This window comes from Peromyscus californicus, unplaced genomic scaffold (genome assembly GCF_007827085.1).
Source record: "Peromyscus californicus insignis strain IS unplaced genomic scaffold, ASM782708v3 Scaffold_8__1_contigs__length_139910024, whole genome shotgun sequence".
Classification (NCBI taxonomy): Eukaryota; Metazoa; Chordata; class Mammalia; order Rodentia; family Cricetidae; genus Peromyscus; species Peromyscus californicus.
Window position 1 is genome coordinate 128,809,750 of NW_026294606.1, and position 144,179 is coordinate 128,953,928.

Consider the following 144,179-nt stretch of genomic DNA (forward strand, 5'->3'; position numbering starts at 1 on the left):
CACCAACAAACACCAAAGAAGGACAACACAACATGACCACAAAAACAAACAAACAAACAAACAAACCAGGAATTAACAATCACTGGTCATTAATATCCATCAATATCAATGGTCTCAACTCACCTATAAAAAGACACAGACTAACAGAATGGATAAGAAAACAGGATCCATCCATCTGCTGCATACAAGAAACACACCTTAACTTCAAAGACAGACACTACCTCAGAGTAAAGGGCTGGGAAAAGACTTTCCAAGCAAATGGACCTAAGAAACAAGCTGGTATAGCTATCCTAATATCTAATAAAATAGACTTCAAACTAAAATCAATCAAAAGAATTCAGGAAGGACATTACATATTTATCACAGGGCAAATCTGCCAAGATGAAGTCTCAATTCTGAACATTTATGCCCCAAATACAAGGCACCCACATTCATAAAAGAAACATTACTAAAGCGTAAAATGCACATCAAACCCCACACATTAGTAGTGGGAGATTTCAACACACCACTCTCATCAAAAGACAAATCTACCAGACTGAAATTTAACAAAGAAATAAAGGACCTAACAGATGTTATGATGCAAATGGACTTAATAGATATCTACAGAACATTTCATCCTAACACAAAAGATGAACCTTCTTCTCAGCACCCCAGAGAACCTTCTCAAAAACTGACCACATGCTTGGTCACAAAACAAATCTCAACAGATACAAAAAAACATTGGAATAACTTCCTGTATCTTATAGGACCACCATGCCTTAAAGTTAGACTTCAACAACAAAAATTATAGAAAGCCTACAATCTCATGGAAACTGAATAATGCCCACCTGAAACATCAATGGGTCAAGGAAGAAATAAAGAAAGAAATTAAAGATTTCCTAGAATTCAATGAAAATGAAAGTACAACATACCCAAACTTATGGGACACTATGAAAGCAGTGCTAAGAGGAAAATACATGACTCTAAATGCACACATAAAGAAGATGGAGAAATCTCGTACGAATGGATTAACAGCACACCTGAATGCTCTAGAACAAAAAGAAACAAACTCACCCAGGAGGAATAGACACCAGGAAATAATAAAATTGAGGGCTGAAATCAATAAAATAGAAACCAAGAGAACAATACAAAAAAAAATCAATGAAACAAAGAGTTGGTTCTTTGAAAAAATCAACAAGATAGACAAACCCCTATCCAAATTAAACAAAAGGCAAAGAGAGAGAGAGAGCATCCAAATTAACAAAATCAGAAAAGAAAAGGGAGACATAACAACAGACAACAAGGAAATCCAGAGAATCATCAGGTCATACTTCAAAAACCTGTGCTCTACAAAAATGGAAAATCTAAAAGAAATGGACAATTTTCTGGACAGATACTACATCCCAAAATTAAACCATTTAAATAGAACAATAACCCCTAAAGAAATAGAAACAGTCATCAAAAGTCTCCCAACCAAAAAAAGCCGAGGACCAGATGGTTTCAGTGAAGAATTCTTCCAGACTTTGAAAGAAGAACTAATAACAATACTCTTCAAATTGTTCCACACAGCCAGGTGGTGGTGGTGCACGCCTGCAATCCTAGTACTCAGGAGGCAGAGGCAGGCAGATCTCTGTGGGTTCGAGGCCAGCCTGGTCTACAGAGCGAGTCCAGGACAGGCTCTAAAGCTACAGAGAAACCCTGTCTCGAAAAACCAAAAAAAAATTGTTGGACACAATAGAAACAGAAGGAACACTACCAAACTCTTTTTATGAGGCTACAATTACCCTGATACCCAAACTACACAAAGATGCAACAAAGAAAGAGAATTACAGACCCATCTCCCTCATGAACATTGATGCAAAAATACTCAACAAAATATTGGCAAACAGAATACATCAAAAAAAAATTATCCATCATGACCAAGTAGGTTTCATCCCAGGGATGCAAGGATGGTTCAACATACGAAAATCTATCAATATAATACATCATATAAACAAATTGAAAGAAAAAACCCACATGATCATCTCATTAGATGCTGAAAAAGCCTTTGACAAAATCCAACACCCCTTCATGATAAAGGTCTTAGAGAGATCAGGAATACAAGGAACATTCCTAAACATAATAAAGGCAATTTACAGCAAGCCGACAGCCAACATCAAATTAAACGGAGAGAAACTCAAATCCATACCACTAAAATCAGGAACAAGACAAGGCTGTCCACTCTCCCCATATTTATTCAATATAGTACTAGAAGTTCTAGCTAGAGCAATAAGACAACAAAAGGATATCAAAGGGATACACATTGGAAAGGAAGAAGTCAAACTTTCACTATTTGTAGATGATATGATAGTATATATTAGTGACCCCAAAAATTCTACCAGGGAACTCCTACAGCTGATAAACTCCTTCAGTAAAGTGGCAGGATACAAGATCAACTCAAAAAAATCAGTAGCCCTCCTATACACAAATGATAAAAGGGCTGATTAAGAAGTCAGAGAAACATCACCCTTTACAATAGCCACAAAAAATATAAAATATTTTGGGATAACACTAACTAAACAAGTGAAGGACCTTTTTGATAAGAACTTTAAATCTCTAAAGAAAGAAATTAAAGAAGATATCAGAAAATGGAAGGGTCTCCCATGCTCATGGATAGGTAGGATTAACATAGTAAAAATGACAATCTTATCAAAAGCAATCTACAGATTCAATGCAATCCCCATCAAAATCCCAACACAATTCTTCACAAACTTGGAAAGAAAAATACTCAACTTCAAATGGAAAAACAAAAGACCCAGGATAGCTAAAAGAATCCTGTACGATAAAGCAACCTCTGGAGGAATCACCATCCCTGACTCAAGCTCTACTATAGAGCTATAGTAATAAAAACAGCTTGGTACTGGCATAAAAACTGACATACAGACCAATGGAATCCAATTGAAGACCCTGACATTAATCCACGCACATATGAACACCTGATTTTTGACAGAGAAGCCAAAACTATACAATGGAAAAAAGAAAGTATCTTCAACAAATGGTGCTGGCATAACTGAATGTCAATATGTAAAAGATTACAAATAGACCCATAACTGTCACCATGCACAAAACTCAAGTACCATTTGCTTTTGGGATACCATCTTCCAAGGACTCCAATTTGCAGTAAGGCTCGTTAAGGAAGGGAATGGCTCAGTTGCCTTTAGCCTACTGACTATGGGTGGGTTAGGACTTCTGTTGGTCTTTTCTGTGTTGAACACACAGATTGCAAGCCCAGTGCCACTTTGAGATCTTTGGCAGCAGTTAACTCTGCAGCTCACCCACGATTGAGCCTGTATGATAATGAGTATTCAGAGATGGGTAATACCTGGGGGTCGCTCACCAACCTAAGACAGAGCGCCTATGTAGCCTGGGCAGTCATCTCCATGATGGGTAAGGTGACCTACTGACATCCCATGCAACCTAAGTCAGAAGCTCATTTATTAGTAAAAGGGGGGACCTGTAGGACCCTGGCCCCCGTTTTGGGTAACTGTTTCTTTGCTTGCTGACCTTGATCTTGATATCCTCCCTATGCTAATTCCCTGCTGGGTTCCACTCTCCTGAATGCTTAAGGGAAGTTCCTTGTCTGCATAATGGGCGTTAACACCTTAGATGCAAGATTGTAAAACATAGGTATCGAGCTTCTGCCCTCCGGGGTTCTCCCATTGTGCTGTAAGCCTGTATTTAAGACCTCCTCCCTCCTTCAATAAATGGCATTGGGCATTAAAAAAAAGAAAGAAAGAAAGAAAGCTGATCAAGCCATAGGAACAAGACAAAAAAAATCAAACAAACAAACAAACAAATGTAGCATGAAAATTAGAGAGTCTTATTAATAAAATCAAACCTGAGGTCAGTTATTGGGGTCAATGCTGGTAGATCAGAGAAACAGAACAAGCCACAACTATCTCACCTCACCAGTTCCTCAGCTGGTCCTGTTTCCTCAGACTGGAAGCCTGAGTCCTCATCCAGAATGAATCTCAGCTGAACTGTGTTGCTCCAAAGCCTGAAAGTTTAACCAGCCAAATGCTTCTAGTTCCTGGTCCTCGCGCCTTATATATCTTTCTGCCTTCTACCACCACTCCCTGGGATTACAGGCGTGAGTCACCATGCCTGGCTCTTTCCAATGTGGCCTTGAACTCACAGAGATCCCAGATGGATTTCTGCCTCTGGAATGCTAGGATTAAAGGCGTGTGCTACCACTGCCTAACTTCTGTGTTTAATATTGTGGCTGCTCTGTCTCTGACCCCAGATAAATTTATTAGCATGCACAATATTTGGGGGAATACAATACCACAAACAAACAAACAAAAAACCCTGATGGATCCTCCCAGCATTCTCTTCCTGGACTCCAGGAAGCCATGCTAACAGAACAGGTGGTTCCACACTGAAAGTAGCCAAGCCCTGACATTTCCTTCACATAATATAAAGGAAAGAATTTTTATTTTATTTTTTATGTGCGTGGGTGCATTGTCTGCAGGAATGTATGTGCCTCCTGCCCATGGAGGACAGAAGAGGGCATCAGATTCCCTGAAACTGGAGTTAGGAATGGATGTGAGCTGCCATGTGGTTACTGGGAGCAAACCCAGGTCCTCTGGAAAAGCAGTCAGTGTTAACTACCATCTCCCCAGCCCTGGAGGAAAGAACTTAAAGACCAGGAAGAGAGGGGCACGGGAGTGGATTTTTCATGTGTTGCTAACCTAGGCGTCAAGTTCTGACTTTATTTCTCCAAATGGGGCCCGAGAAAAGCATTGGTAAAAGAAGTGCTGTGGCCTTCACACTGCGTTAGAGGCCATTTCCTGTGATTGTGGCTGCTACTGGAGAGCAATGTAATGAGTATAGACTCTCTAATCAATGAAGGCGGGAGGACAGAGACACAGAAAAAACCAACGAGCGACACTTCATGGCCCAGAGTATCTCGAGGGAAAGTGGTTACAGTAGTGTAGGACAGCAGGTCTGGTACAAAATGACCCAACTTCAGGATGGAAACTAATCACAGGATGCCACTGGCTGGCAAGGGCTGTGAAGGGCATGAGATAGGATTCTGTGTGTGTTGTGCCCAGATCGCAACCCCCAGAGAGACCACCAAGGACGAGCATGCCGGAATGCAAAAGCAAGGTTTAATTCTGGATATCCAAATGCAATACAAGCCTAGGCAGGGACTTTGTCCAACAGATCCAACGCAGTGGAGGCTGGAGGAAGTGCCCAGTTTTTAAAGGGAAAAACCACACAGTTACATCATTTAGGGGTGCTAGTACGGGTCCAATTCTGATTGGCTTGTGTCTAGGAATTCCAGAAATCACAATTCAATTTTCCTTCTAAGGAGGTAGTTGCCCGCCACCATTTCTCATTGGCTGCCCCCAGATGGGGGCATCTGGTGATTACACAGTCACTCTGGAAACTAGGATTGGGACATTCTATGGTCAAGTAGTTGCCTAGGGGGCCAGGGAGAGGATATTCCATAGTCCGGCAGCCATTACCTCCTGACTACCTTGTGACTCTGTACTTTTACACTTCCTGGTTTCTGGAATCTGAACTGACTGGTTTCAGTAACTTCTGGCCTGTTCCAGTAACTTCTGGCCTGTAGCTAAAAAGGAGCAGTCTTAGGCCTTTAGTTTTGGGGTGAAAGCATTTTGGTCTTATTTTGGTTCCACATGTGCAAGGTGCTGTACTTTGAGTGATGAATGTCTCCCAAAGGCCCCTATGTTGAAAGGCTTGGTCTCTAGGATGGTGCTACTGGGCAGTGGTGGTGCTCTCAAATGGGCCCCTTCCTGTTATCGTTTGCTTCTTGGCCATGGGATCAGCTGTTTTCTGTGCCCTGTGCATCCTGCTGTGGTTTAACAGCAGTGCCAGAGGCCTCAGAATCTACGGGTCTACTCCATCAGCCTTGTCATTTGTGAGCTAAGATATGCCCTTTCTCCTTATTAGTTAGTTATCTGGGGATTTGTTATAGTGACAGGAGAGTGACCGACACTTAACCTAGCAAGTTAGCCTCCTACAATCCATAGGTGTTAGCAGAGGACATGAAACACAGGCCGCGTTTACTCATAAGACAGCAGTCAGAATGAACAGGAGCAGGCTTGCATTAGTGCCCCTTGTCTTTCAAGTCCCAAAGGCCGTGTAAAGAGGCCACTTGTATGCTTCAGGTACAGTGGGCATAGCTGAGAAACTCCAAGCTTAGAAAGTCCAGTCTTCTCTGGTGAACCACGAGCTAACCTGACCAAGCATGTCCTGGAGGGAGACATTATCTTCTCTTACAGCTTAGGAAAATCTGTGCTCCCTGCCCGAGGCTGTCTATAAACACCCCTGAAAAAATACTCTAGAATAAAAGCTGATAGAACCCAGGTAACATTGTCCTGGGAATTGCCTCCCAATAAGAATTAAACTAGCCTAACTGGACGTATAACCCAAGTAGTAAAACTAGGACTAAAACTAACTGTAAATCATTTTCAACAGTAATTATACCCACATCCCAGTGTTACACCAATATCTGTCCCTAACCCTAACCATATGAACTTTAAATTTAATGTTCACATGGCTCCATTTTTAAGTTTGTATCTAACCCTATTTCTAAAACCAGCTCTAAGTTTACTCTAAGTCTAAAACTCACCATAACTAAAATCCTAGCACTAATACTAAAGAAACAAGTTAAAAAAAAAAGAATTAAACTCAAAAGCCAGACTTACTTGCTTCTTCTCTCCCTGCCCCTCCATCTCTGTCACACACACACACACACACACACACACACACACACACACACACACACAGAGAGAGAGAGAGAGAGAGAGAGAGAGAGAGAGAGAGAGAGAGAGAGAGAGAGTACAGTGGGTGGATAGAAAACCAACTCAAGTCAATCTGGCAAAGTTGCTTGCTTGCTCTCCACTCCCCAAGACAGCACATAAACAAAGAGTCATTTTAATAAAAGTGAGGCCCTATAACGTTAAAGAAGAGTCGAGAGATAGTATCAAAGGTCTGTGCCCCTCAGGCTTGTCAAGGAAACTATTAATAGAGTAAAGAGAAATAGTCACACTTCTTGTTACTGTCCAACAACTGTTTTTGAATGGACACTAATTGCCCCACAATCTGAAACATGATTTCTGACTATTTCATTCAGGATTCCAGCTAAGAACACATGATAAATTAAATCAACTGAATAGAGGAGAGTTCCGTGGAGGGAGTATTTACAAAAGGCGTCAGCAAGGAACACAGAAGCCGTTTGAGACAGTTGTGCAACGTGTCACTAGAATGTGGAGTTAGACAGGTTGTGTGCAAGGCCATCTGAAGACAGGCTCTGTGCAAGGCCATCTGAAGTCAAGCTGTGTGCAAGGCCATCTGAAGACAGGCCGTGTGCAAGGCCATCTGAAGGCAGACTGTGTGCAAGGCCAACTGGAGACAGGCTGTGTGCAAGGCCACCTGAAGACAGGCCATGTGCAAGGCCATCTGAAGGCAGACTGTGTGCAAGGCCATCTGAAGACAGGCCGTGTGCAAGGCCATCTGAAGACAGGCTTGTGCAAGGCCATCTGAAGACAGGCTGTGTGCAAGGCCATCTGAAGACAGGCCGTGTGCAAGGCCATCTGAAGGCAGACTGTGTGCAAGGCCATCTGAAGACAAGCTGTGTGCAAGACCATCTGAAGACAGGCCGTGTGCAAGGCCATCTGAAGGCAGGCTGTGTGCAAGGCCATCTGAAGACAGGCTGTGTGCAAGGCCATCTGAAGACAAGCTCTGTGCAAGGCCATCTGAAGACAGGCCGTGTGCAAGGCCATCTGAAGGCAGGCTTGTGCAAGGCCATCTGAAGGCAGACTGTGTGCAAGGCCATCTGAAGGCAGACTGTGTGCAAGGCCATCTGAAGACAGGCCGTGTGCAAGGCCATCTGAAGACAGGCCGTGTGCAAGGCCATCTGAAGGCAGACTGTGTGTAAGGCCATCTGAAGGCAGACAGTGTGCAAGGCCATCTGAAGGCAGACTGTGTGTAAGGCCATCTGAAGACAGACTGTGTGCAAGGCCATCTGAAGACAGACTGTGTGCAAGACCATCTGAAGACAGGTTGTGTGCAAGGCCATCTGAAGGCAGGCTGTGTGCAAGGCCATCTGAAGACAGGTTGTGTGCAAGGCCAACTGGAGACAGGCTTGTGCAAGGACATCTGAACAGAGAGTGTTGACCTGTGCCCAGACACACCCACCAGTGGAGTGGTCTTTTCCACCCATTCTTGCTCTCTGCTGGTGAGATCTAGTAGAATCCAGAGGACAAGGGAACCTGCTGATGGGCCTGGAGCATGGGAGAGAAGAGGAGGGGTGGGCTTGGCATGTCTGTTTCATTGATTCTTTGTATTGTTCTCTTGGTTTCTATTTTATTGATTTCAGCCCTCAATTTTATTATTTCCTGGTGTCTATTCCTCCTGGGTGAGTTTGTTTCTTTTTGTTCTAGAGCTTTCAGTTGTGCTGTTAAGTCACTAGTGTGAGATTTCTCCAACTTCTTTATGTGGACATTTAGTGCTATGAATTTCCCTCTTAGCACTGCTTTCATAATATCCCATAAGTTTGGGTATGTTGTACTTTCATTTTCATTGAATTCTAGGAAGTCTTTAATTTCTTTCTTTATTTCCTCCTTGACCCATTGATGTTTCAGTTGAGATTGTAGGGTTTCTATAGTTTTTGTTGTTATTGAAATCTAACTTTAAGGCATGGTGGTCCTATAAGATACAGGAGGTTATTTCAATGTTTTTTGTATTTGTTGAGATTTGTTTTGTGACCAAGCATGTGGTCAATTTTTGAGAAGGTTCTCTGGGGTGCTGAGAAGAAGGTTCATCTTTTGTGTTAGGATGAAATGTTCTGTAGATATCTATTAAGTCCATTTGCATCATAACATCTGTTAGGTCCTTTATTTCTTTGTTAAATTTCAGTCTGGTAGATCTGTCTTTTGATGAGAGTGGTGTGTTGAAATCTCTCACTACTAGGGTGTGGGGTTTGATGTGCATTTTAAGCTTTAGTAATGTTTCTTTTATAAATATGGGTGCCTTTGTATTTGGGGCAAAGTGTTCAGAATTGAGACTTCATCTTGGTGGATTTTCCCTGTGACAAATATGTAATGTCCTTCCTGATCTCTTTCAATTTATTTTAGTTTGAAGTCTGTTTTATTAGATATTAGGATAGCTACACCAGCTTGCTTCTTAAGTCCATTTGATTGGAAAGCCTTTTCCCATCCCTTTACTCTGAGGTAGTGTCTGTCTTTGAAGTTTAGGTGTGTTTCTTGCATGCAGCAGAAGGATGGATCCTATTTTCGTATCCATTCTGTCAGCCTGTGTCTTTGAGTTGGTATTCTTCTCCTTCTTCTATCCCTATTATTCTTAAGTTTGATCTTTTCATCCAAATTTTCTGGATGTTTTGTGTTACAACTTTTTTGGTTTTAATGTTTTCTTTGACTGACACATCTATTTTCTCATTGTGTCTTTAACTTCAGAGATTCTTTGTTCCATCTCTTGCATTCTATTGGTTATGCTTGCATCTATAGTTAGTTCCTGTTCATTCAGTCAGGATTTTTATTTCCAGCATTCCCTCAGTTTGTGTCTTTTTTTTTTTTTTTGGTTTTTTGAGACAGGGTTTCCCTGTTTCCCTATGGAGCTTTGTGCCTTTCCTGGAACTCACTTGGTAGCCCAGGCTGGCCTCAACTCACGGAGATCCGCCTGGCTCTGCCTCCCGAGTGCTGGGATTAAAGGTGTGTGCCACCACAGCCCGGCTAGTTTGTATCTTCATTGTTTCGATTTCAATTTTCAAATCTTGAACTGTTTCCTCCATCTGTTTAATTGCTTTTTCTTGTCTTTCTTTGATTTCTTCTAATTTTTTGTTTGTTTTTCCTTCCATTTCTTTAAGGGAATTTTTCATTTCTTCTTTAAAGGCCTCTATCATGTTCTTAACGTCATTTTTAGGATTGATTTCTTCTGCTGCTTCTTCATTGGTATGTTCAGGTCTTGCAGGTTCTGATGGTGTCTGTCAAATAGGTCTTTATGTTGTTGTCTGTATTTTTGCACTGGAATCTACTCATCTCTCCTTTGCTCAGTGCAGGAGGTGTCTGTGTCTGAGGGTGCCTCTCTTGTTCCAATTGATAGTCTTGGTCCACTGGGAGTTCTTGGTCGAATCAGTGCTGATGGGCTCTGTTTCTCTGGGAGCAGCTTAGTCCAATTGGTGCTAGTGGGTTCTGACTCAGAGAGCAGAGCCTCCTGAGTGCACTGTTATACTCAGCTCTATTGTGGTTTCTTATGACAACTAGGCCTTACACTTTGTCAGTTGTATTTTTGCAAAAGACCTCCTAAAGTGTCTGTAAACTATATTACATAAAGAAGCACAAATGATCTGTACTAAACCTAATTTACTTACATCTTGTTTTAGTGAGATCTGGTAGCTCATGGTTATCTGAGGTATTTTAGAAGAGGCAGGAAGACTATCATTCTCCTTTTTACAGTAGTCTATGGTGGTATTGTGTTCCCCGAAATATTGTGCACCCTAATAAACTTATCTGGGGTCAGAGACAGAACAGCCACAATTTTAAACATAGAGGATAGGCAGTGGTAGCACACGCCTTTAATCCTAGCATTCCAGAGGCAGAAATCCATGTGTTCAAGGATATAGCCAAGCATGGTGACTCATGCCTTTAATCCCAGACATCGAGCCTTTAATCCCAGGGAGTGATGGTAGAAAGCAGAAAGGTATATAAGGCGTGAGGACCAGAAACTAGAAGCTTTTTAGCTGGTTAAGCTTTCAGGCTTTGGAGCAGCAGTTCAGCTGAGACTCATTCTGGATGAGGACTCAGAGTCTTCCAGTCTGAGGAAACAGGATCAGCTGAGGAACTGGCGAGGTGAGGTAGCTGTGACTTGTTCTGTCTCTCTGATCTTCCAGCATTCACCACAATAACTGGCACCAGGTTTGATTTTATTAATAAGACCTGTTAAGATTCATGCTACAAGATTGTAAAACATCTGTAGCGAACTTCTGCCTTCCAGGGTTCTCCCATTGTGCTGTAAGCTTGTATTTAAGACCTCCTCCCTCCTTCAATAAACAGCATTTGGTACTGAAAAAAAAATTCAAAAAAAAAAAAAAAGAGTAAGAGCTAGACAATGGTAGGCCTGAGCTAATGGCCGAGCAGTTTAAGTAAAAAAAAAAAAAAAGATTCATGCTGCAGTAGTCACCGTCCATAGGTTAATCTTAGAGGTGATGAGAAAAATAACCACACCCAGCTTCTTTAATTATTTCCTTGTTCTTTCTACACTTCTTGCCTAGTGTCTTCTCCATCTCTCTCCTTTAAAAGATTTTTTCATTTTTTTAGATTTATTTATTTGTGTATTTTATGTATATGAGTGCTTTATTTGCATGTATGCCTGCATGACAGCAGAGGCCATCAGATCCTGCAATAAATAGTTGTCAGCCACCATGTGGTTGCTAGGAATCAAACTCAGGTTCTCAGGAAGCGCAGCCAGTGCTCTTAACCACTGAGCCATCTCTAGCCCAGAAGTTTTTTTTTTTTATTATTTTTAATTATATGTATTATGAATTATGTTCTTGGAGGCGGAGCCAGATCCCCCAGAACCAGAGTTACAGGAGTCTGTAAAACCATCTGACGTGGATGCTGGAAACTGAACTTGTCTGTTGGAAGAGCAGTACATTCTCTAAACCACTGAACCATAGCTCCAGCCCCACCCTCCAACTCTTACCAACACTGACTTGATGAAGATGTAACTGGCACACTTTGCTGGGCATATTAGGAATTCTACAGTAGAGAACAGGCACTGGACCATTCATTTCCCGCAGAAATTTTAGATCTCTATGGTCTGTCCTTTCCCTCCTGTTACTGTCAAGGAATCATGTCCCTTCTCAGTTTCATTCATGTACTGTTGTTGGCTGTTTTTACTCTTTTTTTCTCTTTGGGGGGTGCCCACCACCTAGCTCCCAAATAAATACATGGGGGGATTATTCTTTCTTATGAATGCCAGGCCTTAGCTTGGCTTATTTCTAGGCAGCTTTTCTTAAATTAATCCATGTACCCTTTGTCTCTGGACTTTACCTTTCTGTTTCTATATATCTTTTCTTTCCTTCTGATTCCATGTCTGGCTGTGTGGCTGTGTGACCGGCCCCTTCTTTTTCTCGTTCCTTGATCTTTTCACTTCCCAGATTTCTCCTCCTATTTATTCTCTCTGCCTGGCAGCCCCACCTATCCTTTCTCCTGCCTAGCTATTGGCCATTCAACACTTTAATAGACCAATCAGGTGTTTTAGACAGTCAAAGTAACACAGTTTCATGGAATTAGACAATGCAGCATAAAAGAATGCAACACATCTTTGCATAATTAAACAAATATTCCACAACATAAACATATGTAGCACATCTTCAACTAATATTCTAGAACAATGTAGTCTAGTTGTTTTAGGTACTTGGGTCAGGCCAAGGCACCGAGCAGATTAAAAAAAAAAAAAGACCAAAAGAGAACTTACCCTGTGGAAGGGGAAATCATGCCCATAGTAGAAGATAACTTACAAAATGAAATAATTCAGGTGAAGCAGAAACTCATGTGGTGATCCGAATGATCTTTTCTGTATTAGTTACTTTTCTTGTTGCTATGGAGATACCTGACAAGTATCTTATGGGAAGAAGGTTTTATTTCTGCTCACAGTTTTAGGGAACACAACCCTCCATAGCCAGGAAGGCCTGGTGGCAAGAACCAGAGGCAGCTGATCTCTTGTCAAGAAGGGAGAGGTGGGCTAGCCTATTAAACCCTAAGGGTGGACTTCAGTGACCCATCTTCCCGGAGAGCGCCACCAGCCAGGGACTAAGTGTCAAACAAACACCAGTCTTTGTCTCAGTTTCTTTTCCTGTTGCTGTGATTGTTAATCCCACGGATTGAGAATAAGCCTACTACCACAGTTTAAAGCCAAATTTGAAGCAAGCTTTAATTAAATACTGGTCAAGTGGCCAGGTTCATACCCCCTGTCCCAGGAAATGACCCAGAATCACAGTTTGTAATGGTTTAAGAAGGAGAATCCATAATTCTTTGCACTTCCCATCAAGTCCACTCAGGGGCAAGCACACATCCTGACATACCTCCAGCCTGTGAGCCTCCCGCCTACATGTGATCAAGCATATCCAGTGCAGATGGGTCAGATAAACTTGTTTAGGGGAGTGAAAACATGTGGCTTGTTATCGCCCATAAATAATAGCCTCCAGCCTTTCAGGAACTATCTGTCCTTGGCTAGGGACTTGCATATCAGAGGCATTTTTGTTTCATGGATCTCTTAGGCATGGTAATTGTTACTGCACATGCACAGTTCAGGAGTTAAGCAAAGGGTCTTGTGTCTTACATCATCAGTGTACGCTGGTGACTACGTGCTTGCGGAGTGGTCACGCAGTGATCACGGAGTCAGCGCATGCGTGGTGTAGCTCTGTAGGCCCACTGTAGGCCCACTTGTGCCTTAAAGAGCCGTGACTCAGACCCCACCCTCTCTCTTTCTGTTCTGTCTCTTCCCCCCACCATCTTTCCCTCTCTCTGCACGTACTCCTTTCCCAGGCTTCTTCCTAATAAAGCTCTACTACTAAATAGTCGTGGCCATTGCTCGTGACTTCCATTGGTAACCAGTGCCACCACCACCGCCGTTTATCATTCTTTCAGTAATTAAAATGTAACTTTGGCTGTCAGATGATAAAAGGCTCCGACAAAAGGAATTTAAGAGAGAAAGAGAATGCAGGGAAGCCAGGGCACCAGCAGCACGCAGTAGCTGGTCATATCATTGTCACATTCAGGAAGCAGGGAGTGGTGAATGCACACTGTGGCTCAGATTCCTGTCTCTACTTACACAGTCCAGATTCTCAGCCAGTCAATGGTGTTACCCACAGTGGGTAAGTCTCCCTACCTCAATTAAAGCAGTCAAGGTAATCACCCACAGATATGACCAGAGGCGAGTCTGCCAGGTGATTCTAGATTCTGTTAGGTTGAAAATTAACACTAACCAGTGTATCTCCAATGCAAGTCTCTGGAAAGAAGGAATGAGATATCTCTCTCTCTCTCTACTAAGCCACAGCCTATCACCTCTGACTTTTATACCATGCAAATGACATCATACATATTTGGTTAGATGTTTACAGTTATTACAGGTATAATAACTTTTTTAAAAGTTTAGATGATTTCTAAATGTTTCTAGATAATGAATTACATTAACTATGTATGTCTAAGTAAAATGCTTTTATAGATTATTTCATTGTATAGTTAGAGCAACCTTATGACTTAAGCCAGGAAGAGAGCTTTATTGGGTCTTTCTGAATGTCTTAAGGAGGGTTACTAGATGAATAAGAAGGAGAAAAGCATGGACTGGAACAAGACCATTCCCCCAAGTCTATCGGTCTTTATGTTTTACTCAGTCCTATTAGGTGTAGAGGCCTTCCTCTGTGTTTCCATCTTCTTAGAGAAATATTCTATAGTTAAGTCCTACATTCTTAGGGTGCACATAGGTAGGTGCTTAAAAGAGTGGGGCTACCAAGTGAGTTACAGGAAAGGCGCAAAGCTACACAGAGAAACCCTGTCTCGAAAAACCAAAAAAAAAAAAAAAAAAAAAAAAAAGAGTGGGGCAGAGAATGTTACAAGAGAAAGCAGAAAGTCACACAAAGGTTGACTTTAGGAGAACCGGAGAATTTTAGTTTGTTGTCCAAAATGCTCTATCCTCCATTTCCTGTCAGCCACTTGACACACTACCAATCTCTTGAAAATGAGGACAAAAACAGCGTATGCTATCAATTCCTATATATCGTTTAAAGCTTTTGGGTTAATATCTTAGAGGCCACATGTGACCCAAGTCTTCTATATGAATAAAACAGGTCATCAGGAAACTCGGATTCGGCTACATCCATCCCACGAACTTGGGCGACCTTGAAGCAGTTCTCAGAGACTGCCTTTTTCTTCTTTATGGAGTGTAATCCAAAGTGTCGTCTCACGGGGTTTTGTGAGAATACTAAACGCTAAGAGGGCACACCGTGACCAACTTTAAGGTGCTTTTATTTCGTTTTGCAATATTGAGACTGGCGCCCTGAGCTCCGAGCATCGCACACGCCCTAGGCAAGCAGGGTCTGGCGCAGCAGCCGCCGCCGCAGCAGCAGCGGCAGCAGCGGCACACTCTAGGAGGTGGGAGAGAGGACGAACCCTTCAGTTTCAGCCCGCCCCATCAACCTGACCGCAAGGCCAAGACTCTCACAGCTTACGGTCTCCAGGGCGCTGGGGTGGGGTGGGGGTGGGGCTTCCCCCAGAGAGCGCGCCGGCGTGGCGTCATCACTGCGCGCCGCCTCGCGTTGCGTGCGCAGCTCCGCCCGAGCCTGAGAAGGCGGAGCTCCCTCCTGTGTAGGGCTGAGCGCGCTTTCCTCCTGCGCCTCCTGTGACTGCCTTGGGTCCCAGGGAAGTGAGACGTCGAGAGTCTCTTTTCCCGGAGGAGGGCGTCTTCCTCGAGGGCTTCCGAGCGGAGACTCAGCCATGCCGAACTCGAGGCCCAGACCCCGCCGCGGCGCCGGGGGTGGCGCAGGGGCGGCCGGCCGGGACCGGCTGGTGGCGCGGTCCTTGCAGAGCGCTGAGCACTGTCTGGGCGCCCAGGACTTCGGCACTGCCTATGCCCATTACCTGCTGGTGCTCAGCCTGGCGCCGGAGCTCAAAGACGACGTGAAGGTGAGGCCTTCCTTCCCGGAGTGCCTGTCAAACCCTGCGATCTTAACAGTGACAACAGGGTGGTGTGTGTGTGTGTGTGTGTCAGAGACAGAGAAACTTCAAGCATCTGACTACTATGGGAGTCGATTCCCTCCTGGGCTCTCCTGCAGCCAGGTTTTAGTAACAAGTCAAAAGTCGTCTCACATCTGTTTCAGAATTTCTGCCTCACTTAAGGCTCCAAAGGCTCTTTAAATGCTAATAAGACTGGATAGTCCTTTCTCTCTTCCAGTATCTAATCTAATTAGCCCTGCCTTGGAGGCTTTGTATTATCCTGTGTAGAAGGAATACTGTTCGTCCTGGAGTTGGATAAATTGTGCAATCCTAAAGGACTCTTTATTTGAAGATCCATCTTATGTGCAACAGTTACCCTGTTGAACTACTGTACATTTTCATGTATTAGAATGTCAGTGTCAAAAAGCAATGTAATTGCACATTCAGTTTAAGCTGTGGACGATCTTGCTTTGTTTAGCCCAGAATTTCTCAACCTGACACTGTTGACATTTTGCACAAGACAGTCCTGTGTCTTCCTTCATGTTTAGCAGCATGGTCTGTCCTCTGCCCACTAGATGTCAGTAGCATTAGGCTTTTGTAATTCACAGACATTTCAGGACCTGTTGGTTTACCTCAGAATATGATAGCATTCTGGGTAGTTTGCTCCTGTGTACACATTTTTTTCTTTGTGCAGTTCTAGCTGCTGCTTCTGTGAATGAAGAAGATAAATAGTGGATGTTGAAAGTACACATAAAATTTGGCTGTGAGTGTAGATCATTGGAGGAGTGCTTGTGTTGGTAAAATTCTTATCCAGGGGAAGACATAAGCCATATCTGCCCTTCTCCCTAAGATCCCAACAACAAACCGAGGTCTCTGGGGAACCAGTGAGTTCATTGGACTTACTTACAGAGCATAGATGAGGGGTTACTTATTGGATGTGGGTGCTCCCCTCACAAAAGGCTACACTGGAAAGCCTTTACCCAGCAGGGATGATAGCCTTCTCATAGCTCATTGCTGGACTCCCCGCCACCTTCCACTGTCTTCCTTGGTTTATACACTCTATACCAGAGGTTCTCAACCTGTGGGTTGTGGTCCCTTTGGGGTTCGAATGACCCCTTCATAGGGGTCACAGATCAGATATCTGCATATCAGATAATTTACGTTATGATTCATAGCAATAGCAAAAGTAGTTATGAAGTAGCAACAAAAATAATTGTATGGTTGGGGTCACCACAGCATGAGGCCCTGTATTAAAGGGTTGCAGCACTAGGAAAGTTGAGAACTATAGCTCTAGACTCTACTTGAAGCCATGCAGTTAGAGCAGTGTCGCATACAACAGGTGGTATGAACCGCAGGATACTCAGTGAGGGTCTCATGACCCAGCCCGCCTTTCTAGGAGAGATGTAAACAGTCAACAAGTCCGTCTGGTATGATCTTTGCAAGCGGACACAGCTAAACTCCCCTCGAAGATGGCAGTTGTTTGGCTTGGAGGATAGGCCTGTACAACAGCTTGCCATGAATGGCCTTGAGTGTGATGCTCTGGGTTGCACTCCCAGCACAGAAAAAAATAAATGTAAAATTTGACTGTATGGCTGGAGACATAGCTCAGTTGGTGGATTTGTGCTCAGCACGTGTGAGGTCTAAACCTAGTGCAGCAGCACACATCTGTAATCCCAGCACTTGGGAGGTAGAGGCAGGAGAATCAGAAGTTCCAGGTTAGCTTCAACTACATGAATGAGTTTGAGGTTGTGTGTGACCTATCCTCATTTTCTATTAAAAACAAACTGGTGATGGCCAACACTCAGTAGGACTCAGTAACTGGCTTGTTTTATATGAAACGAAGTTTGTATTTCTCCAGCAATGGCGTAAGAGTGAAAGTAAATTACAAAAATAGAGAAAGGTAAAAGCCGAGAGGCAAAAGGCAGACAAGTTAATTTAAAGTTAAGAAAAGCTGGAAAGAAGCAAGCCAAGCTAAAGCCAGGCATTCATAATTAAGAATAAACCTCCATATGTGATTTATTTGGGAGCTGGGTGGCAGGCCCCCAAATGGACAAAGAGTAAGAAAACAAATAACATTAAACCACTTATGTTTTAAAAATTTTAAATTTAATATATATATGAATATTTGCCTGTATATATGTATATGTGCCACATGTGTGCAGTAAAAGGGACCAATATCGGCTCAGGACACCCCAAGACCAAGTTCTCAGTGCGAAGGAGATTTATTTGCCCCAGAGGGACAAAGGGTGGGGAACAAGAGACAAAGACAGGAGACAGAGGACAGGGAGAGGGGAGGGGACCAGGGAGAGGGAGGGAATTTATCCCAAGGGGAACATAGGACTGCCTCTGGACAGAGAGGAGACAGACGTGGCCCAGAGGCAAAAGGTGGTTTATAAAGGTAAAGGGGAGACCCTGTGTTAGGATGAGGTGTTTAGTTTTAATTGGACATGTTCATTAGGTGAGCCAAAGGGGGCTTTTGATGCTGAACTTCAATACTTTGATTGCTGGACCTTGATAGTCAGCCTCAGGAGGAGGAAGTGGCCAAATAAGGGAACAGACCTTGGTGACTAGTTTCAGGAATGTGATCTAACAGTTTTTAGCAAGGCAGAGGGAACAGGGAGAAGGGCAAGGCTTGCCAGAGCCATGCCTGCTATGCTCAGGCTGGCTAGAGTCTCTTCATGCAGGTGTCTGAGGAGACCAGAAGAGCACATTGGATTCCTTGGAACTGGAGTTATAGCCAGTTGTGAGCTACTATCTGGGTGCTGGGGAACTGATCCTGGGTCTTCTGCAAGAGTAGCAAGTACTCTTCTTTTTTTTTTTTCTTTTCCTTTTTGAGACAAGGTTTCTCTGTGTAGCTTTGGCTGTCCTTGAACTTGCTTTGTAGACCGGGCTGGCCTTGAACTGAGAGATCTGCCTGCCTCTGCCTCCCCAGTGAGTGCTGGGATTAAAGGTGTGCACCACCACCACCCAGCACAGCAAGTGCTCTTAACTACTGAACCATTTCTGGAGCTCCTTAGCTGTTTTATTTATTTACTTATTTTTGTTGTTACCAGGGACTAAACCCAGCCTTAAGCATCCTAGGAAAGAGTACTCAACCACTGAGCAATCTGTTAACCTAGAGAACTCTTGGTCCATTCATATTTCTAGATATCTAGAATATCTATCATATATATATAATAGAATCTCCTTCATTATCCTTGTCTTCCTAGTAAAGTTGTAGTTCAGTTTTGGATTAACTCTTAGGTGTAAAGTTTATTATCTTGAGAAGTGGAATGTCTGGGCCTGCCTTCTTTGCATAGTGCAATATCATGGAAAACAGATGCAGGAAGAGGAGACTGAGCTCGGTTGCAGTGAGAGGCAATTGCTGCACTCCACCAACTGACCAAGGGTCAGGCTAGGCTGTCGCAGTAGAGATTGTCCGGAAGTGGCAGATTAAAGATAGTGGAGTTAGGATGTTTTGTGATAAAACTTGGGGGACACAACGTATGTCTACTTGCCCCAGATAGGGATCCCATGACAGACCAAAATATGGATACCATTAAAGTCCAACTTAGTGAACCATTGAGTTTATTGGGGTTACTTACAGGGACAGAAATAACTTAAAGACAGCTGTGTCATCCAAGCCCATCCCACCGTGGATGACAACTCACAAAGCTGGAAACTAGAACACTCTGCACAACCTGTTGGCAGCCCACCAGACTCGAGAGCATCCTTTCCAAGTGACTCTGCTCTAAACCTGCTGGTTTCTGCTTGTTCCAGGCAGTTGGTGTGATCTCAAGAGTCTCCTTATAAGGAGACTTATAAGGCTTGTCTGAGTGACGCTCAGCACTATTATTGTTTATAATCATAACAATATTATGTAATTTTGTCATATTGGGGCGTAGTAAACCTGGTCCGTTTCAGGGACTTCCTGAAGCTATCTTGAGTTGTTTATCTTCTGTTTTTTTTTTTTTTTTGGGGTTTTTCGAGACAGGGTTTCTCTGTAGTTTTGCGCCTTTCCTGGAACTCACTTTGTAGACCAGGCTGGCCTCGAACTCACAGAGATCCGCCTGCCTCTGCCTCCCGAGTGCTGGGATTAAAGGCGTGCACCACCACCGCCCGGCTATCTTCTGTTTTTAAAGGAGCTTTTCTGCAGGATGGAATGTTTTCGCTCAGAGGAAACTTATACAACAGGGTAGCAGTAAATAGTGACTTTGTGGTTTGAGACTGAATGATATCTTTATAGCCTGTGAAGGGAATGTGGTGGGGCAGTTGAGAACATTTTGAACTTTTTAAAGATTGTTAAATTTCTGCCTACAGGATTCTGTGAGGATAGCAGCAAAATTCACGTTCATCATTGAGTATTAGTTCTAGTTCTTTGCTCATTGATTGATGAGATGACTGGAGATCCAGTGCCTGACTGGTAGAGACAGCCAGAGTCTGAGGGCCAGAAAACAAGGTCTTGAGTAGACATATACATGTTGCATCATTAACACATATGCGACAGTGCACTGTACACTAGGGCTGAGTAAGAGGGCCAGGGACACTCCTGATGCACAGCTACTGCAAATCACAGACAGGAGAGAGGCAGCTAAGAGCAGATGTTTACAGAAAGATCATACTGCCTACATACTTGCTTACAGTTCAGAAGTGCAGTCCACGGTCATCATGGTGGGGAGCCTGGCAGCATGCATGGCACTGGAGCAGTAACTTAGAGCTACATCCTGATCTGCAAGAAGGGAGGGAAGGAAGGGGTGTGGAAGAGACAGACAGACAGACAGACACTGGTCTGGACTTGGGCTTTTGAAACCTGAAAGCCCACCCGCAGTGACATGCTTCTCCAACAAGGCCACACCTCCTAATCCTCAAACAAGTGCCATTTGTTGGGGACTGAGCATTCAAATATATGAGCCTATGGGGCCGTTCTTAATTCAAACAGTCTTTCTAAAAATTAGCAATTTCAGGTCATCATTCATTTCTGCTATAGTTCCATTTGCTGGACTCTTCAGCTGGAATTGTGTGTTCTTCATTCTTGTTTACTAATTTGTACTTTTTTTCTTGTTTGTAAAGGAAACTTTTCAGTATACACTGTTCAAGTGGGCTGAAGAGCTTGATGCACTCAGTCGAATACAAGACTTACTTGGTTGCTATGAGCAGGCCTTGGAACTATTTCCTGATGATGAAGTGATTTGCAATAGTATGGGAGAGCATCTCTTCAGGTTTGTAGTGACTTAACTATTACGTGTTGAAGATTATTCTTTATCAGTCCAAAGCAAGTATAAATTATGCATTAACTTACTTTGGTTTGAGATGGAGTCTTACCACCAGCTCAGTCTGGACTGGAATTTGTGGGCTTACGTGATGTCTCAGCCAGATACTACATGTACACACCACTATGCCTGTAGATAGGATAATTTAAATAGGGAAAGTTTATTGTACATAATTAACCATAACAGGATCGGAGGAGTGAGTGATTAGTTAGTAATAAGGAGAACTCAAAAGAATATAGGAATAGTAAAGATGGTATGTAATCTGGCAATTTAAAATTAGGTTTATTTTGTGTGTGCACATGTGGGTATGTGTGCATTTGTACATGTGTGTGGGTAATGTCCCATGATTTGCATGTGGATGTCAGAGGACAACTTTTGGGAGTTGGTTCTCTCCTTCCACCATGTAGGCCTTGGGGACTGAACTAAGGTGTTCAGGCTTAGTGGCAGGAACCCTTACCTGCTGAGCCATCTTGCAGGGCCATGGCAGTTTTACAGTATATTATTCAAGAGTCATACCCCTGGGACTGAGGAACTGTCGAAGGGAGAGGTTTCTTTACTGGACTCAGATCCAGTCCTTGTTTGAAAAGGCACAGCTGTGGTTCACAGGATGCCTTGCCAGAAAACTGGTGTATCTGTTCTTTAGAACTTGCTAGAATTTTTCCTTTTGGGGTGCCAGAGAAAGCCTAATGGGGAAGTATAAATTTGGAGCGTACTGTTAATGAAACTCTGCTGGGTGGAGTCCTAGGTAAGCTGCCATCACTGCTGCTGGCGCCATGCCCTGGGATGCTGTTGCCTCCCATGCACACAGGGAGCCCTGAGCACAGGGGACCAGAACACTTCCCTTCTGCGGTGTCTCCTGCACCTTGTACTGACTGGTGGCTGTTAAAGGCCAGATACGCTTTCACATTGCAGGCGAAGTGGGTGCATTTGGTAGTAAGTCAGGAACTGGTTGTCTTTAGTTAGTTTGATTGGAAAGCAACACTAGCAGAAGGAAAGGGAATACAGGGCAAGTCGGAAAGAATCCAAGAGCAGTCTTCTTCGGTTCCTTTCTGAAGTCACAGTGTACATTCCCACCTCCGCAGTGAGTCACGTGCTTGCAGGCTGGGAGCTCTAGTACATAGGATTGTTTTTTTATTTTAATTTTTTATTTTATTATTTTTTTTATGGGAGATAACAAGCCGAATGCCGTTATTGAAGGAAGAGGAGGTCTTAAATACAGGCTTACAGCACAATGGGAGAACCCCGGAGGGCAGAAGTTCGCTACAGATGTTTTATAATCTTGCATCTAAGCTGTTAACGCCCATAATGCGGGATACACAGACAAAGAACTTCCCTTAAGCATTTAGGAGGGTGGAACCCAGCAGGGAATTAGCATAGGGAGGATGTCAAGGTCAAGGTCAGCAAGCAAGGCAAAAGTTACCCAAAACGGGGGCCAGGGTCCTACAGGTCCCCCTTTTACTAAAAAATGAGCTTCTGACTTAGGTTGCGTGGGATGTCAGCAGGTCACCTTACCCATCATGGAGATGCCTGCCCAGGCTACACAGGCGCTCTGTCTTAGGTTGGTGAGCGCCCCCTAGGTATTACCGGTCTCTGAATACTCATTATCATACAGGCTCAATTGTGTGTGAGCTGCAGAGTTAACTGCTGCCAAAGATCTCAAAGTGGCGCTGGGCTTGCAATCTGGTACACAGGGTTTTTATTGGAGGTTGCATACTTAGTCTCCACCTCCCTGTGGTGCATACCCAGACTCTAGACTCCCAGACTAAAAGCCATATGCAGCATAAGTCACATTGCTTATATAAACATTGAGGCACATTGGATCCCTCATTATCAGTTAAAACAATGAAAACTCTCATCAGTCTAAGTACCCACGTGACAGTCAAAGGTCAGCCTTGGAAGTAGTTTCTCAAAGGGCACCCATCAGGCCTGCCATGTGAACTCTGTGCAAACCAGCACACCATACACATTCCTGAGAAATTACAGGACTACAATGAAAAGTTAGCATTGCGTGTGAATTTGGAAGTTGTAAAGTAATGGGGGAAAGAGCATGGTTCTGCCAAATTGGCAAGTTGCAATTTCAGATTTAAGAATTTAATAAATGAATCTCATTTTATATTCCTTCTAGATGTTCTCATGCATTTCTGTACCATTGTCTTCTCTCAGGTCATTGATGTTAGTAATGAGCTGAAAAGTGCCTTAGTGCCCACAGAATTTCTCTTATATACCTAGAGTCTGTTAGCCGGTGATAATTATTTTAGTTAGATTTTCTATTGCTGTGAAGAGACCCCATGACAAAGTCAGCTCTTATAAGAAAGCATTTAGTTGGGGCTGGCTTACAACAGGTTCAGTCCCCTGTCATCATGGTGGGACATGGCAGTGTACAGGCAGACATGGCGGTGCTGGAGCTGAGAGTCCTACATCTTGATCGGCAGGCAAGAGGAAGTGAACTGAGACACTGGGCATGGCTTAAGCATATATGAGACCTTAAGTCCACCCCACAGTGACACTCTTCCTCCAACAAGGCCACACCTACTCTAACAAAGCCACACCTCCTAACAGTGCCACTCCCTGTGAACTTACGGGGGCCAGTTACATTCAGACCAGCACAATAATCAACCTAGTAGTTTTGTCTCCTACTCCCAAGGGCTGTGCAGGGCCAGGGCTCTGGAGAAGGGAGTGTGTACAATCTCTGCGGTTCTGATAAAGTAAATGAATTCAGCAGTAGTCTTCCTTGTTACACATCTTGGTTCAGCATGGTGAGGCTTGTTCACATTAATACCATGTGTTTTCTTCTGTGATGTGTTGTTCTGTGCAGTCTCAGAATATAAACAAGATACCTCTCCCTTCGGGGTAACAAAGAAGTAACGTATACTGACCTTAAGTATTTTAATTTTAAAACATGAGTGCCTACAATCTAACCAGCATCTCCCTTTTGTTACTTGTCCCATTTGTCTTAGCCATGCCTAGAATGATAGTCACGATGAAGCTTCTCTAGAATGGATGGTGACTAACGGTGCTTGGGAAGAACCGAGTGAGAATTCTACTTGTTCTGCTCTGTTGAATGTGTGCTCCGTCAATTCCTGATTCGTGCCAGCTGTGTAGAGAATTTGATAGTAGTAGAAATCCATGTCTGCTCAAGTGAGAGCTCATAGGGTGAACAAAGTAGAGACCAGTTTGGATGCTGCTGAAGTCCGATGGGATGTGAGAAGTGTCTAGTCATGGGCAGTGCAGTCAGCCTATGATTAACTGTTTTAAACAGTGATGAGGAGGTTTTCACCACAGTTTGAGAAGCAGCATTCAGATGACTTAATAGTATTTCCCCTTTGTCTTTTATTTTTCATCTGCTCATACTCAATTCAGAACAAGTTAATGCCTTTGATGCCCCATTTCCACACACAGGCCCTCTGAGATGCCTAGGTAGAGATTCATAAAAGAAGTCAGGAGAGTGCCATACTCACAGAAGGAGAAAGTTTTGCCTGGGGGTAGACTGCTCTAGGATCTGGGGTAGTGAGTGAACAGAGGCATTGTAATTGGCCACGTAGAGGTGAATGTATTCTTTCATATCTTCCCCTAGAATGGGCTTTCAAGATGAGGCAGCTGGGTATTTTCATAAAGCAGTGAAGCTCAACCCTGATTTCAGTGATGCAAAGGAGAACTTTTACCGTGTTGCAAACTGGTTGGTGGAGCGCTGGCACTTCATCATGCTTAATGACGCCAAGAGGAACAGGGTTTATAATGCAGCCATCCAGAAGGCCGTGTGCTTGGGCTCCAAAAGTGTTCTGGATATTGGCACAGGAACTGGAATACTGAGGTTTGTTGTAATTATTCTTTCTTTATTATATTTACATGACAGAACAGTTTTGTTAGAGAGCAAAACTGTAACATTGGTATATAAAAATGGCAATTGTTTTTTCATAATTGTTAGAGTTATTCATGTAACTATTCTTTTTTATTTTTTGAGACAGGGTTTCTCTGTGTAACAGTCCTGGCTGTCCTGGAACTAACTTTGTAGACCAGGCTGGCCTCCAACTCACAGAGATATCCCTGTCTCTGCCTCCTGAGTGCTGGGATTAAAGGCACATGCCACCACTGCCCAGCTTGATGCAACTATTAGTATTGTACTTTTTATTATGATTTTACTTATCAAAAGTTCAAGAAAACTAAGAAAAACTTGGGGTTATTGAAATTCTGAATAACGAATTTTAGAGTATTTTTTTATATTAACATTTTGGTGGAATCTAGAAAGCCTTTGAGCAAACTTCTTGCCAGTTGTGTCTTAATTGTGTGGATGCTGAGCTGGGTGTGGTAGTACATGCCTTTAATCCCAGAACTTGGGACGTAGAGGCAGGAGGATTTCTGTGACTTTGAGGCCAGCTTGGTCTACACAGTGAGTTGCAAGACAGCCAATGCAATGTAGAGAGACCCTGTCTCAAAAAAGCAAAAAGCAAAACAAAACAAAATGTGTGGATGTCATTTTTTATTGAATGGTTTGTTTTTAAACAAGTATGCTAGTTCATTCTTTTTATTTATTATTATGATGATGCTTATTACTATTTTTCTTTTTTTGAGACAGGGTTTCTCTTTGTATTCCTGGCTGTCCTTGAACTCCCTCTGTAGACCAGGCTGGCCTTGAACTCACACAGATCTGCCAGCATCTGCCTCCTGAGTGCTGAAATTAAAGACGTGCACCGCCATGCCCAGCTTCATTTATTATTATTATTTTTTAATCTTGATTTTTTTTTTTTTAGACCTCTTTGAGATAGTGTCTCACTATGTATCTTTGGCTGTCCTAGAACTTGCTATGTAGCTGACCTTGAACTCACAGAGATTCACCTGCCTCTGCCTCCTGGGTGCTGGGATTAAAGATATGCTCCACAGGGGGCTGGAGATGGCTCAGAGGTTAAGAGCACTGGCTGCTCTTCCAACGGTCCTGCGTTCAATTCCCAACAACCACATGGTGGCTCACAACCATCTATAATGAGATTTGGTGCCCTCTTCTGGCATAGAGGCAAATATGCAGGCAGAACACTGTATACATGATAAATAAATAAGTCTTTTAAAGAAAGATGTGCTCCATCACCGCCTGGCCTAATTAGATTATTATTAATCTGTATGTACGTGTGGTGTATTTTGTGTGTACATGTGCATGTGCAAGCCTGTGCACCACAGTGTGCATGTGCAAGCCAGAAGTGAACTCTTAGGAGTCAGTTTTCTCCTTCCACTGTGGTCTCAGGGATTGAACTTGAGTTGTCAGACTTGAGTGGCAGATGCTTTACCCGTTGAGCCGTCTTGCTGGCCCTAATCTTTAATGCAGAAGAGATGATGGTTGTATTGAGGAAGGGAAGGAAGACCTCGTGTTTGGAGTCCTAACTGTAGACGTTGGAAGTATTCACGGTGGGTTTTCTTCTCTTGCAGCATGTTTGCTAGACAAGCTGGTGCGCACTCCGTGTACGCCTGTGAATTGTCCAGGACCATGTATGAGCTCGCCTGTGACGTCGTGGCGGCAAACAAGATGGAGACTGGGATTCAGCTCCTCCACATGAAGTCACTTGATATAGAGATTCCAAAACACATTCCTGAAAGGTGTGTTTATAACTCACCAAAACATTAAGATGCATTTCCAGCTTCTTATGTTAAAAAAAGTATTAACATCCTCGTTTTGTGGTACGGTTATCAGCCAGTTTAATAAGATACAGGATTTTATAATAACATACTTTTTAAAAAGTATCTAAAGAACTCAAGAAAAATTGATACTGAGGAAGTTAGCAAAAACCCTTCTTTAACACATCACATAAACTCATGCTTTTTTGTCCATAAAGGTGGATAGACTTCCTGTAGGTCAGCAGTGTTAAGTAACTGTTTAAAGTGTAAACAGTTCACACTGAGCAGACATCCCATTTTCATCACTATCCTTGATTAAAATGAGAGTTGAGAAGTGCCAGTTGACAGAGTGTTTCCTGTGGCCTTCAGATACTGGATGTGCAGTCTGAGAAGCCTTATGTTTTCATCTGCATCTCACTGTGGGCAGGAGAGCAATGGAAGATTAGAACTAGAAGGGATTTGAACGTCATCTGTCCCATCATTTTAAAGCTTCCCTTTTTAAAAAAATTTTTCAAGACAGGGTTTCTCTGTGAAACAGTCCTGGCTGTCCTAGAACTCACTCATTAGACCAGGCTGGCCTTGAACTCACAGTCACAGAGATCCACCGCCCGGCTGAACTTTCCCTTTCATAACGTAACACTTGTGATGTAACTGCCCGTGCTGTCTGTCTTTTGGCTTACTTAAATGTAGTCTACATGTGAAGAAGTTTTTGGTACTCTATTGTTATTTGAACTCTGATTTTTAAGACGACTTCTAGTTTTAGTAATGTGTGCATGGTACTTACACTTGTCAGTGGTCTTTGTTAGAGAAGAAGTGTATCAGATTGTCAATGCAGGTGTATACTCATTTTAGACAAAACAGAAACGTTGTCCTAAGTTGTCTTAGGAGCCCAAGGTCACAGAATTTAAACAACAGGCGCATAATTTTTCAGGTAGGTTTCCTCCTGGCTGTAGTTGGCCACCTGTTCTTTGTGTCCTCGTGTGACCTTTCCTGTGTGTGACTTAATGCAAGTGTTGGTTCTTTCAGTAGGACACCAGTCCTGCTGGACTAGGACCTCATGTTGGTGACTTCATTTAACCTTAATTGCCTCCTAAGGGCTCTGTCTCCAGGTATACGATTAGGGCTTCCACATAAGATTTGGACTGGCATGAAGCTGAGGTTACTGTAATCCGTATTTTCCTCACAGAGTGCTTTTGAGGCAGGTGAAATAGATATTTCAATTCAGACTCTTACTTGTTCACTTTGACAATAAGCAGATTTCTGGACTAAGTTGTAGGACTAGACGATTTGAGGTGCTTTTCATATTCTAAGTGTATGCGGTTATAAATATTGAATGTTTTCTGTCTGTAGGTATAGTTGGGTCTAGGTACTGTGGAGGATACCCAAGTCATCCCTACCTCTCAGAAGCCTCCACATCTGGAGAGGAGCATAAGGGCCATTTATGACATTTTTGTACATCTTTAGATACAGAAGTGAACGGTGCCGGCAGTGAAAGCTAGAGAAGTTCAGAGAAGGGGAGACCTTCTTTCTGAGAAAGAATGAATGACTGAGGAAAGGAGCGGACCTCTGGGGTAGGTTTGTGAAGACTGGAGAAGGGGTAGGAGAGGCGCAGTCAGATACGTGTAATGTGGACGGTCAAGATGGAATTTTGGGAGGGAAGGTGCTTGTCAGCATTAAATGTTATTTGCATATCAAATCATGACTGGCAAGGTGGCTCACTGGGTAAAGACATTTGTTGCCAAGCCTCATGACCTGAGTTCAGTCCCTCAAATCCACAAGGTAGAAGGAGAGAACCATCTCAGACATCCACACGTGCATTATGGTACACCTGTACCCACAGAAATAGTGTGTACATGTATTCACACACAAGGTAGAAGGAGAGAACCATCTCAGACATCCACACGTGCATTACGGTACACCCGTACCCACAGAAATAGTGTGTACACATATTCACACACAAGGTAGAAGGAGAGAACCATCTCAGACATTCACACGTACATTACGGTACACCCGTACCCACAGAAATAGTGTGTACACATATTCACACACAAGGTAGAAGGAGAGAACCATCTCAGACATCCACATGTGCATTATGGTACACCCGTACCCACAGAAAGAGTGTGTACATGTATTCACACACAAAACAAACATGTTTTTTTTTTTTTAAAAAAAGACAGCTCAAAAAGAAAATTCCTGCTGGGGTGGTGCATGCCTTTAATCCCAGTACTTGGGAGGCAGAGGCAGGAGGATCTCTGAGTTTGAGGCCATGTTGGTCTACAGTGTGAGTTCCAGGACAGCCAGGGATACGCAGAGAAACCCTGTCTCCAGAAAACAAAAACAAAACAAAAATTCATTTTGAGAAGGGTCATTGATGGTAGAGAATCTGGATGTATTCCCTCCCTGATTTGCTTTTGCTTTTTTAGTGCAGGGTTTCAAGTAGCCCAGGCTAGCTTCAAACCCACGACATAGTCAAAGATTACCTTTAACTTCTGCCTGATCCTTTTGTCTCCACATCCCAAGTTCTGGCTGGGAGAAAAACATTTGTCTGGAGTGTTAGAAGCTCAGTGTTTGATGTTAAGGAAGGGACTAGTAAAGATGTGGGTACCAGTTACTCTTAAGGACTTAGGCAGTGAATGAGAGTCTGAGAAGGCAACCCCTTTATACCTAGAGCAAGGAAAGGGAGCTGATGTAGAGGAGAGGAGCCCAAGGGACACCAGGATTCGGGGGAAGATACTAAAATAAAATGTATCAGAAAAGTTTACATAGGGATTTTCTATAACATGTTTGCCTTTTTCTCTTGTCTTGACAGCTTTATATAAATAGCATGTCATTTTACTTACATGTATCTTTAAAACATCATTCTATAGAGTGTCCCTAGTTGTAACAGAAACTGTGGATGCAGGTGTGTTTGGAGAAGGAATTGTGGAGAGTTTAATTCATGCATGGGAGCATTTACTTCTGCAACCAAAGGTAAGCTATGTGAAAACACTCAATTTTCAAAAATCTGATTAAGAATTTATTATTTCAAGAGGCCCAAGAATGTTCGCAAGACTGGAAATATATCAGAGTATGTCTGTGTACCTGAAAAGAAACCAGAGAAAGCATTCAACAGCAGTGTAACACAGTTCGCACCGCATGCACCAGTGAGGTACAGCGGTGTAACACAGTGCGCACCGCGTGTACCAGTGAGGTTTACGGATAAGAGTTCAATGAGAAGGGAGTCGTATGAATGAAGTTATTTGTGGAGGGAATGACTAAAATTCTTGAGTGTAGTTGTTGGAGAGGGAAGTACTTTGAATCTTACAGTGTTAATGCTTGGAATTTTGGCAAATCTCTAGAAAAGAGGGTAGTAATACTAGCTCGGTAATATTTTAAGGTACTCAGTGAGTTAAGGCTACTAGACAGAACACTGAACTCCTCTGCTATAGCCCATGTGCCGTATGTATAGTACAGTTCATTCACTGTATACATTGGCTGTATCAGGGGACTTGAATAAAATCCACTGTTTATAGAAGATGATATGTATTTAACATGGAACAGCAGTTTATTTTTCAAATAGATAATGACCTTGATGTTTTTCTTTTTTCTTGAACTTGGTGCCTCACACATGGCCAGTGTTCTCTACTGCTGAGCTCTATGTCATCTGCTTTTTTTTCTCCTGTTTTTTGAATATGTATTTACTTTTCTGTTTGAATGTTTTGCCAGTGTGTGCCTGTGGAGTGTGTGTGTGCCTATTGAGTGTGTGTGCCTGTGGAGTGTGTGTGCCTTTTGAGTGTGTGTGTGTGTGTGTGTGTGCTGTGGGATGGTCTGTATGTCAAATGTGTTGCTGATTGGTCAATAAATAAATCACTGATTGGTCAGTGGCCAGGCAGGAAGTATAGGCGGGACAAGGAGGAGAATAGAGCTGGGAAGTGGAAGGCTGAGTGAGAGAGACACTGCCAGCTGCCATGATGAGAAACAGCATGTAAAGATGCCGGTAAGCCACGAGCCATGTGGCAAGGTATAGATTAATGGATATGGATTAATTTAAGCTAAGAACAGTTAGCAAGAAGCCTGCCACAGCCATACAGTTTGTAACCAATATAAGTCTCTGTGTTTACTTGGTCGGGTCTGAGTGGCTGTGGGACTGGCAGGTGAGAGAGTTTGTCCTGACTGTGGGCCAGGCAGGAAAACATTAGCAACATGTGTGCCTGTGGAGTGTGTGCACCTATTGAGTGTGTGTGTGTGCCTGTCGAGTGTGTGTGCACCTATTGAGTGTGTGTGTACCTGTGGGAATTGTGTGTGCCTGTTGAGTGTGTGTGTGTGCCTGATGAGTGTGTGTGTGCCTGTGGGATGTGTGTGTGTGCCTGTTGAGTGTGTGTGTGTGCCTGTGGGATGTGTGCACACCTGTTGAGTGTGTGTGTGCCTATGGGATGTGTGTGTGCCTGTTGAGTGTGTGTGTACCTGTGCAATGTGTGTGTGCCTGTTGAGTGTGTGTGTGCCTGTTGAGTGTGTGTGCCTGTGGGATGTGTGTGTGTGCCTGTTACATGTGTGCAGTGCTTGTGGAGGTCAGAAGGCATTGCATCCTGTGGGCCTGGAGCTAGAGATGGTTGTGAGCTGCTTGTGGTGCTGGGAATTGAACCTCGGTCCTCTGCAAAAGCATCCAGTGCTCTTAACCTCTGAGTCATCTCTCCAGTCCCTCCATTTTTGTTTTTGTTTTGTTTTCAAGACAGAATTTTTCTATGGAGCCTGGCAGTCCTGGAGCTCTACCTATAGACCAGGCTGGCCTTGATTGCAGAGATCTGCCTGCCTCTGCCTCCCTAGTGCTCGGATTAAAGACATGTGCCACGATCACTGGGCTCTTTTTTTTTTTTCATTAAATTGTATCCTGAACTGATACAGTTTTACACCTCTCTACCTCTTTGTACTTGTATTCTAAACATTAAATAACATATGTATTTATATATACACACACAAAACAGTGAAAATACTTTTTAAAGGAAAAATTCCTTAGCCTGCACACACACACACGCACGCACGCACGCACGGACACACACACACACACACACGCACACAGTCGCTCTCTCTCTCTCTCTCTCTCTCTCTCTCTCTCTCTCTCTCTCTCTCTCTCTCTCTCTCTCTTCTTTCTCTTATTTGTACATGGAATGATGTGACTTTTGTTATATTTTCAGACCAAAGGAGAAAATCGAAATTGTGGACAGTATGGGAAAGTTATCCCAGCAAGTGCTGTTATATTTGGGATGGCAGTAGAGTGTGCAGAGATCCGAAGACACCACAGGTGAGTGGCTAGAGGGACACTCTAAGCCGGGCAGTGGTGGTGCATGCCTTTAGTTCAGCACTGAGGGAGTGCGGGTGCTGGCAGAGGCAGGTGGATCTTTGATTTCGAGCCCAGGAACTTACAGAGCAAGTTCAGGACAGCCGGGGCTACACAGAGAAACCCTGACTCAGAAAGCCTCCCTCCAACCCCCCCCCCCCCAAAAAAAACCCCAAAACTACTACTTCAAGACTTAGTGCGTGTTTATGTTTAGTCTTACTTATTTTAAGAAGAACTCCAGGATTAAACCCAGCTCGCTCGCCCTTCCTTCCTTCCTTCCTTCCTTCCTTCCTTCCTTCCTTCCTTCCTTCCTTCCTTCCTTCCTTCCTTCCTTCCTTCTTTTCTTTTTTTTTGGTTTTTTTGAGACAGGGTTTCTCTGTGTAGCTTTGCGCCTTTTCCTGGAACTCGCTTTGGAGACTACGCTGGCCTCGAACTCACAGAGATCCGCCTGCCTCTGCCTCCCAAGTGCTGGGATTAAAGGCGTGCGTCACCACTGCCCGGCCCAGTTTTTTCTAAATGGAAATTGTTTTCATACAGCTCACTGTCGTTTAACTGTGTGAGAAGTTTGTATAGAAAAATACTAAGTTCAGATTGATTTCAATTGAAGGATTCAAGTAAGGATTTCCAGTGTGAAGATAAATTTTAGTATTGGTTTTCTTAGTAAGTTCATTAATGCAGTGATTGGGCAGAATGGAATTTTAAATCATTCAAAGATGTCTCCTTCTTGTGTAAAGGTAACATAAAGATATTTTAGGTAGTGTTGATGAATAAAGGAAAGAAATAAAAATCACCCTGAACTGATTAGCAGTCTATAGCTACTGCTCATCTTTGTTGTGAATTGTTCATTAATCTTTGTTCATGTTACAGGGCAATAGTAAAAATGGTTAGAGGTTGGTAGGCACAAGGATACCAGACAGACAGACAGACAGACCCCAGCTACCAAGTTGTTTGAAGGGGGATGTACTGGTTGACTGTCAACTCTATGTCTATAAATGCCTCGGTGTGTCAATTTAATTCATTAAAGAATACCAATAGATACAGTCATGTGAGACAGTGTCCTCAGTCACCCTGGCTGTTGACTGCTCCTATTGTGGGGGTGTGGCATGTAGTGTGGTTTTGATTTCATTGCTTTGGTGATCACTGATGCTCTTATGTTGTTTGGTTGTCCTCTTGGGTGAAGTTTCGGTGTTTGTTCATTTTTGTTTGTCTTCTGTTAACCTGCTGGAATTCAGGTGTACATTTGAATATGAATCGTTGGTTGACTATGTGTTGTAAATATTTTCCTTTTTAAAGTTTTTCAGTCTTTATTTATGCATGTGTGTTTGTGTGACTGTCTGCCATGTGTATGTGGTGTCTGTAGGACATAAGAGTGTGTTACATCCCCTGGGTCTGGGGTTACAGGTGGTGTGTGCTGGGAGTCAGACTGGGAGTCAGGACCTCTGCAGGAACAGCAGCCGTCTCTCCGTCCTGCAAAGCTGTTCATTTTAATACAGGCTTCGTCATTTGTTCCTCACGTGATTGTGTGTGTTTATAACTGAAGAGATCTGCGGCTTTGCGGGCTTACTTCACGTTTATATTTTCTCAACTGTTAGATAATGATTGTGATAATTAAAAAAAACAGCCCATCTTTTACCTCTCCTTTTCTTACACTCTTACCAGGGTGGGCACTACGGACATTGCTGGTGTCCATTTGCCAGCAAATGTGAAATTTCAGAGCCCAGCCTACTCTGCTGTAGATAGTGGAGAAGCAGTTGAACCATATACAACTGAGAAGATGAGTCGGATCCCTGGAGGGTATTTGCCTCTGACAGAGTGCTTTGAAATTATGAAAGTGGATTTCAACAGTCTTCAGGTAAAACAAATCAAGAAGTTAATTCTTTGTCTCTTCTCCACCCCCCATCCCAGACATGGTTTCTCTGTTTAGCAGTCCTGGCTGACCTGGAACTCACTTTGTAGATTAGGCTGGCCTGGAAATCATAGACATCCGCCGGCCTCTGTGGTGTGCTACCATGCCCGGCCCTTAATTCTTACTTTCAAGAATTTTAAGAATTTCCTAAATTGTTTCATGTAATGTATGAAGTCTTACCTTTTTTTTCCCTTTGAAGTGTTACTTTTTGTTTTGTTTTGTTTTATTTTATTTTTTTAAATTTTTTTCAAAACATGCTTTCTCTGTGCAGACCTGTCCTGGAACTCCTGCTGTAGACCAGGCTGGCCTCGAACTCAGAGATCCACCTGCCTCTGCCTCCGCCTCCTGAGTGGGTGCTGGGTTAAGGGTGTACGCCATCACCAGTACTGCCCAGCTGTGTCTTACTGTTTGAATGTACATGAAGTTCTACTTAAGAAGAAATGATTAGCAGCAAGTTAAAATTCCCGTTTGAAAAATTCTTTTTAAATGCATGGGAAAAGCTCTCTAGAGTTTGTTGAGAGTCTGCTGTGCTGTGTGCTTTACATGAACATTCACTGTGACCGTAGAAGTAAGATAATGTGTGCTCTTTAGATGAAACTGCTTGCAGTAATAAATTCTGCCATGTTATTATGTATGTAAGTGCAGAGGCAAAAGTTCCAGCCTAGATCATTATTTTTCTCTTTGTCATGGTATTTTCTCAAATAAATGGTTTTCCTTAAAATGAGCAATAATCTAAACCCAATAATCTAAATTTCAGATTAAAGTTGTTAGGGCAGTGTTTCTCAACCTGTGGGTCACGACCCTTTGGAGAGGTGTTGAACGACCCTCTCACAGGGGTCACCTAAGACCATCGGAAAACACAGATATTTACATTACGATTCATACCAGTAGCAAAATTACAGTTAAGATGTAGCAACGAAAACAATTTTATGGATGGGAGTCCACCACAACGTAAGGAACTGTATTAAAGGGTTGCCGCATTAGTAAGGTTGAGAACCATTGTGTTAGGGTAATGGCATATCCCATTTCACCAAGAGCTGAAGGACTCCTGAGACAGAGACATTTACGTCTTTTGTTTTGGGGATGCTAGGGATTGGACCTAGAACCTGGCGTATGCTAGACAAGCCTCTGTACTGCCGAGCTACACTTCCTGCTCGGGGTTTGCCTTTTAAAGCCAGAACAGGCCTGAGGAAGGCCGCCAGGTAGACCGACCTAGTTTGTGTGTGCGTGTGTTGGGGATGATAGGAAGATGTGTGTAAAGTGTCCGAAGAGAACTGTAAAATACATCCCTTCCTACGGTCTTGAAGAAAGAATGGCGTTCATGACATGTGTTCTAGGTTGCGCCTTTGTGAGGTGGGGTGGCAGAAGACTGAAGGAAGGGTGCTTCAGCATGAATTTTGAAAATGGAGTCGAAGCTTCCCCTTTAATTCCCCTTTTCTCGAGGGTGGTGTGCAGCTGTTTTAAGTTTGGTTTTGCGACGTTGAGAGTCCTGTGTTCTAAGGTTTTTTCTAACCAGACACAGTGGTTCAGGGAGTAGTGGGAGTGTGGCTGTTATGTACCCCACAGCTGTTCTTTTACTTACTTTAATAGTTTTTATTTGTTTTTTTCCTTACACACACAAACCTGTGAAGGTTTTAGCTTTAAAAACAGTGTCTGTGTCTTTAACACTTTGAAGGAGGACAGAACAGAAATGCAAAGGCCCCAGTGTCACCTTCTGAAATGGTGTCTCTTCCTGTATCGCTTGTTTGAAGTGTGTGTTCCGGGCTTGCTCTTCTCTCCGTATGTGTGCGTGTGCTCGTGAATACTTTTCCCGAATAAAATGACCCCGTTCTTTGCTGCATGTTTTTGTCTTCCGGCACTACATCACTGGTGTGTTTTCGTCAGTAGTGTGTGTGTGTGTCTGCTGTATGTTTAGCAAATGTGTGATAGTCTGTGATTCCCTAACTGGGCAGGGCGAGACTGGTGGTGATATATTGTGAACCCTAATAAAATTGACTGAGGATCAGAGGACAGAACAAGCCACTAGATTAAACATAGAGAGCCAGGCAATGGTGGCACACACCTTTAATTCTAGCACTCGTGTAGGACGAATTGCTAAACTGTCTTATTAATAAAAGCTCTGAAGCCAGATATTGGGGTAAAAACCTGGGAGATCAGAGGAATAGGAAAAGCCACAGACAATCTCACCTCACTGACACCTCAGTCTCCAAAGAGACCTACTTCCTGTATACCCACGCCTATATGCCTTTCTGCTCTGCCATCTCATTTCCTCTCTCCGCCCAGCTATATCACTTCCTCTTCCTGCCCAGCTCTGTCACTTCCTGTCTGTCTGTACAGACCTCTAAACCTTTATGGTAAGTGCTGGGATTAAAGGTATGTACCACCAAGCCTGGCTCTGTTCCCAGTGTGACCTTGAACTCACAGAGATCCAGATGGATCTCTGCCTCCTGAGTGATAGGATTAAAGGTGTGTGCTACCATTGACTGACCTCTATGTTTACTGTAGTGGCTGGCTTTTTCCTCTGATCCTCAGATAAACTTTATTAGGGTGCACAATATATTGGGGACACAATACATCAAAACACACTCAGGAGGCAGAGATCCATCTGAATCTCTGTGAGTTCAAAGCCACCCTGAACTACATGACATTGACTCAGTCTAGGAGAGAAACAGAACCAGGCAGTGGTGGCACACACCTTTAATCCCAGGACTGGGAAGCACACACAGCCTTTAATGGGTGGGCGGAGAAAGGTATATAAGGCATGAGGAGACAGGAACTAAAGGCTTTTTGGCTGGAGTTCTTTCAGCTGAGGACGCAGAGGCAAACAGTCAGAGGATTTATGGAATTATCGAGGTAAGGTTGGCTGTGGCTTGCTCTGCTTCTCTGATCTTTCAGCTTTCACCCCAATATCTGGCTCAGGGTTTTTTGTTTTAAGAACATTTAAGATTCAAACAAGAAAGACTGTGAACTTTGAGAATCGGTTTCAGGTATGACATTGAGGGAAATACATATTCGATTTATAAAACCTTCTTATTCTTTTTTATCATTTGAATTTTTTGGCTCCTTACTAATTTCCTAAACTCTGTTCTCTTACCCATTTTACATTACTGTTCAGGAATTAAAGGGTCTTGCAGCTAAAGAGCCGCATCCTCTCAGCATTCCTGCTGTTAAAGAAGGCCTGCTGGATGCTGTTATGGTTTGGTTTGTTCTCCAGCTGGATGATGAGCACAGTCTGTCCACAAGTCCTGGTGAGGAGACCTGTTGGGAACAGGCTGTTTATCCAGTACAGGCCCTTGCAGGTAAGTATTATCTCATTAAAAAAATTGGGGGGCTGGAGAGATGGCTCAGTGGTTAAGAGCACTGGCTGTTCTTTCAGAGGACCTGAGTTCAATTCCTGGCACCCACATGGCAGCTCAGAACTGTCTATACCCATAGTCCCATGGGATCAGAAAGCCTCTTCTGATGTGCAGACATACATGCAGACAAAATATCCATATATATTTTTAAAAAATGCATAAATAAATCTTAAAAAAAATTTTAAACCAAACCCCTCCCCACCAAAAACCAATTAAACAAAATTTGTTGCTTTAATCTAAGTAACTGAGTCACTGACCAAAGAGAAATAAAGAATCCTTTGCAGATGAAATTTTCAGCAAAAGAATATTACTTAAATATTTCAGAATTATAAATGTCTTTGCTCAAAAGTAAATATAAGTAACTAATACATAGTTAAGAAGAGAGACTAAAGCCAGCTGTGGTGGTACATGCCATTAATCACAGGACTGGAAGGCCTCAGAGGCAAGCAGACCTCTGGGAATTCACGGCCTGTCTGGTCTATATAGCAATGTCTAGGCCAACCTTGGCTACACACTGAGACCCAGTCTCAAAAAATAATAAGAGAGAGTCAATCATTACCCGGGAAGTGGGAGAGGGCCTGAGAGTTCCTGGAGGTGGGGTTGAGAGTGCATATGATCAAGAAGTGTTGTTTATGTGTATGAAATTGTCCAAGAGTAAATAAAAGATATTCTGTTAAAAAACAAAAATAATGTGTACAGAGTCACACACCTTTAATCACAGCACTCTGGAGCCAGTTCAGAGCCAGCCAGGTTTACATAGTGAGGCCCTGTCTCTAAAGAAATAAATTAAAATTTAAAAATTCCTCTGTTGCATGCTCCTTAGCTGTAACTCTCATTAATCATCTCATAGTTTTAAGTATTAGTTGTCAGTAGATGAAAGAAACTTTACTTTAAAAAACAAACAAACAAACCAGAAACGAATCACGTCACGAATTTGCCTGTCGACCTTGCTTAGAAACCATGATAATTAACGTTTGAATTTTATTATAAGTGTTTCTCAAGTGAGTGCTGCTGCTGCTTCTCCTCCTCCTCCTCCTTCTTCCTCTTCTTCTTTTTCCTCTTCCTCTTCTTCTCCTCCTCCTCCTCCTCCTTCACCTCCTTCTCCTTCTCCTCCTTCTTCTTCCTCTTCTTCTTCCTCCTCTTCTTCCTCTTCCTCTTCTTCTTCCTCCTCCTCCCCCTTCCCCTCCTCCTTTCTTCTTCTTCTTCCTCCCAAAAGGGGTTAGGAAAGTATTAAGTGAGGGAGTACTTAACTCCTGGTAACATTTGTAGAGCTATTAAGTAAGGGAGTACTTAACTCATAGAGAACCCGATGACATTTATAGAGCCCAAGTCCTAAGAATGTATGTTGTAGGCTGGAGAGAGGCTCAGTGGATAAAGGTGCTTGCTGCCAGTCCTGATGACCTGAGTTTGATTTCTGGAACCCACACAGTGGGAGAGAGAGCTGACTCACCCAGGTTGTCCTCTGATCATGCCAGGGCATGTGCATATGCCCTCCAGTAAACACATAGAGACATTAAAATCTACACAGTCCTGCAAGTACAAAATCTTGCACTTTTAAGAGAATTTGGAGATCTGCAAACTTCCCTGGGGAAAGTTTATATTAAAGGTATTTTCTATTTAGGAAAAGAAAACGGTTTATAGCAGTTTGATGGGTTTCCATGTTTTTTGCAGTTAGATACATAGAAAACTACCCATTTAAAGCAGTAAGGAAGTACATGTCTGTGTAGTCTCTATCAGGGATCTGATTCACCAGGCCAGTGAACTGTGAAATCTGTAGTCTGAAGATTTGGATACAGATCTTGGTTCTCCTGTTGAATGACTTTGCTGGCAAAGCTCTTTTATTGGGTCATATCTGAAACTAGGACAATGCTGTCTACCCTAGAGTGGTGGAGGAATGATAAGACATGGAAGTGAAAAAGCTTGGCTCTCAACAAGTTACATTTTAAAATCTGTATTCATTTATTTTCATTTTCTTATGGTAATTTAAATATCCCTTCAAGGATCCTCAGGGAAAGGCTATTTAAATGCTTAAACATAAAAATAACGACTTTGGTTTTTCATTTCTAATTGTTTGTAGTCTGTCTGTGATGTTTGAGGTGTTTTGGGGGAGTGCACTTGCATGCATGTGTCAGAGCACAACTGTTTGCTTCTACTCACTTGATTTCAGGCATTGAACTCAGGTAGTTAGGTTATGAAGCAAAATTTATGGGCTCAAGCAATCTTTCTGCCTCAGCTCCCCACTATCTGGTGCTATGGGTGTGTGCCACCACACCTGGGTGCAGACTGTGTTTTCTTTTCTTTTTTTTTTTTTTTTTTTGGTTTTTCGAGACAGGGTTTCTCTGTGTAGGTTGGCGCCTTTCCTAGAACTCACTCTATAGCCCAGGCTGGCCTCGAACTCACAGAGATCCGCCTGGCTCTGCCTCCCAAGTGCTGGGATTAAAGGCGTGCGCCACCACCGCCCGGCCGAGACTGTGTTTTCATCTGGCTCTAGGGCTGAAGAGACGAGTGGCAGTTACACATGGTGGCTTAGCAGTGGACCACGTGGAAACTCAGAAAGGAGCCCAGTACAGTCCTTACTGCAGGACTTAGCCTTCCCTTAAACTGGGACCTTCCTAAACATGCAAATTTCCAAATGCTTGACGACTAGCAGATACCATTGTGCCGAATGCTTTCGTTCTTTTGGAAATTACCTTTAGAGAAAAGAATGTCTCTTTAAGAATGTCTATTTAATGAGGCTAGATATTGATCCCCGAATTTCATCTATCTTTGCTTATAGACAAATCCTCTTTCTATCTCCATGTTTTCCTCAGTTTGGCAGTACATCTACTGATCATAGTAAAAACAAAGAAAAACTAAGAAGCTGGGCTTTGTAGTACATGTCTGTCATCCCAACACGTAGGAGGTAGAGGGAGGAAATTCAGGAGATCCAGGTCAACTTTAGCCACAGGGCAAGTTTGAGGTACGGTTCAGTTGCAGCAAGGGACCCTAGCACTTTGGAGATGCCAGTATCATGGGATGACTGCCAAGAACAGCAGCAGCCATGGAGTGGACCTGGTCAGAGCTTAAGTTGACAAGGGGACAGTTGTGTTTTATGTCAACGTCACATAAGCTAAAGTCATCTGAGAGGAGGGACCCTCAAATAAGAAAATGACGCCTCCATAAGATGGAGCTATAGGTGACCCTGTAGGGCATTTTTATAATTAGTAATTGATGGGGGAGGGCCCAGTCCATTGTGGGTGGGGCTACCCCGGGCTGGTGGTTCTAGGTTCCATAGAAAGGAAGTTGAGCAAGCCATGGAGAGTAAGCGGTTAAGCAGCACCCCTCCATGGCCTCTGCATCAGTTCCTGTCTCCAGGTTCCTGCCCTGACTTCCTTCAATTATGGACTATAATGTGGAAGTGCAAGCCAAATAAATGCTTTCCTCCCAAACTTGCTGTTGATCATGGTGTTTATTACATACAGCAATAGAACCCCTGACTAAGACAATCAGTTATGTATATTTTTCTTTCTTACTAATGCAGACTACTGGATAAAGCCTGGGGACCATGTGACAATGGAAGCATCTTGTCAGGACTGTTACCTGAGAATCCAGAGCATCAATATTCTGAATTTGGAACATGAAATGGAAGTTATAAAAAATTTTACCAAGAGTGAAGACTTGCTCTCTCTAGGGAATGAGGCTCTGCTCTGCAGTGCTCTAGCTAACCTTCAGACCAGTAGAGCAGATGCTCTGGAGCAGACCTGTGTGTTAGAACCTACAGAGATTGCTTTGCTCAATAACATTCCATATCATGAAGGCTTTAAGATGGCGATGAGGAAGGTGTTGTCTTCACTGGCCCCAGAGAAGCTGTGGCAGCCTGTGGATCCTCCTGGTCAGGATACTGAGATGAACTCTGGAAGTGGACAGAGCTCAATTGCGCCGAGCACCTCTGACCCTTTCTATGTGTTGGATGTGTCTGAAGGCTTCTCTCTTTTGCCTATAATTGCTGGAACACTTGGTGAGGTTAAGCCCTATAGTTCTGTGGAGAAAGACCAGCATTGTGTCACTTTGGACCTCATATCTGAAGCCAATCACTTCCCTAAGGAAACACTTGAGTTTTGGCTGAGACATATAGAGGATGAAGCTGCTGTGTTGCAAAGGCCCAAATCAGACAAATTGTGGAGCATAATTATATTAGATGTCATTGAGCCATCTGGGCTCATTCAGCAGGAAATAATGGAAAAAGCTGCAATATCCAGGTAAAACAAAAACCATAAAATTGAATGGGGGATTTTGGGTTCAAAAGTCACTTTTTTTTTGTTTTGTTTTGTTTTTAGTTTTGTGGGTGATAGGGGTGAGATGATTGTCTTTCTGTCTAACTGTTCCTGACATAGGAGTTTGTTCTGCTGAGGGCTTCTGACAGGTCTGGGGTAGAGACTAGTTGCCAGGTTAGATTTTCCTCTTCTGAAATGGAGTTAATGACCAGTGACTAAGACCTCGGGGAGCTCTGTGTGTCCCTCTCCCATAAGGAGCTATTTCTTCCTCTCACCCATCTTTTGCTCTGGTACTCCTGATGACAGCTATGCAGGCACTTACCCTACACTGTACCAAGCAGTTCCCCAGCAGACACTAACTGGGTGTTGTTTAGTTCTGTTCAGTTCTGGTCCTGCTCTCTGGAGGTAGGCAGAACCTACAGGACAGCCACAACTTCAGAAGTCAGGTGCATCTTGTAGGTTGTCATCTGTATTTCTAAACCACCAGGTACAAATTGAAGGTCCCCTCAGTTTATAAAACCCTCTTCAGATTTGGATGAATTTGCTGTAGCAGCTCCTAGGACTTAGGAAAATGTTGGCTTAGATTAACTTATTCTAGAGGGTGCAGATGAGGAACCGGGAGAGCTGCAGAGGGTGCGGCCCATGGAAGGTGCAGAGTGTCCATGGTCTTCCTGGACATGCTGAGCTGCACAGAGGCTGTCAGCGCTGTTCCTGTGGGTTTTGAGGGCTCCATGTGTATATGGGCATCACTGGGTATTAGTGATGATTCAGCCTGGCTTTGAGGCCAGGCAGGGAAGTGAGAGAGTCAAGGCCGACCCTGTAGCCACTCCTCCTCCTCCTTCCTAAGAACAAACCCGAGACTCCAGGAGTCCCTAGCCCCTGGCGTGGCCTTGGTATACAGAAGATACTTTCCTGTTCCCTTGACTGTGAGAAGACTCCGTGTTTAGGAGCTTTGTACCAAAAAACCAAGAGAGCAGCAGCACCAAAGCCAAGAGGAGATCAAATACAGAGTTAGTGTCAGTCACCTTTGCCCGCGCGTGTCTCCTGTCGGCCGTTTCTGAGTGGGTCTGTCTGTCTTTCAATTTTTGTTTGTTTGTTTATTTTTCCGAGACAGGGTTTCTCTGTGTAGCTTTGGTGCCTGTCCTGGATCTCACTCTGTAGATTAGGCTGGCCTTGAACTCACAGAGATCCACCTGGCTCTGCCTCCCGAGTACTGGGTTTAAAGGCGTGTGCCACTGCCGCCCAGTGTCTTTCAAATTTTTTTAGATGTGTTTATTTTAAGTGTGTTTTGCCTGCATGTATGTATGTGTACCACATGTGTGCCTGGTGCCTGGAGAGATCAGAAGATGACATTGGATCCCCTGGAACCGAAGTTAACAGATGGTTGTGAACCACCACATGGGTGCTGGGAATTGAGTTCGGGTCCTCTGCAAGAGCAGCAAATGCTCCTAACAGCTGAACCATCTCTCCAGCTTCCCATTTCTGAGTTTTATCCTTTGTAGTGAGCCAGTACATAGAGGTAATAGGTTTTTTTGTTTGTTTGTTTGTTTTTAGTTCTGTGAGTCACATTAGCAAATTATGAGATGCTTCCCTCAAAGAGGGAATTGTGAATACCACATGTATATCACTGGGTGTGGGATTTAGGATTGGCATCTGAAATGGGCAGCCAGGTGGAACTGAACCCTTTCACTTGTATGATATGGGTAGATAGTGTTAGAATGGACTGGAATCCTAAGATACTCAGCTGACGTTGGAGAATTAATTAATTGGCTGTGTTTTGGAGAAGCCCTCCTTCCAGTTTGGTGTGAGAAGTTTTAATAAATAAGGGAAAGGACTTGTTAAGGTAAAAGTCAAGTTTATGGGCTGGAGGTATGGTTCAGTGGTGGCCAGCTTGCTCTGTTATCCCGGCACTTCAGAGAGAAACTTAATACGATGTCAAGCGCCTGCTAAATGAGTCATTTAAGAACAGTTAAATAACAAGGTAGTGTGCACTGTTATATCATTCTTAGAACTTTCCTTGAGCATCAAGTTTTGGAAAGTTAAAGCAAATGGGCAGAAAATTAACAAGTAAATAAGCCTCTCGTTAGCAGCTCACAAGCTGATAGGAAGGGTTTTGTTGAGGGCTGTGTCACTTTGTAAGAGATAGTTATGTCACTAATTGAGATGGACTGCTGACTTTCCCTCAAACCCAAACAAGTGGTCAGGAACGGCATAGGAGAGCATAGGATCAACAAGTCACAGGCACCTAGATGTAAGGGCAATCAGACGGGTAAGGGTAAGTCATGACCTTGAACTAGGCTGCCCCTCTACTCACTGTGTAAGCACATGGTCGTATGAGCCTAGAGTAAGTCCTGTGTACATGCTTCAACCTAGGAATGGATGCTACCCTGCTCTTCTGTATCTGTCTATAAGTGTTGAGTGTCTTCCTCATTTGCTCTTCACTTTGTTGAGGTAGGGTGTCTTACTAAACCCACAACTTGCTTATTTGGCTAGTCTAGGTTTTGAACTTACACCGAGGATCCCATCTCTACCCCGTCAGTGAGTGCTAGGATTACGGGCAGGCTGCCGTTTTACCTGGGTGCTATGGATCTAAGCTCTGGTCCTCACATTTGAACTGCAGGTTCCTTATCCACTGAATTGTCCCCTGAGCCCCTAAATCTTAATGATCTATTTAGGTAACTTACATAGCAAACATTGAAACATTTATGCACATTATTTTTTAGATATGTACAAACTGGCCAGATGGCTAGTCTGTATTTTTTAAGTAGATCCTTACATCTTTAACTTGGGTGTAAAATTTACTGTGAAAGATACTTGAGGTGATCAGTGCCCACCTCTGTGTAGTCCCTGCTCTGGAAGTTCAAGTAGAAGACATCCCAGAATACTCAGTAAAGACAAGGTTCGATATTTGAAAATGTGACAGATGAGGAATAGTCTCACTGGTCTTAAGACCCTACATTGTCTTATGTTTCTGCTTCCTCTTTATGGCTCAGGTATGAGAAACAAGACTCCACCATAGTTTAAGTGCCCCTAACTCATGTCAGAACGATTTTGCCTTCATAGCTTCCAAATCCTTGGTACAGGAGCACCTGGTACCCCACACGCGGGAAATGCCAGTTTCCCACCAGTCACTTATTTTTTGCTCATAATTCTCTATCCAGGTCCAGCGTACTTAACAAGATACTTTTAAATAACCATAGGCAGTATTGTTTGTTAATACCGTTTTTGTGGGGTTCAAGGGAGAATGGAGTGTGGCAGCGTTAAGTGCAGTTGCATGAGAAAGGGTTTTGTTAACTTTTGTCTCTTTCCTTTCTACGATATTTCTTTCAGTTTACGTATATATTTGCGTTTGGAGAGCTTAATCCTTTACAGTGAATCATTTCAGAGAAGTTACGGAATAGTTCAGAGAACTTAACATTTACTCTGTGCCCTCATGTACTAAGCCATGTGTAGTGTGATATGTGAGACCTTCAGTGTGGCAGCTCTTCACACATAATGATAGCTTGTGGAGCAAGCTTAAGTCCACACATGAAGTTTATTCATGTTTCATATACATCTTATACACAGTCATAAAGCAGTCTGAAGTATTTTTAATGCACTTGTGTTCTGATGGTAGCCTGTTCATTTATTTGTTTGTTTATTGGTCTTTCAAGACAGGGTTTCTCTGTGTAGCCCTGGCTGTCCTGGAACTCACTCTGTAGACCAGGCTGGCCTTGAACTCGGAGATCCACCTGCCTCTGTCTCCTCAGGGCTAGGAATAAAGGCGTGCACCACCACTGCCTGGCTAAAAGTGCTGGATTTTGTATCATTTTGATTTCCACATAGGGATGGTTCCCTATTAATGATTGTGGTCTGTAACTAAGGACTTACCTTAGTCGGTCCAAATTTGACTTCTTGAGCAATTATTTCTAGTGGTTTAAATTTTGAACTACTAGTCAATAATGACAAAGTCCACTAGACTATATATCGTCTACCCTTCACTAATTCATAATTCTTATTATCTATAAAATGTAGGGAATAAAAAGGCTTTCCAATGATTTGCCTTTCTTCAGGTGTTTGTTGCAGTCTGGAGGCAAGATCTTCCCCCAGTATGTGTTAATGTTCGGGATGCTCGTGGAGTCACAGACACTGGTAGAAGAGAGTGCTGTTCAAGGAACAGAGCATACTCTCGGGTTAAACATAGCACCTTTTATTAACCAGTTTCAGGTAAGTGTCTAGAGAACTGTTCAGCCAAGCTGTTAAAGGTATGCACCACCACTGGGCTGTCTTGGCAGTTTTATGTTTTAGTCTGTTTACCCATTTCTCCTCTCTTACAATGATTGTCTCCTCTCTTACATTGGTCGACTACTAGATAACTGTGAATCAATGAAGCAAAATCAGAGGTTGTTCAAAGAATATAGTACATTAAAAACTATTCAGTAGGGCTGGAGAGATGGCTCAGAGGTTAAGAGCACTGACTGCTCTTCCAGAGGTCCTGAGTTCAAGTCCCAGCAACCACATGGTGGCTCACAACCATCTGTAATGAGATCTGGTGCCCTCGTCTGGTGTGCAGGTATGCATGCAGGCAGAACACTGCATACATATAAATAAAAGTTTAAGGTCAATTTGGGTTACAGGAGACCCTGTCTTCAAAATAAAAAGCAAAATTGTTTTTTAAAAAAACTATTCAACAAATGTTTATTTAGCATGTACTACATGCACTGTTTTATTATTTTTGTTTTTTGTTTTTTTTTTTTTAGATAGGGTCTAATGTAGCCCAGAGGGCCTCAATGCCAAGGATAACCTGTTTTTGTCTTCCAAGGGCTAGAATTATAGACACACGTCACCATTCCCAGATTACATGCATGTCTCAGTTACTAGTTCTACAACTTTAAAGTTCCTGACAACAGCACCTAGAGTACGGGTTTGCTTTGGCTCACAGTTTGAGAGAAAGTCTGTCGTGGCAGAAAATTTCCACCTCCATTAGCCTTCTATTAAAAATAAGGTGGAAGAGCAAGTGAAGAAGACACCCAGTATCTACCTCAAATCTCCACCTTTATCCTGTGTGACGTGTGTGCACGTGTGCAAGAGTGTACACATACAGAACTCACGGGCAGCTATGGAGGCCAACCCAGGCAGGCCAGTGCAGGCATGCTAGAAAGAAGCAGGAGCCCCGTGGGTGCTGCAAGTCAAGTACACAGGTGGCCTCAAATCCTCCCTGATGGTACACTCCCTCCAGGGAGAATGAGTCATGCTTCTATCAGTGACAGGCCTTATAGTCCTAATATGTCCAATAGACCACATTAGATTGGGTCAGGAATGTTTCCTTCATAAGAGGCTTGAACTAGAAAACTCAAGAATCTGCTGTCACCATGTACATTGCTGCCAATTCTATGCAAAACAGGTATCTCAATATAAATCAGAGGTGTATGATGGGAGCAGGACCTCTCCATGGACAAGAGATTAAGAGTATGGCCAGCATGATCAACCTTGAGGGGTCCCCGTATCCTCCAGGTGGAGCCATGACCAACGATTCAGCAGGTCTACAGCCAACCCAGAGATGATGGGCCTGGTGACATCAAGTTAACTCTAGCCACTCACATAGATAGCCAGGCAGGGAGATCCCAAGAAAGAATCCACATCCGTGCAAAATACTATTCTACTACAGCCAATGAGAAGACAACGTAAACTGTGTGAGCTCTTCAGGAAATTAATAGTCTTCAAGAGAAGGCAGTGTGCACCACGCGTTTGCCTGCTATGGATAGGAAACCTTTCAACTTCTTCTGTTGTCTCTGACTGTGAAGGAGGGTGGTAGACTGACTCAGGTCATCAAGAACAAAACATGGTGGGAACTTACAATGGGCATACCAGTCAGTGTTGTCAGCCCCTTAGAAAAGCAGTATACCCATAGTCTCTGCCTTGGAGTGCAAGATTAAAGGGCAGAAGACCTTTCACCAGACATTTTTGGAGCTGCTGAGTCCTAGAAGTGCCAGCCTGAGACCCATCCTTGCTTTCCTTCAGGAACACGGCCTATATGGGGACCACAGATTCATTCAACCAGCTGTTCCAATGCAGAAAGAGAGAGCACAAGACCTCCAACTCCAGCATTCACACCATACAGTCAGATACCTTGCTTGCCCTCAGGATCTAGGATGCTATTTCTGATTCCAGAAATGGCATTAAATGACTCCAAACCCTAGATAACTGTCCACTAAGAAAATCCCCAATGTGGTGTGGGTCATATCCCATGGGGCAAATAAGGATCCTTAGGTGGCATCAGAGAGGATTGAACAGTGGCATGATGAAACAACTTGCTTTGTAAAGATGGTTTTGGTGACTGTTAGGAATAGAACAAAGCCAGCTGAAGACACAGTCACAGTGGTGACGCCATGAGAGGTGGTGGCTTCCACTGCAGCCGGAGCCATGTGTGCTCCTGCATGTATTTTAAAAGTTGGAGTTTTAGAGATTGGGTGTGGGGTGTGAGAGAGGAACAGGAATGAGAGTGACTATTTATTGATGTGGGAAACATCAGAGTGATCAGCTGTATTTGTGTGTAGGAGGGGTGGATAAGGAATCAATGAAACTCTAGGCCTAGTTTGTAAATTTAACAGTATCATATAGATGGTATTTAAAACTACAAGACTAGATGGAACATGAGGGGTGTGCGCAAAAAAGGGTTGAGACCTGAATTTAGAGAGCTTGAAAGATGATTGATGGTGACAAGGAAAGCCAGGAGGTTAGGCTGAGAAACACAAGTGGGGAGGGACAGTGTGAGTAGAGCGAGAGGATTTCAGTCCCAGGCAATGAGAAGTGGGAGTGTAGGGTTCTCAGTCACTGGCACAAACAGGAGTAAAGGCAGACAGAAGACTGGAAGTGGTGTGGGCCCCTGAGCTTTTATGAAAGGTTGGATGATTGAGGGCCAGTCGCCACCTTTCACAGACAGGAGAGTAGCTTCTAAGCAGCACTGTCTTTTTCATTTCAAACAAGGAAGGGGCTTGAAAGTGTGAAAGACAGAGATGGATTGCAACTGAGATTGCTGTGTGTGGGGACTCTGAGAGCTTCAGAATCCTGGACCTGACCACAGGTTGGCATGGGGATACCCTGAGTAACTTGAACTTGCAGCCGAGGTTTTGGGAACCATTGCCTTGTAGGGAAGACTTTGTTTTTCAGGATGAATCTGTTCAGATGAGTTTGTGCCCATCCCTTGCTGTTTGTTTGTTTGTTTGAGGCAGCATCTCACTGTGTAGCCTTGGCTGGTCTGAATTCACTGTGTAGGCCAGGCTGGCCTCTCATAAGATGCCCTTGCCTCTTGTCTTCCAAGTGCTGGGATTAAGGGCGTGTGCCACCCACCATGCCTGGCTAAATATTCCAAGTGCTGAGATTAAGGGCGTGTACCACCCACCATGTTTGGCTAAATTTGGCGCCTCTGATCAAACACATTAATATTTACCATTAGATTATTTGCTTATTAGCTCACATATTCTAGGTACAAATGTTTCTGGAATTGTTTGGCCACTTAAAAGTTTAGTGTGTTTTCATTGAGGAGAAAGGCCTGTAGGTAACAAACCGTAGCAAAGTGTTGAGCCTGCCTAAACCTTGGCTTGTTCATTCATCCTGAAAAACTGATCGTGAGGATTCATGCCTTAGGTTGATGCGTAAAATAAACGAGACAATGAAAAGCGTCCTGTCACAAAGAGCTAATTGCAGATAGAGCAGACCCGACTACAGATGATAAAAGTCAGCGTGTACTCTCTCTTCAGGTGCCTATCCGTGTATTTCTGGATTTATCTTCATTGCCATGTATCCCTTTAAGCCAGCCAGTGGAACTCTTAAGATTAGATCTAATGACTCCGTATTTGAACACTTCCAATAGAGAAGTAAAGGTAAGGACAACCACAAATGATCAAACTTGTCACATTCAGAACAATTTACCTTAAGTGAGGGACATCATATTTACATGGTCTATCATTTCCTTTGAAGATTTCAATCTTCTTTTCTAGACAACATGCAAAAATAGACTGAATAAATATTAGTGTCTAAGACTTAGTTATTAAGTTTGAATGGGTGGTTCAATATATTTTTAGTTTTTGTATTCAAATTGATTAAAAAGAGAAAGAAGAATTACTTGCCTTGATGAAATGTTCAAAATTCAATTTCCATAGGTTCGCATTTGTAGATCTGGACAAGTGACCGCTGTCCCATTTTGGTTTCATTTGTGCCTTGATGATGAAGTCAGGCTGGACACCTCAGGCGAAGCCTCCCACTGGAAACAAGCTGCCGTGGTCCTGGAAAATCCCATCCGGGTGCAAGTGGGGGAGGAGCTTGTGCTCAGTGTTGAGCATCACAAAAGCAATGTCAGCATCACAGTGAAGCAGTGAGTGAGACTCTAATCATAAAATGAGTGTGTAAAATCCTTGTCATGGTCAAGAATGGTTAAGGGTGGCTTAAGTAACCATGGCTAATAAAGCACATGGTGACAGCTTTAAAGTGTAGCCTTGTTCTTGCTCTCTAGAAAAGGGTATGTCTTCTGTTTCTTTATATTAGGAAGCCGTTTTGTTGGACTTTGTAGGGATTTAAAAGGTGTCTGCCTCATTGTCGTGTCAGTTAAGCAGATTTTTAAGGTTTTGAGATCTTGGCTTATAATAACTGGGCAACATCTAAAAGTAGGCTTCTACTGAAGGATGGGATGGTTGTGAACCAGAGCATTCTTCTGAAAGAGTGAAGGGCTTAGGAGGAAATGTCCTCAGGAGGCGTTTTTTTCTTCTCTACTTAGGCAAAAAGAAAACTAAACACTCATAGCAAAAAAAAAAAAAAAAAAAAAAAAAAAAAAAGCTTAAAAATGCTAAAGCAGGGGCTGGAGGGGCGGCTCAGCAGTTAAGAGCACTGGCTGCTCTTTCAGAGGAATAGGGTTCAGTTCCCAGCACCCACGTGGCAGCTCACACCTGTCTGTAACTTCAGTTCCAGGGGATCTGACATCCTCATGCAGACATATGTGTAGTCAAAATACCAGTGATCATTAAAAGAAATGCTAAAGCAGAATTTTTCTAAATTTTGATTTGAATGTCTTGTTGCAAAACTTTGTAATATGGGATTTTTTCTCCCCCTCCCCCCACCTTTTGTCGTGTGTCCCCCCCCCCCCCCCCCCCCCCGAGACAGGGTTTCTCTGTAGCATTGGAGCCTGTCCTGGAACTCACTCTGTAGACCAGGCTGGCCTCGAACTCAAAGATTCACCTTCCTCTGCCTCCTGAGTGCTGGGATTAAAGGCGTGCATTATAACCATAAGTTTCTCTGGTCCCGCCCAGCCCAAGTGATAGGTAAACGGCGCTGGTTACCGGTGGAAAAGTCACGAGCCACGGCCATGACTGCCAGAGTTCCAGAGAGCTTTATTAGGAGGGAAAGGGGGTTAGAGAAAGGGGAGTCAGGCCCGGGGGAGGAAGAGATGGGGGGAGCAGAACAGAGAGCAGGGCACAGAGAGCATGTAGGGTCTACATCTGGCTTCTTAAGGTGGCTACATGGTCGCCAGCGCCCCCTGATGACATAAGACGCAAGACCCCGAGCTGCGCATGTACAGGATCTTACATTCTAGACTTTTTGCTTATTATAAAAAGCGAGTGAATAGGAATAGAGGCATCGTTTCTTTCAGAAAAAACTCTTTCCAGCTGACTTGGTGGGTGTTGGTTGGCTCTTAGTGGGGGTAGGGAAGGGGGCCTTTTGATGCAGACAGGCGTCCTGGGATGATGGGCTGTCCTGCTGCCCTGGAGCAGTCCATCCCTCTTGGCTTGGTACTCTGGCCACTTTTGTGTCTGACAGGATGCTGGTGAGACAGAAAAAGGCCTGAAGTAGATCTGACCTGTCCAGATGGATTTAAGATGGTTTTTGGAGCTTGGGAAAAATTTTGAACATGTTATGAAGCAGCCATGAGAAAATTAGTGACCATTGTACTCTGCTTATATTGGTTAGTGTTAATGAGGGAGACAGAGAGATTGGAACATGTTAAGCTTTATCAGAGACAGATCATTTAAGGCTCCTGTTTCCTTTACTAGTTTAGCATCCAGGAGACAGGTGACCAATTGTTGAGAGCATTTAGCAGTAATAGATGGTTATATTAAAGTCTGTTTTTATAGAGCCCAGACACTTTTGGGTCTGGGGGTGCAAATACCTTTTAGCTGTTATAGTTTCTTACTTGATGATCTCTGGACTCCAGTTCTGTGGTGGTCCTGTACCATTAGCTGAGCTGTTAATTAGAAGAGGGAACTGAGAAGAGAAAAGCTTGTGGAATGAGAACTCATTTTTTGGAATTAGGGACAAGGCAGAGATCAGGGCCCTGTCTGTGTCCCTGTGCGTGAGGAGGAGAAGCACTGCTGACAGGTCTGGAGTGAGGCACATGGAGGGAGCATGAAGTGAAAGCTCCTACCTTAGCTGGACAATCTTTCTCATTAAGTAGCCCTGAAAGTGCAATTAAATCTGGTGAGGTGGGTAAGGCTGTCCTCCCTACCCTGACAATAGGGAAATAAGGAGAGATGGGACCCCAAAACTCCCAGGACTGGGTTAGTGACTCAGCTGCATTCTGGGTTCCCTGTGAATGAGCCTGTGGCCAAGCCTAGGTCTGCTGGAGCTCTTTGTCCCTCTGCCTCTTAGTGCCTGGTCCAGTCAGCTGACCGGTTGTCTTTCTAGGTGGCCCTCTGAACAAGGCTCAATTGATGGCCTGGCAGGGCACGCACTAGCCCACATGGCCTTTTTCCCCCCTGCACTTAAAACAGGGACCCAGCGGCTTTCAGGAGCCAGTGTGTGCCAGCACTTGGCAATTCTGTTCTCGGGCTTTGTCATCTCTCCCCTGGTACACCTTAAATGCCACAGATGAAACTTCCGCCTGTGGGGTCAGGAGCCTTGCTCTCCAGATGCTTAAGTTTTAGTCTTATGTCAGGGAGGTCTGGGGGACAACATACCGATTTTCCTCCGTGTCTTGAATTTTTTTTTTTTTTTTTTTTGATGTCTGCTGGCTTGAGGACAGCTTTAGGAAGACCCGCCAGGAGGCAGGATGTGAACTGATCGTAAACTTATTTGCATGTATCCTAGCCCAATTTTAGACCTGTCTGTGCCTCTCACGGCAGCTTGAGAACGAGTGGGAGGAGTTAGGGTGAGTTAAAGCCCACCCAATACCGGAGAGCAGAAAGCAGAAGTCAGATAGGCAGAAGTGGTTGCACATGACAGAGAAAGAATCAGAAATGGGGAGGGAGAGGGACTCCAGAGCTGTGGTAGAAAGCTTGGGGATAAGGTAACTTTTCATTTGCCTATTCGCTGGCAGAAGTTAGATAATTCCCATGAAGCTGTTGTGCAGGCAAATTTCCTGGTATCCACCCCTATGTCCCATGGCTGCAGCCAAGAGAGAGGAAAAAGAAAAAATAACGAACCAGGATCAGACTCCAATCCCAGGTGTCCCTGAGGTAGGAGAAGGATCTATGAATCAGCCCAAGTTACTCCCACCTTCATCAAGAGAGGAGTAAGGACTGGGAGCATATGCAGCACATGGATCCCCCAGGGGTCTGACAGCATTGACCTCGTCAAGAGAGAGAATGAGTTGGGGCCAGCATAGGCCGAGGACCCCCTGGAGGTCTGGCACAAGGAATATAGCTCAGACTGCAGTCGCTGAAACAGCAGGGGAACTCGCCAATCGCATGTGTAGTAGAGGGAGGAGACGCGGTGGCGGTCATGGCAGTGAGGACAGTCCTGACGTGGTACTCTGCGGTGGCAGTAGTGGCGGGCAGTCACAGTTCCTCAGTATAGGCTTCTGAATGCTAGCCCCAGACGCAGAGTGCACAGAATTTCCTATCCGAGTAACGGCAGCAAATGATAGGTAAACGGCGCTGGTGGAAGAAAAGTCATGAGCCACGGCCATGACTGCCAGAGTTACCGAGATCTTTATTAGGAGGGAAAGGGGGGGGAGAGAGAAGGGAAGCAGGCCTGGGGGGAGGAAGAGATGGCAGGAGCAGAGCAGAGAGAGCACTTGGGGTCTGCAACCGGCTTTTTAAGGTGGGTACGTAGTCATCAGTACTCCCTGATGACATAAGATGCAAGACCCTGAGCTGTGCATGTACAGGATCCTAACACCAGGTCTCACAGCCACTTATAAAATAATCATTCAGAGGCTTAATATTAATTGCAAATTATATGGCCTGTGGCTCAGGCTTCTTGCTAGCTAGCTCTTATAACTTAACTCAACCCATGACTATTATCTATGTATCATCACCATGTGTTCTGTGGCTTTATCTGTGCCCCATTACATGTTGCTCCTTGGACGACGGTTTGGCGTCTCTCCCCCGCACACACTCTCTTTTCTCCTCTCACTGTCTCTCGTGGATTTTCCCACCTGGCTCCATCCTGCCCTGCCATGGGCCAATGCAGCTTTATTTGTTAGCCAATGGGAGCAGCACACATTCACAGCATACAGAAAGAGATCCTATGGTAGTGCACCACCACTGCCCAGCTATGGGATCCCATTTTTAATTGTTGGCATTACTTCCTGAGTGATCCGAAAGTCTCTTCAGAAAGTCCTTGCCCATGTCTGCATCTTGAAGTGCTTTCCCTACTTTTCATCTTGCTCCTCTTTGTCCCCATCTCCTCTCTCTCTCTCTCTCTCTCTCTCTCTCTCTCTCTCTCTCTCTCTCTCTCTCTGTTTTTCTCTCTCTCTCCCCTCTCTCCTCTCTCTTCTCTCTCTTCTCTCTTCTCCCTCCCTCCCTCCCTCCCTCTCTCTCTCTCTCTCTCTCTCTCTCTCTCTCTCTCTCTCTCTCTCTCTCTTCTCTCTCTCTCTCTCTCTCTCTCTCTCTCTCTCTCTCTCTCTCTCTCTCTCTCTCTCTCTCTCTTCCCCCCCAGGGTTCAGAACAGATGCTACAAGCGGCTGAGGATTCTAATCTGAAGGATATAAATGAATCTGTGCACACTGAGTTCTTTAGTCCATTCACTTTATTCTTCTAAGTCAATTCTATCTACACAGTTTCTTTTCTGTTCTCATCCTTAGCTCCTCTCGGTCCCTCCTGCTCTCAGTCCCTTCTGCTGTTCTCTCATCCCTATCTAGTTCTTTCCGTCTCCGTCCTCATCTTTGTTCTTCTCCGTCTATTCCCCCAGTGCTCTCAGAGAACCAGTATATATACACATGCAGTAATTCTTTGGCAAAGCAACAGTAGTCTTGAAGATTTCAGGGTCGCAGAGAGAGGTGATAAGGATCCACACATAAAGCAATTAATTGTCAGCTTCCAATTACAACCCCAAAGAGGAGTGACTGAAGGGGAGTTCTCTGGTAGGGTCAACTGAAGGCTAAGATCAGTTAGGGAATCTAGGAATAGCACCTGGCTGAGGAGGAGTTAAAACTTAATTTGCACAAGAAAGAAGCTTGGTACCTATGCCAGCCTGGCCTTGATGGCAATCTCCTTGGGTCAGTGGGAAGTAACTGCCTTAACTCAGTAACTAGCAAATGGCTAAAACATCATCCCAGGAATGTGAGCAGTAAATCTCTTAAGTTAGGGTCTTGTATAAATAACCCAGGGTGAAGGTAAGGAGTTGAGGATTTAATTGCCAGTGGTTATTTTCTCTTATCTGTAAGTGAGATGAGCTAATGTTTATCTATGTGCAGTTTTGTCTTTGGAAAAAGGTATCTTTGCTGAAATACTTTTGTCTGGAGAATGGCCGTGGCCAGATATATGTTAGTAAAAATAAACACAGCTAGGGACAACTGTCCAATTACCCCAAATGTATAGGGAACGTTGTGCCCAAGATTGAGATGCAGTCATGAGATTACATGTACACATTACATGGAGATGCACGGTAAATGGGGAGAATCATAGATGTTATTACACAAGAGGTTTACAACAAGAGACAGCCAGTTCATTCCAAAGGCAGTAACTCCATAATGCCCGTGTGATGGTTTCCTCTAACAGAACCCTCGGTTCTGATAGGTTGACCTTCTGAACTCTAGTTGTCACTGCTGTTTACTCCATGGACTTTCGCTACCAGCCGCTCTCAATAGGATTAATTTGTGACTTTATTTGACTTAAAAATTTTATTTACATGTGGTTTGTGCATGTGAGCATGTATGTGCTTGTGTGCACACATAACATATATACACAAATGCTGAGCCTGATACTGGTGTCTCTCTCACTCTTCATTTATTGAGGTGTGTTCTCTTGCTGAAGCCAGAGAGCACCAATAACGAATAGTCTTATCTAGCCAGTTTGCCTTGGGGATCCTGGCTCTTCTCCAGAGTTTGGGGATTACAGAAAATCACAACTGTCTGGCTTGTTTGTGAGTGCTGCGGTTCAGTACTCTATCCTGCTACTTGTGTGGCAAGTACTTGATCCACGGAGCCAACTTTCCACCCTCTATTCTTTGACTTTACATCTAGTAGGTTTTGTTTAATGGAATGGGTGCACAGAAGTTTAGAATTGATAGATTGTTGCTGTCGATAAAATGACTTTTCTTATACCTTTTGGCTGTCTGGCTCTTGTTTATAGTTCCATTTGTTTGGAGCACCATTTCCACCCTCTCAGCTCATGGTACCATCTGTTTATACTGGTGGCACATTTCTTGGAAACAACAAATAAATGGATCCTTCCTTTGACCCCAAAGGGCTGGTCTGTGTCTTTGATTGTGGAATTGGGAACATGACTGTTCAGGGTTGTTATTGCGAGGATACACATTGATCCTGTCACTCTGTAGTGTTTGGTATTCTCATCTTATTTATTTGACTACATTCACAGTATCTGTATTGTCCATAGCCTCTTGGGTGTATTTATTTTCTTCAATCCAAAAAATTCTTTCTGGTGTCTTCTGTTAACCTGGCTTAGCAGTCTTGGGAAGCCAGGTCTGTTCATGTTGTGTTGTGCACATACACCCCTCCCCCCTACAGCAATAGCATTTTGACTTCTGTCTTCGGGTTCCTATTGCTGTGAAGAGACGCCATATCACGAGAAATCTTATAAAGAAAAACATTTAATTGGGGTTTGCTTACAGTTCAGAGGTTTAGTTCATTATTGTACTGGCTAGTTTTGTGTGTCAACTTGACACAAGTTAGAGTCATCAGAAAGGAAGGAGCCTCAGTTAAGGAAATGCCTCCATGAGATCCAGCTATAAGGAATATTCTCATTTAGTGATCATTGGGGGAGGATCCAGCCCATGGTGGGTCATGTCATCCCTGGGCTGGTGGTCCTGGGTTCTATAAAAAGGTGGACTGAGCAAGCTGTGGAAAGTAAGCCAGTAAGCAGCTCCCCTCTGTGGCCCCTGCATCAGATCCTGCCCTGATTGAGTTCCTGTCGTGACTTCCTGCAGTGATGGACAGCAATGCTGAAGTGTAAGCCTAATAAACCTTTCCTCCCCAACTTGCCTTTAGGTCATGGTGCTTGGTTGCAGTGATAGAAACCCTAACTAAGACAATCATGGCAGGCATGGTGCTGGAGAAGGAGTTGAAAGTTCTGCATTCTGACCCACAGCAGCAGGAAGAGTGAGTGAACCACTGGGTCTGGCTTGAGCTTCTGAAACCTCAAAACCCATGCCCAGTGACACACTTCTGTAGATGTAACCAACCGTCTTATTAAAAAAGAAACACAGAACCAATACAGAGATGAAAGCCAAGAGGTCAGAGCAATAGCTAAGAGCTAAAAACCTTACCCTTCACTGTCGCTGTTGTTGTGCCTCTCCGAAAGAGACCTACTTCCTGTGTGTCTGTCTTTATAAAGACTTTCTGTTCTGCCTTCTCATTGGTTGTAAACCCAACCACATGACCGCTTCATCACTGCCTGTCTATACAGACCTCCAGGTCTTCTATGGTTGGTATTGAGATTAAAGGCATGTGTCTCCAATGCTGGCTGTATCCTTGAACACACAGAGATCTACCTAGCTCTGCCTACCAAGTGCTGGGATTAAAGGCTTGCACCACCACTTCCCAGCTTTCGCTATGGCTTGCTTTATTTATAAACTTTATTTATTAACACACAAGTCACATTTCAGTACAAATAAAATATCACCACACTTCCTCCAATAAGTCTGCACCCACTCCAACAAGGCCATATCTCCTAATTCTTTCAAATAATGCCACTCCCTATGAGTCTATGGGGTCCATTTTCATTCACATCAGCAGACTGGGGACAGTAGTCTGAGATGGAAGTTACTGTCTTTCAGACCTTGAAATACTTCATTCTTAACTCTCCTCTTTTATAATTTGTTAAGGAATGTGCTATTTTGATGAGTCAGTCTTTATAATGTGACTTTTTTCTTTTGCAACTTTAGATATACTTCCTCTGTGTATTTTTAGTGTTTTGATACTAAGATAACATGGGAGGTTTGGTATTCTAAATGCCTCCAGTACCTGTATGAGCATCTTAGATATGGTGCAGTTTCTTGGGGCAATTTATAGAAAATTTTCCTGCACCTTTGACATGAAACTTAATCTGTCCGTGATTCATAGATTTGGTGCTTTCATAGTTCCTCATGACTCCTGCATGTTTCAAGTGTGCACACCCACACGCACACACGCATGCACATGTACACACATATATTTGGTTTCTCAAGAAAGGATTTCTTTGTGTAGCCTTGGCTGTCCTGGAACTAGCCCTGTAGTCGAGGCTGGCCTCAAACTCACAGAGATCTGCCTGCCTCTGCCTCTGAGTACTGAGATTAAAGTGCTGGGATTAAAGGCAACACCACCACTGCCCAGCCCAGGCATATTTTTTAAATTAATGTATCTTTGTTAATGAACATCCAATTCCTCATTGTCCTCAAGCTTTGATATTCTTGTCCTCTGCATGGTCCTTTGTGTTGCTGAATCTTTCCACGGATCTCTATTTGAATTATTGGAATTTTCATTTCCGTTTGTTTGGTTTTTCTTCAGTTTCTTTTACTAGTTTCCATTTCCATATCTTATGCTGACCTCCTTCTTTCATTCATTCTGCATGTTCTCTTGGAATTCAGGAGTTCATGTCTTCTTATTTTTTAATGTATTTATAATCATCTTTTGATTCTTGAGATTTCATTAATGTGCTCTCACCAGATGTGGTTACTGTGGGTTTGGTAGGTTTCACACAGCTGTATTGTCTTGGTATTCCAGTTTCCTGTGCTTTTGCCCTGAACTTAAACCTCTGTTGTTAGGTTGTTGGCTGATGGGGCTGGAGACTTGACTCAGCAGCTAAGAGCACTGGCTGTTCTTGCAGAGGACTCGAGTTCGAATCCCAGCACCTACATGGCAGCTCACAACAGTTCTAGTTCCCAAGGATCTGATGCACTCTTCTGGCTTCCATGGGCACCAGGCATGCACACTGGTGCATAGACTTACACGCAGGCGAGACATACATACACACAAAAAGTAAAGTACTAACTGGGAGATGGCCTAGGAATTAAGAACATGTGTTGCTCTTGCAGAGGACCTGAGTTTGGTTCCCAGCACCTGTTTATAGCTCACAGCCATCTGTAACTCTAGTTCTGGGGGATCTGACCCCCTCTTCAGATCTCAGGCACCAAGCACACAGGTGGTACACAGATGTACACTTAGGAGAAATTTTTTAAAATTACGTTGTGGGGGGCCATCACCCCCCCCCCCCACTTCCACAGAGTACTCTTGAGTAGAAGCAGCAGGAAATAGTAGATAGAAGTAAAGAGGGGAGAGAAACAGATCGAAAATACAAGATAGCCTCAGGAGGGCCTGGATCCTAATCCATCAGGGCCTGACTGTCTCTGCCCCAGGGTTTTTAAAGGAACACCAAGGGGCGGAGCAAAAGACCTCCCCCGAGCACAGCCAAGTGCAGACCATCTCAGATACCTGGTACTTGGGCCCGTGGTCCAGTCATCCTCTTTATGCAGACCTGCTGGATAAAGCCTAAATGGGCTCCAACATTACATCACCTTTATTCTTTCAGGTGAAAGTGTTGCAGTGTTAGAGGGATAAGGATGTGGTTGAGGTGTTGTTTTCTTCTGCTAGATTGCTGTTCCTGGCCTGGTCCCCAGTTCTCCTCTGACAACAGTGTCTGCTACAATAAATGCTATCAAGGGTAGGTCAACTGTGAAAATACTGTCACGGCCACATGAAAATGAGCCATCCCTTACACGCTCTTTCAGGAAGTCAAGGAGCACTGCTCGTACCTTGGACACCAGGTATGAGGGGAAGGAGGGAGAGTGAGACTAGTGTTTAGTGTTAGTGCAGCGGAGAAGTCGGAGAGGAGTAAGGAGCATGAGACGGGAGATACACAGATCAGATAACACAGCAGCCCGGCTCTTAGGAGGCTGACACAGACCCCACCAACCAGCGGAGCCTGGGTGCTTTGAGAAAGGAACAAAGAGTAGCTCTAGAACAACAAACTGACAGGATAAATGTGAAAGTGCTGGATGGTAACCATATGAAAGCCGTCTGTCCTGTTGTCGGGATTCAGTCTCAAGTCTAGACACGTTTGTCCTGGTTTCCAGAAGCTGACATGCTCTTAGGTATTTCACGGCTAGGACTTAGCTATTGGTCACAGTGCCCTGGGTGTCGTTCCCACCGCCCCCAAGGATCTCGTTTGGAATGCTGTTCCTGCTTCTGGGCTTCCCTTTTGCAGGCTGGGTTACAGACGCTGAGGTCTCACCTCTAGTTAAGCCTCCAGGAAGCTGTTGGCCAATGTCGACCCTGCTGTTGTGTGTCCAGTGTCCAGCATGCTGTTTAGAGCTTGTGTCTAAGCTCCCCCAGCAGACTCTGGCTCTATCCTGGTCTCCAGGTCACTGAATCCAGTGAGTTTTTGTTTCAAAGACTTCCATAGTCTAGAAGTATTCTACTGGCCAGGTTTTCAGTATGACTGACAGTTGATGAATTTCCTCAAGAGTATGGTTCACTGCGTGTCTTGGGTTGCAGAGACACAGAGGCAGCAGGGGGCCTTAATTTGAGGTAACTCTGCAGCTGCTGATCATGCCCGATCTTCACATTGTACTGGGCTGGGGCTGCACTAAAATCGGCAAGGAAGCGAGCCTTGATGTGGGACCTGGCTGGAGCCAAGTGCTCAGCTCTCAGTGCAGACAGAGTGAAGGTCTGGAGGGACGCAGTCCTGTGGTGTGGTGGCAGGAACATGAAGTGGCTTGTCATATTATGACCACAGTCAGGAAGGAGCAGACAGCACTTGCTGGCCACTTTTGTCTGCTTTATTGAAATGTTTGTTCAGGATTTTCCTCATTTGTAGCAGGGATGCTCTGTTACCGAGCTGTATGAGTTCTTTATAGGTATTAGCTTCTTTTAAGCTAGATATTGTTTGCAAGTCTTTTTCCCAGTAGGTAGGCTGCTGCTTGAGGTCACTGATATTTTTCCTTTGCTCTGCAGAAGGTTTTGATATAGTTGTTCTATCCTTAGGGGAGCTCTAGATATGGCAACTAAAACAGTGTAGGTGTTTTGTGTGGAAAGCAAAGACGAGAAAAGGTTGGTGTCCAGCACAAATGCCATCTTCCCAGGGCTTTGTGACCTAAGGCTGTTTGAATCTGTGGGTGCACATGTGGTGGTATTGTGTTCCCCAAAATATTGTGCACCCCAATAAACTTATCTGGGGTCAGAGACAGAACAACCACAATATTAAACATAGAGGATAGGCAGTGGTAGCACACGCCTTTAATCCTAGCATTCCAGAGGCAGAAATCCATGTGTTCAAGGATATAGCCAAGCATGGTGACTCACGCCTTTAATCCCAGAAAGCGAACCTTTAATCCCAGGGAGTGATGGCAGAAAGCAGAAAGGTATATAAGGAGTGAGGACCAGGAACTAGAAGCATTTGGCTGGTTAAGCTTTCAGGCTTTCCAGCAGCAGTTCAGCTGAGATTCATTCTGGATGAGGACTCAGAGGCATCCAGTCTGAGGAAACAGGATCAGCTGAAGAATTGGCGAGGTGAGGTAGCTGTGGCTTGTTCTGTCTCTCTGATCATCCAGCTTTCACCTCAATAACTGGCCTCAGGTTTGATTTTATTACTAAGACCTGTTAAGAGTCCTGCTACGTGCACAGGTGCCATCTGTTGTAGAATGTGGCAGATCAAGTCCTGCTGACTCATGTTTTGTTTTTATGGGCTAAACTTATGGTGTGATTTTAATTTAATTTTTTTTAGAATGTATTTACGACGTTTCTCCATTTCCTTTTCTCCCTGCAAAGCCTCCCATATATCCCTCCCTATTCTCCTTCAGATTCATGGCCTCTTCTCATTGTTATTGCATGCACATATGTACACATATATATTCCTAAATGTAACCTGCTCAGTCTGTATAATGCTACCTGTATTTATGTTTTTAGGAGCTGAGCATTTGGCACTAGACAACTAATTATTATGCTTTTCCATGGAAAAGACCATCTCTCCTACTTCCAGCTTTCCTCAGTTGCCTATAGTTCTTTGTGTAGGGTTGAGGCCTGTGGGGTTTTCCCTTGGTGTTGTCCTTGTTCAGCTCACATTTGGGCAGTCATGTTGGTGAGACTTTAGGGGTGTAGCTTCTGACATTACTAGGAGACACAATCTCACAGCAAAGTCCCTGATCCTCTGGGTCTTACAATCTTCCTGTTCCCTCTTCTGCAATGTGTTCCCTCTTCCACAATGTTCCCTGAGCCTTAGGTGTGGGAGTGTTTTGTAGATGTGTCCACTGGGACTGGGCTCCACAACTCTGCATTTGGTTATGGGATTCTGTAATGGTCTGTTGCAGATAAGTTTCCTTGATGAGGGGTAAAAACTACACTTATCTGTGGGTTTTCAGACAGATATTTATAGACTGTTGTTAGGGATTATGCTGGTTTAGTAAATTAGTGGTTGTAGATTCTCCTACAGTAATCACTGGCACTAAGTCGTTAGCCAGGTTTCCAGTCCCAGGCAGGTTTCCTCTTGTCAAGCAGATCTTCAGTCCAGTTAGGCTGTTGGTTACTGCCAAGGTGTGCATGCCGCTGTTGCGCCTTAGGGTCATCATGGCATGCGGGTTGTTGACGTGGTTCTTCCATCGCTGGGTAGGACTTTGGAAGCTTGCATGGTACCTTCTGGTGTGGTGTTCTGAAAGTCACTGGCAAAGCCAATGGTTCAGGGGCTTCTCTTAGTTTTGTTACCGGTCCCACATTTGTGTGCCTTGCACAGTGAGTCGATTTTGGTGTCTGGTGTAAAATAAGGGTTCAGTTTCATTCTCTGGGATGTAGAATCCAGACTTCTTGGGACAATCCCTGGGTGGAAGCTATTTTTTCTTAGTGTGCCCACTAGGTGCTCTTGTCAGCAATTATTCTGACTTTCCATTTTGTTCTACTTGTCTGGTTTTTGTTAGCGTCATGCTTTTTTTCCTTTAAACATTTTTATTTATGTGTTTGGGTGTTTGGCCTGTATATATGCCTGTGCACCAGTGTGCATGCCTGTGCCTGAGCTGGTCAGAAGAGGGCACTAAATTTCCCGAACTACAGTTACAGATGGTTTCGAGTTACCATGTTGGTGCTGGAAATCAATCCTGGGTCCTGTGGGAGAGCAGCCAGTGTTCTTGACCACTGAGCAAACTCTCCAGCCCACCACACTGTTGACCACTGAGGCTCTGTAACAATTCTTTCTTGAGGTGTGGGGTATGTGTGTGTTTCTCATTATGGTGCTCAGGCTAATCTCAAACACTGGGTTCAAATGACCCTTTTCAGCTTCCTATGCTGGGATGACAGGGGCATGAACCATGGCACCCAGCTTGTGTTTCAAATCAGGAAATGCCATGTGTCCAATTTTCCTCAGAAGTGGTCTGGCCTTTTTAAAAATATTTCTATATGAATTTTAGGACTGTTCTTTGCCTGAATAATGCCACTAGGATTCTGACTGCAGTTTCATTGGATCTATATGTTCCTGTTGGTAGTGTGGACATTCTGATAAGATTTATTTTCAGTCACAGGGTGTCCTTCCATTTAGCTTCATCTTCTGTTTCTTTGACCAGTGTTTTGTTTTTGTTTTTGGCATAGACTAGACTGTCCAGGAACTCCCCAAATCCCACCTGCCTCTGCTTCCTGAGTGCTGGGATTAAAGGTGTACACCATTAAGTCTAGCTCAAAAATTTAAGAAAAATGTGGACTTTTAATCAAGCAATTTTTGTTAAAGCATTAAGAATTTATGTTTAAAAAGTAAGACACAGCCAGATTGGTGGTGGTGCATGCTTTTAGTCCCAGCACTCAGATGGCACAGGCAGGCTGGTCTCTGTTTTGGTAACGAGACAAGAGACAGTGGGTCATTTGCCCCAGCAGAATGCCAAATGCCATTTATTGAAGGAGGGAGGAGGCCTTAAATACAGGCTTACAGCACAATGGGAGAACCCCGGAGGGCAGAAGTTCACTACCAATGTTCTACATTCTTGCATCTAAGCTGTTAACACCAAATGCAGGATACACAAACAAAGAACCTCCGGTGAGCATTCAGAAAGAAGGAAACTGGCCGGGAATCAGCATAGAGAGGACATCTGGTCAAGGTCAGCAAGCAAGGCGGCTGCTACCAAAAATGGGGAGCCATGGCCTTACAGGTCCCCGCTTTTTACTAAAAAATGAGCTTCTGACTTAGGATGCATGGGATGTCAGCAGGTCACCTTAGCCGTCATGGAGACACCTGTCCAGGCTACACAGGTGCTCTGTTTTAGGTTGGTGACTGCCCCCCAGGCATTACCCGTCTCTGAATACTTGAGTTGCAGAGTTAACTGCTGCCAAAGATCTCAAAGTGACGATGGGCTTGCAATCTGTGCGACACAGAAAAGACCAAGAGAAGTCCTAACCCACCCATAAGCCAGTAGGCTAAAGGCAATTGAGCCATTCCCTTCCTTAACAAGCTTACTGCAAATTGGAGTCCTTATAAGATGGTATCCCAAAAGCAAGTGGAACTTGAATTTTATCAATTTTATAACTATCAAAGCCAATTGAAATGTGTATAACTATTGAATAAAATTTATTATGCCAAATAGAATGAAAGATTAATTAACTGTGGTAGCTACTTTTGCTGCCAGGGTTTCCACTGTGCTAGCTGTAGTAACCAATTATGAAATAGCAATCCTAGAAACAATAGTGACAGTGGCCACCACTATTATAACAACAACAGCAGCAACGATGTCAAATTTTGTTTTGGAGCGTGTGAGTCATCATCTGTGTCTTACTGTCACGGGCCACTGGCATGGACACAGCTCCAGGAACATGAACCACCAAGGCTCATTTTTCTTGATTCCAGTACGACTTAAGCTGGCAGCTCTGTAAAGGAACAACTAAGAACCATAAAGGAACAAAAAATAACAGACAGCAAGCAAGGAGCAGAACTAATGGTCTCATAATGGCTACATTCAGGCTCACAAATTTTAAGTTATCTTTAAAGGAGGCTAGATGAATTTTAGGAGGCCAATAAAAGTTGCACAGAGCCACTCCTGAAAAGTAGGTACTACACCAGCTTGAAGAGGATTGCAAAAATGAAAAAGGCTTAGCTGGCATGCTACTTTTAACAAATGAAGGTCAGTGACCTTTAGGGTTATCCTTAATCTCCAAGGTGTCTGGGTGACTGTGGGGCATTTACCCACCAACCCCACAGTTTCCCAGAGTTTTCTTGAGTGTGACCAGCAGGAAATATTAGATAGAAAAATTTATTGTGGAGAATCTCGTGGAGATAAACAGATAGAAAATAAAGGATAGCCTCGAAGGGGCCTGGAACCTTTTCCAACGGGCCCTGACTGTCTCTGACCCAGGGAATTTATAGAGCTGCCAAGGGGTGAAGCAAAAGACCTCCTCCCCCAGCACAGCCAAGTGCAGACCATCTCAGACACTTGCACTCAGGCCTGTGGTCCTAATCATCCTCTACGCGGAATGCTGGGTAAAGCCACGAGGAACCCAAGAACGGGCTCCAACAGGTGACATATTCTCAAACACACTTGAAAAAGCAGTTACCACACATTACCTTCTGAAGAATCCAACCGCATGGCTACAGTTCCTAGGCTTACATTAATATTTGTCAAGGCTGGCCGTATTGGGTTCTCAATCCCCATTGGCATCAGAAGGGGAGAGGTTTTCACAAAGGCCCAATAGGTCTCTGTCATATTGGGATTTAGCAGCAGCCATCGGGCACACACAGCACTCAGGAACCCAAAGAGGAACCTCATTGTCCTGCAGAAAGACACAAAGAGATCCCTGGGCCCACACCAACACGGGATCCAGTCCCCTCCAAGTGCCAGTAGAAAGATCCTTCATGTAGATGTAGCCAACCATCTTATTAAATAAGAAACACAGAACCAATGCAAAGAAGAAAGCCAAGAGATCAGAGCTAAGAGCCTTACCCACATGCTGCAGCTAGCCTCTTCAGCCAAGAGACCTCTCCGAGAGAGACCTACTTCCTGTCTGTTTGTCTTTATATAGACTTTCTGTTCTGCCTTCTCATTGGTTGTAAAACCAACCACATGACTGCCTCATCACTGTCTGTTGGCTGTGTCCTTGAACACACAGAGATCTACCTAGCTCTGCCTACCAAGTGCTGGGATTAAAGGCATGCACCACGAATGCCCAGCTCTGCTATGGCTTGCTATTAGCTCTGACCCCCAGGCAACTTTATTTATTAACATACAAATAAAATCACATTTCAGTACAAATAAAATATCACCATATTTCCCCTTTTCTATTTTAATAAAAAGAAAAAAGGAAAAAGGTTATAACTAACATAAAAAATATACAAAAGTACAATAACTATATATAATATATACAAGTAATAAATACCTAAACAATGTCTAGTCCATTTGTATTTGACAAATTCCGAGAAAATAATTCCATTATCTATCTTATTTTGGTAAGTCCAAAATGTACCTAATTCACTTTCTATCCTAACTAGTCTTCAACTATAACTAATCTTCAACTATAACTAACTAATCTTCAAGTATAACTAATTAATCTACAACTCCCTCAGAGACCCAAGAAGGAAATAATATTACCTAACAAAAATAAAAACAGGAAGTGCATGCAAGCAACTTCCAAAAAATTTGTGAGTTGACAGAAACAGCCAGCTGCCTGGACAGTCACCTGAGTTTTCTCCGCAGTGTTGGGGCATCATCTTCAGCCTATAGGCTTAGCGTATCTGACAGACTCATTTGTGAAGTAGGATGTACACAAGGTCAACAGTTCAACCTCACATTGGTGAGAGCAGTCCATGTACCAGAAACACCTGAATTCCACTAGTGTCATGTCATGATTCAGGATTTTAAATTCTGAAAATTGTTGATGGTTTTTGAATTCAGCTGTCCATTCTTCCTGGTTGTGTATATATGGCTTCATCTCAGCATCCCATTCTTCTTCACATCCCTCTATTAAATGCCAGTCTACTATTGAGAGGCATGAGCTTAGTTACTCTTCAAGAATAACTGTTTCAGCTGCTGTTCCATTGCACATCAGAGGCCATCGGCCCACTGCCTGTTCAGCTGCCTTCGAAGAAAAGGGCACTGTACCTTTTCCGAATTGTGAAGGCCATTTCAGGGATGGTGCCATATTGTCCTGGCTTCAGAAGATGCCTTTTGATAAAGCCATAACCACACTTGTTTTGGCAAGAATCAGCAGTCCTTTGTTTCGTGTCCTGTTTGTCCTGTTTGTCAGTAGTTGATTTGAGGATACTTTGTTGTCCAGTAGCTAACTTTTGCCACAATGAAAGTTAACTTCAATTGCAGTTTCTTCAATGCCCATATTTTCTCTGAAGTAGATTGGTACTGCCAGGAGCCGACATGTCTCATAGTCATAAGAAAAAAGAAAAATTTTCTAAGTTATTAAAACATTTTAAATGCCATGTTCTGTAGATCTCTGAAGGGTTTGAAGATGACCTGTCTATCTAAAATATATCTGCTCAATTTTTAAAACATACCTAATATGACTACAAGTTCTATTGTAATGTCTAACTACTAACTTTCATTTCTTTATATCCTAATAGTTGGTAATAATAATATTCAAGGATCAGAAAATTGAATTATTTGTTAAATGAACAGTATAAGTACAATTAGAAATATACATATAGCATTTTCTAACAATATCAATTTCAATATATATAATTTGTATGTAATATAAAACAATCCAATCCAATGTAAAGTATTTAAAACTAGTAATTGTCTTTTTCTTTCTTTTTTTGTAAACAAGAATCTTAAATCTAATCTCCTTTGCTTAGCCCTTTTCCTAGTTCTTGACATCAACTTGTAACCAACCCCCCTAAACAATGAAAATTATCCCAGACCCAAAACCCATTAAAAGACAAAAAACCACCCTCCCCACACCACCTCTTTGGGAATGTGGGTGTCATATTCTTAAAATTGCTTCCTGCTGGGTATGGGCGAAGGTATCTTTATCCTGAAAGAAAAATTTTAGGTTAATTGTCAAATTCTAGGAAAGGTAACTATATCCTTCATTATCCAGTCTGTGTATAATGCCAAAGTTCAGGGTTTATCTCAAGTCCTTATTCAAGTAGTCTTTGAGACTGGATCATCTCAGCTAGCCCTCTCAAAATTGCTCTGAGCACTTTGTAGTTCAAAGCTGATCTGTAGATGATGATTGTCAGCTTAGTGATATTATTATTGTCCATGTAGAATTGTTGTTGTTGTGGGGCCCCATCTTCTTCCTGGAGACTTCAGTTGATGTTAGGCCTGGCCATGATTTCCTGTAGAAAACTGATAAGAGACTCGAACACAAAGACATATATATGCAGCTAATTGAAGCCTTTTTTCTAGAATTAGTTAGTACTCTATATGTCCATTCATATCTTAACAAAGTTTAAAATATATATATATGTATATATATTAATGTTTTAAAATTGATATAAAATTTTTACTTTAAGAAAAGTTTAAAGAATCAGAATAGAATCAGAGTTGAGATTAGTAAAAGAATAGTCCCTTAATTAATTTGGCTTTTCTCCTGTCCCATAGCAGAAGATGGCTCTTTTCTTCTGGCATGATACAGGGAGTTTGCATTTTCCTTTTAACAACATGTTTGAGTTTAAAGAAGGAGAGAGCCACTCTCCAACTCCAAAGTCAGCTTTAAATTTTAATTGAACTGGGACTATTAGAAGACCAATAGTGTTAGATCTTTAGAGAAGAGCAGAAACAAACACTTAGGAAGACATAAAATTTTTTAGATAATATATACCCATATGCCATTTCACTCTGTTTCTTAGGATAGATGGTTTGTCTCTTTTCTTCAGTCGTCTCATTTGTCCAGTGTTCTTCAGATTCCTTAACCTTCATTCTCCTGAAAGACAAAAACAAAAACCTTTCCCCAAGACTAATTTTGGGGATGTTCCTTTTTGGCAAGTTATTATCTGATTAAATGAAAAGGCATGTGTTACTGGTATAAATTAGTTAAATTGGATGTTCATGCTGGTTGATGAACTATCACCTCCTCTAATTAAGAGGTCTCTCTTGTTCAAATCAAACCTTTATCAACTTTGATGGTACCCACAGCTTATCTTCTCCTGTAGAAACAAAAGCAAAACCTCGTCCCCAACGTAACACATACCCTGGTTTCCATTCTGAGGTCAGCACATCCTTAAAGTATATAGGCTGATTTAATTCTGTAGTTTTTTCTATTATCCAATGTCTCTCTGCAGCTGTTGTTCCGTTCTCATTGGCATTGAGAAAATTCAAAGTTAATAGAGCATTATGCAGTCTGTTTCTGGGGGTTTTTGTTACCCCTTTCTGTTTATTTAGCATATCCTTTAGAGTTCTGTTTGATCTTTCTATAACTGCTTGGCCTGTAGGATTATGTGGTATACTTATAATATGCTTTATATTGTAATAAGCAAAAAACTGTTTCATTTTAACAGAGACATATGCTGGAGCATTGTCAGTTTTGATTTGTGCAGGTATACCCATGATGGCCATAACTTCTAGCAAATGAGTGATGACAGAATCAGCTTTTTCAGAACTCAAAGCAGTTGCCCATTGAAATCCTGAGTAAGTATCGATGGTATGGTGTACATATTTCAATTTTCCAAATTCTGCAAAGTGAAACATGTCCATCTGCCAGATTTCATTCCTCTGAGTACCCTTGGGTTACATCCTTCTGGTAATGGCGTTTGATTGTAGAAGGAACAAGTAGGACATTTCTTTACTATTTCTTTGGCTTGTTGCCAGGTTATGGAAAAATCCTTTTTTAAACCTTTACTATTGACATGATGTTTTTTTATGAAATTCTGAGGCCTCCAGCACATTTCCTATCAATAATTTATCAATCTCATCATTGCCTTGTGCTAGAGGGCCTGGCAGACCAGTATGGGATCGGCTGTGAGTTATATATAAAGGATGACTCCTTTTACTGATTGTATCTTGTAATTGAATAAATAGTGAAGTTAATTCTGAAGCATCAGGGATAAATTCTGCAGTCTCAATATGTAATACTAATCTTTCAGCATACTGAGAGTCAGTTACTATGTTGAGAGGTTCTGAAAAATCCATTAATACCAACAGAATAGCATACAATTCTGATTTTTGAACTGAATTATAAGGACTTTGAAGCACTTTACTTAAATTTTCTGATTTGTACCAGGCGGTGGTGGTGCACGCCTTTAATCCCAGCACTCGGGAGGCAGAGGCAGGCGGATCTCTGTGAGTTCAAGGCCAGCCTGGGCTACCAAGTGAGTTCCAGGAAAGGCGCAAAGCTACTCAGAGAAACCCTGTCTCGAAAACCCCCCCAAAAAAAAAATTTTCTGATTTGTAACCTGCTTTTCCTTGTTTGTTGGCATCTGTATAAAATGTACCAACTCCAGATATGGGTTTTTCCTGTACAACTCGAGGCAAGATCCAATCAGCTCTCTTTATAAGATCAATTCTATTGCTTTTGGGATATTTGCTGTTAATTTCTGCCAAAAAATTACTGCAAGCTCTTTGCCAAGGTTCACTTTCTGTCCATAATTTTTCAATGCCCTCCTTAGTTAAAGGTATGACAATTTCTGCTGGGTCTATTCCTGCTAATTGACAAAGTCTCAATTTTCCTTTCCAAATCAAGTCAGAGATTTTTTCCACATAAGTTTTTAATTTTTTATTTGGTTTATTTGGTAAAAATATCCATTCTAATATAATATCTTCCCTCTGCATTAATATTCCTGTAGGAGAATGCCTAGAAGGTAAAATAACCAAAATGCAATCCAGCTTTGGATCAATATGATCCACATGCCCTTCATGTACTTTTTTTCCTACCAAGGCCAATTCTTTCTCAGCTTCAGGTGATAATTCTCTTGGACTATTTAAGTCCTTGTCACCTTCTAAGGTTTTGAACAAATTATTCAGTTCATCATTTTTTTACCCAAATAATAGTTCATAGATGAGAAATATCTCCAAATAATATTTGAAAGTCATTAAGTGTCTGTAGTCGATCTCTCTAATTTGCACCTTTTGGGGTCTAATTTTTTGTAGCTCTATTTTATATCCTAAATAATTAATAAAATCTCCTCTTTGTATCTTTTCAGGAGCAATTGTAATCCCCAGCAAGGCAAAATTTTCTTTACTTCTTCAAACATTCTTTCTAAAGTATCTGCATTTGAGTCAGCTAGTAAAATATCCATATAATGATAAATTATAGATTTAGGAAACTTTTTACGTTTCACTTCCAATGGCTGTTGTGCAATATATTGGCACAGAGTTGGGCTATTCAACATTCAATGTGGGAGGACCCTCCATTGTAATCTTTTAACCGGTTGAGAATTATTATAAGTAGGCACTGTGAAAGCAAATCTTTCTCTGTCTTTTTCTTGTAAGGGTATTGAAAAGAAACAGTCTTTTAAATCAATAACTATGAGAGGCCATCCTTTTGGTAACAGAGTAGGCAAAGGAATTCCAGATTGTAGAGAGCCCATTGGCTGAATTACTTTGTTAATTGCTCTAAGGTCTGTTACCATTCTCCATTTACCAGATTTCTTTTTAATAACTAATACAGGAGAATTCCAAGGGCTGGTTGATTCTTCAATATCCTGAGCATTTAACTGTTCTTCTACCAGCTCTTCTAAAGTCTGGAGTTTCTCTGTTGTTAAAGGCCATTGCTGAACCCATACAGGCTTGTCTATTAACCATTTTAAAGGTAGAGCTGTTGGTGTCTTTGGAAGGTCATCAGTTGTTGTACCCTGTTCTTGTATAATATGGATGGCTGGTGACCACTCAATAGAATAATATCTTCTAATATTTCTCTCAAAAACATGTGCTAGTTTATGATTTGTTTCTGAGATTGGAGGAATGTTAATCTGAGTATTCCATTGTTGCAACAAGTCTCGACCCCACAGGTTCATAGCTATGTTAGCCACATATGGTTTTAATTTTCCTCTCTGTCCTTCTGGACCTATATATTTGAGCCATCTTGCATTCTGTTTCACTTGAGATAATGTTCCAATTCATAACAGTTGTACGTTTACCTCCTGAAGAGGCCAAGTTGGATGCCAAAATTCTGGTGCAAGTATGGTAACGTCCGCACCGGTGTCTACCAGACCAGACCAAAAAAAAAACACCATTTATTTTTATCGTTAATTTTGGTCTTTGTTCATTAATAGAAGTTTGCCAAAAAAATTTATGTTTTCTCCTGAATTTTCTGTTCTCTCTGTTTCATCATCCCAACCAGCATGATTTATTCCAATAGGCATTTGGTTATTTAATTGCTCTGAGTAGGGGTTTCCTCTACAACTGCAGGAAAGGTTTGAACTGGATTTGCTATGGGGGCCTGCCTGAGGCCCCTCTGGGAGTTTCCCAAAGCCCAAGGCAAAGGATTACCTTGCCTGTCCCTTGTTGATCTACATTCGTTGGTCCAGTGTTTTCCCTTACCACACCTTCTGTATACTCCAGAAGGAAGGGACATTCTGTTGCCATTGTTCCTTGAAGAAACATTGTTTCTAGGAATGACCTGTTTACAGTCCCTTTTCAAATGTCCTTGCTTTCCACATCCAAAACATCTAACATTCCTCAAACCTTTTGAAATTGCTTCTCCTACCCACATATCATCATGGTGATGAGCCTCAACATTAACCGTGTCTCTAATCCAATCTTCCAAAGGTGCAGATCTTGCCCTAACGGCCTGATTATTCTTTTGCATGCTGCATTCGCATTCTCAAAAGCCAAAGATTCAATTATTATCTGACTAGCTTCTGAATCCGGGACCATTCTCTTTACTGCTGAAGCCAGTCTTTGTAAAAAATCTGTGAAGGATTCTTTGGGGCCTTGTATAACCTTTGTAAATGACTCAGTTTTTTTCCTGGTTCCTCAACTCTGTCCCATGCATTCAAGGCTGCCATTCAACATAGAATTAGGATTTGGACATCATATAAACATTGTGTTTGTGCTGAAGCATATTGGCCTTCTCCAATAAGCTGATCCTGGAAGACTTGTATTCCTTTATCCCTCCACTGTTTTTCTATGTTTTTAGCCTTATCCCTGAACCACATTTGCCACTGGAGCCTTTGACTGGGTTCCAGAACAGCCTGTGCCAGCTCCCGCCAGTCCTGTGGTATAATCCTATTATATGTTGACCAGGAGTTTATCATTTGCTTTACATATGGGGGATGCATGCCATAAGATACTATTGCCTCCTTAAACCTTCATAAATTTAACATTTCAATTGGAGCCCAAATATTTTGTGTAGTCATTTGATTAGGCAACTGCTGTATGGTTACCCGATAAATTAAGGGTGATTGTGTGAAAACAGGCTTTCTTTCTGTAACCTTATGATCCAATCTTGAAACAACTTCACTGTTAATTTCTTCTGTCTGAATTTGAATTTCTCTATAATTCATTTTAACAGGTTTAATAGGTTTTTCTAAAACTTTTAACCTGGCACTTAAATTGACTATCTTTTTAAATAGTAAAATGAGGATAAGCATCGTAATAAACTGCATAATTCGATCAACATTAATCTTCTCATACAGTTGTTCCATTGTCAGGCTGTGGCTTCGGCTTTGGCTCTGCCCGGTGCTTGGGCTGTAGTGCCAGCTCCTGCCCGGGCCTGCTCCATCGCAGCTCCTCCTCCCACTGGCGTGTACCTGTCCACCCGCCACTCTGGGCCATCTCGTACAAGCTTGCACGCGCCTTTGTTCGCCACATTGGGTGCGCGCACTCTCACCACGCATTCCCGTTTAAGCTTTCTCTTACTCCCATGAAGGGACTACCTTAATAGTGAGTTATTCCCACCATAAGGAAAAAACAGAAAAACATTTCCCACTAAGGGATCCTAAATATTGAATTATTCCCATTCTGAGGGAAAAACAAACAAACAAACAAACAAATATTTAAACCAAAATAAGCAAACAGACAGCAAAACTTTAAGCTCTGGGCTTGGTCGTTTTTTAGCCAGCAGCAGTGAGCCTCACCTGCCAACTCTTGGTAATTCGGGTGTTGGCACTCTGTGCTGGCAGGCAGAAAAAGCTCAGAGTTTTAGCTATCCTGAAAATTTTGAAATTGGAAAGAGCCTTTTCTTTTTCCATTACCATTGGGAAGAGGCTTTTTTTCTTTTCTTCATCCTTTTTCTATAGGGCCCCAAAATCTTTAGGCCTAGTTTTAAATTTTTTTCCTTTTTATTGGGAAAATTCTTTTTTTTTTTAATTAAAATTTTCTTTCCTTTTCTAACAGGAAATTTCCTTTCCTTCCCTCTTCTCTATTGGGAAGATTTCCTTTTTTATTTTCATGAAATCTTTAGCTGTCTTGCCCTATCTTAACTTCGGTGCCCTCCTGCTTCAACAGTCCAATCAACTGACTGTGAGCTAGCTGCACCCATTTCAATTCACCCTTATCTTTTCTTTTTTCTTTAAATTGCTGGCCAGCCTTACTTGAGTGTCCATCAGCTACGTCCCTTCTTTCTTGGATCTTAGTGGGACTTCCATTTGTTATGGTAACACCCACACTACCACCACCCATTCACCATGTCCGAGTGAGGGGCTGTGGATTAAAAAATAAAGACAAGAGACAGCGGGACATTTGCCCCAGCAGAATGCCAAATGCCATTTATTGAAGGAGGGAGGAGGCCTTAAATACAGGCTTACAGCACAATGGGAGAACCCCAGAGGGCAGAAGTTCACTACCAATGTTCTACATTCTTGCATCTAAGCTGTTTACACCAAATGCAGGATACAGGAACAATGAACCTCCGGTGAGCATTCAGAAAGAAGGAAACTGGCAGGGAATCAGCATAGGGAGGACATCTGGTCAAGGTCAGCAAGCAAGGCGGCAGCTACCCCAAATGGGGGGCCAGGGTTCTACAGGTCTCTATGAGTCAAGGGCAGCCTGGTTTACAGAGGGAGTTTCAGGACAGCCAGGGATATACAAAGAAACCCTGTCACACAAAAAAAGAGAAGAGTAAAAGAGTAAGACATGTAAGAGTTTCAGAAAATGGTATTGCATTTATTGAAAGACATGTAATTGAAGTATAATTATATAAAATTAAATGGTACATGATTATGATTAAATTAAATTAATATTAATCTTATGTTTACATTTTCAGTCTAGACAGAGCATTACATTCATGCAGTGATAAGAAGCACTGATTTTGTTTTCAAATGTCCATCCTCGTGAGAAATGCAAGTATTCAGCTGAAGTAGTTTCCTACTGTTTGAATATGTGATACCCTAACAGTTTAAAAAAGCCAAAGCGTAGGAAATGTAAATGTTATTTGTGATATATAAAACATACAAATATATATATATACTAACATATGTGTATTAGTATTATATGTGTGTGTATATTATATACAGTAGTTATATCTGGTTTTTGCCTACCTTTGAATTTTTCCAACATTTTGAACTGTCCAGATTTTGAGCCTACACACAAAGAGGATTGTGGAACCTTTAAGAATGCGTTGATGGGTTAGGGGGCTCTTTCTACTCTTTGGGGATATCTGTCATGACATCTTCACAAAGCTTGGCCTCAGAAAGTGTATCCTATGAAGCAACTATGTCTTCCAAGTCTTGATGTTGGCCTGTATCAGGAGGTTCCTGCTCTTCTGGAACATCAATCACAATGTCTTCACATAGCTTGGATGCAGCAGCTGCATGATTACTGTGAAGTAATCATGTGTCCAAAGTCCTGATATTGGCCCTGGGGTGAGGATGGCTTTGAATCTGCAGAAACTGCATCTTGTGACGATGAGGAAAGCAGACCTGTGTGTTCAGTATGCTCTAGGTCTTCAGGAAACATTTTTTTTTCTGATACCCTCGCATTGTTCTCCCTTTAAGATAATATAAATTTATTAGCCAAAAGTTATTTTTACCATTCTAAAAATAGTTCTCTTTTTGTTCTCCCAGATTTGAAGAGCCTGTATCATGGTACTGTTTTAAATATGTTCTTATTTCTTAAATTACTAGAAAATGTTGTGTATTTGGGTTGGGGTGATACCTCAGTCTGTAAAGCACTTGCCACACAAGAATGAAGACCTGAGTTCCATCCTCAGCACAGGTCCCAAGCTGGGCATGCTTGCAGTCCTGTGCTAGTGAGACAGAGTTGGATCCTGGGGCCTCTGGACAGCAATCCTAGCTCAATCTGTGAGCCCCAGGACAGTGAAAGACCCTGTTTCAAAACCCAAGTGCTGTGGGATGGTCTGTATGTCAAGTGTGTTGCTGATTGGTCAATAAATCACTGATTGGCCAGTGACCAGGCAGGAAGTATAGGTGGGACAAGGAGGAGAATAAAGCTGGGAAGTGGAAGGCTGAGTCAGAGAGACACTGCCAGCTGCCACGATGACAAACAGCATGTGAAGATGCCAGTAAGCCACGAGCCACAAGGCAAGGTAGAGATTAATGAAAATGGATTAATTTAAGCTGTAAGAACAGTTAGCAAGAAGCCTGCCACGGCCATACAGTTTGTAACCAATATAAGTCTCTGTGTTTACTTGGTCGGGTCTGAGCGGCTGTGGGACTGGCAGGTGAGAGAGATTTGTCCTGACTGTGGGCCAGGCAGGAAAACTCTAGCTACAAATGGCGTCCAATGTGGTGGCAAGAGTTTCCACCTAAAACCTGAGAATAAAGATTCTAAAACGGAGCTAAAAACAGTTCCTATTGTCTCTCTCAAATGAGCAGCAGCTGCCGGTTTGAGCTACTAGTGGGTTCCAAGCATGCACGCTTGACCTGCAATATGGCGGGAATGAGGCCTCTGCAAGTGGCACATTAAACTGCGTGGTGGATTTAGCCTTTGCTAGTACAAAACGAAAAAAGAGATTTCTGGCCTACACACTGCTTGGATAAAAGCATAGACCCATGATAGCTCCCAGAGCTGGTGGAAAACCTACCACCACCATGCTGGGAAGCTGAGGTGGGCGGAGCCAGCAGCCACAGCTGCTGCAGTTTAAAGCAATAGATTCACAATAAGACAGATTCAGATGTAATGGTTTACAATGTGTGTAAAAATGTATGTAGGCTTGAAAGAGAGAGAAAAAGGAATATATACAGTTATATAAAGAAGTAAATAGTTTTTAAAAATAAAGTCTTTAAAGAGACAGTAAAGATAGTATAAAAAATAAGCCAGGTAAAAATGGATATTACACAGAGAATCTGGATTGTGTTGTCTTTGGGATTTTTAACTGCAGAAAAACATTTGAATGTAAAAGCTGTTGAGTTATGCCAAAATGTATATGTTAAAGGTACCTTGACTTCAAAATTTGGATATAAGGATATGTTGCTTTGGAAAGGAGACTCTGCTTTTGTTTCCACAGAAAGCCAGAGGCTATGGATTTGTTCCAGATTAAGATACATCAGGTTTGACCAGCCAAGACCCCCTGAAAGGTCTCCAATGACACCATGGCCCAGATTTAACATCCAGAACGGTTTCAAGGCAACTGGCTCACACAATACAGCCTCACGGACTACCCCATAAGCCTAAAATTTTCTTTCTGTCCCCATAAGATACAGCGCCCACCTCCACCAGGAAGTAGTAAGAGAAGCTACGCCCAAATTCCAAAATTATATGTAATTTTACTTTGTTAAGGTTAAAACCTTCCTTTTTGAAAAAAAAAAGGGGGGGGGAAGTGCTGTGGGATGGTCTGTATGTCAAGTGTGTTGCTGATTGGTCAATAAATAAATCACTGATTGGCCAGTGGCCAGGCAGGAAGTATAGGTGGGACAAGGAGGAGAATAAAGCTGGGAAGTGGAAGGCTGAGTCAGAGAGACATTGCCAGCTGTCACGATGACAACCAGCATGTGAAGATGCCGGTAAGCCACGAGTCACATGGCAAGGTAGAGATTAATGAAAATGGATTAATTTAAGATTAATATAAGATTAATATAAGAACAGTTAGCAAGAAGCCTGCCACGGCCATACAGTTTGTAACCAATATAAGTCTCTGTGTTTACTTGGTCGGGTCTGAGCGGCTGTGGGACTGGCTGGTGAGAGAGATTTGTCCTGACTGTGGGCCAGGCAGGAAAACTCTTGCTACACCCAAGCTGAACAGCTCCTGAGGGGCCACACCTGAGGTTCACCTCTGATGCTACCTGCACATGCAGACACTCCCTCCCATATACACACTCACACTAACAAAAGTTAAACAGCTATTACTTACCCAGGCGTCTTTTCAGAAATATCATCTCTGATATCTGACACATCCCATAGCCAGGAAAGAGTCAAAGCATGAGAATTCCTCTGCCTCTTGTACGTAGGGTTTATAGGAGAATGAATAATGATGGGCAATGCCACAAGGAACATTTCAATGCAGACAGTGAAATCCTAAAACAGCCACATAAATATCCAACATCTTTGGCCTTAGATCTAGTTTTTCAAACTGCTAATATTTTCAAAGTTACTTAGGGTGTCAATAACTTTTTAAAATGTAATCCAGATTATATTCGTTTTTCAACATTTTTTTATGCACTTTAAAACATGACAAGCCATGATTTACATCTCTTGCCCTCCCTCGGTCAAGTATTTAATCCATCACCCAAAGACTGAAAGGAAATGTGCATATATATGTGGACCAGGAATAAAACCATTACCAATCAGTACCTATGTGCCTTTTCTCTAGGGTTCCCGCTCCTCACCTCGGAGTAAGCTAACAGTCTTGCCCATGGTTTGCACGATGGCAGGTTTAGGGCAACACTGTGTCAAACAGCTTAAACAGTAAAACCCCCTGATTCACTGACAGCACTACTTACCTTCAGGTCTGTGGCCACAGCTTCCATGCTCTGCCATTCCCATAAAGGCTTTTCAGAAATCACTCCTGCCTTCACCAACAGTGCTATAAGGCCTGCTTGCCTGTAAGTCAAGAAAAGGAAAATGTCAAGTCTAGATCATGAAATGACCAACTGTTTATGGAATTAGGGGCTCGGGAGGGGGCTCGGTGTATAAAGCACTTGCTGCACAAGTGTGAGGACCTGAGTTAGAGTCACAGAAGCCAGCGAAGGCTGGCACGGTGCACATCTGTAAACCCAGTGCTCCTGCAGTGAGCTGAGAGGTGGGGTAAGAGAATCCTGGGAAGACTGCAGGCCGGCGATCCTGATGTGTGCAGAGTAACAGTTAAGAAACCCCATCTCAAATGAAAGTTGAGGACCGATACCCAAAGCTGTCCTCATTTCCATATGCACATATGGCATGGACATGTCACCACTAACACAATAAACACATACATATCATATACACAAAGAGATTAAAATGTGCACCTAAAAACAGTAAAGGCCTCAACATACCCCAGGACTCCCCACTGTTCTGCCTTCAGGGCATATTTCCAAACAAGGTCTGCTTATATTAAATATACTCACCTTGCCTCACAAATTTATTCTACTACCTTCATAAGATGAATTTCATTATGAATTCTCAGACCTTCATATTTGGTTCAAATATCTTTTGCTTTGAAACCATGTAGAAATAATTAGATTCTAACAGCTTGTAAGTAAAGGCCTGATACTATGATGAAGAAAGCAGACCTGTGTGTTCAGTATGCTCTGGGTCTTCAGGAAAACTTTTTTTCTTTTTGATAGCCTTCCATTGTTCTCCATTGAAGACAACAGCTTTCATAGTTCCCATTGAGAAGTCGGCTGCTTTTCTGCTGGTTTCCTTTTTATGTCATTTGTGTTTTTGTCTTGGAGATTTCCATACCCTTTTGTGTTCTGTATACTTAGTTTGTTAGTTGTTAGTTGTGATATATCATTGGGAATTTTAGTTCTAGTCTTGTCTATTTGGTGTTCTATGTGCTTCTTGAATCTGTATGGTATGTCTTTCCTTAGTTTGGGGAAGTTTTTTCCTACAATCTTGTTGCAGATCTGGTCAATGCCATTGACTTTAGATTCTTCTCCCTTGTTTATGCCTATAATTTGGAGGTTTGGGTTTTTCATGATGTCCCACAGCTCCTATATATTCCTTTCCTGTATTGATTTTTTTCCATATCCTTGGCTTATTTGGTTTAGATGCTCCACCTTATATTTGAGTCATGATATTCTATCTTTTGCTTGATTTATTCAACTTTCCTTTGAGTTTTAGAGTTGAACTATTGGGTCTTTAAATTATATCTTCATCTTAGCTTGAGGCCTTCCAGCATTTCTATCTCCTTATTGAATTTCATTCTCAAGTTTTAGATGGTCCTTGTCATTTCCATCAGCCTTGTGTTTGTGTTCTCTTGGCCATCACTCAGATGTTTATTCTCCTCAGTCTTTCTCTCATTAATTTCATCCAGCTTTGTTTTGTCATCTTTAACTCCTTGACCCTGTTGATGATGTGTATGACTGTTCTTTTACATTCTGTGTCTTGGAGTTCAACTAGGAAATTCTCACTGTCAAACTTCTAAAAGACTCGTGGGTTTGGAGAGAAGTTGCCAGGTCAACCTTTCACCTTGTTGGTATTATTGCATTGAAATCTGGGCATGTGGATTATTTTGTTAGTTTTCAGTCTGATGTGGATAGAGCAGGTTGAGACAGAGAAGAGGATGTGAGGGTGGGCTAGGCTTAATTGTTGGAAATGGATGGGATGAAATGAAATCAGCTTTCACAGAGGGCACAGACCTGATGTACAGGATGTGCCTCCTTGTCCAAGACTGGAGTATGTGAATGGACACACTGGGTGGGGAATGGATGTGTCGTGGGAGGGCCCTGCTGGTTTGGGGATAGGGTGTGGGGGTCCTGGAAAAGGTAGGTTGCAGTACAGGCGGGGGTGACCAAACTAGGCTAGAACATTGGATAAGGGTCCCAGGCTAGATCTGGTGGACTAGGGAGGTGTGACTGATCAGTCTCACAAGGCCAGACCCTGCTGAATGACATGGAGAGTTGGCTGGGAGGAGAGTTTGGGTGGTTCAGAAGAGACCTATGCGTGGTGGCAGGTAGCTAGTGGTTGGCTGCAGGTAGCAGTGTTCAGACTAGGTCTGGGGTAGATGCTGTGGGTTTGCAAGAAGGGTGGATGGGGAGGGTCAGGGAGACTCACCAGAGTAGAGTCTCAAGGAGGATGTGGGAGGTCTGGCTGGGTGGAAAGGTTGGATTCAGTACAGATGGGACCTGACAATTTCTTAAGAATAGTTTCTCTTTGTAGTAGGCTCTACAGTGTTTTGTGTACATGCCCAGGAGGGGTGTGTGGTCCATGTGGCCGTTCTACTTCTAGCGTCTGGAGATTGATTTCCAGCATGTCTGCAGTGGTGTACATCTCTCCCCAGCTGTGTGCAAGCACTGCTCTTTCCTCACACCCACCCCAGCATGTTCCCGTTTGCATTCCCAGTGACGAGCGGTCTGATTAGCTCAGATGGAATATTAGTAGAGTTTTAGCCAAATGTCCCTGATGGCTAAAGATGTTGAACACTTTTGAAAGAGCTGATGAGCCACTTGTTTTTCTTCCTTTGAGAATTTCTGTTCTTTTCCATAACTCATTTTTCCAGATTTTTTATTGTCTTGATGCTTAATTTTTGTGGGCATCATGTATTTGGGGTATCTAAATCTGTAAATCTGTGTTCCTGGGCTGTGATGACTTACAGTTGCTCCAGGATAAACTGTTTAATTCTTTTGAAGAGAGAGCTATGTTTTTGTGTCAACACAGCCTTACTGTATCTCCTCAGAGGGATAAGCCACATCCACACTATCCTCCTGGGTAATTACAGCCCACTCCTGCCCCCACTGGGCATGCCCCATTTGTCTTTTAATCAGCTTGATCAGCTGCCAAGCTCTTTCCCCTCCTGAGATCTAGATCTCCAACGTGTCTCCTTTGATCTATCATTTCTGAACACTGTTTCCTCATTGTAAGTGTGAGCGTTGCCACTGACCCTGTCTGTAGTAAGTGTGTATTTCTTCTCTGTTCTTCAGAGCCTCCATGTCCAGACAACCATCTTCTGGTACTGACTGTTTCTTTCAAGGAGTTGCCATCACATGGCTTTCCTAACTGAATTCTGGTTGTAACAGTCAACAACTTACCAGAAAATATCATGACATAGCCTCCCGAGTAACTACCTGAGACTTCCGCCATCCTGTGAGACAGATGAAGACTCACTCCACGGCGGTGTGTGCAGTAGAAGTAGAGACTTAGGAAGGAAAGACGCAAACACAAAGCAGGCTGACGGGCCAGAGACTGGTGGTCCATAGAAAGAAAGAACTATGTGAAGTAATATTTAGAGTAGATGTCTCTATTTCCACAATATAGGATATTGTGTGTTACCATTGTCAGCCCTGCTTGTTCTTATCAAATGGTTTTTAAATAAATATTGCTTTGGGGACATAAACATTGGGTTAATAGAACCTGGTAGCAGCTAATGCATATGCTGCTTTCACAGCTTAAAGTAGGACTTGCTGATCACAAGGATAAGGCACGTATGCTCTGGACATTAGCAAGATCCCCCTCATGACATCACTGCTATTAGTGTGCTCAATGTTAGAAGGTGTTCTAAACATCCGTCCTAATATATAGGTCTGCATGATAGGGCACATATTTATACTTGCATCATTAACTTGTGGCCAAAGTGACAGAAACTCCATAGTTCTACCTCAGTTTAGTCCTTTCTCTTCCTGTGTTATATATAAAAGCAATATATCCATAATAGAAAATGGTGACTATCAAAAGAAGATGTCACTGGTGATAAGCACAGAGCTCCATACCAGACCAGCCCAAGGAGTTCTTTTCAGAGACCTCCAGCCAAGAAAACCAAATTCCACGACTTCAGCAGAGAAATAAATGGACTTTCTGAACAAGCCAAATACAAAACAAAGTTGGATACATCTGAAACAGGAAGCACTAGTCTTCCCCAGGAAGAGCACACCAATTCAGTATCCAATATCAAGTGGTTAGCCCTGAAAACATACGTACAAGTAACATTTCACATCCTGAACAGATTGTGTTTGTATTTTGAGGAAAGAGAGAGAGAAAGAGAGAGAGAGAGAGAGAGAGAGAGAGAGAGAGAGAGAGAGAGAGAGAGAGAGAGAGAGAGAGAGAGAGAGAGAATATGACTGATTGAAGAAGAGGCCTTGAATTAGAAAGAGTGGGAGGTGGGTGCATGGGTGGTTTGGGGGAAGGAGAGGGAAGGGGGAAATGATGTGATTTTGTTATAATCTCAAAAAATATTTTTTTCTAAAAGGTCTTAATTTCTTTACTGCTTTCCTACCCCCACTTTGGCAATAGCTCCTTTTTACTTTCCTGGTTTCTGCAGTTATTTCAGGATATGTTCTCACATCTGAAGATTAATGTCTTCTTTAAGTTTCAACTTTTCCAAGGGAGCCATGGGAAAATAATATGGAGTAGAGAGCTCACAGGATCATTGTCTGAGGGGATTCTGCAAGAAAAGATAGTCAGGACATCAAATCACATAGGCAACACACCATGCAACAAATTGTTATGCCCTATCATAAAATTTGTGCCCAAAATGTCAGGGCCTTTTCCCACCAGGAGATCCCTTAGAACCATGATGTTCACAGTAAGCTATGAAGGCATAAATCAAAATCTGATATAGATTTAATTTGAAGACTTAAGTCTTGGAAGACTGAGCACACATGTCAATAATCAGGGATAACCAGGCCACTCTACTTTAAGATTGGTACAGGTTCTCTCCACATTGCTGCCCACATGTCAAGGGTCATCTGTGTCTGAAAGACTACTGTGACAGTTGTCCTTGCCATTTCTCAAAGATTGTAAAAGAACATAATAATTATTGCAGGTTTATATTATTTGAGTTCAGATATTATTAGGGAATTTTGAGCATCATTCTAAGAGCAGCCGTCATTAGAGCTGAAGGCTCATCACCCCTTGGGAAGATTGGCCATTCTCCTCCATGGCGATTTTCTGTTTATTATTTACGTCTGTGTGTGTGTGTGTGTGTGTGTGTGTGTGTGTGTGTGTGTGTGTGTGTGTGTGTTAGCATGACTGCAGATGCCCACAGAGCTGGAGTTCCAGGTGCTGTTACCCACCAGTATGGGTGTTGAAGACCAAGCTCTGATCTGCTGTAAGAGTAGTAAGTGCTCTTATTCACAGAGTCATCTCTCCAACACCTAGAAAACAATTTTATAAGATAAATTTGCTCTGTGATAAAAATCCAGAAAACTAAATCTAAGATACCAGTACAACAACCTAACAGTCTTAGAGGCATTATTTATTCAATTATTAAGTGAATTTAACCAATGGATTAGATATTTAAGTCATTTTATAGCAGATACTAGGAAACTTCTTTGCTAAAAGCATTTATTTTTATTTTGGGCTCAACAAAGGCAGGACAAAACTTTAGCATCTTGATCTTTAGTACATCTGAGGGAAACTTGGAAAGCACATAGACAAACTAGAGACTTAAATCTGTCCTTTTCCAAAAACACAGTTTTAACCTGGATAGCCAAAACAACCCTGAGCCAAAGATCAATGTTGGAGAAAATACCATTTCAGATCTTAAAGTATATTACAGAGCTATGGTAATAAAAACAATATGGCATTGGCACAAAAGCAGACATGTAGACCATAGAACAAAATCGAAGACCCAAACATGAGTCTATGTTACTTCAGCCATTTAATATTCGACAAAGATGCCAAAAACAAACTGTAGAAAAGAAAGCATCTTCAACAATGGTGCTTGGAAAATTGATGTCCACATGCAGAAGAATGAAATTAGACCTGTATCTATCACCGTGCAGAGAACTAACTCCAAATGGAGTAAGCCCTAAACATGAAACACTGAAATGACTAGAAGAAAAGATAGGGAGTGCCCTACCTGATATAGGTACAGGAAAGGACTCATTTACGCTAGAGTTAAGGCCAACAATTGACAAATGGGATTTCAGAAAACTAAAAGGCTTTGGGACAGATAAAGAAATGATCAATCAGATGAAGAGGAAACCCACAGAATGGCTGAGAATCCTTGTCAGTACGTCATTCATAGAGGATTAATATCCCGAATGTATAAAGAACTCAGAAAACAAAGAGCCTACCCCAATAGTCATCAGAGAGGCATCATCCAGCAACTGATGGAAACAGATGCAGATCCTCAGCCAAACATGAGGCCGAGCTTGGGGAATCCTGTAGAAGATGGGGAGGAGGGATTATAGGGACCAGAGGGGTCAAAGACAGCACAAGAAAACCCACAGAATCAACTAACCTGGACTCATAGGAGCTCACAGATCCTGAACCAACAACCAAGGAGCCTGCATGGGACTGACCTAGGCCCTCTGTGTATATGGGACAGTTGTGTAGCATGAACTTTTTGTGGGACTCTTAACAGTGGGAGCAGGGGCTGTCTGTAACTCATTTGATGGCTTTTGGGACCCTATTCCTCATACTTTTGTGTCTTTGCCCAGCCTTACTATTAGGGGAGGTGCTTAGTCTCACTGCAACTTGATAGGCCATGTTTGGTTGCTCTCAGTCGGAGGCCTGCCCTTTTCTGAACAGAAACAGAGGAGGAGTGAGGAGAAGTGGGGAGAAGGAGAAGGTCTAGGAGGAGAGGAGGGAAGGGAAACTGAGGTTGGGATATAAAATACATAAATTTAAAATAAAAATTTAAAAAGCCCCCCAAACAAACAAACATAAAAACATAAAAACAAAACAGCAAAGCAATCACCCATTTTAGAAATGGGCCTATGTCCTGAATAGAAAGTTCTCAAAAGAAGAAGAAGAAAAATTGCCTAAGAAGTATCTCAGAAACTGTTCATCATCTTTAGTAATTTGGGAAATGCAAATCAAAACAACTTTGAGATGTCATCTTACCCCCATCAGAAGGGCAAAGATCAATAGAACAACCTACAACAAATGCTGGAGGGGATGCAGGGACAGGGGAACATTCGTTCACTGGCGGTAGGATTAAAAACTGGTGCAGACACTCAGAAATCAGTGTGGAAAATTCTCAAGGAGCTAAAAATATGACCCAGCTATACCAGTCCTTTGTGTGTGACTAAAAGACTTGACATCCTGCTCCGCAGATCCTTGCTCAAGCCATGACCATTGCTCCATTCTCAACAGTCAGGAAATAGAAGCGACATAAATGACCTACAACAGGTGAATGGATAATGGAAGTGCTGACTGAGGTAAGCAAGACCTGCAAAGGCAAACATCGATTGTTCTCTCTCATCTGAGGCTTCCAGCTCCAAATATTCAGATGTGAGTACACAACCCAGGGCAACTGCAGAAACCAGGAAAGTGAAACAGGAGCATTGCAGGATAGGGGAGTTGGGGAGCAAGAGAGGGGGAGTAGCAGGGTGTAAGTAATCTGATCAAGGAGGTGGAAGGGGCCTTTTTTGGGAGGATGGGGGAGGTAAATACAGAAGGAGGGAAAATAACAATAAGGATTCCTGAAAGAACTACAGAGAATCACACTGTAGGTGTCACAGCTCAGATGGAAAGTATCCTGGCAGCCGGGAGCCAAGGAATACCACAAAGTCACGCTGCACAACAAACCTCACGTAAGAGATTTATTGGGAGGTAAAAACAGAAGTGTGGCTGCCCCTGCTCCAGTGAGAAACAGCAGGGAACTGAGAAGAACGTAGATTTATACAGAATTTCTTGGGAAGGGGGTGCAACTTTTCAGGGTGGAGATTGGTGTAATTTCATATCCAGAGACTGAGCTTTTTACTCTGTAGGGTGGGGTCAGGGTCCAGCAGTTAGGGCAGTTAGAGAATTCTGTGGGTAGAACCTGGTGGTGACAGGCCCTTGGGGGAGGGCCTGGCCACTCATGTGACTAGAGGGGCTTACACTCACTATGAACTATTTACCTAAAAAAGCTATAATACACAGAATCCTTTGTATAAATATGCATATAAAGTTTTAATCAACTATTCTCATCTTGCAACTGGTGCTCCCTCCAAGAGCCAAAGATCATAAGTCTTAGGGTTTCTATTACTGCGATGAAACACCACAACCAAAAAGCAAGTTGGGGAGAAAAGGGTTTATTTGACTTACACTTCCATATTGCTGTTCACATAGCAGAACATCATTAGAAATCATTTCATTGACTTTTTTTTTCTAGTCATGGTTGGTTATATCCTAGGTCTCTGGGCCATCCAGCTTCTGGTTTCTGGCCCTCAGGGCAGTGTCAGGCATGGGTACCCACTCATGGCAGTGGCATAGGTCTCAAGTTGGACCAGTCATTGGTTGGCCACCTTTACCCCAGAACATCTTGCAGGCAGGACACATTGTAGGTCAAAGGTTTTGTGGCTGGGTTGGTGTCCCAGTCCCTCCACTGGAGGCCTTGCCTGGTTACAGAAGATGGAGGCATTTTCTTAATTGAAGTTCTCTCCTCTCAGATGACTAACGTGTATCAAATTGACATAAGACTATCGAACACACCACATAAAAAAACCCAATAACAGGCATGAGAAGCTCCTTTTGAGTTGTTGGCCTGGGCTCTTGCACAAGACTCCCCAAAACATATAGGCTATAGTTGTCGACCTTGGTTGACCCCAGAGGTGGAAGGTAAGTAAGTCCCTATTATTGAAGATATCATGCTCTTCAGAAACAGGCCTCAGAGACCCCTAGAGCTGGAATTGACCTGCATACCTCCTCCCTGAGGACTAGCTTCCATGCTATAGGAAGACTCCATGTAAACGTCCAAAGAAGGGAGGCAACCAACACTCATCCCCAGCCATGATGAGCATGAATCACATCAATGACCAACAGGTCACAGTAACCCTAAGGGTGCGGTAGTGATACACACCTTTGGGATAAGCAACAGCTCTCCAGTTAGATTCAAGACCTGCTCAACAAGAGGGAAACCAATCTGACACTTGGATCCTAAGGAACTACTCAGTGCTAGTGACATCATGGTTCTTGGAGGAGAATTTCCAACCACTATGTTACTAAACCAGCATACTTCTTTAACAACAATGTATAGCCTTGCAGTGGTGGTGCACGCCTTTAATCTCAGCACTCAGGAGGCAGAGGCAGGGGGAATCTCTGTGAGTTCAAGGCTAGCCAGGTTTACAGAGTGAGTTCCAGGACCACTAGGCATACACAGAGAAACCATGTCTCAAACAGTCAAACAACCTACAAAACAAAACAAACAAAAATCTTCAACAACAATATAAATATTTTCCCTTATACCCACAGATAAGAGTAGTCCTTGCCCCTCATCAAGGATATTTCTCTTTGCAACAGACAGAAACCATTGTAGAAGATCCTAACTGCTGGTGGCCATGTCAGAGGAACAGCAGTCAGCCATGGAGCTCATGGTATACAGCCCACCAGATAGCAAAGCTACTCTGGGTCCATCCTGGAGAGGAAAAGGCCTGGGGGAATTGTTTCCAGAACGCCCCTTGCTTCTGTGCTTCCTCCTGCTTGCTGCTGCTGTGTCCTGCTGGTTTTGGAATGATGAGAGCATCCCACTGTATCTACTATAGTGTGACTGTTTCTTGGGAAAACCTCACTCCTCACTGGGCAATTTACCTGCAGATCATGATGAAGATGACTTTTATAAGAGCAGTGATGATTAGTTAGATCTATGATGTACTTGAACTTTCTGCGTTAGCCTAACAGATACAGGTGGTTAGAACAGTAAAAATGATTAGAGAAATGGTTTATGTTATTCTGCCAATTGCTCCAATAAGAGATACAGAAAAGGTAAAAATAGGCTAGAAGTCACCTTCCCCTTTGTTAGATGTGAGACTTGCAGAGGATGGAAAACAAGAACAAGGGCATTTCATGCACTGTAGACCCATGAATTCTGCCTGTGGAAAAACAGGCTGATGATCAAAGAAATCAATTATATCCCTACACCCAAGGTGAGGCCTGAGTTCCTTTGTCATGTAGCTTACAGAATTAATCACAGGAAATTAAATGACCCTATTGTGTGTAAAAAAAAATAGATGGTTAGCTGACGGTTTGTTTAAAGTTTTTGTGGAGTAAAACAGAAGTCCACAACACTGAAACCACAATCAGCTGCTGCCAGCACAAAGGAAGCTGCCAAAGTAGACTGGGCTTGCTTAACACTTGGTTAATGCATTATAAAACAATCGTTGCTTTGGGGTGAAGATGTTATGGTGGGAAAAGTAATACAAAAATGTTTAACTACTTGTGGAATTCTAAGAAAAACGTGTAACTTGTGATCATAATGTGATTTGTTCCTGTGTAAAGGTTTTAATTTGTTTTTGGAAAACATGTAACTTGTGGTTGTGAGGTAATCTTTTCTTGCATAGAAATCTTTCTCTTAGAAGGTATAACAGGGATGAGAGAAAAATAAGAGAAGAAAGGGAGAACACCAGGGAAGACGTAGAAGGAAAACACCAGGGTAAAAGAACAGAACAGAGATGGGAACAGAAAGAAAAGAATAAAATGAAGAATTAAACTTTGGCCCTCAGAAAAGTCTCTCTCTCTCTCTCTCTCTCTCTGTGTGTGTGTGTGTGTGTGTGTGTGTGTGTGCGCGCGCGCACGCGCACATGTGTGTGCGTATGTGTGTGTGTGTGTGCGCGCGCGTATGCGCGCGCGTGTGTGTATGTGTGCGTGTGTGTGCGTGTGCGTGTGTGTATGTGTGTGTGTGTGCGCGTGCGCGTGTGTGTGTATGTGTGCGTGTGTGTGTGCGTGTGTGTGCGCGCGCGCGTGTGTGTGTGTGTGTGCGTGTGTGTGTGTGTGCGCGTGTGTGTGCATGTGCGTGTGTGTGTGTGTGCATGTGCGTGTGTGTGTGTGTGTGTGTGCAGTTGTGCCAACCAGTAGTTTGCCTACCCTACATCTCTTCTCCAGTTTCCTCTGACCTGAATGAGAGTTGGCTCTCTTGGCATCACATGATGCCCAAACAGGGACCCTGAAGAGTTAGTTTACTGAGAGCTGTCCAGGGAAGAGGCAGTTCTCCTTGGGGGGTTGTCCAGAGAGCAGCAATTCTCCTGAGGGTTGTCCAGGAAGAGGGAAAGCTCTAATGGTCAGTGTGGATAGGAGTCTCACATAGGTTGCTGCAGACCCCCCACCCTCGCCCTGACTAGTGAGTGCTGGGTTAGGACAGTCATCTTCAGACATCTTGGAGCTGCCATCCACTCTGCCCAGAGAGAAATTCATACACTTCATTTAACAAATTTAAAAGGGGGAGATGTTGGGAGTCATGTGAGAGAAACAGCAAACAGCTTTGGAACTCACGGAAAATGGCTCATCTGTTAGCATAATCACTTTGGGTGAGCCTTGGAGAGGCAGAGCCCCAAGGACGACATTTCCTAAGGATCTCACGCTGTTATTGAGCATAACCTATTGCTCTCCCAGTAACCATGTCCTTCATCATCTATGGGCTGTGTGACAGCTCTAAGGGTTTTCGAGCCCCTCACTGGGCAGTGTCATTGGTATGTATAATAATAGTGATTGACTTTTTTCAAGCATTGCTGCTAGAGCAGATTGAAGATTCAATCACCACCCTTAGGACAAATTTAGACATGTAGACTGTTAGTAAAGTTAGGTTAAGAAGTTTTTGTTAATGAAAATGAAGAATTAATTTTGACCCCCTCAGATAAAGCCTCCTGTGTGTGCATACAGTTTCACCAACTCCACACCTCCTCTTCAGTTTCTCTAACCTGCTTAGAGCTTTGCCCCCAGCACCTGGTGCCAAGAGCGGGGGCTTGGAAAGGTAATCTCACGACTGTACAGGGAAGAGGCAATTCTCTAACGGTTTGGTGTGGATAGGATCTCACTCAGGATGCCTCAGACCTCCCTGAATAGAGAAGTGTCAGGTAAAGACAGGTGAGTCATCTGATTTTCCCCCTTGTGTTTGTTTTTCCCTCAGGATGAGTTAGAGAGAGTCTAAGGATAGACTGTTCTTTACTGACATTAGTAAACATATACTTAAGAAAAAAGGAATTAAAGTTAGCAGTGGTCAGCTGACTGATTTTCTCCAGTTTGGGCAAATAGTCAGCCTCTGGTTTTCAGACCAGGGAGCTTTAGATGCAGAAACATGGAATACAGTAGATATTAAAAATTGGTACACAAAAAATTGAGGTAAAGACACAAAACAAAGAGCTGTGGAGCCCAGTCCCAGTGGATAAATCTACAAAGTACTCCCATATCCAAGGCTCAGTGAACATTGCTGAGGGGGGCGGGGTGAGTGTAGAAAGATTGTAAGAGCCAGAGAATCAGGGAGTTTGCTATTCGATTGTGTCTCCTGTAATGTCAGAAACTACGCCCACAACTGCCCAAATATGAGCTGAACAACAATTATACCAAGGGATATGCCACAGTGGGTGGAGAAAGCCTACAAGGCCCCAGTCCTACACCAAGAACTGTGGGCAATTGAGGAAAGCTGGTAATGTGGTCTTACCTAGACCACACCAATTGGTTGTCCATTGCCAAATGATTGGTCCTGAAAACAGACATACCAGCAACTGTATATGAACCAAGCAGGTTATATTTAGGAATATATATGCATGTGCATATACATGTATGCCTGTAATGATGATTAATGAAAAGGACCATGAATTTGAAGGAGAGTGTGGAGTTGTATATGGGAGGGTTTGAGGGAGGAAAGGGGAGAGAGGAAAGGGAAGAGAGAAATGTAATTATATTATAACCTCAAAAATGAAAAAGTAAAAAAATCCATAGTGTTATTAAAATGTAATTACATTCCCCCACCCCATTCCTTTCCTCCCTCCAGTCCTCCATGTCTCCTCCCTTCAACATATCCCATGTTTCTGTGCAACAGATGGAACCAATCAACATGCAATCCCTCTCAAATTGATGGCTTCTTTTTAAAAAATTACTGTTGTTGCATATACATATATTTACAAATTTATATATTTAAATACAAGTACATTTAAATACAACCTCCTGAGTCCATTTTTGTTGTCTGTATATGATTTCAGGGCTGACCACTTTGAGAAACAGAACTTCATTAGCCTACTCCAACTGAGGGAAAGTCAGTGTATTTTATTAACCATTAAGGGACATTTTAACTATTCACAGAATCAAAACTGAGACAAGTATTGACCAGGTAAGAAAGCAAACAGATCCCACCTGATGAAGGATAACAAATTATGTGTACTTAAAAGAGTCATAATTAGATCCCCCCCAAACAGAGTTTCTCTATGTAGCCTTGGCTGTCCTAGAACTTGTTCTATATACCAGGCTGACCTCAAACTCACAAAGATCTGCTGGCCTCTGCCTCTGAGTGCTGAAATTAAAGGTGTGCACCACTACTCCTAGGCAAAATAGGCAATTTTTTCTTTCTTTCTTTTTTGGTTTTTCTTTTTTCTTTTTAAAATCTCTTTATTCTTTGTTCTTCTCTCATACAATACATCCTGACCACAGCCTCCTCTCCCTCCATCCCTCCCAGTACCCCTCCTACCTCCTGTCTCCTCCAGATTCACTGCTCCTCAATCTCCCTTTAGAAAAGATCAGGTCTTCCAGGGATATCAGGTGAACACAGCATATTACAAGATGCAACAATAATAAGCACAAACCTTCATATCAAGGCTAGAGGAGGCCACCCATCAGGAGGAAAAGGGCCCCAAGAGCAGGCAAAAGAGTCAGAAACAGCCTCCACTCCCACTGTTAGGAATCCCTCAAAAACCCCAAGCTAAACAACCACAATGTATATGCAGAGAATCTATCTCAGACCCATGAAAGCCCCTGTGATTGTTGCTCCCGTCTCTGTGAGCTCCTATGAGCCCTGTTTAGTTGATTCTGTGGGCCATTTTCTCCTGGTTCACTTGACCCCTCTAGCTCCTACAATCTTTCCTCCCCCTCTTCCATGGGGTTCCCTGAGCTCTGTCTGATGTTTGACTGTAGCTGTCTGCATCTGCTCCCATCAATTGCTGGAGGAAGCCTCTCTGATGGTGATTGGGCTAGGCACTGATCTATGAGTGTAGCGGAATTGCTGTGGGATGTTCTGTATGTTAAATGTGTTGCTCTGATTGGTTAATAAATAAAACACTGATTGGCCAGTAGCCAGGCAGGAAGTATAGGCAGGACAAGGAGAGAGGAGAATTCTGGGAAATGGAAGGCTGAGGTAGAGAGATGCTGCCAGCTGCCGCCATGAAAAGCAAGATGTAAGGTACCGGTAAGCCATGAGTCATGTGGCAACTTATAGACTAATTAGATATGGGTTCATTTAAAGATATAAGAACAGATAGCAAGAAACCTGCCATGACCATACAGTTTGTAAGCAATATAAGTCTCTGTGTGTTTACTCAGTTGGGTCTGAGCAGCTGCGGGACTGTGGGTGAGAGAGATTTGTCCTGACTGTGGACCAGGCAGGACTGGAGAAAACTCCAGATGGCACCCAATGTGGGGCAAGTGTTTCCACCTAAAACCTGAGAAAAAAGATTTCAAAACAGAGCTAAAAACAGCTTCCTAGTTGTCTCTCTTAAGTTAGCAGCAGCCTGCGGGTTTGAGCTACTCTATGGCGGGTTCCTGGCGTGTGTGTGGGCTTGACCGTCGCTATGTTACACGAGGTGTCTCCAAGCTGCGCACTATGCTGTGTGTTGGATATAGTTTTTGCAAGTTAAAAAAAGAGGTTTCTGGGCTACATGCTGCTTTGATAGAAGCATAGAACCACTGTTTCTAAGAGTTGAAGGCTCCCAGAGCTGGCAGTAAATCTACCATGGCCATGTTGGGAAGCTGAGGTGGGTGGAGCCACCAGCCAAGCTGCCATTTCAGTCCTGGTAATGCTGCAGGTTAAAACAATAGATTCATGATAAGACAGATTCAGATGGAACAAGACTTCAAATGCTTTACAATGTGTGTAAAAATGTACATAGGCTTGGAAGAGAGAGAAAAAGAAATATGTACAGTTACATAAAGAAAGAGATAGTTTTTAAAAATAAAGTTTTTAAAGAGACAGTAAAGGTAGAATAAAAAATAAGCCATGTAAAGATGGATATTACACAGAGAATCTGGATTGTGTTGTCTTTGGGATTTTTAACTGCAGAAAAACATTTGATTGTAAAAGCTGTTGAGTTAAGCCAATATGTATATTTTAAAGATACCTTGACTTCAAAGTTTGGTTCTAAGGATATGTTGCTTAGAAAGGAGACTCTGCTTTTGTTTCCACAGAAAGCCAGAGGCTATGGATTTGTTCCAGATTAAGATACATCAGGTTTGACCAGCCAAGACCCCCTGAAAGGTCTCCGATGACACCATGGCCCAGATGATCCAACATCCAGAATGGATTCAAGGCAACTGGCTCAGATGATACACCCTTATGGATGACTCCATAATCCTAAAATTTTCTCTGTGTCCCCATAAGATACAGCACCCCCCCCATCCAGCAGGAAGTAGTAAGAGAAGCTATGCCCAAATTCCCAAATATACCAAGCTGGCTTTGGAGATGGAATTGGCTCACTCCTTCTCTAAACCCAAACATATTGCTAAAAAGAAAGGTTGAAAGATTCTTTTGTCCCATATCAGAAGAGCCCTCTGGTGTGGGACAGAAAAACCAATATTTTTATTTAAAACAGGTTGATTATAAATGCTATCTCTTTCTAAAGAAAAAAAAAGGGGTTAGTTTAGATATGATAGGATGAAAAGGTAGATTAATGAACCTACTTTTAAAGAGTAACAACTTGTTTAAAATGTTTTACATTGTTATGGATTTTAGTTTATTGATACAAGTTTAAACTTAATTTTGTTATACTGTGTATATATTTCTACTCTCATTGGAGGTATTATGATTATGTAACTCATTTAGATTGTAATGGATAATTAAGAAATATAGATTAATAATTAGTCTTCTATGATAGTCAAACTTATAGTTATGTTGTTTTCTAGGTATACATACATATAATTCAGTTAGGTAGGTAATCTTGAACACTTCAAAAACCTACAGAATATGGCATTTAAAATGTTTTAGAAATTTAGACTTTCTGGAGAGTGAGACATGTCTGCTCCTGGCAGCACCGATTTACTTCAGAGAGGAGGATGGGCATCAAAGACACTCTATATGGAGTTTATCTTCTTCTTGGCAAAAATAGCCATTTGGGCAAGAAACTATTCTTGCCTGGACTGCTTGATCGACTGGATATGCAGGACCCATAGGAAGGTGACCACTGAACTTTGCATGGCAAAATGGACCTTCAGGTTCCTGCTTTGCAGAGGAAACTGTCAGACATTCTACAAGACGCAGAGAAAAGTGACTGAGAGACTCTAGGCCTGTGGGCTGAAGACAGATGCCCCAACTTTACAAAAGAACGTTAGGTGACTGTTGGGCTGCCAGCTGTCTCTGTCTACTCTCGCAAGACTCCTGAAAGTTGCTTGTGTTGGTGGACCATTAGGCCGTCTTCCATGGAGTCTGTTGTCTTGACTTCTTCAGCAGTGAAAGCATATCAGCTCTTGGTGGCAGAGTTTCCGTCCTTTCTAGCTGTTTCTCCTCACACCACCATAATTCCATATATTATCACTATTGGTTGAGCTTGTGCCTGATGCTTAAGGGCTTGGGGTCTTAGTAAGCTCAGCTGGAACTTGTGACCTAGGTAGATGGCCTACAGGATTTTGGTCTCTTTAAAAGAAAACTGCAAATCTCAGAATGGCACCACTTTCCTTAAGTGATATCTAGAATTTAGAGATAAAGTTATCAAGGTGTGTGTGTGTACATGACTGGAATGACCAAGAAGTTCAATTTAAACTTAAGAGATCATGGGCCCAAGGTGGATTTAACTCTTTAGTCCTATGGAAAAATAAGAGGAAGGATCAAATGCCAGAAAATGCAATCTAACATCCTTGGCCAGTTTGTTCTTTGAGTGTGAAGGGTGATGTTTGTTTTCTATTTAAGGATTTTACATTATTTATCAGGTGTGTGTGTGTGTGTGTGTGTGTGTGTGTGTGTGTGTGTGTGTGTGTGTGCATTCCTGTTGGTGTGCACAGGGCCACTGCATGGATATAGAGGTCAAATGATAACTTGCAAGAGTTAATTTTCTCCTTCCACCATGCTTGTTCTAGGGACCAAACTCAGGTGTCCAAGCTTGACAGCTCACACCTTTACCCACTGAGCCATCTTGCTGACCCTTATACTCATGACTTTTTGATACACAATGATCTTTCTGTTTGTAAGTCGTCTGTAATCTGACCCCAAGTAAGTAGAGTACACTATTCTTGAAAAAAAAACAAGACCTGAAGGTTATTTACCTAAGGCTGAGGTGCTGTCTACAGATGTCAGGGAACTTAGTCTTCTAGAGTTAAGGTTGCATACGTATGTGTTCTATTCTCTCCTGACAAAAGCAATCAGTACTACAAACGATCATGAGGGCAGAGTTTTAGCATTAAATGTACACTCAACACAAGTTCTTCTACTCATCAGTAGGGAAATCATTTTAGTTCTCTTAGTATCAGTTTATTACCTACAAGGTTGGACCATAATGCATGCTTCTCAAGGCTGCTTTAAGGTACAAATGAAGCAACATTTTAAAGGAATTTCATACAGTACAAGCATAAACAATTGACATATTAAAGGGATTCATAGTAGGGGTTATAAGTCCAATTCCTTTTCATGAGCCAACTATCAAGGCCAGAAGACTGAGGTAATTATCACGCAAAAGAAAAAAAAGTAATTTAATGACTACATAAGTTGAGTTTGCTTTAATACTCATTTTCTTCAAGCTCTATCCTTACAATGTCTCAGGCTTTAAAGATACAGAAGAAGTGAACTTGACTAACACCCTAACAGAACGCTGTAAAATGAGCAGGCTTCTGATGGGAGATTCCTTTCCTTTTTCTTATTTCACTGCCTGGAAGGTATATACCACTAATCTTCATCACTGAAGAACTCATTTGTGGAAGAAAAGGAAAAGAGGAAGAAAAAAATGAATTCAGAAACCTTCATTCACAAGCAGACTGTGGAAAGGGACATGGATAGACACCTATACTGCTGTGTTCCATTTGTTTCCCAGTCCTTCATAGAGAGATAAACAAAACCTCCTTCTCTAGTTCTGGTACCCAACACAAGTGGGCCCCCAAGTCACACAAAGAGCAGACACTGGTGATGCTGCACAGGGTTTTCCACTTGGTGAATGTTGAGTAAAATATGTTTTAAACTTTGACTTTTCCCAGTGGGTAAAAATTAGAAAAGGTAGCCTTATTCATTAGATACATTGATATCATCAGCACAGAGTGATTCTGAACAAAAACTTAAAGAAATCCCAAATTAGTTGTTTCGTGACTTTCTCATGAGAGTATCAATTGCCTATATCATATGCACCAAACTTTGACTGGTAGTTGTCCAATTATCTCATTAAAGTTGTAACTTAATTGTATGGAAATAACACAATTCAGAAATTATTCAGAAAGAGCACAACCTAGGAAAAAACCACTTCTCAGGTGCATCAGAGAGGGTTCCCTGGGGGACAGAGTGGCTAGGGTGCCCTGCACAGTAGGGACTGACTGCGTAGTCCAATAATGGCTATGTGCATGTGGCTGAGAAGCTGAGAACATTTATAGATGCTCATTCCATGAGGCTGATTTCTCAGCAGCCAAAAAGTTTGCACTAAAGGACTGGAAGGTCTCTGGATATCCACTTGTCCTCTGTCTGTGACCTCTGTCCTTGTCTTCCATCTGTGTCCTCTGTGTGGGATTCTAAAGCAGCCACAGCAACAACAAAAATAACAGACACAGATGCAATATGGAAAAGCAGGCAGGCAAACAACACCCTTTTCCTCAGACCTCTTTACATCTGGGCTACATGTTGAAAGGTCTGTTCACTCTGAGGGAAGCTCTCCCCCTCAGCTAATCCCTTCTGGAAATGTTTTCACACATCTGCCCAGAAGTATGTGTCTTAGCTGATTCTAGATCCTATTTGAATTGACAGTTGAGACTAGCCACAACACTGACTCCATGTAGTATTCTTTAGTGGACAATAATTCATGTCACCAAGGCAAGAAATTGTGTGTTTCTGAAGTCTGTATTGGAATGAGGGAAAAACATTCTCTATTTCTGAGCACAGTGCTCAATTGCTTAGTTATTTCCATCTTGAGAATTTCCCTCTGTGTCCATTGCTCTTAGTTATTTGAAAAAAGGCAGGATACAAATTAGCATTGTCTTAGGGTAACTGCTCTTCCTATAACTCTGTGGAGAGCTGATTTGAACTCTTTGTTTCTTAAGCTGTAGATCACTGGGTTGAACAATGGAGTTAGGATAGTGTAGGATACGGATATCAGAGCGTCCTGGCTTGAGGAGTAGCTGGACTTGGGCCTGAGGTAGATAAAGGAGGCACATCCGTAGTGGACTATGACAACAACGAGGTGAGACGCACAGGTGGAAAATGCTTTGTACCTGCCTAACGTGGAAGGGAACTGGAGGATGGCAGAAATGATGTGAATGTAGGACGTCAGGATCAACAACAGAGGGATAACCAGGACCAAGGCACAGAGCAGGAAGATGGCGATCTGAGTGAAGTGGGCGTGGGGGCAAGTCGCCTTGAGGACAGGGGAGATGTCACAGAAAAAGTGACGGAGTTGGTTGGAAGACTGGAAGGGCAGGTGAAACACCAAGGATGTGATAATCTGTGCCACGGTGAAGCCGCAGACACAGGCAGCAGCTACTAGCCCTGCACACACTCTGTGTCCCATGAGCACCGTGTAGCGCAGAGGGTGGCAAATGGCCACGTAGCGATCATAACCCATGGCTGCCAGCAGGAAAGAGTGGGAACAGCCAAGGAAGAGGAAGGCGAACATTTGGACCGCACAGCCGAGGAACGAGATGCTCTTCTTCCGAGCCAGCAAGTCAACCAGCATCTTGGGCACGATCACAAAGGTATAGCAGGTCTCCGAACAGGAGAGGACAGAAAGGAAGAAGTACATGGGGGTGTGGAGGGCTCTGTCTAGCACAATGGTGGAGAGAATCACGGCATTGGTGCTCAGAGTGAACAAATAGAGGAGCAGGAAGATAACGAAGAGCAGCAGCTGCAGCTCAGCCAGAGCCGAGAAGCTGAGGAAGACAAACTCCTTCACCACGGTCTGGTTTACACACTCCATGGAGGACCTGCCATCAGAGTGCAGTCCCGGGCCGGGTCGGGAGGAAAGACATCCTTACACGTCAGCAGAAGCACGGGAGATGGGTCGGGGCACTGCACGTGCCTCCAGGCTTTACTTCTAACCTGCCATTCCTTCGCCTTCCTGTTCCACAAAAGGGAAATTCACAATCAAGCTGTTGTCTATCAGAATCGTCTTCACAGGAGTTCTGGTGACACAGCCCCAACGTTCTTAAGTTTATGACTAAATTGTGCTTCTATATTCATTCTGTTAATAAGGCCCGTGTTTGGATCCTTGGGCATGGTAGCACTCGTCCATCTGGCTGACTTGCGTCCACACACTCTCTGGGAACTCTTTACAGCTACAAAATAAGCTCCTGGAATCCCCGTGCTTGTCTATGGTTCATGTAATGCTCACTGGTTTTTCATTCTCTGTACATCTAAACTCCTACTCGTGATTGTAATTTTTTCATAACATGTACCTACATATTCTCTATTGTGTTTGCCTCATTATTTTATAGTAGGAGCCATAAATTCTGCCATCTCATACTTTTATCTGGTGATCCTTTCTTTCGTATTTTTATTCTGCTCCAAAGTCAAATTCTGGCACGTCTTTTTCTTCTTCTCTCTATTCATCCATTCCAAGACAGAATATTCTAGGCACACTTCAGCACTTGTCTGAATCCTTTCTCCCTCAGAGAGAACCACAGTCTTTCTAGAGGATTCTGGCCATCACCACCTCCCTCCGTTCCACTCGGTGACTGTCTTTTCTGTATGTCGTCACCACAGTGTCCCCCTGAGGGCAGACTAGTCTTCTTGTATATAAGATAATATAAATATAATATAAAAATATTACATTACTCCTCTCACAAAAATTGCATTCATGGTTACTGCATGGTTCCAACTCGTTACACATTTCCAAGTGTTTCATTTGAGAAGGCAAAAACTCTGCTGGCCACGCTGTTCTGAAGACATGTACCCCATAGGACAGGAAAGAGGAATGTTGTGCTTTCTTGCCTCTATTATTTAAGTTAGCTTATTCATATTTTTATTTATAGACACTTTGTAGCTAGGCTTTATTCAAATCATACATTTGGGGAAAATTTTTGGCAATTTCTGATAAAAGGAAATGTTTCTTCCTTAGAACTCATGTAAGATGTTGAATGAAAATTTAATATGACATTCCCTTAATTTTGGAATGCTGTATTGCATTGTTATCATAGCTTTCTTCAATACGTTTGTACCTTTGAGAGAAAGCTGTGAATTTGACAAACGTTGAACTCAATTTTCCTGCATGTCTAGGACCACATAAAACACCAGCTTCCCATAAATCATTATTAACTATTCTGCAAGGCTAGGCTGTTGCCATTGGCCTCAGTTCTGGATGGGCTCTTATGAGAACCCAGAGTCATGGCATCCTCAGGGCTATTTCTTCCTGGGCATGAGGATTGCTTACTATCATATTTTAAGGATTTCTGTGCCAAATGGTCTAGATGTCACCCATGTAAACCTTAAAGATAAATTTAGTTTAAAAATTAGGGAAGCTGGGCAGTGGTGGCACACACCTTTAATCCCAGCACTCAGGAGGCAGAGGCAGGCTGATCTCTGTGAGTTCGAGGCCAGCATAGTCTACAGAGAAAGTACAGCCAGTGCTACACAGAGAAACCCTGTCTCAAACAAACAAACAAACAAACAAACAAACACCAAAAAGCCCCCAAACCAAAAATGGACCAACAACCAAAAACCAAAAACCAACCAAACAAAAACCTCCAAAACAATAAACATTAGGAAAAGGAGGGGCTGGAGAGATGGCTCAGTGGTTAAGAGCACTGCCTATTTTTCCAGAGGACTCAGGTTCAATTCCCAGCACTCAGATGGCAGATGACAACTGTCTGCAATTCATCTCAAAGTGATTTGACACCCTCATACAGACATAAATGCAGGCAAAACACCAATTCTCATAAAACAAAAATAAATAAGTCATTTTAAAAAATGAGGAAAAAGAACTGAAGAGAATCTGCATTTGGAGTTGTGTTGTCTAGAGTTATTCTAAGCTTGAGTGCATTTGCTGCTCTCTGGAACATAGGAATCCAAGGAGGTGAGAAAGGTATAACAAATATATGATTATGTGCATCACATTTAAAAACAATTAAAATTATTACTTTAACTAATATTAATACTAATAAGTTTGGCAATGTAGCCTACCTTAGGAGAGATCTCAATGGAAACCATCAAATAGTAACAGGAAATACTAAACTGTGTGATTATAATAATTTTTGAGGTACTAGATGTGCAGTAGTAATAAATACATAAACAGGTTCCAGGCAAGACATCTATTTGCTCAGGGTTAAAGGGTAAGACATATTCAGTGGAAGAGATTATTGTTAAAGTTGTGATGACTGAAACATAGATACATATTAAGAAGCACTGTGTACATTCTTGGCAAACAATGTTTTCAACTTACCTTTGATTCTATTATCTGTTATATGACCAAAACACTTTGGACACATCATTCATGAAAATGAACACTATTTAGTATTTATAAGTCTAATCCAAGCAGACAAATAATTCTGGTAAACACAATGGCTTCTCCTTGTTTCCAGAGGAGCACTGTCTTGTCTCTGATGTGTTTTGTTTTTATAATTGTTCTTAGCTCTCCTCAGACCTAGGAAGGGACAGACATCTTCTTCTTCCTCCAACTTATTCTCTGGTTACTTGCCCAAAGCCTCAAATAAGGCATTTACTGACTAACAGTTTGGTAAATCCATTCTCAATTCTAAGTCCATTTTAGAAATTCTTGGCTTGCTAGTGAATTTCTGCATGCCCTCATGTGATGTTAGATAATGTAGGAATGAGACATGCTTTGATTCAGGCAGATGTCGGCTTTATTTTTGATTCTGGCTTGTTGGATGTAAATTCTATAACTGATTTTTTACTGTTCTGGTGAAGTGAGCAATTCCTGCTTCTCAAGGCTCATGGGATCAAACACACACACACACACACACACACACACACACACACACACACACACACACACGAAGCTAGTTCTATAATCAGAGAATTTTAAAGAAGGACCTATAAAGTAAATAAACATTGTGAGTACTGTAGCACACACCTATCATCCAAGCACACAGTGCAGTGGGGAGGCAGAGGCAGGAGGATCACTGCAAGTTCACAGCCATAGTGAGCATTATAGGAGGACAGCACAGGAGCACCATAGTGAGACCCTGGCTCCCATAAGGTTCACACCAGCTGAAGGTAAATTTGCCTCCCAGGTAGTCCTGCTTTGCACTGTGAAAAGGCAAGTGCTCTCACCATCCAGGACAATCCTTTGTCTGCTCAGATTCACACCTGCAGGTTTCTACATGTGCCAGACAACAAAGGAGGTTTCCAGTGTTTCTGTTTGGAGGACAGCAGATGGAGATAAACACTGAAGATCAAATTATAGATGATCTTGAACATACGTGCATATCAAGTTAGAGGTTTCTCATTCAGAATGGCTTATAATTATTAAACACATATCTTATGGACTATGTGTCTTCAACATTTTATGCACTTCTTCAATTGTGTATGGAGCTTCTAAAATTGGAGCAAATTATCTAATAAATACATTAGTTTATTATCACCTGACCTATCATATTATAGAGGTAGATATTAATTAAATTGGTATTCCTTTCTCAGATAAAAGAGAGTACAACTATAAATATTGTAAGATAGAGTATTATAAACATTTAAAGAAGTATTTCAAGACAAAATTCCCTGAATTATCTCGAGAATACCATATGTAGTTTCATAACTGGCAGTGAGCATGCAGACATTTTGATTGAACCACTTAACCATTTCATTATTGTTAACTGGTCACTGAAGTTAAAAAGTACTCTGATGTGTTGCTGTGTACACACAGAAACAGTAGATTTACTAAAGAGACATAGATTGATACAGGCCTGTGAGACGAGAGACAATTTTCTCCCCAATGTTTTTCTATTTCCTTTTAGTAAACTTCACGTTGAGGTCCTAAAGTCACAGTAAGCATCCATAGTGTATTTTGGGAAGTGCTAACAGTATTATTTCCATCATAAAAATGAAGCTATGTGAAGTGGTGTATGCTAATTATCTGAATTAGCTACTCCACAATGTGTGTATACTTCAGGCTATCCTTTTTGTGCGTGATACAATTTTAGCTTTCAGCTCACAAAATAAATAAAGGTAGGCGATGTGGCACACTCCTGTGATCTGGGGAGACAGGCAGAATGGTTACTTCAAGTTCAAAACCACCCAGAGCTATGTAGTGAGACCAGGTGTTAAGAAAGAAAGAAAAAGAAAGACACACTAGCCAACAAGTAAATAACAACAACAAAACCTCAAAATACTCAAAATATGAGTTCAATCACATCTCTGGCAAACATCACCCAAGGCTATCAATTTATCAATATTGTTTTCAATGGTTCTAGAAAGAAAAATTATAGGACTCAATCTCGTTATCATTTTCTCTTTCCTTCTTTCATTCCTTCTTTCATTCCTTCTTTCTTTCTTTCTTTCTTTCTTTCTTTCTTTCTTTCTTTCTTTCTTTCTTTCTTTCTTTCTTTCTTTCTTTCTTTCTTCCTTCCTTCCTTCCTTCCTTCCTTCCTTCCTTTCTTTCCCCCCCTCCCTCCCTCCCCCTCCCTCCCTCCCTCCCTCCCTCCTCTCTCTCTCTCTCTCTCTCTCTCTCTCTCTCTCTCTCTCTCTCTCTCTCTCTCTCTCTCTCCTTTTTCGTTTTCGAGACAAGGTTTCTCTGTGTAGCCCAGGCTGACCTGGAACTCGCTCTGTGGAGCAGGCTGGCCTCAAACTCACAGAGATCCACCTCCCTCTGCCTCCTGAGTACTGGGATTAAAGGTGTGCACCACCACCTCCCAGAATCATTTTCCTAACCAAGATTTGGATCTATCTTGCAGCCATGTAACAGAATTAGTGTTTATGATGTAATCTCGCTCGGTCCTCACAACAGCCATGTGCTTTCGATATTGCCACTGTACAGAGAAGAACTTTGAGAATCCTAGGTGCTGGGGACTCCATTCAGGTTCACTCCCAAAGCTAGCGGAACAGGGTCAGACCTCTTTGTATTTTGTGAGTGGCTCTGTGGGGGAGGGGACAAGGATGAGAGGGCAGCATATCCCTTCACTCTCTTTGATTATATTCAGAGAAAAGAGTACCCGTGCAATCTGTTGAGACATCATCTCATCCATTCTACTTTGAAAGTTAATGCATGCTGGAGCTGGCTGGGGCTAGGGTCCAAACAACTTTTAGCAAATGTCCTTTTCTATAAATACCTCCATCCAGAAGGATAGTGAAAGGATTCTGCCTTCTCATCCAGACAAAATTCCAGCATGGAGAGGGGAGGTGGGCCTGAAGCCCCACCCCTAGCCAAGGAGTTATGGGCAATTAATACTTTCTGGGAAAGGAAGGGTCAATTTTCTTTAAGAGTGTGGCCCATGGTGGGTTGACTACCCTCCAGAGACAGTCACACATCCGAGAGTATTTGGGCAGCCCAAACTGAACGTGATGGATTAAAAAAAAAAGGCACAGTTGAGTGGGTTGGGAAGAGGAGAGAGATTGGGGGAAGTGGGATAAAGAGTTGAATAAATCAATATACTTTGTATGAAATTCTCAAAGAACCAATAAAAGGTGAGAAAGGGTGGCAGAAGGCTAGCTGATGGTTTGAGAGTAACTTGCACATTGCTTTTTGCATTTCTATTGGTGTAAGAAATAAAACTGTCAGGATAAGCTTGGTGATCATTCTTCACACCACTAGCTAATCCTCATCACTTACCCAAAGGGTCTCTAGGAACTTAAAGCTGTAAGTGTTACATCCATGAATGATCGTAAGGGTCTAGCCTAGTAGACTCTGCTGACAGAGAGCAAGGCAGGAAGCAGAGGTGAACATTAGCAACAGCACAGGCTGCTCTGTGCTTATTGCTCAGCACGATATGGGCTCTTGGAGACAGCTCTTTTTACACAACAGTTTCTCTTGTGCTCTACAATTTATCTCCCTGTTCTCTATGTGTTTCTGCCAGTGTTCTTGACTGTAGTTTTATGTTCCCAGGATGCAGGATTTCCTTGCACCTTTCAGCTACAATTATTTGTACATTTACTGTATTATCAACTCTGTGTGAAGTAATGTAATTTTTTCTAAATCTTACCTAGTAGCTCTTAGTTTTGCAGAAAGTCCATTATTTAACTTCCTACAGTTAGAATGCTATTGAATGACTTGCTGAATTTAATCAGAATTGAATGAAGAGATCTATGTACACTTGGGCAGAGCAACAATTAAGTTAATTTAGAACAGGAATGAAATGTGCATGCATAACTTTGTAGAAATTCCCTTTAATGTTAACTATTCCGCCTAACAGTGTTTGGAACCTGCGTCCTTCAGCGGGGCTTTCCTTTTTGTTATTGGCACTGCTGTAGGTTGGACCCACCAGCCTTCCCTGATTCTTACCTGAGATATGAAAACCTATGTGCTGTTGGAGGTAGATGTTTACTCTTGTTTCCCAGTGTTAATAGTGTCAGTTGAAGGTAGACGTCTGCTCTCCATGGGTAAGCTCCTCTTTTCTTTTTTCTGTTCTGAAGAAAGGTTGGAGACACAGGAGCAACAGAATGGGAGTCACATTAAACTGCTAGAAGTACTGAAGTAAGTTAAAGTCTGGTGTATACTCAGATATGTAATCTTAGTGTACAGTCTGTGACCCAGACCGAAACCAAACGTAATCAACCTTCTCATGCCCTTTTATATTAATTAACTAACTATCTCAGTCACAGCTAATAGTGACCATAAAGTAGTTACTTCATTTTTGGTAGTACAAGGTCTTCAATGGGTCTCCTGATGCCAAAGTCATTGCCATGGAGATGCTGCACTGGGTTTAATTAACAGCTTGGTTGATTGTAGAAAATGGATACAAGTCACCAAACACTAAGTTACTCAAAATTGGGCCCAGGCAATAGGGCTCAGGGCATAGAGTCCTCTGAGCCACTGCCAGATGCGACAGTGTTAGAAAATTTGATCAGTTTGATTTGCTGTGTTTGTAAAGCCACAGAAGAGAGTATCTATGCCTGTAATGCACCATTCGGACCTCCAAGTTAATATTATTACTCTGCTCCATCAGACAAAAACCAATTATGTGTCCTTGTATACAGGAAACACTAAATGTGTGCTGAGTGATGGAAAAATAGGTGGTTACAGGTGGTGATATAATCTTCTCAATGACATAAACATCCCTAGTTCAAGCATCTACGTACTGTCTTGCTGAGTCTGATCCAGGACTCTAACTTCATGCCACTCTTGTCCACTCCAAGCCTCCAGGTCCAGACTCAGGTGGAGTCACATTTGCAAGCTCTCACCAGGAGTCTGACTCAGTTCTGTCTTCCCATGCTGCCCAGCCACACGTTTGGTCCCAGTTAGGATTCTTTCTTTGGAGCTGAGGATCGAACCCAGGGCCTTGTGCTTGCTAGGCAAGCACTCTACCACTGAGCTAAATCCCCAATCCGCCTCCCCCAGTTAGGATTCTAGCTTAGGATCTTCATGCTGTCATCCAGCCATGTCTCTCCTCCAAGCCCAGATAGGAATCACGTGTGTGAGCTCTCTTGCCCAGGCCCAGCCTGGAGTCAGATCTGTGTGCTCTTTGCCTGAGTCTTACCATGGTCTTGGACTTCTGCTGCCCTCCAAGTTTTCCTTGTAGTCATCTACCACCTTTGGATCTCATAGCCTTTCTGCCTCCTCTTCTCCAACAAACCCTGGACCTTTGGAGTAGGAGTATAGTATGTCTGTTTCATTCAGGGTTGAACATTCTGTAGTCTCCTGTTCCTGGCCAGCTGTGGGTCTCTGTTAATTATCATTACCTGCAAACAAAAGTTCCTATGATAAGCATAGAGATGTGCTTTAATCTACAGATGAAATGATAAGTTGTGAGGAGTTGGTTTAATATTTATGTCCATTTAGCAGAGTAATAGTAGTATATTATCTTCTAGAGTCTGTTATCTGTCTAGGCATAAGTTCTTGGCCCAATAATGGTGCCAGGCCTGGGTTTCATCTTGTGTAGTGGACCTTGAATATGACCAAAATGGGTTAGTTCCTTCCACAACAGCTAAGCCGCTATTGTACCAGTGAACAAGTCTTGCCAGGCCAGTCCTATAGCTCACAAGACTCACATCTGGGTGTAACTGGTGATTACGTTTCTCCTCTGGCAGCATGCATAACACATTCCAGCACAGTGAAAGCTACCCAATGAGAGGAAGCTTCCATTACAGTTCTGATCTGATTTTTCCACATCTCTGACTCAGTATGCCGAACCTTCAGCAATATGGTCTTAACTATCAAGTTCTGGACAGTAACCAAGAACACTGGTAATAATCTGTAATGTTTGGGGGTCTTTGTGAATTCATTGAATTGTATTGAGAATACAAAAGAAACATCTCGTTCCCAGGACTGGGATTTTTATTTGTTAGGCTCTGTTGTCTAGTGAACACACTGTAGTCACGTTATTGGATAACTGAATTTTTATCTTTTTATGTGCATGGATAGAGCTATTCTAAGGTACTTGTGTAGTAGTTTCCATGGGACTTTTTTGAAAAGTCTTCAGTGTTACTTCACCCTTTCAGTTCCCCTCTTCTACCCTGTCCTCTCCTCCCACGCACCAGCTCAGCCCTTCCTGTTTCACAATCCCTTCCAACCCTTCACACCAGTGCATCTCTCCTCCTCAAAAGCCCCTTCCGTAGCCCCTCAGTGAGGTCATGACCTCTGTGGCTATTCCAAATCCAATATCACATATCTAAAGAGTCAGAGCTAACACTCACAAATGAGAAAAAGCATGGAATTTCTGTCTTTCTGGGTCTTGGCTACCTCACTCAGACTGAATGTTTCTAGTGCCATCCATTTTCCTATGAATTTCACACTTTCTTTTTTTTTTAATAACTGAGTAATTGTATAAAGGACATTTTCATTATCGATTCATTAGTTAATGGAAATCTAGCTGTTGTAAACAGAGCAACAACGAATGTGGATGAGCATATTCCATGCTTTCCAGTCTGTCACATCTAGGGAATCGGTCTTGTGTGGATCCTTGATTTGTTTGGAGTTGACTTTTGTGCTGGATGAGAGATGAGGATTAAGTTTTATTCTTCTTCTTGTGACTATTCAGTTTGACAAGCACCCTTTTTTGAAGATGCTGTCTTTTCTCCAATGTGAGTTATTAGCTTCTTGTAAAAAAAAAAAAGCAGCTATAGGAGTCTGGGTTTATATGTGGTCCTTCAGTCGTATTCTGTTGGTACCATGGGCTTTTTATTTATATAGTTCTGCAATATAGCTTGGAATCTGGGATAGTGAGAGACCTCCATCAGTACTATGGTTTTTCAGAACTGTTTTGTAGCTGGGCGGTGGTGTTGCACACCTCTAATCCCAGCACTCGGGAGGCAGAGGCAGGTAGATCTCTGTGAGTTCAAGGCCAGCCTGGTCTATAGAGCAAGTTCCAGGATAGCCAGGGCTACACAGAAACCCTGTCTCAAAACAACAACAACAGCAGCAGCAGCAGCAGAATTGTTTTGTCTATCCTAGATCTTTTGTGTTTTCATATGAAATTAAGATTGTTTTTCTGTTGAAACTGATTATCAAAATAGAGCTTGAAATTTTTGTCAAACCATGAACTGATACAAAAGATTTGACATATTGAATTTTGTTTTGGAGTGGGTGACTTAAAAGTGATGTTATTTAAGTGTTAAAATAAAAGTGTTTAGACTTTGGATTTGAGTAAAACGACCACTTTCAGAAATAAACATAATAAAAATAATTAATCTTTTCAGGATATCATGTACACACTTATGCACACTTAGAATACATGCACATAAATTTTGTTTGGTCTACAAAAATAGACTAGTTTTGAACAAACAGAACATAACTGGGAAGTTAAAATGAGTAAATGAAATGAAGATGGGAGGCAGAGGACTGGGACGCTGGACTTTCCAGGTGAATGCCAGGATAAACCAGGAGCAGATTTACTAGACAGTAAAACTGAGTTTATTACAGTATGAGAAATAAATCTTCATATTAAAATAATTTTCTAACTTTGAGATAATATACATTTGAAAGACATGCACCATATTTTGCTTGCATTTGTTAATATGTTAAAGGTTTTCTTTTTCCTCTGATGAGAAAACAGTCATTAGTTTCTATGGACCACCCTGTGCAACCCATCAAAGACTCAGAAAGGAATGGGATTGGCTTATATTGTGACTCTTCTCCTCCTCCTTGTCGTTGTCGTCATCGTCCTCCTCCTTCTCCTTCTTCTTCTCTTTCTCCTTCTCCTTCTCCTTCTTTTTTCAAAACTGGGTTTCTCTGTGTAGCAGTCCTGGCTGTTCTGGAACTCACTTTGTAGACCAGATCTGCCTGCCTCTGCCTCCCGAGTGCTACACAGAGAAACCCTGTTTCAGACAAAACAACAACAACAAAAAACAACAAACAAACAAAACCCCCCCAAAATCAAGTGGTTTTGGTTCTAGCAGCATCTCTGAACTTAAGCTTGACATAACATGCTAATTAATGAAGCAGCGATGATGATAAAATTTTTTTTAAATTTTAAACCAGGCAGGATGACTACAGATCTTCTCTTCTCCCTCTGTTTCCCCAGATCCAGTTCCCTATCTTATCCCCTAATCTGCATCAGAGCACCCATGGCAGCTTTCCCTGCCCCTCATCTCCTGTGGATTCCACAAATCTTCCCCTCCTAACCACCCTCCCCTAACACATTGCTTTGTCCTAGACCCCAACCCCAGCAGGCACCCCCTGATAACCCAAGGGCCACTCCTGCCAGGGCAACGAATAGGCTGAAGGCAGATCCACGCTTCCCCTTCTGCTCCTGAGATCCAATTCCCCAGTCTCATCCCTAGCTCTGTAGCAGAACACCTGTTGCCGTCTCCCTTTCCTCTCTGACCACATCTCCAACAGATCGCAAAAATCTTTCCAAACCTTCCTTCCCCCACCTCGTCCCAGCTTCCTACTATTGTTATGATATTGTGCGTGGGGGATCCTGGCTGGCCAGGCCAGCATATCCCACTCATGCCGGGAAACATGGTGGGCAGATGCAGCGGCAGGTGGCAGTGTGTGAACAGTCAGTCACTCATACCCTAGGTACTGCATCCACGTGAAAACAGGTTTATTATAATAAAGAGATAAAGAGAAAGGGAAAGAGGGAGGCAGAAAGACAGAGAGAGAGAGACAGTGGGGGGAGGAGAGGGGTCAAATGAAAATGGAGAGGGGGGAGGGGCAGTTCTCTTTTTCAAAGGGGACTTTATGTCAGGACACTAGGCGGGTCTCCAAGGGGCAGGTCTCCAAGGGGCCGATCAGAATACTCCATTTTGATTATTATAAAAAGGTGAGATATGGATAGCAAGTGGGGGAACAAGGGTGCTGAGTCCTCGAGGCTGCTTCCTGCTGACAAGGGGCGAAGTGGGGAGGGGAAGCTAGGAGTTGAGATCTCAGGCATCTGTTCCTCGAGGGAGCTGAGAAGGCAGGTTGCAGCAGTGGTATTCCGGGAGCTTGGGGGAATGGCACACCAAATCAGGAGCACAGAAGCCATGGCGTCTGCTGTTTCCCTGGAGGTCAGGCGGGAGGAGTGAGTCTGCAAGATATGCTGGAAAATGGGTGGGGTCAAAATGGGCTCTGGAGGTGGTTAGTTTTCATCAGACCAGATTCTTGATGCAGTAGCAGAACTTTCCCCAGGAGCCTGTAGGCATCTGTAAGACAACTGGAATAGATTTATATCATAGCAAAAGGGTTAAAAATCCATAGAAATTTAAGAACTCTTAAGAACTCTTTGTAGTCAATGTTCTATCAGTTTATCAAAATTGCATTTCTCAGTATTAAAACTTTGAACCTCTGGAGTTATATCTGAAGCCAGTCTATCCTATACCATGAAGTCTGTGAATGAGGCATAATACCTGTCTGTATTTTTTTAACAGAAAACTTATTAATGAGCTATCAAGGTGCTTGTAGTCTTGGGATTGGGGCTGTTAAACTGATACCCTAGTCATCAAATATCATGAAATCTGAGAAGGATAAATTTGGATACATTTTAGAAGAAGTGAGACAGCTTTCCAGCTACCTAGGCAGCAATCCCAAGTCTCTTCATGGTTGTTGGGGAAGAAGCCCCAAAGGCAGCACTTGTTCAGCTTATAGGCCCAGAAGATCTGACAGATGTTTTCTGTGAAGTAGAAGTTTGTCTTGGCAGAGGGGACAATCGATACCTATTGTTCTTCTTATTCACAGTCTGGACAGGATCTCAGCTTTTTGCTGCATGGCCAGTCTTGCCATAAGCTTCCAAGTGGAAGTTCTTCTGTGGCCATCTATCTTCTTGGAGAAGATACAGGATGCTGCCAGGAGCTGACATGTCTCTCTATCATCAAAAGCTTTTATATTAAATGCCATATTTTAAGATCTCTAAAGGTGTTTGAAGACTGGGAGAACAAAATCTGTTAGATGTATAAATTAAATCTGAATATACAGGTTTCCCAATTAGTTACAGCTTAATGAAGTTAGCAAGGACAGGGAGGTTCACATTCTTAAGCCTGAATAGACCTTGAGTAAGGACAGACATTTTTAAAGCTGCTGGCAGTGATAATATCTGAATCTACTACCATTTTTTAAGGCCCTGTAGCTGTAGTTTTGTTCTTTGGGTACAGCCAATTTATAATCCTGAATGATTTTTATAGAAGTAATTATTTCTTAAGGTCATATAATACCTCCCTGGTTCTGCATAAAGATGGTCAAGTGTCTTATGTTATTGCAATACTGAGTCCAGTTTCCTGGTATTTCAAAGGGCATTACGTGGCTATTCGGTTCCCCAATGCCAGGGGTTCCACCTTTAACTTAGCTCTCTAGCCTGTCCTGGGAACAGAGAACACAGGACGATGCATTCTCCTCCATAACTGCTTCAAGCTGAAATGGGACACAGATGTTCAGGACTCTGGCTAGTCAAAGGTAAGGAGGGAACCCAGGCAACAGCATATTTATCAGAAGCATGTGGTCATCTGACCTATCTGTAGAGACAGGAAATAATTATGTTTGGCTGGACTGGTCCACATCAGTCTTCAATAAGTCCATGTGTCACAGGTTGTAGTCAGTAGCTGATGCCTGGATGTGTCAGTCAGTCAAATGGAAGCCCACTGAAACAGATATAGAGTTAAAATTTATGAATTTATTTGGAGCCTTTTGGCCCATGGTCTTAGTAATTGGAAAAAGAGAGACCAGGAGGGAAAGAAATATCATCCTCAGGAATAGACAGGTGAGGAAACTCATTTATCTGGAGCTCATTTGGCCTCTTTGAAGTGGATCCAATGATTTCTTTTGATTCTGTGAAGTTTATATGAATTTGTGACCCAAACAGTATCAGAATTTATTAATATTGAAATTTGAAATTTTAAAATCTTAATATAAAAATATTATAGAAAGGGAAAGCAGTCAGAAGCATTTAAATCATTAAATCGAGAGACCTAGTAACTTTAAGTAAGGCCTGATTTAGTGTTTTTAAAAATGAGATGGTAAGTTGGCTCTATCGACAGCCTGCGGGAGGGTAGGCCTGCCCACCCGAGCCTGAGAGCGGCCGCTGGGGAATGCCAAGGCCAGGCCAAGACCGGAGGACTCTCCTCGGCCCAGTAAAACAATGCGTGGCATGAGACGATTACCTGACCACCCCCATACAGATGGTCTGAGCGCCGCAGGGGGGCCCACCCATGCTTGAGTCATGGACAAGAAGTGACTTTTTGCTATCTTAGTAAAGTTGGTGGTGAGGTCATATGACCTGTCTGTTTTGACCTTATTTAAGATGGCACCTGACCACATGATCATGTGTTTTTTTTTTTTTAAATGAAGACAAACTGAACAGATAAGGAACAGACAAATTGAAGCATTTAAAAGTTAGTCAGAAACACATTTATGTGGTCATCTCCCAAACCCATTAGCAGCAGCAGCAGCAGCAGCAGGGGGAAGGCTTTGGGGTCTGTGTGTAAGGTCTGGAGGATGTCTGAACTGATGGACAGCGCCTGGTCCTGAGGGAGGGTGAGGTGGTTGTTTAAGTAGAACCATCCATCCTTTGTCTGTGTGGCCCCTTTTTTTCCAGGAGTTTGTCCCTCTCCTCTGGTTGATAACAGGGCTGATAGGAGGGTGTCAGAAACAAAATATGTTCTGTTGGTCCAGAGGCGCTGGAGGCCAGTCCCCGGGCCACTGAGTCAGCCCTGGCATTGCCAAGGCCACTGGGTCCTTGGAGGACTGATGTCTTTGACAGTGGATTATGGCTACTTCTGCAGAGAGCTGGAGGGCCTCCAAGAGCGTGCCTATAAGGGACCCGTTAACTATGGGTGTGCCCTTGGTAATGAGGAAGCCTCTTTCCTTCCAAAGGACAGAATGGGTATGGGCTATTAAAAAGGAATATTTAGAGTCAGTATAGATGTTAGCTTATTGACTCTTAGCTATTTGGAGCGCTCTAGTCAAGGCGATTAATTCAGCCTTTTGTGAAGAGGTCCCCATTGGCAGGCAGGTCACTTCAACTGTTTTAGTGGAAGTGATCACTGCATACACTGCCTGGTGGTTTCCTGATCTGTCTATAAGAGAGCTTCCATCAACAAAGAGGGTGAGTTGGGGGTTTGTGAGGGGTTGGACTAGGAGACCAGGCTGGGGTGAGCATAAGGCCTTCACAGCTTCTGGGCAGGAGTGAAAGGGGGTACCAGAGGAGGAAGGGACAGGAAGGAGGGTTGTAGGGTTTAAGGTAGGGCTGGAGGCCAAGGTAATTTGGGGGTTTTCTAGAGACAGTTAATGAAAGACCTGGACCCAAGAGGTCCAAAGAGGGAGAGAGAAGAGTGACTCAGGTCTGAGAGGCTGTGGGTGGAGTAAGCAGTGATGACGGGCTTGAACAGGGTCTCCCCATCTCATCTCTGGGGGCCAGAAAAGTCACCCAGGAATGTTTTTCCCAATAAACCTGATCTTTTATTTTTAATTCAGCTTGATTTGGCTTACTGTGTGGGATGAGAGACAATATCAGGGTATGGAAACCTTTCACTCATGTGTGTGAAAGAAACACTATTACAGCTAAATCATATATTGATCCTCACACATTGATAGTGGGAGACTTTAGTACCCTAATCTCACCAATAGAGTAGTTATCCAGACAAAACCTAAGCAGATATATGCTAGAGCTAACAACATTATAGACCAAATGTACCTAACATCTCTACAGAACATTTCACCCAAACACAAAAGAATATAAAATCTTCTCTGCACTTCATGGAACTTTCTCCAAAATTGACCACATACTCAGACTCAAAGCAAGTCTCAATAGATACAAGAAAGTTGAAATAACTCCCTTCATCCCATAAGATCATCACAGATTAAAGCAGGAAATCAATGACAGAAATAATATAAAAATATATTGGGGTGACTCTAACCAAGCTAGTGAGAAACTTGTATGATTAAAACTTCAAGTCTTTGAAGAAAGAAAGAGAAGAAGACACTAGAAGATAGATTTCCCATGGTCCTGGATCAGCAGGATTAATATAGTAAAAATGGCCATCCTACCAAAAGCAATCTACAGATTCAATTCAATCCCCATCAAAATTTCATAATTCTTCACAGATCTGAAAGGAGAATTCTCATCTTCAGATGGAAACACATACAAAAATCCAGAATAGCTAAAGCAATCCAGAACAATAAAAGAAATGCAGGAGGTCTCACCATTCCTGATCTCAAGTTGTACTACAAAGCTATAGTAATAAAAGCCACATGGTATTGGCATAAAAACAGACATGCTGATCAATGGAATCAAACTGAAGACATAGACATAGAATTACTACACAACTATGGACACCTGATTTATGATAAAGAAACCAAAATTATACAATGGAAAAAAAGAAAGCATCTCAACAAATGGTGCTGGTCTAACTGGAAGTCTGCCTGTAGAAGAATGCAAATAGATCCGTAATTATCACCCTGCACAAAAGTCAACTTCAAATGAATCAAAGACCTCAACATAAAACCAGACGCACTCAACCTGATAGAAGAGAAAGTGGAAAATAGCCTTTAATTTATTGATACAGGAGACAACTTTTTGAACAGAACACCAATAGCCCAGGCACTAAAATGAACAATTAATGAATGGGACTATATGAAACTGAAAAGCTTCTGCATGGCAGAGGACACCATCATTTGGACAAAGCAGCAGGCTACAGAATGCGTAAAGATTTTTATGAACTCCACATTTGATAGAGGACTAATATCCAAAATATATAGAGAACTCAAGAAACTTGATGTTAAAAAAACCAAATAGCCAGGTAGTGGTGGCACAAGTCTTTCATACAAGCACTTTGGAGGTAGAGCCAGGCATATCTCTGTGAGTTCAAGGCCAGCCTGGTCTACAGAGCAAGTTGCAGGACAGCCAGGACTGTTACACAGAGAAACTCTGTCTCAAAAACTGAAAAACCAAAACAACAGCAACAATAAACCAAAAAAAAAGAAACCCAAATAATCCAATTAAAACAGATCAAAATAGAGAATTCTCAATAGAGGGAACTCAAATGTCTGAGAAATCCAAATTGAGACTACTTTGAGATTCCATCTTACATCTGTCAGAATGGCTCAGATTAAAAATATGAGTGACACCTCATCCTGTCAATGTGGAGCAATCCACACATGATGGGAGTATAAACTTGTAACAGCCACTATGGAAATCAGCATGGCAGTTCCTCAGAAAGAGAGGAATCAATCTACCTTAAGATCCAGCTATACCACTCTTGGGCTTATACCCAAAGGACTCTCCATCTTACCACAAAGACACTTGCTCAACCATGTTCATTGCTGCTCTGTTCATAATAGCCAGAAACTGGAAACAACCCAGATGTCCCTCAATAGAAGACTAGATAAAGACAATGCGGTACATTTACACAATGCAATATTACTCAGCTGTTAAAATATGATGTCTTGAAATTTGCAGGCAAATGGATAGAACTAGAAAAAAAATCATCCTGAGTTTGATAACCCTGACCCAGATAAATATAGTATGTATTTGTTCATATCTGGTGTGATGGTTTGTGTAAGATTGGCTCCCATCGGCTCACAGATTTGAATCCATGGTCATTAGGGAGTGGTGCTACTTGACAGGCATTAGGTAGTGTGACTGTGTTGGAATAGGTGTAGCCTTATCGGAGGCAGTGTCATTCATTGGGGTGGGCTTTGCAGTTTTAAAGGCTCAAGCCAGGCCCAGTGACTTTCTCTTCCTGCTGCCTGTGCATCAGGATGTAGGACCCTCAGTTCCCTCTCCAGCACCATGCCTGTCTGCATGCCACCAGGCTTCCTACCATGATGGTAATGGACTAAACCTCTGAAACTGTAAGCCAGCCCCAATTAAATGCTTTCATTTGTAAGAGTTTCTGTGGTCATGGTGTCTCTTCACAACAATATAACATTGACTAAGAAGACATCTGGATATTAGCCATTAAATAAATGACAACAAAGCTACAACCCACAGACCCAGAGAGGTTAGACATAGAGGAAGGGACTGCGGGGATGGGGCACATGGATCTCCTTGGGAGGGGGAAGTACAATAGAATTTTATGGATGGAATGGAGCCAGGGGTGGGGATCCTGAGAATGGAAGGATCAGGTGGGACCAGGGAGGACTGAGGGGAGAGACAGATGGAACTGAAGGGCATTGGAGTGGTGGTATGGAAGCCTAGTGCAGTGGAAAGGGACAATAAAATGACTCCTAATGACATTCTACTATATTCATAGTTGAGTGCCTTATTCAGTCATCAGAGAAGCTTCCTCCTGCAGCAGATGGGAACAAATACAGAGACCCACAGCCAGCCATAATTCAGAGAGAGAGAGAGAGAGAGAGAGAGAGAGAGAGAGAGAGAGAGAGAGAGAGAGACAGAGAGACAGAGAGACAGAGACAGAGAGAGAGGGGGGAGGGAGAGAGAGAGAAAGAGAGATCAGTTTGGGACACATGGCTCTAAACAAGATGTTTCCATCAAATCCATCCCCTCGAGCTCAGGGAACCAGAAGGAAGAGAAGGCAGAAGGGGTCGGGGAGACAGAGAGGACACCAGGAGAACAAGGACCTCTAAGACAACCGAGCAAAGCTCATTTGAACTCAGAGAGACAGAAGCAGCATGCACAGGGCCTGCACGGGTTGCATCAGGTCCCTGTGTATATACTGTGGCTTCAGTTCAGTGCTTTTATGGAACTCCTGAATATGTGAACCGGTTGGTCTTTGATTCTTGTGCTTGCTCTTGGGGCTCTTTTATTTTTCTGTTAATTTGTCTTGTCCAACTTCTATGTGATAGTTTTTGTTTTATCTTATTATATTTTATTTTGTCATGTTTGGTTTTTATCTCTTAGAGGACTGTTCTTTTCCAATGAAAGACAGAAAGGGAGTGGATTTGGATGGGAGAGGAGGTGGGGAGGAACTGGGGGAGTAGAGGGAGAAAACTGTATTCAGATTATAGTGTATTAGGAAAGAATCTATGTTTAGTAAAAGGGAAAAAAGAAAACATTTTCATGCAGTATGTTCTGATCATAGTTTCTAGTTCCTCATCTCTTTCCAGATTCTCTCACCTTCCTCCCCTTACAACTCCATGCATTCTTTCTCTCTCTCTTTAAAGAACAAATAGAAAAAAAAAACTCAGAATAAAACAAAACAAATAGAAACAACCCTGAAAGGGTGACACACACACACACACACACACACACACACACACACACACACACACACACACACACATGTTAAAAAAATCTTCAAAATAACATTGAGTTTGTTTTGTGTTATTCATCTACTGCTGGGCATGAGGTCTGCCCTCAAATGTGGTTTGTATACTCAGTGAGACACCATCGGATAAACTAATTTTTCCTATGTGAATGGTTGTAAATTGGAGATAGTTTCTTGGTTAGAGATGGAAGCTTATGCCTCCCCCTCCCCACCACATCTGGCTTGTGACCCCATCTGGCTTGGGTCTGTGCAGGCTGTGTGCTACAGTCTCTGTGAGTTTAAATGAGTTTTGCTCAGTTTTCTTTTTTCTTTCTTTCTTTCTTTTTTTTTTTTTGTTTTTTTCGAGACAGGGTTTCTCTGTGTAGCTTTGTACCTTTCATGGATCTTGTTCTGTAGACCAGGCTGGCCCCGAACTCACAGAGATCTGCCTGGCTCTGCCTCCCAAGTGCTGGGATTAAAGGTGTGTGCCACCACTGCCCGGCTGCTCAGTTTTCTTAGAGGTCCTTGTTCTGCTGGTATTCATATGTGCCTTAGTTTTGTTGTATCTACAAACACTTTTCCTTGGTATCATCCATTACCTCTGGCTCCTACAAATTTTCCACCTCCTCTTCTGCAAAGTTCCTTGAGCCCTGAGGGGAGGGATTTGATGGAAACATCCCACTTAATCGAGCATTCCACTGTATCTTACTCTCTGTACATTGTCCTCTTATGGGTCTCTGCATTAGTTCTATTGCTGCCAGAGGAAGCTTCTCTGATCCTGGCTGAGTGGGACACCAATCTATGAGTATAAGAGAATGTAGTTAGGAGTTGTATTAGTCAGGGTCCTCTAGAGTAACAGAACTTAGAGAATAAAACTCCGTCCTCTCTCTCTCTCTCTCTCTCTCTCTCTCTCTCTCTCTCTAGAGATATATACACACACATATATACATATATCTCTCTATATATAGAGATATATACACACATATATACATATATATAAATATATACATATATATGTATACACACACACACACACACACACACACACACACACACACACACACACACATATATATATATATATATATATATATATATATATATATATATATGAATTTATTAGAATGACTTACAGGCTAATCCAACAGTGGCTGGTTGTGAATGGAAAGTCCAAGAATCCGGTATTCAGTAGATTCTTTAATCCCGAGGAAGTAGGCTCTAATGCAGTGAAGGGATGGACTTGCTCTCAAAGCAAGAGCAAGCAGGCAAAGAGCAAAAGCTTCCTCCTTCCTTGTCCTTACATAGGTTGCCAGCAGAAGGTGTGATCTAGATTAGAGGTGTGTTTTTCCAGCTCAAAAGGTTTGCATTAAAGGCATATCTTCCTAACTTAAAGATCTGAATTGGAAGTAGATCTTCCTACTTCAAATTAAAAAAAAAATCTCTCACAGGCATGCCCTGTATTTTTGGGTTTTAGTTAACTCCAGATGTAGTCAAGTTGGCAACTAAAAACAGCCAACACAGAAGTTATATTATTGCTATGTTCCTTTCGCAGAACAAAAGTATTTCATTTCCCCTAGATCTACAGCCTTGTCTCAGGTTCTTGACTATCCAAGGAGTGTCAGACATGGGTTCCATCTCATGGAGTGGCCCTTAAATCTGATCAGATAGCGGTTGTTTTCACAACTTTTGGGCCACTATTTCACAGGGTACCATGCAGGCAGGTCACTGTTGTAGATCACTGGGTTTATAGCTGTATTGGTGTTTGTCTTTCTCCTCTGGTAGCATGCAGAGTGTCTTCCAGTAGCATGAACATTAGTCAGTAGGGGTGACATCTCTAGTTAGGCACCAGCTTAACTTCTCCATATTCAGTGAGTTATGTAGGTGTTGTCTTCAGTATGAGAGCATTCGTATCAGTTTGTGGATGCAACCAATAGCCTTGGCAATATCCAGAGGTGTTTGGGGCTTTTCATGGGGCTCCTTTGACCAACAACCCAATTAGATGAAACTCATTCCTAGAACTGGAGGTTTCAGTTGGTGATGAAAGATGTCTAACTGAGGCTTAGTCTCCCCTGTTATTTGGTGACACCACATAAAGATATGTGTGTGTGTGTGTGTGTGTGTGTGTGTGTGTGTGTGTGTGTGTGTACCATTTTAAGCCTCTACTGTAATAGGTCTTCATATGGCCCCTCAAATGACCCTTAGTGCCAGCTATCCCTCCCTATATTCCTTCCATTTCCCCCTTTTCCCTTCCCATCTCCATTTAATCCTCACACCCCAATCATCTCCCCCATCTCTCCATAACTAAATATTCTTAACAGTCTCTTCACTCTCCCCTAGTCCTTCATTATATACCTAGCCTCTGTGATTATATGGATTATAGTATGCCAACCAAAGACTCAAATCTAACATCCACATATAAGAGAATATAAGACAAATATATTTGTCTTTTTGGGTCTGGGTTACCTCACTCAAGATGATTTTTTTCTAACCCCATCCATTTACCTGCAAATTTTATGATCTTTGTCTTTTTTTTAAAAAAAACAGCTGAGTAATATTCCATTGGGTAAATAAACCACATTTTCATTATCCATTCATGTGTTGATGAACATCTAGGCTGTTTCCAAGTTCTAGCTGTTATGAATAGAACAGCAATTAAAGAGGGAAGGAAGTCTGGGGTCAATTCAGAGTTTATTGACAGACAAAATTAGTACACTACACTTATAATACACAATGAAGCCTTGACACCACTGTCTCTCCATTCCCAAGGGAGATGGGACCAAACTGCTATCCACACTTCTCTGTGGCTCTCTGCCAGCTCCACACAGCTCAAGAGAGGGAGCACCTCCTCTCCAGGTTTCTAATCGGGTCATGTCTCTCCAGAAAAGACCACACCCATTGGGCCAAGCCTCTCCTTTCCATTGGCTAACAGACCAGCATCACAATTCTGGGAACATTTCCCCCTTTTTGTCCAGTTAAGGAAAGTTCTAATCCTAACATAATAAAAACTATATACAATAAGAACTATTATCAAGTATTGTCCAGAGGAAGGAAAGGTAATAATGAAATAAATGAAACAACAGGAACAATTATACAGTAATAAACACATTCTAGATGTCTGGACCATACGTAATTGGCAATTTTATAGAGGTTACTCCAATAGCTGTCCTTTCCTGAGGAGTTTAGGCTTGTACCTAATATGTCTTTAGCTAAAATTTGGGGAATCACAACTGTAACTGTCTAGTCTTCAATCCCATCAAAGATCTGGGAAGGAAAATAATATTACCTGAGTAAGCAGGAAGTGTAAGCAAGTGACTTCTACAAAAATTCAGGAAATCACAAAAACAGCTGGCTGCCTGGATAGTCGCCCAGGTTTCTTTGTGAGGTTGAAGCACTGAACTTTGGCTTATAGGCCTAGAATGATCTGACAGACCTTTTTCAGAAGCAGGAAAATTTGAAGGACTTGTTCTACCCTGTCTTGGCAAAGTTTGGCAGTCTCTTTTCTTGGTGTCCTGCTTCATGTCCAGACTGGACAGTGTACTTACTGTCAGCAGTCGAGGCGAGGGCAGTTTCTTGCCCAATTAGGCCAGTTTTGCCAAAGAAAACAAACTCCATATGGAGTGTCTTTGGTGCCTGTCATCCTCTCAGTGTAGATTGGTGCTGCTAGGAGCAGACAAGACATGTCTCATGTCAAAAGAATCCTAAGTTATTAAAACATTTTAAATGCCATATTCTGTAGATCTTTGAAGTGTTTGAAGATCACCTATCTATTTGGAAGGTATCTCTACATGGTTAACATGACTATAAGTTTGACAAACATGCGTGACTATTAGCCTGCAATTCTTAGTAACCTGTATAGCTTAACAACTAAAGCTTCACATAATAAAAACAAACAAGCTGTAGAGGTAATACCTTATGAAAAAATAAAAATATGTGCATAGTATAAGTACAATAACCTCAAAATTGTACAAAATTATCTTAACCAGAGTTAGAAATGTATAATGCAATATGACAAAATAACCTTAATTTGTATCAATATACAAAAATATCCTAAACAGAAGGAGAAACATATATAATATAACAAATAATTTTGAATTTGTATCAATATACAAAAATATCTTAAACAGAAGTAGAAACATATATATAGTATAACAAAAATAATTTTACAATTGTATCAGTATATGAGTCAACACCAACATAAATTATTTAAAACTGTTAGTTGCATTTTTAGTTTACAAGTACATTTAATAATCTATGTTTTTATCCTATTATATCTATTCCCCTTTTTTTTTATTCCAAATGAGATCCCTGAGTCTAATCTCTTTTGTTCTGCCCCTTATCCTATAACAACTTATAACCAACCCCCCTCCCTGACAACAATTATCCACAACCCTGAGAAAGACCAGAAACCATCCACTCCACCTATTGAGAAAGTGGGCATTGTATTCTTAAAGTTACTTCCTGCTATCTGTCAGGGGCATGGCCTCTCTATGGGATCCTGTAAAGACCAAAACAATGGTTACGTCTTAGGAGAACTAGATGCAACATTTGTGGCCAGTCTCTGAGTAATGGGTAAGACTTACCTAAAGTTCTGGCTGGAGTGGCGCAAGAGGGTGGATCATCTCAGCTAGTCACCTTGGAATTGTCCTGAGCAGTTTGTAGTCTAAAGCTGATCTTTGGGTAGTGTTTATCGGCTCAATGGCATTAATACAATCCAGGTAGAATCATTGTTGTGGGGCTCCATCATCCTTTTGGAGACTTCAGAGATTGCTGTTAGGAAAGTTTGTGGTTTACTGTGAAAAACTTAAAACATTATTAATATCAAAATGGAAAGTTTAAATTTTAAGATAGAATTATACCTGAAGAAAAGTTCTAAAGAGTTGAAATAAATTTGAGGGGAAAGAGATTTGTGACAACAATAGTCTTTAGATTTTGTTTTTCTTTTGTCCTATACCAGGCAGCTCTTCTGATATGAGACAGACTCTGAATTTTCTTTTAACAACATGCTTGGGTTTAGAGAAGGAGAGACTCACACTCCAACTCCAAAGTCAGCTCTGGTTTATAACTGAGTTGGGACAACAAATATTTAGAGAGTTAAAGAGATTTTACCCTGTAGGAAGTAATTATACCATCATGCCAGATTGTTTCTTTTCTTGATAATTTTTTTTTCCATACAGTTCTCCCTTCTTCTTTAGATGTTTATCTGTCCAAAGGTCCTTGACATCCCCAAGATTTATTCTCCTGTAAAGCCAAAACTGAACCCTGCCCTGGCCCTAGTTTGGTGAGTTTTTCCTTTTGACATGTTGAATCACCACCTCAGTTCTATTCGAATCTAATCTTTATTGATTTAGATGGTATCCACAGATTTTCTTCTCCTGTGGAAACAAAAGCAAAACCTCTTCCCCAATGTAACACATATCCTGGTTTCCATTCTGAGGTCAGCACATCTTTAAAATACACAGGCTGATTTAACTCTGCAGTTTTTTCTATTATCCAATATCTCTCCACAGGTGTTGTTCCTTTCTCATTAGCATTTAGAAAACTCAAAGTTAATAAAACATTATGTAATCTATTTCTGAAGGTCTTTATTACCCCTGTTTATTTAGCATATCTTTTAAAGTGTGATTAGATCTTTGTATCACTGCTTGCCCTGTAGCATTATGTGATATAACTGTAATATGCTTTCTATTGTAATACCAAAAAAAACTGTCTCATTTTACTAGGCACATATGCTGAAGCATTGTCAGTCTTAATTTGTATAGGTAACCCCATGATGACCATGACTTCTAATAGATGTGTAATTACAGAATTATCCTTTTCAGAACTCAAAGCCATTGTCTATTGAAATCCTGAATATGTATCTATGGTATGGTGTACATATTTTAATTTTCCAAATTCTGCAAAAATGAAGAATATCCATTTGCCAGATTTCATCCCTTTGAGTACTCTTAAGGTTGCTTCCTACAGGTAATGGAGTTTGATTATACAACGAACAAGTAGGATATTTTTTAAAAATAATTTCCTTGGCTTCTTGCCAAGTGATGGAAAAATCCTTTTTCAAATCCTTGCTATAGACATGGTGTTTTTTTTTAATGGAATTCTGAGGCCTCCAGCACATCCTATCAATAGTTGATCAGTTTCACCGTTACCTTGTGCTAGAGGGCCTGGCAGACCTATATGGGATCTGATATGTGGTATACATATGAGATGATTCCTATTTCTGATTATTTCTTACAACTGAATAAATAACAAAATTAATTTAATCAGAATAAATTCAGCAGTTTCATTGTGTAAAACAACTCTTTCTGCAATATTGAGAGTCAATAACTATATTAAGAGGTCCTGTAAAACCCTTTAATACCATGAGAATAGCATATAATTCTGACTTTTGGACAGAATCATAAGGGCTTTGAGTCACTTTACTTAAATTTCCTAATTTATAAACTGCTTTTCCTGATTTATTACATCAGTATAGAATGTAGTGGCCCCAGATATTGGTGTTCCCTGTACAATGTGAGGAAGGGCCCAGTTGGTTCTTCTTATGAATTGAAGTCTCTTACTTTTGGGATATCTGTTGTTAATCTCTCCTAAAAAATTACTGCAAGCTCTTTGCCAATGTTCATTTTCTTCCCATAGATAGAAAATTTCAGCATTAGTAAAAGGTGCTACAATTTCTGTTGGGTCCATTCCCATCAATTGACAAAGTCTTAATTTTCCTTTTAGAATCAACTTAGAAACCTTCTGCACATTGTCTTTAATTTTTTTACTCTGTGTGGTAAAAATATCCATTCTAAGATCATATCTTCACTCTGTATTAAAATCTCTGTAGGGGAATGTGTGGAGGGTAAAATAACCAGGATGCAATCAAGCTCCAGATCCACAGTATCCACATGTGTATCCTGAAATTTCTTTTCCACCAAAGCCAATTCTCTCCCAGCTTCAGCTGACAATTCTCTTGGACTATTTAAGTCCTTGTCACTTCTTAAGGTTTGAAACAAATTACTCAGTTCTTGAGTTGTTACCCCAATAGTAGCCATAGATAGGTAATATCTCCCAGCAATTTTTAAAAGACATTAAGCGTCCACAATTGATCTCTCCTGATTTGTACCTTTTGGGATTGAAATTTTGTAGACCTATTTTATATCCTACATAATTAATTGAATCTCCTCTTTGTATTTTTTCAGGAGCAATTTGTAATCCCCAGCAAGGCAAAACGTCTTTACTTCTTCAAAATTATTTTCTAAAGTATCTACATTTGAATCAGCTAATAAGATATCATCCATATAATGATAAGTTATAGATTGAGAAAACTGTACACAAATTATTTACAACAGTTGTCACATAAAATATTGGCACAGGGTGGGGATACTTAACATCCCTTATAGGAGAACCTTCCATTGATATCTCTTAACAGGCTGAGAATTATTATAAGTAGGCACCATGAAGGCAAATTTTCCCTATCTTTTCCTTGTAGAGGTATAGTGAAGAAACAGTCTTTTAAAGCAGTAACTGTAATAGACCATCCTTTAGGTAAAAGAGAAGGCATAGGAATTCAAAGCTGTAGAGAGTCCTTCATCTGAATTTATTTACGGCTCTCAAATCTGTCAGCATGCTCCATTTTCCATATTTTTTTTAATAACAGATGCAAGAGAATTCCAAGGGCTGGTTGACTCTTCAATATGTTGAGTATTTCCTGCTCCTTTACTAGCTGTTCTAAGGCCTGTAATTTTTCTGATGTCAAAGGCCATTGTTCCACCCAGACAGGTTTGTCAGTCAACCGTTTTAAAGGTAGGGCTGTTGGTACCTTTGAAAGATCAGCAGCTGTTGTGCCCTGTTTTTGTACAGCCTGAATGGTTGGTGACTTCTCTTTATAATACCTTTTAATATTTTTCCCAGAAACATACATTGGTTTATGGTCTGTTTGTGAGATTTGAAAAATGTTAATCTGGGAATTCCATTGCTGTAATAAATCACAACCCATAAATTCATTGCTACATTAGCCACATATGGCTTCAACTTTCCTCTCTGTCCTTCTAGCCCTATACATTCAATCCATCTCGTGTTTTGTTTTACCTGACATAATGTTCCAATCCCTAAGAACTGAACATCTACCTCCTGAAGGGGCCAATTCGGATGCCATGATTCTAGTGCAATTATAGTTACATTTGCCCCTGTATCCAAAAGACCCTCAATTACAATGTCATTTATTTGTACCCTTAGCTTTGGTGTTTGATCATTTATAGAAGTCTGCTAAAATATTTGTTTTATGGCTTTTCCTGGAATTTTTATTTTATCTTCTAAGGCTATTGTATTATCCAGAGCAGTACGGCTTTTTACCATAGGCACTAGATCCTTTAATTGCTCTAGGGAGGAGTTTTCCCCATGATGAGAGGGAATGACTGAACCAAGTTCAGTGTAAGGACCTGAGAGAGGCCCCCCAGTCATTTCCTGATGGTAAAAGGTTGCCTTGCTTGTCCCTTTGATCTGCATTCATTAGCCCAATGTCAGCTTTTGCCACATCTGCATAATCCAGAAGTTTGGAGCCTCCTGTTCAGGTCATTTCTAGAAGAAACATTGTTTCTAGGAATGCCCTGCCTACAATTTCTTCTTAGATGACCTTGTTTACTACAATTAAAACATTTGACATTTTGATTTTTCCTTAAGCCTTTGGAAATTACCTTTCCTACCCAAGCCTCATCATAGTTAAGAGACTCAATATTGACCATGTGTTAGATCCATTCTTCTAGAATTCAGTTAAGAAAGCCATGTGATGGCAGCTCCTTGAAAGAAACAGTCAGTACCAGAAGATGGTTGTCTGGACATGGAGGCTCTGAAGAACAGAGAAGAAATGCACACTCACGACAGACGGGGGTCAGCGGCAACGCTCACACTTACAATGAGGAAACAGTGTTCAGAAACAATAGTTCAAAGGAGACATGCTGGAGAACTAGATCTCAGGAGGGGAAAGAGCTTGGCAGCTGATCAAGCTGATTAAAAGACAAATGGGGCATGCCCAGTGGGGGCAGGAGTGGGCTGTAATTACCCAGGAGGATAGTGTGGATGTGGCTTATCCCTCTGAGGAGATACAGTAAGGCTGTGTTGACACAAAAACATAGCTCTCTCTTCAGAAGAATTAAACAGTTTATCCTGGAGCAACTGTAAGTCATCACAGCCCAGGAACACAGATTTACAGATTTAGATACCCCAAATACATGATGCCCACAAAAATTAAGCATCAAGACAATAAAAAATCTGGAAAAATGAGTTATGGAAAAGAATGGAAATTCTCAAAGGAAGAAAAACAAGTGGCTCATCAGCTCTTTCAAAAGTGTTCAACATCTTTAGCCATCAGGGACATTTGGCTAAAACTCTACTAATATTCCATCTGAGCTAATCAGACCGCTCGTCACTGGGAATGCAAACGGGAACATGCTGGGGTGGGTGTGAGGAAAGAGCAGTGCTTGCACACAGCTGGGGAGAGATGTACACCACTGCAGACATGCTGGAAATCAGTCTCCAGACGCTAGAAGTAGAATGGCCACATGGACGACACACCCCTCCTGGGCATGTACACAAAACACTGTAGAGCCTACTACAAAGAGAAACTATTCTTAAGAAATTGTCAGGTCCCATCTGTACTGAATCCAACCTTTCCACCCAGCCAGACCTCCCACATCCTTCTTAAGACTCTACCCTGGTGAGTCTCCCTGACCCTCCCCATCCACCCTTCTTGCAAACCCACAGCATCTACCCCAGACCTAGTCTGGACACTGCTACCTGCAGCCAACCACTAGCTACCTGCCACCACCCATAGGTCTCTTCTGAACCACCCAAACTCTCCTCCCAGCCAGCTCTCCATGTCATTCAGCAGGGTCTGGCCTTGTGAGACTGATCAGTCACACCTTCTCCCCAACCCACCAGATCTAGCCTGGGACCCTTATCCAATGTTCTAGCCTAGTCTGGTCACCCCTACCTGTATGCCTGCCTATGTGTGGGTCTTCAATTTGATTCCATTGATCAACAAGTCTCTTTTTATGCCAGTGCTGTGCAGTTTTTATTACTGTAGTTCTGTAGTACTACTTGAAATCAGGGATGGTGATTCCTCCAGCAGTTCTTTGATTGTTTGGGATTGTTTTGGCTGTCCTGGTTTTTTGTTTTTCCATATGAAGTTGAGAATTGTCTTTTTGAGGTCTGTAAAAACGTGTTGGAATTTTGATGAGGATTGCATTGAATCTATAAATTGTTTTGGTAGGATGGCCATTTTTACTATATTAATCCTACCAGTCCATGAGCATGGGAGATATTTCTTTTGTCTGTTATCTTCTTCAATGGAATAGTCCTCCACTTCTGGTATGGGAATGCAAACTTGTACAGCCACTATGGAAATCAGTATGGTGGTTCTTCAGGAAGTTGGAAATCACTACTTTATGGCCAAGCTATGCTACTCTTGAGCATATATCCAAAGAATCCTCCATCCTACCACAAGGACACTTGCTCAACTACGTTCATAGCAGCTTTATTTGTTATAGTCAGAAACTGGAAACAATCCAAACATCCCTCAATCAAAAAATGGATAAAGAAAATGTGGTTTATTTACACATGGAGTATTACTCAGTTGTAAAAAAAAAAATGACATGAGATTTTTTTTCAGGCAAATGGATGGAACTAGAAAAAAAATCATCCTGAGTGAGGTAATCTAGACCCAGAAAGACAAACATGGTATGTACTCACTCATAAGTGGATATTAGCTCTTAAATAAATGATTATCAAGCTATAGTCCACAGACTGAGAAAGGTTAGTTAAAGAGGAGGGCCATGGAGGGGGGATGCATGGGTCTCCCTGGGAAGAGGAAATGGAATAGATTTTACAGCAGGACCAGGAGTGGGTGGGGAGTGGGGATGGGAACAGAAGGGTTGGGGGTAAGTGATAGAGGGAAAGATATCTGGAACTGGGTGGTGTGGAAACCCAGTGTAGTGGAAATTTCCTGGAATCTATGAGGATGGCACTAGAGAGGACTCCTAGCAATAGAGGATAAGGGAATTGGCACTGGCCATTCTTTGTAGCCAGACAAGGCATCCAGTGGTGGGAGTGGGTTGTTTTGGTTGAATTTTTGGCCAACTGTGTCCTGTGGAGAGATCTCTAAACAACCTAGGCTAATGCTAGGACAGAGGGTCACTTTCTGAAAACTAACAGGGGGCTCCTTTGCCAAGTACAACATCCACACAGCTCACTGAACATAGAGAGGTCAAGCAGGTGCCTGCATGGAGCCTTCATCCCTACATTCTGGTGTCTTTGGCATGGGAATGTACTCTGCAGGCTACAGAAAGAGAAACCTGGACACCAACCCAGCCATAAACCTCTCTACCTACAATCTGTCCAGCAGGGAAGATGTGCTGGGGCAATGGTGGCACAGAACTTGTGGGAGTGGCCAACCAGTGTCTTGTTTAACTGGAGACCCAAGCCACAAGAGGGAGCCCATGGCCTATACTACCTGGATGGCCAGAAACCAGAGACTGGATATCCTAGAGGCCCAGGGTAGAACCAAATACAACTAGAAAAAAAAGTGAAATGATTCCTAATGAGATTCTGCTATATGTAGTCCAGTCATAATCAGAGAGGCTTCTTCTGGCAGCAGATGGGAGCTGGTACAGAAATCCACCAGTCAGACATTATGTGGAGAGATAGTCTAAATTGGAGGTCTCCATTGGGCCCCTCCCTTCAGACCCCAAGAAACCTTGTGGGAGAAGGGGAAGAAAGATTGTAGAAGAAAGAGGGGATAAAGGACACCAGTAGAACACGGCCCACTGAATCAACTAAGCAGGGCTCACATGGGCTCACAGAAACTGAAGCAGCAAGCACGTGGCCTGTGTGGATCTGCACCAGGTTCTCTGCATATATGTCATTCATGGCTGTTAGTTTGGTGTTTCTGTGGGACTCCTAACAGTTGGGGAAAGTGTGCTTCTGACTCTTTTGACAGCTCTTGGGACTCTTTTCTTCATATAGGGTTGCCTTATCTAGTCTCTATTCGAGGGCTTTAGAATTGTCTTATCGTATCTTATTTTGTGTTGTCTGGCTGTCATCTCTTGGAGACCTGATCTTTTCTGAAGAAGAAATAGGGGAAGTGGATCTGGGGGAATGAGGAGGTGTGGGGGGGGTGTCTGGGAGGAGTGGAGGAAGAGGAAACTGTGGTTGGGATGTATTGTATGAGAGAAGATCTATTAAAAAAAGATCAAGCTAGTATCTTTTCTCCAAAGTCCACCAGTGCTGTAGAAATGTTTGAAATTGAGGAATTTTGAGTTGAGTCCCAGTGTAAAAGAACAACCATTAACTTCACCAAATAATATAAGGAGTTTAAAGAATACAGAGAGAGAGAGAGAGAGAGAGAGAGAGAGAGAGAGAGAGAGAGAGAAAGAGAGAGAGAGAACAAAAAAAAAACAGCTCAAGGAAATTAAGGATAAGGAGCACAAGAAGAATAAATGCCTGAGTGATGTCCAAGGAAACACAAATGTGAGGCTGATGGAAATGACAAGGACCATCCAGGGCTTAAAAAATGCAAGTCAGTAAGGAGATAAAAATGCTGAGGAGGGCTAAAATTGAAATTAAGATGGAATTAAAAACCCAATAGCTCAACTCTAAAACTCAAAGGAAAGCCTTATACATAGAATAAATTAAGTAGAAGACAGAACATCAGGACTCAGATATAAAGCAGAGCATCTAGAGCAAATAAGCAAGGAATAGGAAAAAATCAAACACAGGAAAGGAATATGCAGAAACTGTGGAACATCATGAACAAAAAACAAGTCTTCAAAATAGATGAGTGAGGAGAATCTCAAGTCAGTGGCATAGACAAGATCTTCAACAATATCATAGGAAAAAACTTCCTCATATTAAGGAAAGACACACCATATAGATAGAAGAAGCACACAGAACACCAAATAGATAAGAACAGAAGAAAAGAAAACCAAAGGTATATTATGTTTAAAACACTAAGTATACAGAACAAAGAAAGTGTATGGAAATCTCCAAGACAAAAATGCAAATGACGTAAGAGGAAAAACCCACCAGAAAAACAGCCAACTTCTCGATAGGAACTATGAAAACTGGAAGAGCCTGGAGCAGTGAACTCCGAGTGCTAAAAGACCAACCTAAAGCAACATACCCCGACAACCACTCACCATAACTGAGAAAAAAGGAACACTTGTCTGTTTTAAACAATCTAAAAAGTTTACATCCCAAAATCCAAACATAAGGAAATAGGAAGCAATACTTGAAGCTGAAGAGAGGAAAGAGCAGAGTACAGAGACTGTGGGGAGAAAGACAAAGTCATAATCATTGAAACTCAAATTACCACTGAGAACACATCAATGCCAAAATCAATGGCACAATGACCACGCTTGACATACACACATTTCAATTATATTATCAGTAGTCTTAATTCTCCAGCCAAAAGAAACAGATGGATTAAATAGATGAAGAAATAAAATCTACCTGTTGAATGGTGATATTTTATTTGTACTGAAATGTGATTTTATTTGTATGTTAATAAATAAAGTTGCCTGGGGTTCAGAGCTAATAGCAAGCCATAGCAGAGCTGGGTGTTGGTGGTGCACACCTTTAATCCCAGCACTTGGTAGGCAGAGCTAGGTAAATCTCTGTGTGTTCAAGGATACAGCCAACAGACAGTGATGAGGCAGTCATGTGGTTGGTTTTACAACCAATGAGAAAGCAGAACAGAAAGTCTATATAAAGACAAACAGACAGGAAGTAGGTCTCTTTTAGAGAGGTCTCTTGGCTGAAGAGGCTAGCTGCAGCAGGCGGGTAAGGCTCTTAGCTCTGACATCTTGGCTTTCTTCTTTGCATTGGCTCTGTGTTTCTTGTTTAATAAGACAGTTGGTTATATCTATACCGTTGTCTGCAAGAAACTCATTTTAGCTTTAAAGACAGACACAGTCTATGGACAAAAGCACTCCAATCAAATGGGACTAGAAAACAAAGAGGGCATCAGTATTCTAATAGCTGACAAAACAGACCTCAAACTAAAACCAATCAGAAGAGATAAAGAGGAACATTTCATCACCAAATGGTGCTGGTAAAACTTGTGGTTGCGTGTAGAAGTGTGCAAATAGATCCATACTTCACCACCTATGAAAAACTCTACCCAGCTGGAACAAGGACCTCAACATAAGGTCAGATACACTGAATCTGATAGAAGAGATAGTGGGAAATATTATAGAACTCATTGTTACAGGAAAGGATTTTCTGAATCTGAACACAGATAGTGCAGACACTGACCAATAATTAATAAATGAGACCTCAAGAACTGAAAAGCTTTGGTGCAGCAAAGGACATCATCATTCTGAAAAGTGGCAGGCTACAGAATGGGAAAGATTTTTCTAACTACATATCTGATAGAGACTAGTAACTAAAATATATAAAGATAAAAAATCTTGGACATCAAAGAAACAAATAACTCAATTGAAAAACGGTACAGAACTAAGTAGAGAATTCTCAGAACAGGAAACTCAAATGGCTGAGAAGCACTTAAAGAAATGTTCAACATCCTTAATCATCAAGGAAATGCAAATAGAAAATACTTTGAGCTTTCATCTCACAGCAATCAGAACATCCAAGATCAAGAAAATAAAAGATAGCTCATGCTGGTAAGGGTGTAGAATAAGGGGAACACTCCTCTATTGCTGGTGGGAATGCAATGAGTGAAAGTGGAAATCAGTGTGGTTGATTGTAAGAAAGATGGTAATGGACCTTAAGGTCCAGCTATACCACTATTGGGTATATACTTTAAACTTAAAACTGACAGCAAATAAATCTCTAATAAACATAAATTCATCCTTTAATTCCAGCACTCAGGAGGCAGAGGTAGGTGGATCTCTGAGTTCGAGGCCAGCTTGGTCTACAGACCAATTTCCAGGACAGTGGGGGCTACACAGAAAAACCCTGTCTTGAAAAACAAAGCAAAACAAACAAAAAATAAATAAAAACCAGCAAACAAATAAAACAAAACAACACCACCCCACCCCACCCCGAAAACCCATACAAATTCATGGAGCGGTCAAAAATGAAATCAAGAAACAAACAAAGACTTCCTGGAACTAAATGAAAATCAAAACACAACACAACAAAAGCCCTGGGACACATAGAAAGCAGCCCTACCAGGGAAGTTTATTGCTCTAAGTGCCTACATCCAAAACTCAGAAAGAGCACAAATAAATGGCTTAATGATGCAATACAAGAATTTGGAAAAGCAAGAACAAACCAAATTCAAAACAAGTTGATGGCAGGAAATCATGAAAATCAGAGTAGAAATCATCAGAACAGAAACAAAGGAAATAATACAAAGAATCAACAAACTTAAGAGCTTGTTTTTGGAGAAGATAAAAGAAATGGAAAGACCCTTGATCCAAGTAACCAAAAGAAAGAAGGAGAGGACCCAAGTTAACAGACTCAGAAAGGAACAGGGAAACATCACAAGAGACACCAAAGACACTCAGGGTGTTATACAGGAGATTTACAATCCTGGGCTCCACTATTCTGGAAATCCTAAAGGAAATGAAGGAGTTTCCAGATTCAGCCAAACCACCAAAGTGAAACCAAGAAGAAGCCAGCAACCTAATCAGAGTGATAATAGATGAGGAGATTGAAACAGTTATAAAAGCCTCCCAACTGTAGGAGGTCCATGGCCACATGAATTCACAGCAGAACTCTACCAGACACTCAGAGAAGACATGAAGCAAACCCTTCTTAAACTATTCAAAAACAGAACCAGAGGGAGCACACCCAAACTCCTTCCGAGATGCTAGTATTACTCTAATACCAAAACCAGGTAAAGACACAACACAGAAAGAAAACTACAGGCCAATTTCTTGTAGTTGATGAACATAGACTCAAAACTGCTCAAAAAAATACTTCCATACAGAATACAGACATACATCAAAAAGATTATATGCTGTGACCAAGTTGGCTTTATCTCTGAAATGCAGGGATGGTTCAACATACACAAGCCAATAAATGTAATAGAGTGCATAAATGGACATAAAGACAAAAATCACATGGTCATCTCAATAGGTGCAGAGAAAGCCTTTGACAAAATTCATCATTTTGTCATTGTTAAGGTCCTAGAAGAATATAGGACTAGAGGGACCCTACCTCAACATAATAAAAACTATATATGAAAAACAAACAGGCAAATGAATGTCATTCTAAATGGAGATAGTCTTGAAGCAATCTCATTGGAGTCAGGAGTGTGACAGGGAAGTCCACTATCTCCAACTCCTTTTCAATATTGTGCCTGAAGTATTAGCTAAAGCAATACAGTAAGAGAAGGAAATTAAAGTAATACAAGTCTGGAAAGAAGTCAAAGCATCCCTATTTGCAGATGATGTGATACCATACATTATAGACTGCCAAAAATATACCAGAAAATGTCTAGAAAGGATAAATCAATTCATCAATGTTGCAGGATACTGACTTAACTTGTGCAAATATGTAAATTTTCTATACATGAATAATAAACATATAGAGAAGGAGATCATGGACACATTCCCATTCATAATAGTCTCAAGGAAAATAAAATATCTAGGAATATATAACCAAGAAACTGAAGGACCTCTACAATGAAAACTTTAAATTCCTGATGCAAAATATTGAAAAAATCACTATAAAACTGCAATATATCTTATATCCATATATTGCTAGAATTAACATTGTGAAAATGACCATTCTTCTAAAAGCAATTTACAGGTTAAATGCAGTCCTAATCAAATATCCATCTCATTCTTCATAAGAACAGAAAAAAAATAGCCTAAAATTCATATGGAACTACAAATGACCCTGAATACCAAAACCATCATGAACAAAACAACAGTGCTGGAGGGATTACCATTCCAGGTCTTAAGATGTGTTACAGAATACATAGTAATAAGAAAAATACAGTACTTGCACAGACTGAGCTGAAGACTAATGGATCAAAATCAGACCCAAACTAGAGTACATATAGCTTCAGCCACTTAATATTTGATAAAGATGCCAAAAATATAAGGTAGAGGGAAAAAGCATCTTCAATAAATGTTGCTAGGATAATTGTATGTCCACAGGTAGAAGAATGAAATTAGATTCATATATATCAACTTGCACAAAAATTAACTCCAAGTGGATCAAAGACCTAAATATGAAACCCTGGAACTGCTAGAAGAAAACATAGACAGTGCCCCACATGATCAGGTGTAGGAGAGGATGGCTCCATTTGCCAAGAATTTAAGCCAACAACTGACAAGTTGGAGTTCATGACACTAAAAAGCTTCTTCACAGCTAGAAAAAAAATCATTCAAGTAAAGAGGAAGCCACAGATGGCAGAGATTAATATCCAGATATACGAAGGACTCAAAATTAAAGAGTCCAAAAGATAGAAGACCCATTCAAGAAATATCCCTATGACCTGAATAGGGAGTTCTCAAAAGAACAAAATGGCCAAGAAATATCTCAAAAAATGTTTATCATCCCTAGAAATTATGTAAATATAAATCAAAAGAACTCTCTGATTTCACTGTATACCAGTAAGAATGGATAAGATCGACAAAACAATGGATCACAACTGATGGAGGGAGTGTGAGATCTGTTGGAATCACACTGTTGATAGGATTGCAAACCAGTGCATCCACCAAGGAAGACAGTGTAGAGAGTTTTCAGAAAGCTGAAAATAAATCTACCACATGACACAGGTACTCCACTTCTTGGTATAGCCCAGAAGCCTTGACACCCTGCTGAATAGACACATACTCAGCCATGTTCATCGGTGCTCTACTACAATACCTAGAGAATGGAAACAATGTAAGTGTCCTTCACCTGACAAATGGATAGTGCAGATGTACTGCACATACACTATGGACACCGCTGAGCTATAAAGAAAGATGTAGTCATGGACTGCAGATGTACTGCATGTACACTATGGACACCGCTGAGCTGTAAAGAAAGATGAAGTCATGGACTGCAGATATACTGCATGTACACTATGGACACTGCTGAGCTGTAAAGAAAGATGAAGTCATGGACTTTGAAGGCAAATGGATCAAGCTAGAAAAGAGCATACTGAGTGATGTAACCCAGACTCAGAAAGACAAACATCACATGCTTGTAGCTTAAGTTTTCCTGCCTGGCCCACAGTCAGGACAAATCTCTATCTCCTGTCAGTCCCACAGCCGCTCAGACCTGACCAAGTAAACACAGAGACTTATATTGGTTACAAACTGTATGGCCGTGGCAGGCTTCTTGCTAACTGTTCTTACAGCTTAAATTAATCCATTTCTATAAATCTATACCTTGCCACGTGGCTCATGGCTTACCGGCATCTTCACATGCTGTTTGTCATCATGGCGGCTGGCAGTGTCTCTCTGACTCAGCCTTCCACTTCCCAGCTTTATTCTCCTCCTTGTCCCACCTATACTTCCTGCCTGGTCACGGGCCAATCAGTGATTTATTTACCAAACAATCAGAGCAACACATGCTCTCTCTCATTAGAGCCTCCTAGCTTCAAATCTTCAAATGTGAGTGCATATTACCGAATAACTGCAGAAAGCAGGAGGGTCAACAGGGACCACTGCTGGTGTAGGGGATTAAGGGAATAATAAAGTGTGCAATAGCAGTGCACACATGATCTGACTAGGGAAATGAGAAAAATATGGGGGGGGTACTCTAATTATGGAGGGGGAAGGAGCTAACAGAAGGAGGAGGAAAGAAAAGAATAATAGCAAGGACCTCTGAAAAAGTCACAAGGAATCATTTTATTAAATTTTCACCTTAAAATGCATGTAAGTCTGTGTATAAATGTACACATACAGTATAAATAAAATTTTCTCCTCTGAGCTAACAATGCTCCCTCCAAGAGCAAAAGACTACCTAACAAAAACCCCAGCATCAAGCATGGCCAGCCTTCTGGGTTGTTGGTTAGGGCTGGTTAGATTGTTATTGCCCCACTGGAGGTAGAAGTCTCTATTGCTGAAAGAACCATGCCCTTCAGACATAGGGCTCAGAGGCCTCTGAGCTGGAAATGACCTGAATCCTCCTTCTTCAGGACTAGTTTTTGTGGTACTAGAAAGTGACATATGCTTCCAAAGGAGGGAAGCAAGCAACAGTCCTACCTGGCCATGGTACCTATGAACCACATCAAATTCCAGCATAGCACAGCAATCCTAAGAGTGCAGTAGTGGAACACATACCTTGGCAGAAACCAACAGCTCTCTAATTGGACTTAAGGCCCACTCAACAAGAAAAAATGCATTCCTGATACTGGAAACCCAGCCAACTACCCAGGGCTAGTGAAGTCGTGGATCATGGAGGAGAACCTGCAATCACTTTAGTAAGTCAGCACAATCCCTAACTATGCTCTAAATATTTGTGCTTATGTCCACAGATAAGTGTAGTCCTCATCCAGGAAACCTCTCTTTGCAACAGACAGAGACCATTACAGAAAACCACAACCAATCAGAATGCAGAGTTGTGGAGTCCTATCCCAACAGAATATATCTACAAAACAACTTCCATACCTGAGACTCAGTGAACACTGCAGAAGAGAGGGAAGAAAGAGTGTAGGAGCCAAGGGATGGATCAGAGTTATCTGTGAGATTGTGTCTACTAGTGATTTCAGGAACTACACCCATAACATCTCACCAACCTGACTGCCTAAACATGACAACAGCAGACACACAAAAGTTGAGAGAAAAGTCCATGTTGTCTCAACCCTCCCCAAAGAACTGCAGGCGACTAAGGAATGCCTAGAAGTGGAGAGACAGTCTTCCCTAAGGAAGGGCACATCAGTTGGTTGTTCAATAATAAACAGTCAGCTCTGAAAACATACATATAAGTAACATGATACAGACTGAGCAGGGTATATTTAGGAGCATGTATGTATATGTATATACATACATATATACATGTAACAACAATACATGGAAAAAAAGACAATGAATATGAAAGAAGAAGAAGGGGTATGTGGGAAGGTATGGAGAAAGGACAGAAAGGAGAAATGATGTAATTATAATCTCAAAAACAGAAAAATAAATTAACTAAAATTTTTTCACTCCCCTCAAGAGCAATTCCCCAACACAACACAGAGAAACGTAATGGCACATGTCACAACGGAACAAAAAGCAAAACATAGTCTGCATTTTTTGATCAGTTTTGTTTTGCAATCCTCTAAAATTTAGCAATAACAAATACTTGGCTTCCCTGGGGGCTCTGCCTCTTGGTGCAGACCCAGCTTAGCACTTTGCAACAGATCCTCTCAGCCTTCCCTTCTAACCCATCTCTGTGTCAGCTGCCAATCCCCAGAAACACTTTCTACCAGGGACCCCAGTGGCCACACTGGGCTGGTATTCAAGTAGAAGATTCTCATTATCCTTCCTGTCCTCCAGATGCTCTGTGCAGACTCACAGTCTGAGATTCTCCTTATCCTTCCTGTCCTCCAGTATGCTCTGTGCAGAAGACTCACAGTCCTGTAGCAGCCTGCTTGCAGGAGCTCCTCATCCCCACCCAACTCTGTCTCCTGGGAACTCCACCTCTTGGTGAGGACCCCGGGTTCCTAGTCCTCTCCTCCCTGTCTCTAAAGATTTATTCTTTGTCTTATGGCATCCCTCTTTCAGGAGCCTCTCCTCCCACTAAACTTCCATTCCTTGGTGAGTCCTCAGTGTTAGATCCCCCTAGCTCTTTCCCACAGTCCTTCTCAGCCTTTACTCATAGTCCATCTCCATTACTTCTGCTACTGTCTGCTACACTTGCCTAGGATGCAGAGAGGTCAAAGCAACCAAAGAACACCCTCCCAACAAAGAAAAGATCAGCTATCAACACCAACAAACACCTCAAGCATCCTAACTCCAGATGTCTAGACCTCAGCCACAAAACACAAACCTAAACAACCAAGACAACATGTCTCCACTAGAACACAGTGAGCCTATTACAGTAGGCTCTGAGAATACAGCATATCTGAATCATAAAACAAGGACTTTAAAACAGCAGTGATGAATTATGAATATGTTCAAGAACCTTAAACATGACATGATTCAATCCCATAAAAGAAACAGTGAAAACACAAAAAGTAACAGTTGAAGGAATATTGGTGAAATTATTAAGGCCACTCCATGTAGTTAAAATGGAGGTTTATTTTGTGGGGTAACTTACAAGTGAAGGGACAGGTTACAGGGTCTGGGAAAGGTGTAGTGCAGTCCAGCAGTGTTCTCTGGAGAACTCTGCTCAGTCTACCTCCAGTGTCCAGGGTCCAGGAACCAAGAGAGATGGCCCATCTGGGTCTCAGGTCTTAAGGGCTTCTGTCTTGTCCCCACCTTGTAGGTGTGACAGTTACTGGAAGCCTCAATGGGGGTAGTACTTCCAGGTCAAAGCTGGAAGAGCTACCCACTACATCCCCCCCTTTTGTCTAAATAAGAAAGTTCTAACCTAATACAAAACTATGTACAATAGGAATGATTATCAAATATTGTCCAGGAGGAATAAGGAAGGGATAATGACCTAGACAAGATAGAACTACAACCAACATAAACAACATCAAATAAGAGACACATACTAAAATACTAAAATCCAGAAAAGTCTGGAACATGGGTAGATGGCACATTACAGAGATCATTCCAAAAGGTGTCCTATCCTGAAGAACCTGAATCTAATACTTAATATGTTTTAGCCAAGATAGAAGATTGTAACTGTAACTGTTAAGTCTTCAATCCCATCAGAGACCTGAGAAGGACTATAACAATACCTGAGAAATGGGAGAAGGACATAAGCAACTTTCAGGAGTCTTGCAAGCGTACACAGAGACAGCTGGCAGCCTGGACAGTCACTTAATGTTTCTCAGCATCATTGGTGCATTCAAATTGGCTACATGCCTAGAGTATCTGACAGATCATTTTCAGAAGCAGGAATTCTGAAAGACCATCTTACCCTGTCTTGGCAGAGTTCAGTAGTCACTTTTCCTTGTGTCCCGCTTGTCCAGAAAGGACAGCAATCGTACTGTCAGCAGTTGAGGCAAGGACAGTTCTTTGCCCAGTAGGCCATTTTGTGCCAAGAAGAAGACAAACTTCCAAATGGAAATGTCTTAGAAGCCCAACATTCTCTCGGGATCAAATTGGTGCTGCCAGGAGCAATTGTGTCTCATGTCAACAGAATTCTAAGTTATTTAAATGCCATATTCTCTAGGTCCATGAAGTGTTTGAAGATTACCTGTCTATCTGACCTATGTATCTGTAAATCTGGATAACCTAACATAACTATAGAGATGACAAGCATAAGACTATAAATCTATAAGTCTTATCTACTTAAACCTAAGGACTAAGGTGTAGCTTGAGTTTTCCTGCCTGGCCCACAGTCAGGACAAACTCTCTCACCCGCCAGTCCCACAGCCACTCAGACCCGACCAAGTAAACACAGAGACTTATATTGGTTACAAACTGTATGGCCGTGGCAGGCTTCTTGCTAACTGTTCTTACAGCTTAAATTAATCCATTTCCATTAATCTATACCTTGCCACATGGCTCATGGCTTACCGGCATCTTTACATGTTGTTTCTCATCATGGCGGCTGGCAGTGTCTCTCTGACTCAGCCTTCCACTTCCCCGTTTTTTCTCCTCCTTGTCCCGCCTATACTTCCTGCCTAGCCAATGGCCAATCATTGTTTTATTTATTGACCAATCAGCAACACATTTGACATACAGACCATCCCACAGCACTAAGGCTTCATGTAAACAAGGTAAACAGTGTGTAAGCAAATGTACGGTAAAAGGACAATGACTTCAAAATTGTGACAATACACAAAATATCTTTAACAGAGGTAGGAATGTATAGTGCAATATGTAATATGACAATAATCCTAAATACGCATCAATATACAAAATATCCTAAAAAGAGATAGAACATACATACAGTATGATAGATATAAATTTACATTTGTATCAATATACAAAATATTTCAAATAAGAGTAGAAATATATGTATATTACAACAAATATAGTTCTGTATTTGTATCAATATACAAATTATCTTAAGCAGGAATATAAAAATAGTTTACATTTGTATCAGTATACAAGAATACATAACAGTTCAAATTATCTAAGGCTGCTATTTTACTAAATTTGTTTACTAGTATATACAATAATCTACCATAATATCTTATACCCATCCATCCCACTTTTCCTTTTTCTTTTTTTGTTTTTCTTTTTTTGAGACACTCTTTCTTTCCTTAAGGATAATACTGAGTGTAACATTTTCTTCCACCCCCAACCCTATAACCATCATCCATAACCCTGAGAAACATGAAACCTTTGGGAGAAAGGGACATCGTTTTCTTAGAATTGTTTCCTGCTGTTCAGGGGGCGATGGTATCTCTGTTGGGTTCTGTAAGAAAGCTCAGATAGTTAAGTCTCAGTTGGACTAACTGTAGATTCTGCAGCCAGTCTCAGAGTAATGAGTAAGATTGTCTGAAATTCTGGCTAGAGGTGTAGTATGATGATGATTACCATGGCATCATTCTGGACTGGGTAGAGTTGTTGCTGTGGGGCCCCATCTTCCTTCTGGAGACTTCAGAGTTTCCTATTGGAAAAACTTGTTTTTTTACTGTGAAAAGCTTGAATATTATTAATGTCAAAATGGAAAGTTTGGATTTAAAGATAACATGACTTATAAGATAGGATTCCAAGAAATCAAGAATAAGCATGGAGAGAAGTAGAATCTTGAAGACAATGATCCTTTTTTATTGGTTTTCTTCTGTCCCACACCAGAGGACTCTTCTGATATGGGACAGAAGAATCTCTCAACCTTTTTTTTAGAAATATGCTTGGGTTTAGAGAAGGAGTGAGCCAATTCTAACTCCAAAGCCAGCTTGGTATATAATTGAATTGGAACCACAACTTTTCTAGATTTAAAGAGATATAGATGTTAGGCAGTGAGATTTTACCCTGTGTAGATTGGTCCCAATATATTCTTTCTTCTGCTATAGACATCTGGATATCCAAGGCCTTGTGATTTCTGGAAGATGGGTATTTCCATTATCCTGGAAAGACAAAAACAGAACCCTACCCCAACCCTTGTTTGTTAAACTTTTCTTACAACTTGTAGATATGTCACATTGGTGGATGAGCTTTTACTTCTCATCAAGGCGTTTCTCTTGTTCGAATTGAATTTTTATTAATTTTGTTGGTATCCATAGCTTTTCTTCTCCTGCAGAAACAAAAGCAAAACCCCTTCCCCAACATAGGACATACACAGGTTTCCATTCTGAGGTCAACACATCATTGAAGTAAACTGGTTGATTTAGTTCAGGAGTTTTTTCTGTTGTCCAGTGTCTCTCTACAGCTGTTGTTCCTTTCTCATCAGCATTGAGAAAATTCAAGGTTAATAAAGAACTATGCAATCTATTTCTAGGAGTCATTGTTACCTGTTGCTGTTTATTTAGCATCTCCTTTAAAGTTTGGTTGGATCTTTCTATGACTGCTTGGTCTGTGGGATTGTGTGGTATACCTGTAACATGCTTTATATTGTAATAAGCAAAAAACTGTCTCATTTTATTGGAGACATATGCTGGGGCATTGTCTGTCTTAATTTGTATAGCTATTCCCATGATGGCCATAACTTCTAATAGGTGTGTAATCAGTTAATATTTTTCTTAATTCTTTATCTGACACAACTTTTGTTATAGCTGTGGTCAGCCTTTATAAAAAATCAGTAAAGCATTCATATGGTCCCTGAAATATCTTTGTGTATACCTCAGTTGGTTTTCCTGGTTCTGGAATTTTCCCCCAAGCAATTAGAGCTGCTGTGTGGCATAGGGATATTGTATGCTCATCATAAGTGACTTGTACATTCCTGTCAGCAAAATGTCCCTCACCAAGTATTTGATCTTGGGAGATCTCAAAACCTCTGAGTTTACCTTGTTGCTCTAAATTTCTTTCCTCTTCTCTCAACCAGCTTTTCTACTATAACTGCTGGCTATATTCTAGAACAGCTGAAATTAACTGATGCCAGTCATCTGGAATGATTCTATGTGAGGCAGACCACAAATTTAACATCTGTCTTACATATGTCGAGTGTATCCCATACATAGCTATCATTTCATTCATATTTTTAAAGTCCCTCATTGAAATTGGTTGTAATGTATATGTCATATATGGCTCGAGGTGTGTATCATCTGCTGGCCTCTCCTGGATAATGACAGGATAAGCCATTGTATGAGAGACATCTGGAGATGTTACGACCTGTATGGTCTTGCCCTTCTGCTTATCAGGTCCCTTGTCATATTTACTAAGAGTTTCTTCCAGGCCTTGCAAATGAGCACCTAGGGTCTGTTCTAGGGAGTGAACCTCCTCTCTTGCAAGGGATTCCAGATTTCTCATGGACTCATGCAACTTTTTATGTTCTTCTGAAACACATGATTCCATAGACCTTATTTTATCAGTTAATGATAATCTTTCTTCCTTATATAGTATTTGAGTAGCTACAACTTCACCCTGGAGAGTTATTGTTCTATCCATTAAATATTCATATTTATTTTAAATAAAATCAATTTTGGCTATACATTTATTATTAATGGACTGAAGTTCTTGTACTAAGTTAGCAGATTCCAAACTAAGAAGCCTGTTTTGTAAATTTTTATTACTATTTTGTAAATCCTGGTTAGCAGATTCCAGAGAAAGAATCTTTTTATGTAAGACTTCATCGCTATCTTTTAAAGCCTGTATCAGTCCCAATAATGATTCATCTTTGTTATTATTATTAAACCAGCATTTGAACACTGTGTGAATTATTACAGTAAATGACAAAATGGTACAGGCCAGATACACCTTAGGAAGGTCATATATTTCCAGGATAATGTTATTCATCATACAGGAAAAAAGGTTTTTAAATTCTTGTGAGGTAATGTTTATGGCCATATTACAAGAATTACTCAAAATTTGTTAGTCAGTTTCAAGGTGTAAAATTATCACGTACTCTTCTTACCTGAAATAAAACACTGGCTTGCTTATCTTACCGTCCTTGCAATTTTTTGGGTGTAGTAGCGCTTTCCAGACAGCAGGTGGCGCTGGTATAGCTCCAAAGCAGGTCCCGCTGAAGGCCTTGGCTGGCAGCAGCTGCCAGCACTGAGCATAGGCAGGAGGCAGGGTAGGCAGTTCTTCCTGTGACTCCCTGGAGCTTCCGGCCATGGAGAGCTCCAGGCCGCTCCAAGCCCCTCTCAGTGCCTCTGCAGCCTAGGAAGCAGCACCCTGAGGGAGCTGGCCAGGGGACAGTGTGGCATCTATTTTAACCAGGTGATACTGTGGAAGCCTTGGGCTAGGGCAGGAGCTGGCACTAAGGGTGAGGGGAACTCCTCACTCACAGCGGTTTTTCACTGGTCTGGAGGCTAAGTTTGCTGGGGAAACTAAGACTGGACTTAGCTGCTCCCTTTCTTTGGGAATGGAACTGTGGAGGTGCTCCGGGTTATACAGAACTCTGCAGGCGGGTTCAGGTGCCTGCCAGCTGGGGAGGAGGAAGCAAAGGAAGAAAAGCAAGTTCTAGGAAAGGCACAAAGCTACACAGAGAAACCCTGTCTCAAAAAACAAAACAAAACAAAACAAAAAAGAGAAAAGAAAAAAGAAAAGAAAAGGAAGAAGCAGTACTGGGAGGTTACGGGCTGAATGGGTAAGTGTGTGGTCTCCAGGAGAGACAGGTAGGTGTGGAAAGCGTGCCACAGCAGCCACAGAGGAGGCTGAGGGTGGAAGCCACCCAGGCCTTTGGAGTTTGCCCCACATGAGCGCCAGATATTGGTTGTAGTATTAAGGCAACTCCACGTAGTTAAAAGGGAGGTTTATTTTGTGGGGTAAC

General features: G+C 42.1%; 2 protein-coding genes across 12 annotated transcripts; one reads left to right on the forward strand and one right to left on the reverse strand.

Annotated features, from left to right (window-relative positions):
• The first annotated feature begins 15,285 nt into the window (after nt 1-15,285).
• Nucleotides 15,286-76,333, forward strand: LOC128104485 (protein arginine N-methyltransferase 9-like). 11 transcript variants are annotated; one of them, XR_008216021.1, is made up of 15 exons: nt 15,286-15,692; nt 20,772-20,920; nt 24,546-24,782; nt 26,387-26,554; nt 29,440-29,542; nt 31,744-31,850; nt 33,546-33,738; nt 36,908-37,091; nt 40,669-41,386; nt 45,454-45,607; nt 49,141-49,263; nt 49,543-49,754; nt 56,760-56,870; nt 69,157-69,286; nt 74,802-76,333. XR_008216021.1 is itself a non-coding variant. In XM_052729422.1 (14 exons), the coding sequence occupies exons 1-14, from the start codon at nt 15,504-15,506 to the stop codon at nt 69,221-69,223; spliced, it is 2,715 nt and encodes a 904-aa protein (XP_052585382.1). In that variant the 5' UTR covers nt 15,286-15,503; the 3' UTR covers nt 69,224-76,333. The 11 variants fall into 11 exon arrangements, 6 of the variants coding, with proteins under 6 accessions (XP_052585382.1, XP_052585383.1, XP_052585384.1 ...); XR_008216022.1 differs by having other exon boundaries at nt 69,196-69,286; XR_008216024.1 differs by having other exon boundaries at nt 56,760-57,004; nt 69,157-76,333.
• Nucleotides 76,334-97,309: 20,976 nt separating this feature from the next.
• On the reverse strand, nt 97,310-98,923 carry LOC128104360 (olfactory receptor 10K2-like). The gene has a single exon (XM_052729244.1). The coding sequence runs from the start codon at nt 98,569-98,571 to the stop codon at nt 97,627-97,629; it is 945 nt and encodes a 314-aa protein (XP_052585204.1). The 5' UTR covers nt 98,572-98,923; the 3' UTR covers nt 97,310-97,626.
• Nucleotides 98,924-144,179: the final 45,256 nt, after the last annotated feature.

Coding starts and splice junctions, on each gene's coding strand:
- LOC128104485 (XM_052729422.1), top strand. CDS start 15,504: ATGCCGAACTCGAGGCCCAGACCCCGCCGCGGCGCCGGGGGTGGCGCA. Junction 31,851..33,545: donor GAGATCCGAAGACACCACAG/GTGAGTGGCTAG, acceptor CACTCTTACCAG/GGTGGGCACTACGGACATTG. Junction 37,092..40,668: donor TCCAGTACAGGCCCTTGCAG/GTAAGTATTATC, acceptor TTACTAATGCAG/ACTACTGGATAAAGCCTGGG.
- LOC128104360 (XM_052729244.1), bottom strand. CDS start 98,571: ATGGAGTGTGTAAACCAGACCGTGGTGAAGGAGTTTGTCTTCCTCAGC.